Below are 125,371 nucleotides of genomic sequence, written 5' to 3'. Positions count from 1 at the left end.
CCCTCCTGGTGGGGGAGCTGCCCCAAGCAGGCTTACTGGAGGAGGGAGTCCGTGAAGGTGGTGTGAGCTGGGGGGAGGAGATGGGGAGGGGCTGACACTAGTGGGGGTCTGTGGTCTCGTTGGTGCTTCCTTCCGTGTTCTCTCTCATTTTTGTCTGTCTTCCCAAGAACCTCTGCAGCAGGACCACTGGCTTCATTTTGCAGATGAGGAAACAGGCCACAGGTCCCGCGGCCAGCAAGTGGCTGGGCCAGCACTTGAAGCGGACTTGTTCCAGCCCACAGGGGCTCCAGCACATCATCTGGTAGCTGTGGGGAGTAAGTATGCGCCTCTCAGGCTTCCCTCCTATTCTTTTAACTTCCTTTTTTTCAAATTTTAGCATTGCTGTCCTCATCAGGATCAGAACTTTGGTCCATGCGTAATTGGGTGTTTGCCGTAAAGCCCAGTCTTAGTGAAGCCAGCTGTCCTGGGCCACCCAACCCACCAGGTTCCCAGGATTCTGTTGGGTCGTGGCCTTCAGGTGTCTTTATCCCCTGAGTGACAGCCGGGAGACCCCTGCCAGTCCTCTTACCGACCACGGCTTTGCAATCGGCTCGTTCAGATGTAACACATTTCCCTTTGGGAGGTTTATTCTGTGAGCGTTGCACTTCTTAAGAAGTTTTTCTTGGAAGTTTTGTCATTTACATTTAAAAATTAAGAACAACCCAGCTGCGTGTGCTTTCTAACGTGTCCTAAAGTAAGATCTGGATGTCGGGGTCCCGGACCTGCTCCTCCTGTGGTCCTCCCGGGCTCGGTAAGTGACACCACAGCTTCCCCGGGTGCTGAGCCCACACACCTGGAGGCAACACCTTGGTCCGCTCTCAAGTCCTCTCGTGCCCCAGAGCTCCACCTTCACAGTGAACCCCAAAGCCCGTCACTCGTGCCACCTCTGGCTCTGCCACTGCCCTCCCACTTCTGGCTGGCTTTGTGCCGCACCCCCTGACGGCCTTTCTTCCCCGCAGTGATCTCGCTCTTTGCTGGAATGATTCCTTTAAAACCAGAGTCCAGCCCGTCTCCCCATGCTCAGAGCCTGCTAGCAGCTTCCTGTGGCAGCTAGAATAACAAGGCCTGTCCTGCTCCAGCTGCCTGTGACCTCACCCTGCACCCTGATCCATGCACCTGGCTTCCTGCGGTCCACACCCTCTGGGCTGCTGCTGTGCCAGGGCGTCTGCACTCACCGTTCCCTGTGGAGAACGCTCTCCCCAGATCTTTGCACGGCCCATTCTCTGGATTCACGCAGGTGAACCAGTGCGAGGTCCCCGCTGACCCTACCGGAGAGGAAAGCTTCTCCCCACCACCCCCCGATCCGGGGTGCATCTCTCTCGGGTCCTTTGACCCATGAACCTTTCCTTCATGTTGCTGTCACATGGGACATTCGCTGATGTAACTGCTTGGTTAGGGACCCGTCTCGCCCACAAGAACGCAAGGGAGCGTGTACAGATCTCTGTCGCATCCCCCCAGCACCCGCAATCACGAAAGAGTTATCCAATGAATCAAGGAACACGGGCAGTTGCAAAGGGAGGAGATGGCCATTTCTGGTGGCCTCTGCATGCTGCCAGGGCGCCAGGGCTCCGCGTGCAAGGCAATTTATGAGCGTTAGCGCATTGGATTTCTGTCATGGCCTTGGGAGGTAGGTACTCCTAATTCCATTTTACAAAGAAGGAATCCAAGGTTCAAAATATCCAAGGGAGACCACACAGCGACGAGCAGAGCCAGTTTGGATGCCAAGTCAGCCTGCCGTCTGAGACCAGGTGCCCCCACCCCCCGGCCCCAGTCCGTGCAACCTCCGGCTCCACCCTGCGCGCCGGCATTGCTCTGACGAGCCCCATTCTGGCCTGGCTCAGATGGGTTCTCGGTAAGCGGGGGTGGAGCGCGGAGAGGGGCCCGCAGCTCCATCTGCTAATGCGTTTACCTCCAGGCAGACTGGCCTCGGCTGAGCTGGCACAGAAGCGTCTCTGCTCCAAACCCAGCCTGCGGAGTAAGATGAAGCTGCTTCTTGGGAATCGTTTAGCTCACGACTCTGTGTTCCATATTCATGATGAAATGCAAATTTCCATGTTCACTGAGGGCAACTAGTAGCATGGTACTTGGAAAAGAATTCCAGCTGGTTAAGTTTAGGGTCCTGAACAAATTTCAAACCAAGTCTCTTTTCTGGCCAGTGCCGCAGCTTTTTCATCTGATGGTGAACGAGATTTTTTTTTTTCTCTCCCGTGTGCCCTGGCCCTGGCTTCTCAATAATCTGTTCTTCTGCGCTGGCCAAGTGCCAACAGCCCTCGTTGGTTCCCCACCCCCTGCATGAGTATTCATTTCATCCCACTTTCTAGGGAGGCTGAGAGGACTATCAATTTGGGTGACTGGGTAAGATGCGTGGGGATGTCCCAGCCTTGTTTCGTCCCTTCCAGGATGGTTCTTCCTCCCAAGGCCCGGACTCCTGTGTTCTCTCTGGGAGCCTGCTTAAGAACAGGGCTCTAGAAAGTTCTCCCTTCCTATTTTTAGCTTCCTCCTCGGCTTGGGATTGGTGTACATGCTCACTCTCTGGTTTTCTCGGTTCACCTCCCCGCCGAGCTTCCAGGGTCCACGTGGCCCTCTCCCCTGTCCTTTCACCCACCGTCTCACTCAACCCCTCTTGCTTTGGGATACTAGTGACACCAACACTGGACACTCACTGTGTGCCAGGCCCTGTCCTTAGTACTTCACAGGAATTAACTCACTGAATCTTCAAACAACCCTATGGGATGGACACTCCCCACTTTACAAAGGAGGGGATGCAGGCTCAGAGAGGTTGACTCGCCCAAGGTCACAGAGCTAGGAAAGTGGAGAAGCTGGGACGTGGCCTGGCTTAACTGGGCTGCTATTCTGCTGCCTGGCGTTTAGTATGAACAGCAGGGACTTTGGGGGCAAAACAGGCCTAGGTGTACATGTTGGCCCTGCCCTTGCTAAGGAACCCTAGGCCAGTCAGTCCATCTCCCCGAGTCTCTCTTTTCCCATCCGTAAAACGGGCATGCATTTGTTCCTGACTCACTGGATAACTTTATTTTTATTATTTTTTTATTATTATTCATTATTTTTTTTTTAATTTTTTGCAGTACATGGGCCTCTCACTGTCGTGGCCTCTCCCGTTGCGGAGCACAGGCTCCAGACGCGCAGGCTCAGTGGCCATGGCTCACGGGCCCAGCCGCTCAGCGGCATGTGGGATCCTCCTGGACCGGGGCACGAACCCGTGTCCCCTGCATCGGCAGGCGGACTCTCAACCACTGCGCCACCAGGGAAGCCCTGGATAACTTTAAAAGATGAAATGTGAAGACCTGAAGCAAGCTTCAGTCCTGTGCACACTGATGGACCCTCTGCAGTGCCACCACCCTTTCCCTGGGCTGCAGGCAAGGAGGGGGACCTTTGGGGAGGGAGGCAGCCACAGTTCCAGATTTGGGGTCCTAGACTGATGGACTCCTCCCGGATCTCAGGCCAGCCCACCCAACCTCGCCCCAGAAGGCCCTTCATGTCCCTCCCTCCACGTGACCATCTGTCTCCAAGACGGTTCCAGCTTTGCAAGGGAACCTGGACCCCTCAAGCCCCAAAGGCAGCTCATCACAAGGAGAAAAAGTAATTTTAGAGAAGTAGGGGGCTTTGGTTGTTTAATTGCTTCTCCTTCTGCAGACACTCACAACACTCAACTCACACACACACACAAGCGTGCGCGCGCTGCCCGCTCTCCTTTCTCTGGTAGATACACTGTAAGGGGGCAGCCACCACCAAAGTCAACCCTCCACCCCGAAAGGAACCAAAGTCCGTTCAGATAACAAACTCCAACACGTAGTCCAAAAGAAAGTAACAAAACAAAACAAAAATCCCAAACTTTACTTGCATTTAGCCATTAATAAATAATTTACAGTATGTACACGCGGTGACACTCCACACAGGTCGCAGACACGGGACACAGTGAGGGGCCCCCACTTCCAAGCAGAACGTGATCAAACACAACCAAAATAAAGTGCTTCACTTTTTACTTCCAACATAGGGACCATCTAAAAACCAGCAGGGAGGGGCTGGGGCTGCGCCTCCCACCCACCTGCCCGCCTAGCCCACGGCTTGGCAGAGAGAGGGAACCTCTCGGAGGGGGAGGCAGGGACCAGTCCGCAGCCTCCCGGGCCAGTGTATGAGAGGTCCCTGGGCAACAGCAGAGGGACGGTCGGGGACAGTGGGGCCTGCGGGGCTTCTGGGAGGATCGCCCTCCGGGACACGGCCGCGCCTTTAGGAGTGGAGCCCAGCTCGGTGCTGGTCCCCAGGGTTCTCTGAAACAGCAGCAGAGGTGGGACTGGTTCGGGGCTCCTCGGATGGGCAGCTTGGCTGACGTGAGGTGGGAAAGTCTCCTGGCTGTGTGGCCACGGGGCTTAAGAGAAAGGCCTAGAAGGAGGAGATCCTGCCAGGGATGCTAAAGGCTGAGACACCTTCCAGGCCCTGCTCCTCTCCCCAGAATGCAGACCTGGGTGGACAGGGAGCAAGGATCTGGGGGGCAGGTGAGGAGAAAGCAGAGGATCAGGGCAGGCCAGCTGGCCCCATCCGCTGAGTCTCCAGCCCGCACCCTGCGGCCTCAGTTCCCCTGCTCACCGCCTCTTGCCACCTGCTGGGGAGGAAGGAACAGAAATCAAGGGGGTGGCTCTCTGTTTAGACATTTAGAAGCAAAGACTCGACTTCCAAAGAACAGTGGGGACCAGGGGACAGGAGGATGGGCAGTGGGGGAAGGCGCCAGAGCAGGCATTGCTCAGAGCACGTGCCGACGACATGTGTCGTCCCCCACCTGCGGGGCCTGGTAACTGGGGCCTGAGCCTGTGCCCAGCCAGGGCGCACACGGTGGTCTCTCCTTGGCTCGCAGGGAGGCCACAGGCGGGAAGGCACCAGGAGGACACAACGTTTTGGCCAAAGGGTTATGTTAGTTTTCTAAAGATGCCAAGCAGCACCCCGGGGGTGTCCTGAAGCCCAAGAAGAAAGGATGCCCTGGCCAGGGGTCCAGCCTCGAGGCTACCTCCGCCCCCTGTCCTTGTGTGTGCGAGTGTGTACGAGTGTGTGTGCGTGGGGTGGGCGCAGGTGGCCCGGGATGCGCGTGCAGCAGTCAGCCGGGCCTGTTTCAGTGCATTGCAGGGGTGAGGGCAGGTCGACTCTGCCCACGCCCAGTGTCTCTGTTGGGGTGAGGGCTTAGGCCTGAGGGGCTCTGATTTGCACATTCACACGGCGGGGCGGGTGGAGAGGGGCAGCTCTCCCTCTGCACAGCTCTATGTCACAAACGTCACAGCACTGGTCACCACAACCTTGTCCCGGGCCCCGGGGGAGGGGAGGGGACGTCCCACGCCCCCAGCCCTTGCCAGCAGGCAGCCCAAGGCAGCGCGGAGATGCGTGGCCGCCGGGGCTCCGGACCCCTGCAGGGACTGCGGGGCCACCGGGAGGCCACCACCGGCCCTCGTGCAGCCGCCGACCAGTTCGGTGACGCCTCGCTCTCGGTCCTAGGTGGCCTCCAGCAGCACAGGAAGCAGGGGCAGGAGTAGAAGGCTGCCGAGGAGGGGCCAGGGGGCCGGGGGCAGCCCTGCGGCGGCCGCCCGGCCCGGCGGCTCCCGAGTCCTCTCGTACAGGTGCAGCTTGTCCTTGTTGGAGTGGAGCATCTTGACGTCCTCCAGGGCGTAGTAGGCGGCCAGTGTGAAGTTCACGTCTCCTGTGGTGAGCAGGTCGAAGACGCAGGCCTGGTAGTAGAGGTCCTCCACGGGCAGCTTCTCCTTGCACTTGGCCACGGCCGTCTCGTATGGGAAGGTGTCGGGGGCTGAGGGGGCGGGGCTGGCGGCTGGTAGCCTGTGGGCGCCGGGGCTCTCGGCGCCGGCTCGGAAGGCCTGGAAGTCGATCTGCTGGTTGAGTGGGCAGCCCCTCAGGCAGAGGTAGAGGCCCTGGCTGTCCCGGTCTTCCACGGCGTTGACTACCTCCTCGGGCATGCGGACCGCGAAAGTTAGGTAGCCACCCACCTGGCGGACCACGATGGTGGTGCCGATGTACTTGGCCTGGATCTCCACGTGCTGGCCCGACACCTTCTCGGTGATCTTCAGGCTGTTGGCCCCGTGCTTGTCGCCGCCGTTCTTGGAGCCGTCGGCGAAGGCGGCAGGGAGCTCGTCCATCTCGGCCTGGTACACCTTCTGGTCCACGCACTCCTGGAAGTTCTTGAAGATGATGGTGAGCTGTGGGGCAAGGGGGCAAAGAGAGGGGGTGAGGCAGTACCAGGAACTGTGGAGGGGACAAGGCCCAGCCCCAGACTTACAATGCTCTGGACTGAGCAGAGGGATGGCAAGAGCCCCCAGGATGTCCCAGACCGCCCTTTCCCCACTGTGGTCACTGTGCAGTGCCACCTGCCCTACTCATTTAATATTTTTCTTTAAAACAATTTGCATTTTTGCTTAAAAATTTTTTTGACTTAGGGAACTTTATACTCCTCTCCTAAATAGAAAACCAGCTCATTTACTATATACAGAGAGGAAACATAACAAGAAAAGCATGGCTAGTTAAAAATGAAAGGTCGTTACCCACTGTAGTAGGCTGAAGAACGGCCTCCAAGATATCAGGCGCTAATCCCTGGAACCTGTAAATGTTACCTTATATGACAAATGGGAGCTTGCAGTTGAGATTAGGTTAAGGATACATTATCCTTAACTTATTAAGGATAAGAAATTATCCTGGTGGGCCCTAAATGTAATCACACGTGTCCTCATAAGACGGAGGCAGAAGAGAAGGCGGGGTTTCCAGAGAGGCAGAGACCAGAGGGTTGTGGCCACAAGTTGAAGGATGCTGGCCACCAGCAGAGGCCTGGAAGAAGCAACAAACAGACTCTCCCCTGAAGCCTCCAGAAGGATCAGTCCTGCTGACACCTTGATGCTAGCCCCTTAAGACTCATTTCAGACTTTTGCCTTCAGAGGTATGAGAATAAATTTCTATTTGTTTGAATCACTTAGTTTGTGGTACTTGTTACAGCAGCAATAGGAAACGAATATGGACCACAACCAAAGGACCATAAGCCACAGGCCGAACGTAACAGCAGGTGGAAGAGACTGATGTTCAAAGAACGAACGAGCAGGCAAAATCCATGCAGGCAGGCAGGCAGAGGTCAGCAGAGGCCACCGCAGCAGGGCTGCCCTGCGGGGTCTCCCACCAGGCCTTGGCAGTAGCAGGAGGAAGAGGGAGGGGAGGGAGGTGCCAGTCAGCAAAAGGGAGACGGGGGCTCCAGATTAACGGGCAGCCCTGGCCAGGGGAGCAGCGAGGCACATTTCTGCTGGAGCCTGCAGCCGGGGTGAGGGGCTGCGCTGAGCTACTGGAGAAGCAGAGGGCTAAGCGGCTCCATCAGTAACCGTCCTCCTGCAAACCACAGACTTGCTGCATTTTTTACTTCTGGGCCTGTGCGGCGCTGCAGGGAAGGTGACATTACCTCGGATTTATAGACAAGGAAATTCGGGTTCAGAAAGTAAAGTGACTTGCCCAAGGTCACACAGCCAGCAAGAGGCAGAGCTGGGATTAGGCTCTTGGTTTCCAGTCCCTGGGCATTTTTGGCCAAAAAGTCATAGGGTGGGAGGCCTGGGAGAAGGACAAGAGACCAACAGTCCGGGGAGTGATGTGTTTCCCCTGTCACCCTGGGTGAGACGTCTGGCTGTTCTTTCCTCCGTAACCCTAACCAGGAAGATGGGGTAGAGACAGGAGTGAAACTGGGAAACTCGCCCCCGCCCTGTTCCTGCTGGACTCTCAGCCTGAAGCCAGGAAAGGAGGTGGGGCGATGGGGGCAAGATGGTGCCCAGGCATCTTGGGACCTCCCGCTAAAAGCACCCCCCTCCGGCCCGGCCGCAACCTCTTCACGGCCCCCAGCCACCATTCCCAGGCCCTGTCCCCTCATCCCCGCCACCAAGCCTGGAGAAGAAGGGCCTCACCAGCTGGGGTACCACACCTCCTCATAACGTCTGTAGGCCGAAGGGGCTCTAGCAAAGGGCGGGGGGCTGCTGACGACATGTATGGTCGGCCGTGGCTGAATTCTCTGCCTGGGCACCCCAGGGGGACGTGGCAGTTGAGGGACATGATGATGGCCTGGACAGCTCTCGGGGTTGAGGGCAATGCAGCAAAGCACTAGGGGAATTACTGGCCGAACAGTGGGTGTATGACAGAGGCGAGGCCCCAGACTTGCTGGAAACCAAAGAGGAAACCCAAAGCAGCTCCGATGGGGAAGGGAAGGCGGGGAGAGCTGCCACAGGACCTCAGCTCAGGAGGAGGGTCAGGGAGAGGCCGGCCAAGACAGGCGGAGGGGGAGGTGCCGGTGGGGCATGGGCCAGGGAGTGTCTGGCTGCAGTTCCGGGGTGGCTGGGGACACAGCCAGGAGGGGGAAGCCGGCAGGGAGTGGCCTTGGCTGGGGGCCCCAGGAGCAGGTGCTGAGATGCCTAAGGACTGGAGGGGGGCAGCCTAGGGGCTGCAGAAAGTTCTAGGCTGAGCAAAGCCACAAAGTAGCAAGAGCTGGGCTGGAGGTGTCGCCGGCTCTGTTTCACGGCTGCTCTGCGCGTCCCCTCACGCCAGTATAAAGCTCAGGGGTGACCAGGCAGGGAGTGTACGAGGGGCCCTCAGAGGGAACGCAGAGAAGACCCCAGCCCTTCTCACCCCGTTCCTGAGAGATGTAAGGATGAGAGGAAGTCTGAGAGGGGCAGGCCACAGTATGACTTTGGGGAACTCCAGGGCACCTGGGCCTTGCTGGGTCCCTTCCTCCGTCAGAAACATTAAAAACTACATTCGTGGCGGAGATTGGGATTGACATATACACGCTACTATATATAAAACAGATGACTAATAAGGACCTGCTGTGTAGCACAGGGAACTCAATACTCTGTAACGACCTATATGGAAAAAGAATCCAAAAAAGAGTGGATATATGTATAACTGACTCACTTTGCTGTACACCTGAACCTAACACAACATTGCAAATCAACTATAGGCCAGCAAAACTCTTTTAAAAGAAAGACGCTACATTTTGGGACTGCATTGGCGTAAAGATTAATAGTCTAGGTTGGATCATGTTGGCTTTTTCCTTCTGACTTTAAAAGGAAGGAAAGCCTTCTCGTGGCCCTAGAAGTCTTGGGGCCAAGGCACCGCGCCTGTGGGGCCTGACGGGTGTGCAGGGGGCACTCTGCGCGGTCTTCATGGGACACGAGGAGGGGCTGGTGCTCTGAGGTCGAGAGCCGGAGGCCCCGCCAGAGGCCACAGCGGGCTACAGCGGGAGGCCCGCGTGCACAGCTCCCTGAGCCCGGGGCTCTGCTTCCCCGTCTCCTCCCTGGAGGTCACAGGCTGGTCCCGGGACGAGGCTCTTCTGCTTCGCTGTGGGATGTCCAAGGTGGCTGCAGCCCCTCCATCCTGCCCCTAGCCCCACGCATCATCGAACCCCACGAAACTGCCGCTCCTTCACTGCCCAGACCTACGAACGTGGCGACTTCACAGGGATCCTCCTCCTGCTGCTTCCTGTCTCCATCCTAGGCTCCTGCCCTGATGAGGCCGCCCGCCTGCCTGCTTGCCTGCGGGGGGCCGGGAGGTGGGCCAGCCGGGGTGGTCTGGGCAGTGGGTGGTCCTGCCATGGGGGGAGGGGTGTGCAATGAGGGGCTCTGGTGTCCCTGCCTGGTGTGCAGGGCCACACAGACACTGGGGGCGGGGGAGTAGGGGGGTGGCGTTCCCAGTGCCATCGGCCTCCCTGGAACAGGAAAGGCTGGTTTCGCTCTAACCGCCATCTCTTGCGGAGACAGTCTCCTGGAAGGCTGACAGGCTGCTTGACTCTTCCTGGCACCGGTGCCAGGGACTCAACCACAAGGAACAGCATGAAGGGGGCCTGTCGAAAGCCAGGCGGCTCACTGCCCACACAGCCGCAGGCGTGGCTGCCGCTCCCGCCTCGGCTGCCCCCCTTCCCCGAGGGGCTCGTGCCCTCTTCACTGCTGGGCACAGGGCAGAGCCCGAGTGTCATCAGAACTATTCGTGGAGCGCCAACTGTGTGCCAGGCCTGGGGCTGGGGGCTGTGTCCACATGAGGGGAGGAAACAGCCCAAGACCCCTGTCCTCACAGTGCTCACACTGCGGGGGTGGAAGGTGATGTCACAGACTAAGCGGATGAAGGATGCCGTGTGATGGAATGGAAGTGCAACGGGGAACATGCGAGGGGGCCGCCGTGGGGGGAGGCACCGAGATCCGAGCTCCTCTCCTCCCTGAGGCTCAACACGGGGTGCCCCCAGCGCAGCCAGAAAGAGGAAGACAGAGCAGGGGGCGGGCATGGGAGGCAGTCCCACGGGAACAGGAAGTTGAAAGGTCAGCTTGGGCTGGAAACACTAGATCTCGACCCTCCACAAGAACAGAGGGCTAGGCAGGGTTGGACAGTGAGAATACCGTGCTCCTGGGCAAGGCACCACGGTTGAGGGGATGGGAAATCACAAAAGCCCAGGTTCCACCACCTCGGGGATAAGAGCCCACACTCTGCCTGGCTCTGCTGCTGCCCCTCCCGTCCTGTCCTTCGGGGGCAAGCTCAGGGCAAGGGCAGGCAGGAGGCCTTCTCCGGTGCTCTGTGCAGAGCCAGTGCCCCGCCCCAAGACCCTCAGCATCCTGCTGCCCCACCCAGCGCCCATCACCAGCATCCTGTGGCTATCTCTGTGCTCCACTATTAGCCTGGGAGCTGCTGAGACGGAGGCGTCGCCGAGCACAGAGGCTGGCACAGAAGAGCTGTTTGGTCAATGTTTTCTGAATCAGCGAAGGAACACACACACCTGAGTAATGGAGGCCCAAGAGAACAGGCAGACGCAGGCCGAGGGCACTTGGGAGCCAGCCACCCATGTCTCTCACCCGGGTACCATGAGACCCCAGTCGGCCCTGAGGCCTGAAGCTGGCTTGGCCACAGACACGGACTCACTGCCCGGCCTCCAGCAGAGCCTGTGCTGCCTCCTGGCTGATGGGGCGATAAGAGAAGGCTGCTAAAACTCTTCACCTGCTGGGAAGATCAAGGTGGCCCTAGGTCACCGCAGCAATGGGTTGGCTTGATCAAGGGGCTCTACTGCAGAGCCCCAGACCCTTCTGGAAGCTTCATGCTGGGACAGGAAGGGAGGCGCTCCCATGCCTACTTGGGCAGTTCTGCTGGCCAGTGCCCAGCAGCGAGCCTGAAACAGAGTGAGCATTTGAAAAATGTGGGCTAAGTGAATGAATGGAATACAAGAACAAATGAATGAATAAGCCGTTTGGTTTGTGGACGGCCTCGCTGAGCTCAGGGTCCCACTGTGTGCCAATAGAGAGCTGAGGGTGGTAGCCAGGGGTTCTAAGCCCAGGCACCTCACCCCGGCCTGCAGGACCCACTAGTATGTGACCCAAAGGCTCCTTCTCTAGCTTTCACCCCCAGTCAAAGGGGCCAGCAAGCCCCCCTTGCTGGTCACTAACCACAACTCCTCCCGGGTCTGTTATCACATCTGATGCTTACACCACCCTCGTCAGGAGGGGTAGGCCTCCTGAGGTCCACAGCCCCCTCACGCCCTCAGACCTCCTGTGTGCCCCCCTGCCAGCTGGGGACAGGGAGGCGGGGTCCCCCTTCCCACAGTGTGTTTGCTGCTGAATTTGGAAGCCGCGGCCTCAGGCTCCAGACATTCATTTATCTTGGCTCTAGGGAGGGAGGCGGGTAGGTGAAGGCGGTCGCTGCACAGAAGGCGGCCGGCACCTTGATTCAGGCCCCCTTAGTCTGTGGAGGGCTGAGCGGGGGGAGGGGGAGGAGGGAGCCCTGGCCGCAATTTGCTGCCCACTGGGCTTCATGGCCTGCTGCCAAAGGCCTGTAAGAGCATCCATGGGGCTAAGGCCTGCTTGTTTCCTACCCAGCAGCTGGTCCCGGGAAGAGACCCCTGTGGGCACGCAAGGGCCACCGGAGCAGAGGGAGGTGGCAGGAATTTTCCTGGCTGCCAGGTCACCTCAGTGTCCTCCTCTGGGGCATGGAGGGACGAGAAGGAACAGAAACGCCCTTGTGGGCCAGCCTGGCACTACCCCACACACTGCCTTGCAACGTGCTCTTCCTGGGAAAACAGACCCGCTGCCAAACCGGAAACTCCAGGGGCTCTGGTGGCCCAGGCCCCGGGGAGGTAGAGTTGTCCCCACGGCCTGGACTCTAATCATCCACCAGCCTCCTGGACCTGAGACCACGTTCTCCGGCCGAGTCTGAATGTGAGGTCACGGGAGACCCTCCTGCAAAAATGGGAGGGAGAATCTGGAGTGGACAGGAATGTCCCATTGCCTGGGCCATGGGCCACGTCATGGCTGCCTCTGGCTGTGGCTCTGTGAGTAGGACTTGAGTCCTGCCACCCAGACACTGAAGCCTCCTTGGGTCAGAAGATGATTGGCTCTCGGTGGCCTCCGGGGCTCCAGATGGGAACCTCCTCTCCTGGCAGTGAGAACACGCTGGGCTCTGGAGTCCCCTGGCTCCGGTGAAATCCCAGCTTGGTTCTCAGCCGAATGCACTTTGGGTGGGGAGGCCACTTTCCCTCTTAGAGCCTCAGGTTCCGGAGCTGCCCTGGACAGACGGGCTGCATGGGTGGCCCTGGGTGTGCTCAGTGGGCTGATGCCCTGTCCTCACTTGTTCCATCTTCCCTGTGCCCAGACACCACGGCCCTCTCTGCTCTGAGGCTGCAGCCTTCCTGTGTCGGTGTGGGACAGAGACAAAGGGCAGGATGGTACCCTGCAGCCCCGACTGGCACCAGCAGCATCCAGCAGCCGTGGCCTCCAACCGGCGTCCTCAACGCCCTCCATGCCCCAGAATCACTGGGGGTTTTAAAAAAAGAACGCATCTGACCCCCACCCAGAGATGTGGTGTCAGAGCGGCCTGGGGGGTCCAGAACCATTATCTTCTAAAATCCGCTCGGTTCGTAAACGTGCAGCTACAATGAGAACCCCTGGGCAGGACCGTCACCTCCAGGAGGCTGTTGGGTCCGCTTGTCTGGGGCGGGGTTTGACTCCCACTGGACAGTAAGCTCCGCGATGATAACGACAGAAACATACCTGCATATCGGCTCCCCTTTATTGGGATTTGACACTGGAGTTCTACGAAAATATAGTTTGGGGCAAGAAAAGACTATCCCAGAAGTTTGAATGCTCTGGGAGTGTTTTTAAACTTTCTGGACCATTAACTCTAGTAAGAAATCCATCTTACTTATAGCTAGACCCAACGTGCACGCACGTGAACAAACTCACACAACAGAAACTAAGTTTCCTAAACGTTTACTCTTGCACTGGGAAAGCATTCACAAACTGCCTTAATATAGGCTAGGTTTGGCTATCCTGTTCTACCCTGCGCCCCGCAACCCAGACCCACCCCCAAACTATGCCTGTGTGCTAGCTTCTGACGCCAGAAGGCTGATTTCAAAGACCCCTAGTGGATGGTGTACAGCAGCAGTTTGAAAAACACCGCACTCTGGGCAAAGGGCAGAGGTGGCTCCAGGGTAGTTCACCTGACGACAAAGGACGTGCAGGACATTCCTTCCTAAATAATTTGCTCAGTTACCGACGAGAGGAACATGGCGGGTCAGGGGGCGTCTGGGTCGGGGGGAGGAAAGTCCGGGCCCTCCTGACGGCAGGGCCTGGTGCCGTGACCCGCCTCACCACCCCCGGCCCCCCTCCCCCGTACCTTGCTGGTGGCAGTGGCGGCTGAGCCAGGCAGCACCGGTGTGTTGGTGACCTGCACGTTTAGGTAATTATTGTCGATGAGCGGCCAGGCGCCCTGCACCTTGCAGGTCTGGAAACGGTCTGTGAAAGTCCGGAGGTGCGGGTCCCCGAAGAGGCCGCAGTGCGTGTAGTTGGGGGCGGCCGCGCGATTGTGGAAGCTCTTCTCGTAGTGGCAGATCTCGGGGCTGTCCGAGCGTTCCTGGCTGTCCCCCGCTGGCGGCGGCAGCGTGCGTAGGTGCGGCTGCGACGTGGGGCCATCCTTGGAGCAGTTGTGCTGGCTCATGAGGTCCTCGATGCCATGGACGGCAGAGTGGTAGGCCAGGTCCCCCCGGCAGGTGCGGGCTGTGCGCCGCGTGCACAGGGCGTAGGTGCGCAGCGCCGCGCAGAACTCGGGGGCGTCGTCCGGGGCCGGCGCGTGGCTGCCCGCCGTGGCGCTCCAGAACTCAGAGTTGCACTTGAGGATCTTGCACGAGGAGGTGGCTGCGGATACAGGAAGGGAGGCGCTGTCACGTTGGGAGTGGTGAGCCCAGGCCTCCTCCACCCCCGTGGGCCAGGGCTGCGGGACACGTGCAAGGGACAAAGGACGCCTCATCTCAGGCGTTGGAAGAGTTCCTGCAGGCGCGGAACCTGCCTTTCCCACTTTCCTGATTCTTCTGTGCAGCCGTAATGACCCCGAGTGGCTAGGCCTGCGGACCTGCAGGCTGAAAGGCCTGGCGGAGGACTACCGGCGCCCCCCCCGCCCCCCCCCCCACCCGCCGCAAGCTCTCCGCCCACCCTTGGGCCGTTGGCGTCTGTTGACACTTTCACAACTACCGCCAAGAATTTCGGCACAGCAAAAGAAATCTGGCAGGGAATTAAGCCCCACTATTCAGTATGTGTTCTGATCTCTGCCACTGTGTGACCTTGTACAAATCACTTAACTTCTCTGTGCCTCATTTCACTTATCTAGAAAACGGGGTAATATAGTATCCACCCTATGAGGTTGCTGAAAGTGTTAAAGGACTTATCCCGGCACCGGGCACAGAGCAGAAGCTCAATGAACGTTGGCTAGTGTGATCATTATATTAGCCCTGGTCACAGAGGGCCTGGTTCTGTCCCTTCGTCTGCAGATGAAAGGCAGCTTCCCTCTTGGTCTCCGGAGCTCCATCCCCCATTATTCTGCTCAGGAGAGCAAGCTGGGAGGCAACTGAGTGGCAACCTTGGATCGGCTCTAATTCATGCTTTTTTTTTTTTTTTTTTAAGGTCACTTTAAGCGTTGAGACCTTAGTGATAATTAGCTACAGATAATTATCATGCCTGAGAACTGTGACCTCAACACACCTGCATCTTGTACCTAGACACATGGAATCTGCCCTTTCCCGGCCTCCTGGATTCCTCTGCACGGCCCATAGTGACCACAAGTGGCAGCAGGAGGGACGTTTCTAAACAGGCTTCCAGGTGCAAAGGGGCCAGCAGACCAGCTGCGAGGTGCAGCTTTCGGTGTCTCAGCCCAATCAACAGAGGGGAAGGAGGCGCTTGCTCCAGCCACTCCTGGCTCGGCCACTCATCTGGCTCTTAACCTTGGAAAAGTCAGTTTACTTCTCTGTTACTGGCTTTTTACCTATAAAATCAAGTTGTGCCTGAAAGCAGGGACAGAAGTATATGAGGGCAGGCTAGCAAAAGAACCATCCAGGCAGCTGCCCTGCGTGGCCCTGGTCTGTGCTGCCAGGCCCCGTACCTGGATGCCTGGGCCACCGAGCTCAGGGAGCTCTCCCACCTCTGCAGGTGCGGGCGCCGTTCTCCTGGAGCTGGTGTGACTTGCCCCAAGTATATCTGGTAAACACGGTGCTTGTCCTAAAATTCAGGCTTTTCCCCTAACTTGACCTGTATTTGTCACACCTCTGGTAAACAAGATCATTTCAGGAGGTATCTGGGTGAGCATTTTTCTTTCCACTTGAGAAGTCACATATTTAAATATGTGTTAGGAAAAATAAAACAGATTTGATAGAAGAGCTACAGACTTCCCATTTTAAGTGGAAGCAGCACGCTGACCTAGAGAAGCAGACCTGGTAAACGATAGGGGGTGACCGCTGTGAAGAGGTGCCCGTCCGGGGAGACCCCCTGTGTGGTCGCCCTCCCAGAGCCATGTTCCTGGCCCAGGTCTCCTTTGAAAGGCGGCTAGAAGATTCTCCAGCCCCGTCATCTTCATGATTTCCCAACCTGTAGAAGATGCCCAAGGGCCTAACATCCCTGTGGGCGGCAAATGCTACTGTGCCCTGAGTGGGAGACGGTAAAGGGGGCCTCGAGGTGGGGGTGTGTGTGGAAAGGATGCCGTGGAGAACGAGCAGTGTGGAGGAACACAGGTCAGGGGAACTGGCCGCTGCAGCTGCCAACCCTCCACCTCTGGTCTGCGGCCTCCCCGTAATGCCCACTCCGGTAGCCTCGGTGATTACAGGCGAGCTGACCTGCCATTCTGCTTTCTCAGAATTCTGGAGGTAGGCATCTCAGAGGAAACTACCCCAAAGGGACTCGGGCCTCATGCTGAGTGGCAGCTACCTTGGCTCTGCCCACTGCCCACTGGCCCACCAGCCCTGGGTCCCCCTCTGGCCTTCACCTTGCCCAAAAGACAGAAAAGACAGTGCCCGTCCCTTTACAGCCAGACCACTGCAGCACACGCAGGGCTGTGCTGGCCTCAGCTCTCCACCAGAGCCAAGCTGGGGTGGCACAGACTGAAGTCCCAGCTAACTGACTCTGTTCCAGGCTCAGTGGCCTGGGCCCTGCAGGCCTCACCTCATTCAGGGCCCCGGGCAGCCTCACAGGTGGGCACTACAGCATCCCCGCCTCCCAGAGAGCAGAGCCAGGCTCAGCGAGACGGACTGAGGTTCCACTGTGAGGAGGAAGCAGGATGTGAATCGAGCCCCTCAGACCTGAGAGCCCAGGCCCTTGGCGATGCCAAGACCTCGGACAACCTTGGTGCATTCACGATTCCCTCCACCGGCCACTGGGTGGTTCAAAGGCACACTCCGCCACAGGTGGGCTACAGCCTCTCCCTGAGGACCCCTCCCGCGACGCTGAGAGACTGCCACCCGCCAGGAGGCCCATGGTCCACACGCTCCGCGGCGTTGCCTCCACAGACTGGTTTCCAGGGCCTGTTTCTCAGGGTGCAGCCAGGGGTGGGCAGGGGCTTGAAGGCTGGGGTCGGGACGCTGCCCAGGGCAGGGCCAACCTGCACACAGCGTGGGACGCGTTGGGGGTGTCCCATTCCCGACCCCCGTCATGCATGGCTCTATTCCCCCCAAACGGGCGACAGGGGGTCTGCTGTCTGCACAGCCTTGACACCTGGGCTCAGAGCAGTGTCTCAGCTAAAGAGCTCTCTGGTGTGTCTGGAATGCATGACCGAAATCCCACTCCGGTGCCCTCAGAGAGAGTCCCCGAAGTGCCCTGGGGTCATCGAGTGGATCTGTTCAGAGCCGCGCTCCTCGAATGGGCCCACCAACCACCGGGCTCTGCCTCCGCCGGGCCCAGTGGGCCTGAGGTCTGCACCGCTGTCAGGTGCTCTGGGGGTCATTTTCTCTTCAACAGCCCGTCACAGAGGGGCCAAGTTGCCCGTCACCCCCCCGGCTCCCCCGCAGGTCTGGAATGTGTGAACGGGGCATCTTCTCGGGGGGTGGGGGGCGGGGGGGCTGCAGGCAGAGAGGGCAGTGAGGAGACCGGCCTCCCGAGGAGCAAGCCCAGCTGCGACCCAGCTGCCAACACTGAGCAGCCCGGGGCACTCAGGCTGTCAGCGCTCGGAGACAAGGCCTTTCATCTCTCTGTTCACCGTGGCTCCGCCCCTTGCTCCCCCCGCCCCCTCCTGAGCCACAGGTAGCAACCGGCCACCCCCTGAGGGCGCATGGCAGCTCCGCCCACCACCCGCAGGCGGCGACAGGGGTTGCTCTCCCGCTGCCCTCGCACCCAGGGCCTCCCTCCAGCCTCCATCCCGGCGGGGCGGTGGCGGTAGAGGGGCTGAGCTTGAAGTCCTGCCAATCCCATTTCTCAACCCTCTGGAGAACATTCTCGATGCGATCGTCCAGGGCTCGGCCAAAAGTGGGGAAGTCTGAAGGCGACGCTGGTCGCGTGGGATGGCGGGCAGAGTGTGCGCCGGAGGGAGGGTGTCTGGCCCAAAGTCCCACTCTGTCCCCTACGAGTAGTTGTGGGAATTGGACTTGACCTCCGTTTCCTTAGCTGTGAAGTGGAGGTAACACCCACCTCAGAAGCTGCTGAGGATTGAGATGTACTTGGCATGCCTGGGACCCAGTGGGCACTCAACAAATAAGGTCCCCGACAAAGGTCTCAGAGGGGGACAGATACAACCCCCCTGTGAGGTCGGAGGTTAAGTCACCAGGCAGGGGACGGAAGGGCATTGGATGGGAGCCAGCCCCTCCCTCTGCCTCTTCCCTAGCGAATCCCAGGGACTGCTCCCAGCCCTCTACCCTCCTCCTCGGGTTAGGGCCCTGGCTGGCGCTCCGACTGCCCTTCTGCCTTGACTCAGATCAGCTGGGTCTGGCCAGCTCTTCCTGCTCACTGCCCACTCACACCCAAAGGCCCAGCCCCAAAGCCCACCTGGATCAGTCCAGGACCATGATGCCTGGGCCCACATTTCCCTGATGTCCTGGGTTTCCCCAGCTGTCCCGAACCCTTGGGCCTTGCACATCTTCCTAAGGGTCTAAGAGGAACCCCAGGCGCTCCCATCATAAGGGAGAAGCTTCAGATCAGGGTGGGGGAATGGTGTATAAGAGGCCACTGAGAGTAACGAGAGCTGGGACCAGAATTGGGGGATATCCCCTCTGCCCTCTCTCCAGGTGGTAACGCAGCTCTCCCAGGCCCGTCTGCCATCATTTCCTGGGGGCCTTAGGGAAGGGTGCCGGGGATGCCAGGGCTGGACAGTCCCCACGGGTGGCGAGCCAAGGGGCCCTAACCCCCATGGAGTCATCCTGCCGCCCTGTGTTCCACTCCAGTAAATCATAGACTGAAGGCTCCCCAACCCAGGTCAGGGACCTGAATGTAACCTGGCCCAGCATCAAAAGGAAAAGCTCTGGACTGTGGCGTCACCTGCCAAAGAGACCCCAGAGGGGCTGATTTTTATGTGCTGTATCTTAAAAAAAAAAAGACAGACAGACCTGAATTCCAGGCAGTAAACCTTGGGCTTTTCTGATGTGAGTGTTCAAGGAAGAAGGAAGGAGAGGAAAGTCCGAGAGTTTGAAACATCTTACTGCAACTCGTATGAGTGGGAAGAGGTAGAAAGCTTTTCTGAGCGCGGCTTCCTTGGTGCTTTCAGTGCGACAGAAGGCGGCCTGCTGCCCTGTTCCTGCCTGGCGCCTGCAGACGGCCACCTCGCCACGGTGCCACGGCAGCCCATGTGCGCACGGCCAGGTGATTAAAGTTCTCCTGAGCTCCTATTTCCATCTCAGACGCTGCGTCCTCAGGCACCGGGGGCTCTCAAAGGGCCCCTCCTGACCCTTGGTACCTGGAGCTCCACCTCAGACACCCAGGAAAATGCAAAGACCCTTGCACAGACCTCATGCTCCTCGGAAGCCTATTAGGCACGTTTGGATTTGACTCAAGTCTCTTGAGACGTAGAACTTCTGGGATTAGCTACTAGGGAACAAACAGAAGAGAATGCAGAGGCTGCAAAGACAGTGGCCAGCCAGACTCACCCCCAGGAATCCCGATTCCCTCCGGCGCCCCGTGATGCCGGACACTTGGCTCAAAAGGTGGGGTGCAGGCTGGGACCCTGGGCAACCACTGGACCCGCTCGCTCCCAACTTGTGCGGTTAGGGCCAGGCCTCCCACGTCTCTGTGCAATTGACTTTGTTAAGATCACTTTATCTAATGATCACCTGGCGACCAAACTCCATGTGGGCTTCCCGAGGCGCACCATGGAATTTTAGAACCTGGGGCCTGAGGGATGCCACAGGTCACCAGTTTGTACCTCCAGCCAGCCCCCATGGCAGGAAATCTGCCTGCAGCATCCCTGCCCGGTGGGCGTCCGGCTTCCACTGCCATTGGGACTCTGCTGGGCAGGGCTGGCCCCTCCTGCTCTGGACAGCTCCAGCTGTGGACCCACAACTGCCCCCCAGGGAGATCCGTGGGGCTTTGGCCCTTCTCTAGAGCCACACAGAAAAGGCTCAAATATAACCCTGCAAATACTGGAGATGGCCCCTTGGCTTCCCTGTGTCACCTTCTTTGGTCTCACCCTCTGGCCACTCCTCTCTGTGGGGCTCACTGAACTGTCAACCATCGACGCCCCAGCTAGGGTGCCACCTCCTCCCTGAAAATCCCGAGAATCCTCTGACTCCCACACTCTACGCTCAAAGCATCTGTGCTCCGGCACCCCACATCTGTAACCTTTCACTTCTGCAGGAGGTGGGCTCCAGACTGCCTTCCTCATGGTCTGAGATGCAGCAGAGAGAAATCACAGCCACACACGGCTTGTCTGACTTAATTCTCTTCCTTTAAATAGCAACCCAGCTCCTCTCCGAGCAGAAAGACGGGGGAGGGGGTGGGCGGCGGCAGCCAGGAGCTGGAAGCTGCAGCTGTACCAACCCAGGCAGGATGAAAATATTTATGCACCAGCGCGGCATTAACCGCTTTCAGAGACCTCCTTTGAACTGTTAATCAAGCCCAATCTTTCAGAATAATAGCCTGATTATTACCGGTTTGTTTGCATAACAAAGAAGCCCAATAAAACTTATTTTGCTGAGCGCCACGGGGTGTGAAGGCTCGGCCCTGAGAAAGGAGTCTTAGGAATGCAGGAGCCGTTCCTCAGCCCGAACCCAGGAATAAAGACAATGCAATTTGCCACCAAGAAAAGCCCAATAGACCAATAAATTACCCTCGTGCAAAGGGATTAGATCAGGTTTCAGTTGCCGGGTCGGAGGGGTGGGGTGAGCCGGGAGACAGAAAAACCTGCCTCTTCTTAAAGGAGTATACGGCTCGTTTGAAGGCAAGCCCCACAGTCACGTTGGTTTTGCCTCCGTGGTTCGCAGGGTCCCTGCCTGGATTCATGGACTTGCTGAAGGTTCTGGAGCCCACGAGGTGCCCGGCACGGTGCTTCCTGCCATTCCTCGAACAAGCCCCAGTTGGTTTCTGTGCTCAGGTGGAGTCAGCTACACAGACCCCCGGGATGCAGGGAAGACACGGTTCATTTGAACACAGACTTAAGGATGGAGGCGTAGAGGGTATCAGGGAAGCAGCCTTTCCACCAGGTCCTGAAGGGCAGTGGGATTTGACAGGTGATGCAGGGCAGAGGTCCAGAAGCCCAAGTGGCTCCGGAACTGCTGGGACTGGCCGGAGGTGAAACGCCGGATGGTTGAGCGTGTGGCCACAAGTTTGGGACCAGGCACGGAAGCCCCGAGTGAAAGCCGGAGATGAAGCAAATGTCGTTCAGCTTCAAACTGCTTTTCTCCGCTCTGTGTGGGGCTGGGATGCAGCAAACCCCGTTTCCCCGTTCACCCAGCTCCCTGTTAGATTGCACCACCGGAGAGCACTAGACGAGGCCCAGCCAGGTTAATCTCAGCACCACCACCCAGCCCTGGCCCTTCTTCCCCTCCAGCCGCTGCTCCGAAGTAGCCAGACCAGCCAGGTAGCGGCCCTCCTCCGAGCCCTGGGCCCCCAAGGTCCTCTTCCCTTTGTGCCTCCAGCCCCAGGAGTGGAAGTCGCTTCCTGCAACTCTGTGTGTGCCTCCGTGGTCCCTTGTGGCCTCTTCCATCCTCCCACGCCCATCTAGACACAATCCCCTGTATCAGGTTCCCTCTGTGGCAATACCCCATGTGGTTTCTGTTTTCCTGACTGGACCCCGATACGCCAGCCTAAGGATTTCAGACCAGATCCCGCTGACCGTGGGGAGTCCGCTGGATAACCTTCAGTAAGTACCTGGCATGATGAGAACACTATTTTAGGAAGTGGCATAACATTAAGAGGCGATGGCTTTAATTAGGACAGAAGCAGGCAGAGCAGAGGGAGGGCAGCTTCAAAGAGAATTCACTGCACAGCCTCTGAGGAAGGAGCAGCACAGAAGCCTGAGACGCCCCCTGTCCTCACTGCCCACCTGTCCCAGGCAGCGCCGATGCTGGGGCTCGCCTCTTAGCAACGAGTTGGGATGTGGGTCCCAAAAGAGGTGGGAAATGTGCTTGCGCCCCGTGGGAGACCCAGGCTGGGCACCAGCAGCAGAAGCAGTGGACAACTCTCCACCCTCTCCTGTCCCTTAGCACCGAAGCTGGGAGGGGACAGTGGATGGATCTAGCGCCAGAATTTGGCAAGCTCTTGCCGGGCCAGTGTTCTGGAGTCTCTTTGCTTGAGAGATGCCTGTGGCTGCCGGGTTTGTGTCGCTCCATCCAGGTGTCTGGCGTCAGATACCGAGAGGAACACACCCAGGTGAGGGACTGGATTTTTCACCAGGTGCAGCCGACCCTACCTTACTTCACCCACAGGCAGCCAGAAGCGATCAGCTTTCCTCAGAGGCATTCCTCCCAGTTCAGCCTAAGAACGTTCCAAGGAACCGACCGAGCCCGTGACTCCAAAGCGTCTCTCGCCCCTTGAGAGCACTGGGACTTTTCTCAGGGGCTTCCTATAGGGACCTGCCTACCCGAGAAGAAAGCCCGGGGCAGGAGGAAGCTTCTCAGAGAATCTGCATTGGCTTAGGGAGTGGAGGAGGGGAGATGGGGGAGCAGCGGTTAACTCACTGCTAAGTGTGGGCACAGGTGGCCGAGTGCCACTCACCAAGCTGAGGCAGGAGGCGCTGCCCCCTCGTCACGCCCAGCCAGGCTGCTCTGTCCCAGCCTCCACACGTGCCAAGTCGCTGCAAGAAACCAGGCCGAGTGCCAAGGAAAAGGGCACACCCACCGGGGCCACACGGAGCCAGATCAACAGCCACAGCTGAGAGGACGTTAGAAAGGACATGTGCTCACCCTCGGGCCCAAGGCCACAAGCAGCCCTGCAGTCAGGCAGCTACGGGCTCCTCTGGGTTAGAAGGGCCCATGGCGGGCAGGGGCCAGGCACAGGATTCCATGCCCAGACCACCCTGCCTTAGGGCAGAGAACTAAGCGACTCTGGGTTCCACGAGAAGGATGGTAGGGGCAAAGACATCACTTTTCAGGTATAAATGAAGCTTGTAGGCGAGCAGTTGGGCTTCCTACTTGGAGGCATAACCCCTTTTCCTGAGTCTAGGACTGGCTCTAGAGGTGACAGTTTTCCATTCCGGTTCTGCCTCTAGTAACCCTGGGCTCATCTGCTTGGTTGCTCCGGGTCAAAATTCATTTGAAGTGGCTTTTCTCCCCTACTTCCATCTGCAGGCAGGCCTTCCTCCACCTTCCTCATGCACTGGGAAGGCACACGCCTGGCTGGTGCACACACGAGTGTGAGCCCGTGTTCATGGAACATTCCTCAGCATGGGGAACTATAATGGGCTCCTTTCTGCAGGGACTTGGGCGCAGAGGGATCACTTCAATAGGCGTCTCGGTATTCTGACTGCCCAGGTGAAGTAGTGAGTGAAATGAATAAATAAGCAAAACCCAAAAGACACAAATCTGACTTGGGAAAATTTGCACCATGACAGCTCTGCCAAAGTTGTTTTCCCAACCTACGGCTGGGTGGCATGTGCTTTGGAATGCTAAGCCAGGGATAGATAGGGAGCAGAGAGGGCCTTTGGGAAGAGGCAACAATGTGAGATCCATGGAAGAGCGTGGTCACTCTTCGTTCTGCTGTCTAATTATATCTCCAAAGTTTCTTATTCTTTTCCCCCCACCTTAAAGCCTTATACGCTACATAGCTCCAAGTGTAAAATGCTACATAGCACGTTTAACGAGTGTTTACCCAAAACCTGGTATATGGAAAAGGGCAGGGGTCTGGGCTCTACTCCTGGCTCTGCCACTAAGTTGTGCGATGTCAGGCAACCTCTCTGACCCTCTGGTTCCTCATCGATACAGAGGGAATGATGCTCACAGGGGAGGGGTGACCATCTCATGAGGTGACATATTTCAAGTATTTAGCAGAGTGCCTGGTATATGTGGCCGCTCAATAAACGCAAGAGCTTTAAAAACTGTTGTTCTTCAAATGATCATATTTTGGAGAAAACAATATGAAGGTATTCTGTCTTGAAGGTTATTCATGAATGTCAATTAGTGATGGTAGTCTGTGGGAGACTGGAATTTGCGTTATTTTCATTTTCTTATTTATCCTTTTCGGTCTTTAGATTTAAAAATGAGTATTGTCTTTATAAGCAGAAACACATTTTTTGAAAAAAAGATTGGGGTATCTGGACATCCCCCACCCCAACCCTGTGGTCTCTGCCTGTTGAGCAGAAAACAAACAGACACACAAAAAACCCAAGGGTCCTGTAGTTTCCAGGACTGTGCCGGGTGTGTTTGGGGTGCAGAGCAAAGAGAAGGGTATAAAGAAACAGGACATGGGGTTCCTGCCCTTATGAACAGCTCCAGTGATTTAGAAGAGGACTAAAAACCCAAGACCCAGGAAGCAACAAGGCCAAGAGGAAGCACAGGCGTCAGCAGCCAAGGTGACAGGTACCCAGGTCACTGGAGGGACGGCACTGGCCTTGGGCTATAATCTAGTGGGCATTCCCATTCCAAACTGGGCAGGGGCCTCAGCAAGGCCTGGGGGCTGCCCACCGTTAAGGTATGGTGGGTGGTGACAGAGTATGGGGAGACCTGGAGAGGCCTGGAGCCTGGGGACATGCCAGGGAATGAGGCCAGGGATGAGTGTGGGACCAGATGCCAGAGGGTCCTCCCTTCTGGATGCTCCAAAGAGGGCCACAGAGAGCTGTGAGTGCCTGAGCAGGAGTTTTAGAGCGATTCATTTGGCAACTTGGAGCGTGAGGGTGGGGCACCTGGGAGGCAGTCCCAAGTTCAGCTGCCTGCAGGTGACAACGGGAACAGGCAGGAAAGGGTGGAGGAAGGAGGCCCAGTGCCGGGTGAACGGACAGAAGGGAGAGGCCACTTCACACCCAGGACTTAACGGTTCTGGGCAGTGGGGTCTAACAGACACAGGCCAGGCACTAGTCCAGGGGACAGGAGGACAGTCTAGGAAGACCCACCATCCTGGTGTGCCCAGGACTCAGAGGGCTTCTAAAAACACGGGACTCTCAATTTTAAAACAGTGGAAAGTCCTGGGTCCACTGAGATGAGTTGGTTACCCTAGAAGAAACAGTGCCTTCAGTTTTAGGCAGGTTGAGTGTAGCCAGGCATTACAACGGCATGGTACCCCCAATCACTCAACCAAACATAAATTGGGGTTTTCTGCCCACTTCCGCTGAGGGCCTTGCACATTGCACCCGAGAGGGAAATTTTAGCAGGAACCATATGACCTCCAACATGTAAAGTGGTCCCCACGCGATCCTCTCACCTCCACAGAGACCCGGGACCCCAGTTCCCCATCTCATGGAGCAACCTTATCTGAGCCCCTGGATCACCTCTCCCCAGTTCTCCTTTGGGCACTGGGGTGACTGCTAGCAATTCCTCCAACCTTGCAGAGGTTTCCCTTCTTAAACCAGAAGACCATAGATCCTCTCCTTACTCTCCAACTCATCCTCAGGGCCAAAGGGACCAACCATCTGCAGGATTTTACATCCCGCCCTCCCTGGGAGCCAGGGCTCTGCCCTGCAGGCCCCTTGGTGTGGCACACACCAGCCTACTGGCTGACGCTGCTGCCATCCGGCTCTTGCAATGGGACTCATTTCAGTCTTTCCCTCTGGGACACAAAGTCCTACTGGAAGGACAAAAACACGGTAAGTAGGTTGACTTGCTTGTACGTTTTTGAATAGCAGCTCCGAGATAAATATTCTCATCTCTACAGTGACACAGATGTACTTGCATACTGCAGAGGACTTGCGTCTCTGCAAGCCTTAGTTTCCCCACTGAGGATTAATCTTTCTAAAACAGCTGTGGTTTAAAAGGAAGGGGAAAGAGGAAAAAAGAAAGGCCCAGGGCAATGATTTTTAGAACAGTGGTCCTCACACTTGAGGTGCATCAGAACCCTCTGGAAGGCCTGTTACAGTACAGACTGTGCATCCCACCCCCAGAACATCAGCTTCAGTAGGTTTCTAACAAGTTCCTGGGCTGGGGGGCAGGGAGGGGGTTGGTGCTGCTGGCCCAAGGACCCCATTTTGAGAACCACCATGCTGGAGTATACCGTCCATATGTAGCCAATGGGAAACATGCCAGCATGTCTACAACACGTGACTTTGACGGGTTCCTCTTAGAAATCTGTTTTATTAAGCCAGGGTGGTTTCAAAGTTTAAAAAAGTATCTATTAATTGTGTTTTGAAGCAGACGCTATTAGTGAAAGACTCTCCTAAGAAGGCTTTCTCGGCCTCCTGCCACCCACCCCCCCCAGCTAGACCACAGCAGTGGCCACTCTGTCCATCTGCTGAAGGCACAGCATGGTCCATGCAGACACCCTGAGAGCCCAAGGGACACCGGAGGGCCCCTGTCCTTCCACCAGGACTGAAGGCGGACGCCAACCTTGCTCCGATGAGGGCCCCGAATGCTGTCCCTGTGTCAGGACCACAGGAGGTGTGCCACGCACGCTGAGTACATGTAAACACTCTCAAAAGACACAAACCCTCTCAGTCTAGCAGAGGTTAAGGCATCTTTCTCCACATAACTATGTCCAATTTAATTTGAAGTCCTATGGGTTTACTCCTGGAAGCCATTCAAGTCGACTAGCACTGAACAAGCCTATGCTTTCACGAGGCTGCTCCAGCCAGATTCCACCTGTCTTTAGAGGGAGGGGCTGGCACACAGGGCCCCTGACTGTCTCCAGGGCTTTCTTTTTTTTTTTTTTCCTCTAACTCCCACCCAGCTGCCCACCAGACCTGCAGGTTCTCTGACTTGATCCCCAAGCAGCCCCTCTGGCGACAGTCCACCTCTTTGTGGTGGAAATGACCCACTTCATCTCTAAAGAAACCGTCTTCTTGACCCAGGTTTCTGGAGCACACACGTTTTCAGAGCCCCCAGTGTATTATTTCATGCGGGCATACTGGAAGCTCAGTTTTCAGCAAGGTGGGCAATTTCGACTAAATGCGGCTGTCAAGGCCTCAAATTAGAAGAAACATTAGCCAGTTGGCATGACAGTGCAACAGCTATCTGCTCTATCTGCCAGGTTTTAGTTACCAGCCTTGAAGCCAAAAAGAAATGGGCTTCTTGGAAACAAGTGATGGAATTCGGGTTATGAATTCTATAACCCACCAGCTCTCCTCAGACGATGGGGGAGACTTTTAAAATAAAGTTTTTAAGATGGAGAAATGAAAACAGCAAAACTCCACCACCCAGCCCTGACAGCTCCCTCCTACCTCTGAGTACTTCCTGCCAGCCCTTCCCTTCCTCTCCCTCCAGCCCAAGAAGTTAACAAGTGCTGCCGCTTTAAGAGCAGGAAGGTGTTGTTTTAAGGGCTTCTAAGCCCCCCTTCTCAATTTCAGCTCCAAGCTGAGATCACATCCCCCATGGCAGCTAAGGGACAAAAGCCATTTATCAACCCATCTGATAAAACTTCCAATGGGCCGGATCTTTATCTGGACCAAACCGAGATGCACACACATTACAAACTTCTGCATCTCTAAAAGGGGGTTTTCTTCTTTTAAGAAGACGATCATTTCAAATTTTAGTTTCTTAGTTCTTGGGAAGGACCCAAATCAGCCTTTCAGCCAGAACCTTCTATAGGTGGGGAAACTACCTTTAAAAAAAAAAAAAGGGAGAGTAGGACTCCCTGCTGCTTGACCCTCTGTGGAGGTTGTAACATTCTGGGGCGAGGGTGCACGGGGTCTAAAGGCTCTTTAAGGCATTGACACCCCCCATTTTGTCTTTGGCCGGGGCATCCCCAATGGAATCCAGGGCTGCGAGCAGGTTGTGACTCTCCGGGGACGCCCTTGGGGCGCGCGGTGCCGGGTGGGTTTTGGGGGGCCCCGGAGCAGGGCTGGGGCGGGAAAGTAAACGGATTCCTCCTCCCTTACAGCTGCCTTGCATGTCCTCCCACCGGGAGCCCCAACTTACAGCCAGGCCGAGTCCGGACTGCCCAGTTCTGCCAGTTCCTGAAACCCAGCTGGCTGAGGAGCAAAACAAAACAACCCAATCCCGGTCTAACTCAAGTCCTTTCTTGCAGAGCTCGGTAGAGAGCTGCGGTTGCGGATCCGTTCCGCCTGCGGAGCGAAACAGGCTCTCATTTTTGCAAAAAAGACACCTCGGCATCCCGCAGCACAATGGAAACAGCCGGGAAATCTCGCCTTGCATCGGGGACCATTTGACCCGTGACGCTGGGTTTATTTGTATTTTTAGCAAGGGGAAAATGGGTACAAAGGGTTTAACTGGCATTTCGAGGCTGTGAGTAGCATATGGCAAAAATGGAATAAACTTTCTTGAAACATTAAAAAGAAAACAGACCCGGGATTTAAGTTTCGTGCCTTCCCCCTCCCCCTCCGAAAGGGGGGGAAAAAAAAAGTAAAGAAACTGGAGCGTTTGGGAAGGAACAAATGCTTCTCTGTGGAGTTGGTCTCCCTTCCCCCAACAAAAACAAGAGGTCCGGGCTCGGAGGAATTTGAAAGCAGCGATCTGCCAAAAACATTGTGAAAAACTATGGGGGATTCATTGGAAACAGATGGGCTTTTTCAGCTTTAATTCTGAAATTCTCTCCCTTTCTGACACAATAAAAACAAACAGGGGGCGACGCGGAATGTTATCAAACAGGAATAAGGGCCCTTCGAAGCCCAGTCCGTGGGCTTCCCCGCGTGGGCGAGCGCGGGGGGGAAGGGACGGGGTCCCGCGGGAGGGGGCGGTCCGGGTCAGGCCTGGGACCTCAGGGGCGCCCCCAGCTCCACCCCTGGGCACCCGGCAGGTTTGCAAACTGCTGGGCGAGGAGCTGGAGAAAGTGCCCCCTGCTCCGAGTCCGTGCCTCCCATTCTCCCCCTTCTCGGGGGCCCCTAAGGGGCGCATCCCGGTACCCCCTTTTTCTCGGAAGTTGGGAGACGTCCCCGGCGCTGCGACCTCCCCGCCTGGCTCTTTTTCATTATAGCCTGGGAGGGGTTCCCCCAGGTCCCCACTGCCGCATCCATCGCGCCTTCGGCGGGACGCGGGAGAAACAAAGACGCGTGGAAATGGGAGGCGGGGGGCCGGCGAACTTGAGCTCCGACTCGCCGACCTGTGGCCCGGCGCTGCGAGGAGACCCGGGGAGCGGGCCCCGCGCGCGCGGCCGGCTGTCCCCGGGCCGGGGGCTGTGCCTTACCTGCGGGGAAGCTGCAGAGAAGGAAGGCGAAGGTCGGCCAGAATCCCAGGGCTGAAGGTCCTGCCCCTCTCCCCATACCCATCCATCCAGCTCGGCCTGTTACCACTAGCCTCTCCCTGGAAGAAGAGTTCAGAAGAAAAGAAGAAAATAAATCACGCTGCGGAGAAAGGGCAGCCTCGCTCCGCCGGCGGGAGCAGCGAGCCGGGAGGCTCGGTGCATCTCGGCCGCGGGCGCCCGGCGCGCCCCGCCTCCCCGCGCGCCCCTCCCTCGCCATCCATCACCCAGTTCGCCTCCAATGTCGGCGCGGCCCCGCTGCCCCAGCCGCCTCGCGTTCCGCCCCCTCGCGCTCGGGTTTCAGCGCGGCCCGCTGGGGGCTGGGGGAGAAGAGCTGGGCGGGGACCGAGGCGGCCGGGCTGCGGCGCAGGCCGCGGGGACCTGGGGAACCCAGGGCTGGAGGACGGTGGGCGCGCCCCGGCTCCCCGAACCCCGCGGCTTTCCACGCAGAAAAGGCCCAAATGCCCCGGGACAGTCAAGGCCGGCAGAGAGCAAGGACGGCCGCGCCCCCTTCCCCCATCTTCCCTATACGTATCCAACCCAAGTAGAAACTGAGCTTGGAGAAAAACCCCAGGATCCCTTTACAACTAGACTGCTGTCCCGAAGACGCCACCGACACCCCGACTCATTGCTCTCACTCAGATGTGTCCCCAGTGCAGGAGGCTGAAAAATCCGCTTCCGAGTTGTCCGGGGTTGGGCGGGATGGCCCAATGGATGTCGGCCACTAAAGCACCTCGAGGCTCCCTCCCTACCTCCCGCCCCTCCCTTGGCCCCGGGCCACCCACCCCGCCTGGGTTCGGCCACCTCCAGCATCCCCTCCAGGCACCTCGCTGCTGCCCCAGGACTCGTACTGGCCGCGCTCCGGAGTCGGGGGCCTGCGAGCCTGACGGAGGCGGCAGGGCAGCTGCCACCACAGGAGGTGTGGATGCAGCGGGCCCCGCGGTGCGCAGGGCCTGGACGCTCGGCGCCGCCAGGGCAAGGCCACCAAGGCCGCTCTTGGGAGAGCATCAGGGTGGTGACTTCCTTTAACTTGGTCACTTATTTTTCCAGGAGCAAAATGTCTCCTCCCCAAGATTCCCTAGGCCCCGCAGCTCTCCTGCCGCTGCTGGGATATTTAAGACTGGCCACTTCCCCTGAGAAGCATCTTTTGGATGGAACACAAATACGCCAGAGCAAGTGTTTTTAGTCAAACCAATTGCTCCTTTGGCCCCCCTCACCTCACTTCCAAGCCAACTCATCTGGTTCTTTGGAAAAAATTCTGAGTTTTTATCCAATTTAGATGTTTCTTTTAAGCACTATGGCAGTCCTCACTTGCTGAAGGCCACAGAGGTTGCAGGGCTGCGTCTGCATTTAGGACTCTGCCTGCTGGGAGGGGAGTGAAGCTCTGAAGGAGAAAGCTTTGGGCTAGGGGAAGAGGACCCTAGGTCTGTAGATGGAACCCAAAGCAGTAGTACTTCTGAACCTGGCTTCTACAAAACAAGTACGAAAGGGGACTAACGCCTCAAGCACCGCACCATGGGGCAAAAACAAGCTGCTGTTTCCTTAAGGCAAAATGCTGTGATGGCTACTGCTGGCTTTACAATTTGGGGTGCCACCGTATTTCCCTCAAAAATGTGGGTCTCACGGGGCTTCCCTGGTGGCGCAGTAGTTGAGAGTCCGCCTGCTGATGCAGGGGACACGGGTTCGTGCCCCGGTCCGGGAAGATCGCACATTCCGCGGAGCGGCTGGGCCCGTGAGCCATGGCCGCTGAGCCTGCGCATCCAGAGCCTGTGCTCCGCAACGGGAGAGGCCACGACAGTGAGAGGCCCGCGTACAGAAAAAAAAAAAAAAAAGTGGGTCTCAGTCCAACAGGCTCTGTCTAATTATCATTTCCCCAAACCGGGATTCATTTTAAGCCCCCGTTGGCAAAATGCTACAGGTTTGTCCAGTGAAAGGCCACCACCTCAAAATCCAGATCGCGGTTCGCGTTCCTCAGGCTTGGCCCATCCAGGAGCCAGATCCACCATTTATTCTCTAGAATCACAGGACAGCCCCGGCACACTGAGGTAGGCACAGAGCCAGACTGCACACAGGCACCTTTGAGGTCCACCAATGAACACCCTTTGCTAGATCCTGCCTTACACAAGTTAGTTCTAAAGCTTCTCGCTAATGAGAGAGAAAGGATCCATTAGCATTCCCAGCAGCCCCGACTGTAAATTCACCACCACCACAGCTGCAGCATCTCTGGGTCGTAGAACGTGGCTTAGGATCCAGCAGAGAGGCTGTGCAGGCTTCAGAAGGCCTGGAAGCAGGCCCTCCCGGTGCTGTCCTTGCCCAAGAGTGTGGACCTTTGGCTGCAGCTTCTACACCTCAGTTTCTTTGTCTGTAAGAGGCAGGCTGATAATACTGTCACCCCAAGACTGCAACTGAATACAAGCATCCCTTGGAGATCTTGAGGGTTCCATTCCAGGCTACCGCAATGAAGCAACTAATGCAATAAGGACGTCCCACACATTTTTTTTGCTTCCCAGTGCATATCAAAGTTATGTTTACACTATACTGTAGTCTGTTAAGTGTGCAGTAACATTATGTCTAAAAAACAGTATACATACCTTAATTTAAAAAACTTTATTGCTAAAAAATGCTAACCATCATCTGAGCCTTCAGCGAGCTGGAATCGTTTTGCAAGAGTAACATCAAAGATCACTGATCACGTAACAGACAGAACAATAAAGAAAAAGTTTGAAATATTGAGAGAATTGCCCAAATGTGACACAGAGACACAAAGTGAGCAAATGCTGTTGGGAACATGGCATGGATAAACTTACTGGATACAGGGTTGCCACAGGCCTTCAATTAAAGAAAAAAAAAAAAAGCAGTATCTACAAAGCACAATAAAACGAGGTGTGCCTGCACAATCTGGGAGGGGCACTGGGCCATGGGAGCTCCCCAGCCTTCCGGCCAGGGGACTGGCTGTCATTTTGGGAGGAGATCCAATTCCTACGGCATAAGCAAATCATTTGGGAAAGGGACGAAAAGGGCTTCCTTCTCAGAGGAAAAATGTATGAGGCTGAATTTGGACATCACAGAAGTAGAGATTTGGCTTTTACACAGTTTAGACTATGAAGAGAAATCCAGCTACAAATAGAGCAATATGAGGTTGTGTTGACCTTGAGGAATCTGTCTATACCGGCCAAACCAACCAGCTTATTGACAACTCCACAAATCTTTGCAAAAATAAGAAATTCTTGAAATGTTGGGTTTTGGAACTCAGCACTCTATTTGCCATAGAAACTCACTTAAATCAAAGTGTAGTTGACTTCAGGGCTTCCCTGGTGGCGCAGTGGTTGAGAGTCTGCCTGCTGATGCAGGGGACACGGGTTCGTGCCCCGGTCCAGGAAGATCCCACATGCCGCGGAGCGGCTGGGCCCGTGAGGCATGGCCACTGAGCCTGCGCGTCCGGAGCCTGTGCTCCGCAACGGGAGAGGCCACAACAGTGAGAGGCACGCGTACCGCAAAGTGTAGCTGACTTCAGACTGACAGCTCTCATTATAGAGTCTCACCACTTATGCATTTTCCCCTGGATGCACCCTGGGCGGAGGGGTAGAGACCTTTTCATGCTCCTGTTCCCTTTCCGCCAGTCCTGGCTGTGGAGGCCCCACCACTGAACCCTCGCCTCCCCATCTCTCCCTCTCCATTTTCGGGGGGTGGGGTTGTGTGATGAAGGAGCAGGGAGCTTCTGAAAGGCGAGGTTTACATAAGGTTGAAGCCCTCCCAGGGGCAGCGGTGGGGAAGGAGTCTGGCTTCCCCTGCCTCTGGGTATGAACAGGGTGTTCTCAAATGCAGGGCCTGAGTCATCAGTCAATAAATACATATTTAGGAGTAGTACCTGCTAGTCCCTGGGGTATAAAGAAATCAATAAGACAACTCCTATCTTTGAACTGCTAGTAGAAACAGATATTAGAGGAAGGTGAGGGGCAAAACAGAGGCGAGGAGTGAACAACTACCTGGGGAGGGCTTTACCGAAAGGGTGGTGTATCTTGCGAGGTATCTTCAAGGATTCGTTTTCACTAAGAATGATAGTAATAACGGCTCATGTTTCAGCGTGCTCTTACATTATGTCAGGTGCTGGCTAAGTGCTTTACATTTCTAGACGCTTTAGGCTAAGGTGGGTTCTATTACTATCCCCATTTTGCAGATGAAGAAACTGAGGCTGAGTGAGTTTAAGTACTCACCCAATTACCAGCTAATGAACGGCAGAGCCAAGCACACCGAACCCCACCCCTGACGTGCTGTATGTGCCTTTCATTCCAATGGTGCAAATCCACACTGGGCTTAAAGTCAAGACAGATAACTTAACAATCACTTTCAATAAGGCATAACACAGACGCTGTCGGGGAGGCACAGAACACGGGCACCAGGGGCCTCCAGCCCAGCCTGGGGTGCAGCGTGGGAAGGGAAGTTTTCCCAGTTGGGAATGTGCCAGGGGAAGGTGGTGGGCAAGGGAGGAGGAGGAGGGCAGGGCTTCCAGGTAGAAGGAACACTGAAGAAATCGTGTACCAAGGTGTGGCTTGCCTGAGGAGCTGGAAAAGCTTGAGGATGGCTATAGGAGAAAGAGGTGAGGCTGCAGAAAGAGAAAGCAGGAGCCTGGGAAAGCCTGGGAAAGGCCAGCACATGCTCTGCTAGGGTGTGCATTTTTAGCACTTGGGAGTCCCACCCAAAGCCTCACAAAGGAGAGGGGTATATTCTTTTGGGAGATCATCATGGGGGATTTAACAATAATACAAATGCCCAGGCCCCACTCGGAGCAGCTGAATCTGGATCTCGGGAGGTAGAGCCTTGGGTATCAGCATTTTTAGTCAGCTCTCCTGGGTGACTAATGTGTAGGGACTTGTAGGTTCTAAGTTCCATCACCCTCCATCAACCGTGGGTGCACATAAGACCCAGGATGAGTCAATCAGTTTATCCTCTTGGACTTAAAGTCCAGGCAAGACAGAGAACCTAATCATTGATTTCATTAAAGCAGTGACTGGCACATGACCCAAGATGACCAATCAGAATCTGTCCTGAGACTGTTGCCATGAGGGAGCTCCCAGTTCTGATCTCTGATTCCTCCCTAGGATGGGTCTGGGGATAGTAATCTGACGGGAAGGTGAGTATTGATGAGTGTTGTGGGTTGAAGCTGTGTTTGCAGAGTTGGCATACTGTTTATACCAAAATTGCATTGTGTCTGGTGAGCTTTTCAGGGACCGATGGCGATTTTCAGGGCTAACCATCCCCATGCCACTCTTCAGCACATGATTCTCCCTGAAGCTCCTTCTTAGCTCCTCGGAGCTCCACGAGGACCTGCTCCAGCTATGGGAGCCAACAAAGTCCTTGTTTTGCTGAAACTCGTTTGATTTTGGTTCCTCTCACATCTGTGCACAGATTCTTGACCAATCAGGAGGAAGCTAAGGTCCAACGGGTCCCAAGAAGTATTTCAGCCATCCTCAGAAGTGCAGGGATGTGTTGTTGATGGCTCTTAATCCATTATCCATTTACTGGCAAAATTTCTTGAGCCTACTCCCATCCCCTCCACTCTCCACCTTCGAAAAAATTTTGCCCTATACCACATTTTGAGGAACTCAGTTGCTTCATTGACAACTCAGAGTGGGACCCAATCCTTCTTTGTAATTTGTCCCTCAAAATCCTCTTTCAAACTTCAAGGGCTACGCTGGGTCTGTCCATCTCAGATTTGATGAACCAGAGCTGCTCAATCTTTGCATAACCTTTAAGGTTTTATAGACTTTGATCATGTCACCTTTCTGGCTTCATCTTTCCACACTGACGTCCTTAAAGAACAAAGCAGCCCAGCTTCTCAGGAAAGCCTTCTGCCTGGGTGATTACTCACCTTTCTACAGTTTTGAGACATTTTTCTAGGAGAAGGTCATAAAACTGCCAGGTTTGGGTAGAGCCCAGGGAGAAGACTATTTTTGGCTTAGTTTCCAATACCATTTCTGAACGCTTGGTCCTGCACAGTCTTGGGCAAACAAACATTTTGCAAAGACCCCCAAGATCCCTTGGGGGCTATAAACAGACTGGACACAGTCCGTTATTTTTGTAATTTGGGTTGTTTTCCTAAATGTATTAACTGAGGCTTGCCCCTGCAAAAGCTTAATATGTATCTTCTTGCAAACTCATAAACTGGTCCTGCAGTTAATCACCATTTGTTTGCCATCTCTCTGGAGAGCCTGGAACCATTTCATCTGCAGGCCTGGAACCAGTCATTCCTCCAGATGATCTATGGACATTTAAACAAAGTCTGGGAGCACCAGTGATCCTTGGGGATCCCCACTGTTTATAATTCTTCATCTAGAAAAGTACCTGTTTATCCTCTTTTTTTTCCTGTCTCTAAGGACAATTCCGATCCATGGAGATTTCCCTTTATGTTTTGGAGGAATTTACTATTGGAAATGACCTTTGGGGTGGAACTTTGTCAGAAGGAATTTTGAACGTTTAAACATAATTCATCCCTGGGTTGCTCCAGACCTGTTTCTACCTCCTCAAGGAATGCTAACAGATTGGTCCAGTTTCACGTTCTCTTTTCAGAAAGCGTGTTGTGCTTTGGCCAGTTAATTAGGACTTTACAAAATGCTTGCTGATACTACTTTTTTAGTATCTATTCCACAAAGTGGTTATTAAAAGTGACCCTTCCTGGATAGGTGGGCTTCCTTTGTGGGCAGGGGGCCCAGCATGTACGCCCTTGGGTGCAGGCCAGGTGTGGAAGGAAAGTTGGATATTTTGGCCACAAGGATATGACTGCCATCTTTAATTGCCATTGCTCCCTTCTCTCCAGACGTTCCTGGGATAGAGGGCCACAGGCTGTCCTTGACCTATTTGTTTCCATGACAATTTAGGAATCTCCCTGCTTCTCTTCTTCCAAAGCATTTTTGGGTCTCACTGTCCTTACTCTGGCATCAAGGAACCTCTTTACTGTTGATTTCGGAAAGCCGTCCAATGTGTTCCCACTTTGGCTTATCTTGGTTTTGTTTGTTTGCTGTAGCTTTACTTTCTCTGTGTGTGCACACTACTTCCGTGGCTTATGAGCTCTGTCCCTCACCCTGAGGGACGCTTATTCTTAGTAATTAAAACATACAGATTTTATTCCAATATTTTAATGGTTTTTTGAAACACACATTTCCCTGACATTCCAACAGCTCTTCAGAAACTGAAGAGATATGTCACTTTCTCTTCGAACTCTCTCAATGGATTTAAAACATTAGCAGATTTTATTTGCTCTTGGACATGTCTTTTAATGTCTGTGATCAGGTTACTAAGATCCACCCCCCACCGACCTCCCCCCCCCCGCCCCCGCCACCCCACTCGCACATGCAAGGCAGATTCTTTTAATTTATTTGTTTTTCTGTTTCATTCATTCAACAAGCATGCACTGAGTATTAGGCTCTGAGTGGGTTTTGGGAGTTTTCGGATAAGCAGCAGACAGTTTGCCCAGGAAGTCCCCAGGAAGCCCAGGGGCGCAGGCAGATGTGGAGACAAATAATTCTAGTTCTGAGGACTCTGAGAGGGGTGATTGTGTGGTGTCTCAGGAGCCCCACGTTTATTCCCCATCCCTGTTGCCTCAAATTAACTTGGGACTTTACCAGGCTGAAGAATCTTTTAGAATGGGGGGTCTTTGTCAGTAGCTTCTTTAACGAACTTGACCACTGACTGCAAAGCAAGACTTCATTAGTACCAGATCTGGTGACAACTGTGTCACCATTGGCCTCATACTGTCTGGTACACATCTGTCAAAATTCCACCTTGTGGACAAATCACATCAGACTGCTCCGTGGGGTAGCAACATCCCTGCTCAGGAGTTCACTTTGGAGGACCAGATTGGCATGGGACATCAGCATGGAGTGTCCACCTCAGAAGCTTCCAGAAGCACACCCCTGCTTGGTAGGCATGGGCATATTCATGATGCTGGAAAGACATAAAAGGGATTTTTTTAAAAAAGAAAATGCTAGGAGAACAAATTTTCTGGACTTTCCGTTTCCTTCAATCTAACATCAAATTTGTTTCAAGAAATTGAAACAGTAATATGCACACATGTTCAAAAATCAATTTCCTGTTAAATGAAATCAGGTGAGTATCCCTGGAGGCCATAACTATCAACAGTTTCATGTGCATCTTTCTAGATATTTCCATATGCACATAAGCACACATAAAAATCAACCAATCAATCAATCAACCTATTTATCTATGTAGCTAGCTATCATTTTACCAAAAAGTATTAGCAAGCCCTCAACTGCTCCCTCCCCAGTGGGTATTTCCTTTTTTATTCTGACTTTCAGCGAAATAGTCCTATGAGTCCCTCCATTATGTCAGGAGCTGAGGACTCCAAGAAGAGTCAAAGGGGATGTACGTATGTAGAGGTAGACTTAAATATAAAACAGTCCATGTGAAAAAAGAAGCAGACTCAAAGGTACAGAGAACTAGGGGTCACCAGTGAGGAGAGGGAAGGGTGGAGAGGAAATATAGGGGTAGGGAATTAAGAAGTGCAAACTATTAAGTATAAAATAAGCTACAGGGATATACTGTACAACAAGGGGGATATAGTCAATATTTTGTAATAACAATAAATGGAGTATAACTTGTAAAAATTATGAATCCCTATATTGTACACCTGTAACATATAATATCATACATCAACTATACTTCACTTAAAAAATAATAAATAAATAAATAAAATAAAATAGTCCATATGAGGAATGCCAAATGCCTTTTAAAACTACATCCTAGGGCTTCCCTGGTGGCGCAGTGGTTCAGAGTCCGCCTGCCGATGCAGGGGACACGGGTTCGTGCCCCGGTCCGGGAAGATCCCACGTGCCGCGGAGCGGCTGGGCCCGTGAGCCATGGCCACTGAGCCTGCGCGTCCGGAGCCTGTGCTCCACAACGGAAGAGGCCACAACAGTGAGAGGCCCGCGTAGCGCAAAAAAATAAATAAATAAATAAAACTACATCCTCTTCTCTTCCTGGACTTCAATTCTCATTCGAAAACACGTCTTGTCTCTTCTCTCATCCATAAGTCAGACAACACTCATTTACCCCAACTTACACTGCAGAAGGCAAGTAACCTGCCTGAGGTGACCCAGCTGGCTTGGTGGCAGAGTGGGGTTTGGGCAGGTCTGGGTGACTCCCAGCTGTCACACCACCTCTGATGAGCTCACTAACTCCTTCCCAGGCATGGAGATGTTTGGTCTTCTCTCTGCCTCCACTGACCCTCGTGCATCTCTGTACTCATCCTCTTACTCAGAACAGAAGGACGGACTCCCTTTGAGGTCCCCCAGCCTCAGCCCAGGCTGGGTTGGAGCCCTCCTGATGACATGCTAACAGTTTCTGAGGTCACATTTCCATAATTTAAGCCCCTCCTTCCGTCCTTCGCACCTCTCCTTCTTGACCTCTGAGATTCTCAGTAAGCTCCTGGGGCAGCCTCATTTATTCTTTTGATACCTCTCCCCTTCCTTGCTAACTGGGATTATAAGCTAGTACATAGCTGGAGTTTCATGTATGAAAGTCTTCCTCACTTTCCTCTTGAGCTCTTGTCTGCGACTCCAGTGCACACCTACTAGCTGGTCTACAGTTGCAAATTCTTCTGCCTACAAAGCCCAGTACGAAGTGATAGTATTTGTGAATTGCTTCATTGTCGGTGTTCAGATTGAGAGTTTTTAGACACTGCAGTGGATGTGGGGAAAGAGAGAGACCTGGGATTTGGAGCAGTTCTACCTCTAGCTGTGTGGTCCCTGTCCTTTCCTACCTCTGGACCCGCACCTTCTCAATCTGCAGAATCGTGGCCTGGCTGCCCACCACATCCCACCGCCCACCCCCAGGGGGAGGGCGGTCTCCCAGCTTCACTGTCTGGTATCTCTAGGAATTCAGTGAACTAGTGTTGGCTTTGTAACTAACTGGCCTTGCCCATACCTGACTCTGAGAACCCATCCTGGGGCCTCATCTGGAACATTTCTGGGTTCTCCCAAGAGAAATGTTGCTGAGCAAGTAGGAAATGTTATTTGAAAAGTGACACTTCCATGTTTTAGTGTCAGCATGAAATTCTTCAGCAGTCATACCCAGCAATACTACTGTATACCTGAAACCACACCTTGTAAACATTTAGTAACGTCTTGTTTTAAAGCAACTTCTGGGTACCCATACTGAGATGCACCAGGTTCCTGTGAGGGAGGACAGACCACCCAGTGTCTACTTCTCCCCATTCCAGTAAGTTCTTGGGAGAAGAACCAACTTGGACCCATTTATCCACCAAATGGCAACTATTTGAATTGATCAGCGAGTCTGCGTCTCTCTCCCAACCAGCAGAAGGCCGCAGTATTTGGATTAATGAACAAGTCGGTGCCGAGCACAAATACCACAGACATTTAGCAATAGGAACAGAGGACCAAGTTATTCATCAAATTCAAAATTGTTTAGAATGGCTAATGCAAAGCTGAAATGAAGAAGATCCCCAGCTGATGGGCGGTGGGGAAGGGTGCCAATCGAGAAAGAACAAGTGTGTTGCTTATGTGACATTAGCCTCTACCACGACGGTATTCTTTTCTTCAATTTGTTGGAGGCTGAGGGAATGTCTGCACTTTTACATTACAGAGGCAATATGGCACGCTGGCCAAGAACATGCAGTCTGAACAGACCGTCTAAACCTCAGTTATGTCATCTGAAAAATGGGGATAGACTCTGGCTCCCTCAGAGGATTACTGTGAGGATTAGATGAGTTAACACAACAATAGAAAATTTAGAGCAGATGCCTGGCATAGAGTAAGTGTTGATAAGTAGTTGCCAATGTTAGTTTTATATCATGGATAAGAACCATTGTTTTGATTGTAACAAAGTATCTACTATGTACCTGATTCTGCTACAGCCTTTGTATGCGTGGGGACGGTGGGGAAATCTGTAGCGTTCCCCAGGGACTTTTATTTAATTTTTTAAATTAAAAAAAATTAAAAAAATATTAATACAATTTTAAAGGTTACACTCCATTTACAATTATTACAAAATATTGGCTGTATTCCCCATGTTGTACAATACATCCTTGTAGCCTATCTTACACCCGATAGTTTGTATCTCCCACTCCACCAGCTCTGTATTGCCAGCCCCTCCCCACTGGTAACCACAGGTTTGTTCTCTATACCTGTGAGTCTGCTTCTTTTTATTTTGTTATATTCACTAGTTCGTTGTATTTTTTTAAATTCCACATATAAGTGATACCATACAGTGTTTGTCTTTCTCTGTCTGACGTATTTCACTTAGCACAATGCCCTCCAAGTCCATCCATGTTGCTGTAAATGACAAAATTCCATTCTTTGTTTATGGCTGACTAATATTCCATTGTGTGTATGTATATGTCAGTGTGTGTGTATATATATCTCTATATCTAATCTATCTATCTATCTATATGACATGTCTTCTCTATGCATTCATCTGTTGATGGACACTTAGGTTGTTTCCACATCTTGGCAATTTTAAGTAGCGCTGCTATGAATACTGGGGTGCACGTATCTTTTCGAATTAGTGCCCAAGGACTTTTAGATAACCTTGACTTCTGGGTGGGTTCTAAGTGCATGATCAGTTATACTCAAGTTTTATTGATCAACCACTATAAGACAAAGTCTCCCACGTAACTGTAGGGTGGTCTCAACTATGGGATGGGCACAGCTGTCTCCGATTCAAAATGAGAAGACTGAGACTCAGGGAGATTATGTGACTTGTCCAAGGTCACCAAGAATATAAATGGCAGAGAGAGGCTCAAAACCAGGGCTTGTGATGCCAAGTCCAATGTATTTCCCACAAAATCACAGCTACTTCTCATCTTCACTGGGGTTTACTTTTTCCTGTTATGCTCCATATGTATAATGATGGGTCATTCATTAGAGATGTGAGCATGTTTAGAGATACACTGTTTTCCATAAACAAACAAAAATATTAAAATGTTTTAAGGAAAGAAAAATTTTCCTGAACCATCTCCCCTACCCCCCTAAAAACTTATGAAGTTGAAATACTTATAGATTCTTCTTCTTTCTTTTGGATGTTAAATGGTATCTTTAGGTCAAGGTTTCATAGAGTGCTTACCTGACTTAATAGCCTCTGAGTGACAGGTAAATATAACACAACAAGATGTTTAGGTAAATCTATCTACAGTATCAATTCACCGCAGTCCGTTCAGACCTCAAGTTATTCAGAGCATGTCTTAATTAAATTCAAAGCCAGATGGGCTTCCACCCCTAGAGATTGGTCATTGACCCAGAAGGGGAGGACCTGCGTGCCATCTTGGTTTGGGTGCCGTTTTGGCTTGGGTTTGCTTTGCCCTCGTTGACTCTTGGCCCAGGTGTGTGTATGTAGGGAGCAGTATGCTCCCTACCAATGAACCCCTGAAGTCAGTAGACTCTGCCAATAGCGTCCACTTGCTCATGAAGAAATCAGATGCTTGGAGTTTAGGGATCTCCTTTCTCAAAATGCTCTTAGCAGAGAAAAATAAAAGCAATGTAAACCCTCACAGCATTGAAGAGGGTGGCGTCTAGCTTTTCCTTACCATACGATCTTGAGATACCCAAGGATACAAAAACAAGTATGCCTCAGGATAGCAAGGGAAGCACTTTGAAATCAGTATTCCGAAATCTGAATTTCAAACTATTTTAGCTGCACTGACTGATGTAAAACAACACAAATTAAACTCCCACGAATCCCTTGCTCTGGGGCAGAATGACCTACCAACCTTAGGAGTGAGGGGTCATTAGCAGGTCTGGACCTGTGAGGGGAAGCCCTCATGAGCCTCATCACGTCTACAGGTGAGTCTGCACTCAAAGCTCTCTCTCTCTCTATTTTTTATTTTGGCCATACCACACAGCTTGCGGGATCTCAGTTCCCCGACCAGGGACTGAACCCAGACCACGGCAGTGAAAGTCCCGAATCCTAACCACAAGACCACCAGGGAACACCCATAAGCTCTACATTTCTTTTTGCTTGCATAAATGGAAGCCCATCTGAGAAAGTGCAATTGTCTTAAAAATCTATTTATTATTTATATTCTACCTCTTTCCATGAAGGATATTAAATTAAATGTAAATGAAAGTTATATACCAAAACTTCCAAACAAACATTAATTCTTATTCTTTCCAATTAATTCTTATCCTTTTCAAGGTACCAATTGTTTTGAAGAAAGCTGGTAGTTTTTACGATTCTGTGAATGACATATGCATTTCCACTTGCTCTTCTGTTATGAATCTGTCACATTCACACTTGTCAAGTGGAGCACAAGGTGCTGGATGGTAAGCCAGGGTTCAACTACAGACCACGAGAGAAACTGAAATAGGGAAGTTCATTACTCACAGGTCCTGGAGGAAGTACCTGATGCACTTCTAGGGGCCACGTGGGGAAGTCAAGGCCCAGTGCAAACAGAAAACAGGACCTGGGGCACATGTCCTTTTTTGTGTGTGTGGTACACGGACCTCTCACTGTCGTGGCCTCTCCCGTTGCGGAGCACAGGCTCCGGACGCGCAGGCTCAGCGGCCATGGCTCACAGGCCCAGCCTATCCGCGGCATGTGGGATCCTCCCGGACTGGGGCATGAACCCGTGTCCCCTGCATCGGCAGGCGGACTCTCAACCACTGCGCCACCAGGGAAGCCCTGTGGCACATGTCTTGATTAGGGTCTGTGGGCAGAGTGCTTTGGGGTTCCTGAGCTAAGGCCAGATAGGTCAATGCAAACCAAAAGAGTGAGCTTTCGGTGAGCCTGATGGAGGTCTTAGCTGACGGGTGCACAGGGGTAGGCCCTGGGGAGGAGGGGAGACTGTGGGTCACGAGGGCTGGCTGCTACCTAGCGCATGCACTTGTATGAGGGGGCTGGTGTCAATTTAAGGTCCTCACAGGCCACTTGGCCAAACAAAATGGACGCAGAGGCAGCAATACCATGGGGTAGCTTAGCTGCACCCTCAGCAGTCCAAGGGACTTGTTCTTGTAAGAGTCATCTATTCTATTTTATTCTATTCTATTCTATTCTGGGGCCCAAAATGCACACTGGCAGCAAATTTCCAAGTCACTGCGATGGCCCAGCAGATGTTTCCTGAGCTAGCCTCTTTGACAGCCAGGTAAATGCATTCCTGCAAGGGGTAACCAGGAAGATGTGGTAGTCTCACAAGTGGATTGGACTTTGATGAAGAGGATAAAACGGTGAAAGCACCTTGAACAACTAGATATCATGGATTTTAAATAGCGAACCTGGAGGAAAATACACACTGTGGTCCAGATCAGTTGGGAAATGTATTAAAAAGTCTGTCAGGAGACTGAATTCTCAGGTGGAGTGTTCACATTGTAACCGACAAGGCTCATACCATGACAGATGTTTAGGAAGCCATTATGGGTCAGTCTTTGTGTGTTCCTACGTTTCCACCTGGTCTCGTTTAAAGAAGTCATCAAGGAGAAAACTCCTAAAGAGGACGAAAAATTGTTCGCATCCACCTTCAAGAAGAATACGTGTGCTAAGAAGAAGTAATGGGAGATTTCTCAAAAAACTAAAAATACAACTACCATACGACCCAGCAATTCCACTCCTGGGCACATACTTGAAAAAAAACAGAAACACTGATTCTAAAAGACATGTGCATCCCCATGTTCATAGCAGCATTATTTACAATTTACAACTGCCAAGATATGGAAGCAGCCATAGATGTGATATATATACATGCTGGAATACTACTCAGTCATAAAAAAGAATGGAATTTTGCCATTTGCAGCAACATCGATGGACTTGGAGGGCATTGTGCTAAGTGAAACAAGTCAGACAGCAAAGAACAAATACTGTATGCTATCACCTATATGTGGAATCTAAAAAACACAACAAACCAGTGAATATAACAAAAAAGAAGTAGACTCCCAGATATAGAGAACAAACTAGTGGTTACCAGAGGGGAGAGGGAAGTGGGGAGGGGCAATACAGGCATAAGGGATTAAGACATGTCAACTATTACGTATAAAATAAGCTACAAGGATATATTGTACAACATGGGGAATATAGCCGATATTTTATAGTAACTATAAGTGGAGTAAAACCTTTAAAAATTGTGAATCACTATATTGTACACCTGTAACCTATATAATGTGGTATATCAACTACGCTTCAATAAAAAAAAGAATAAGTAATGGTACCGAGCCTCTTGCTGAGGACTGAGGGAGAATCTCTCTGCTCACAAGGGCAGATATAGAGTGGGTATCATCAGGAACCAGGACAGATGTTGTTGTCAGCCAGGGCAAGCTGCTGCAGAGACCTTGAGCTCGGAGCATCTCCAAAGACAAAAAAATAAAACAGAAGTGGAAACCCTATCGGGTGGTAACTACTAAATGATACCCTAGTGAGATATCAATCAACAAGTTTTAGGGCACTGGTACTCATACCCACTCATCTCTGTTATGCCCTGTGGAGGACACAGAATCTGTAAGGATTGGTCTTGTTTTACCAGATTGTTGACAGAATCTTTTGTTTTCAAGTTTCTGCCAGATTTTCAGACTCTGGCAAACCCAGGGTCCTGATTCCTGAAAGTTCTCCATCTTGGAATGTTGCTTTAAACAAACAGTTGAAAAATGAGAAGTAAACTCAACCGGCAATTTTGTCATTATTTTCCACAAAAACAGTGCCTGCTACACTTTAATTTTTTACAGTAGTAATCTGGATATAGTAATTTTATAAGGTACATAATGCGTATTTATGTTTGTCAAGTAGCAGTGACTTTAAATCTTTCAAATGGGGCTATAAAAGGTACTTGCATTTAGCATTTTTTCTGATTTCTGCCCAAATCTCAAAATTTCTTCTTCCTCTTGCCCACAGATTATGAAGTTTCACACCTCAGTGGGTATTCTTGTCTCCTGACCCAGAGGCTCTAGTGTGATACAGCATTTTCTACTCATAGGTCAGACCTGGCTAAGAAACTGGCATCGTTTTAAAAGATGTTCATTTGTCACCAAGGAAACTGACTTCTGCCTGACCTTGTCTGCACACCTGGGCAAGACAGTTCTTCATTTTTTCCATTGCCCTGTTCATTGCTCTTCAGAGCTCTGTTGCTAAGGGAAGAGAAGCTGAAATTGTGGTGTCATTCAGTCAAAATAAGAAAAAGAGAAGCCTGTCATCTGAATGGGGCTGGATACCACAGGTGAGAAAGCCTGGGTCTCCTTCAAGTTAAGTCTATGTTATGTTTGCTGAATGGATAAACAATGAATGTTGTTTGAAAAGCAAAGCCGTTCTCCAGAGAGCCACAGGAACACTGCAGACACGTAAACGTGGTTTGAACTTACACTTGGGATGTTGTAAGTCAAGTTCTAGAACAGTGATCTTTAAGTAGGAGTGCCTCCTTGTTTCACAGAAATAACAGATTCCAATAAGCCTGAACTTTGTTTATGATCAGTTTCATTTGGGTATATCCTGTCTCTTTTTCTGGATGGCAGGCTTCTGGAGAGATAGGTGAACACATCGCCTATGGCATGCCCTATTTGGGGGCCATACTTGGTAAAACCAAGTGCTTGAGTTTAATTCATTTGGTAGCAAGGCTGTAGGGAAAAAAGCACTTTAAACTCACAGAACCTTGGCTATTCCTCTGCACCTCTCTGGGCATCAGTTTCCTCTTCTGAGCAGTGGAAATGCCAGCACCTCTTCCTGCCTGCTTCCTAGAAGCAGCGAGCATCACTGTGAGAGTGACTTGAAAAACTCCCTGTCCCAGTGTTAGGAATGCTGACTACCTATTCATTTTATTTTGCGTCTCCTCATCTAAGAACTCCTGTATTGGGCTCCTACAGGGCGGGTGAAGAGCCAAGTCAAGGGTCATATTAACCAGGAGCTTCTCATCCTCCATTCTGTATTATTACACCCACTGGGGATGGAGCGAGTCACGCCTTGGAGACGCTTGTAAGGAAAGAAAGCAGACAGAGGTTTCTTAGCAAAGGTCAGAGAAGCCCTCTTTGAATAAGATGCCAGGTTACTGCAAGACCCTCTTTGTCATAAATCTAGTTATTAAATAAACACCTGCAAACGGCGAGGCAGTTTGAGATAGCGTGGGGAGTGAGCAGATAAGCCACTCACCACTCCATATGTCTATTCAGAGCACAAGCACCTGTCACCTAGGAGGGAAATGATGGGAGCAGGGCTACTGAAAAAAGGAGGCTGGGACCTCCCTCACCGCCACCACAGCTCAGAGGATCTTAAGGGGGCAAGGGTCCTCCCCACAAGGAGAACACCACACTGCTCTACAAGGAAGCAGACTACACTTCAGAACAGGGAGAGTCCAGCTCAGTGCTAATATCATCTGGCCTGGAAGGTGGCAGCAAAAACCAGGCACCAAGGACAGGGAGCCCCACCCACAGTCTTTGTCGGCTCAGCTGGCTGTCCAGCGAAGTCCGCCCCAGTTGCTAACTGGAGACCATGTCTCTCTCATAAAGGAGGCCTGCTTGTCACTCGCTGTGGTAGTGGAACAGCAGGAAGCCTCTTCTTTGTGTAAAAAAAAATGCCATTTTGGTATATTATACCTTTCCTGTACAGATCTGCACCAGACTCTTTCCCAATTCTCTCCTTCAGCTGCCCTTTAGAGCACAGCCAATCCCTTTTCTAGGGGTTACGGCTCAAGATTCGCCTGAAAAATCACTCATCTGTGATACACGGGAGAAGACCACGGTCCGTGCATAGGTTTTTCCGATTTCTGGGACAGATGCCCAGAGAACAGGCACAGACTCACCGGCAGGCAACATTTTGCGTTATGTTCTTGCTAGAGGACCCTCAAGCCAGAAGGAGAAGGTGACGATCTCCTCGAGGTGACAGCCTGCCACTCAGTACGAGGTGCAATTCTGGCCCTTGAGCTCGGCGTGCGGAGCTGGGGGCGTCGCTGAGCTCCCGCTCAGCCGGACTGTAAATACACCTAGAAATACTCATCCCAGGACCCGCCTGCTGGTTCCTGCCTCCACGCCACGCGCCGGAATCTCCTACTTTGAGAACATCCAACTTCTCGGCCTAAAAAAAACGCGCAGCGTACCACTTCCGCTAGATGGCGCGATTTCCCCTAATCCGATCGCAAGACATCCGATTTATAAAATAAATACAATCCAACGCCTTCCGAAACCACACCACATAACAGCAGCTCGCAGGCTCCCATTAAAAAACTCAATTTGGGGGAATTGATTCTACCTCCGAGCAAATCTTATGCAATTACATTAAGAGGATGCAATCAAGAATTGCATCCGAGCGTCCCCCACATCGGCCCTCCCCCTAAATACACCTGTTCCCCTGCCCCACTCGTTCCCTGGGATGAGCCACGGCTCGGGCCACGCGCGCAGCCGTCGCGGTGCCCGGGCCGCCGGGCCCACCTGTCCACTTAGGAACGTCAGGGCCACTCGGAGATCCTATCCCTTTAACACTCACCCCAAGCCCCTCACCTTCCTGCGCACCTGCCCTCCCAGGCGAAGGACCGCTCGGATCCGAGCTCAGACAGTGCGCCGCGTCGACGCCCCCCGGGGCAGGCGCTCCAGCCGCGACTCTGCAGCTGGTTAGGCAGCCGGGCGCAGAGCAGGAGGAGGGGGCCGGGCGAGTCGTGCCAATGGGGTTCACGGCTGGACAGCCGGGTGGCACGCTCAGTCCCAGGCTCCGCGGGCCGATTGCAACGGCCGCGCGGGAGAAAGGGAGCTCCCAGCACGCGCACAGTGGTACAGACGTTCGCCGGGTCTGCCCAACCACGCGCGCTGCCGGCTGCCCGGGGAGAGCATTTTAGGAAAAAAGAGCAAATACCAAACCACAAAAACTTTACTGCTGCCAAGAGCTAAAGGGATCGAGGCGCAGCAAAGCTCCAAATCTGGGCAAGATGGGAGCAAGATGAGACGCAGGGTTGGGGAGGACCACAGCGGTGTCGTGCCCCGAGCAAGTGGCGGCGGCGCCTCCGGGATGTCAAGAGCCGGGTCCGTCTCGCTCCCAGCCCGCGCTTACCTTGGCGGCTGCATGAGCCCCTGCAGCCCGCGGAGGGTGGCGCTGGCGGGGCTGCGGGCGAAGAGGGGGTGCCGGGGCGCCGCTCGTCGGCCCCGGGGCAAGGTGGGAGGGGTTCGGCAGGCGATGGTCCCCGCCGCCCGGGCCGGCTCAGCAGCGGCCCGGGGCGCGCCGCCTGCTCCCGGGCTGCATGCCTGCGAGCGCCTGGAGGAGCCGGCCCGTGAGCGAACGGCTAGTGCTTCCCCAGCCTAGCGGCTCGGGCGGCGCAGCCCGCGCTCGGGAGACTACTGCAGAGTCAGGCTGTTCGGGCTAACCCCCTCCCTCGCCCGGCCCCAGCCGGCGGCCGCGGAACGCTGCGTCGAGAGGTTCGTTTGCGCGCGGAGGGGAAGGGGCGGGCCGGCCGCCCGGGGCGCAGGCTGGGGGCGAGGCGGGCGGGGCCGGCGGGGAGGGGGCGGAAGAGGAGGTGGGGGTGCGGGCTCGGATTGCCCCGCCCGCCGCGGCAGCACCTTCACGCATCAGCACCAGTGCGGCGGTGGGGTACGCAAGCTGCAAAGTCAAGACTTCCCTAAACGCAGGGTTAGGGGGGCGCGGGCGCCAAGTGCGGCGACCCGCGAGGCGCCTCCAACTTTCCTAATCTCCCGCTGGGATGTCCTGGAGAGTACGTTTCCATCATCAGTTCCATGATGGTCCAAGGGTGGGCGGGCGCGGGGTGTTACTCTGAGGTTTCTGGAACAGACAGTCACATCCACGAGAAACGCTGCTGCTCTCTGCAGCGATGCACCTTTGTTGTACTGAGATGTTTGTTTGTTTAAGAATCTTCTTTTAAAAAATGAACATAAATGTATTAAATGTGTAATACGCGAATACGTTCTTGTGTACAATTTTACAAAGCTCAGGCATATCTAGAGTAAAAAGAAGACCATATCACATCCCCTCCCCATGACTGCGGCTCCCCAGAAGTAACCTCGGGTCAGGGTGTGCTCCGCTGCGGGTCTTTCCGGTCCTTGCTCTGCGATTTTACGTGCACACGCACGGATTGCGAGTGGATTTTCACGGACTTTTCAAAAGAATGTTTCGCCATGCAGCGCGCATGCACACACTGGCGAGAACACGGCCACTTCGGCCGCGGTAAATTCCCCAGAGGCTTCCGGAGTCCAGGGAAAGATCTTTGCAGTGAAACAGCAAAGAGCCACCCAATCGCCCTGTGCAAATCTGAAACTCTAGCCGGGGCATGAAGTCAGCCTGAACACACAGCTCACGCCTAAATTAGCATTGCACGGTTAGAGAAATTTGCTAGTGCATTTCAAACAGGGTTATGGCCTTCGCGTTCTCACAGAAAACAAGCTGTCTTGGATTTTGATACGATGAGAAAGAACTCTTTGGATTTGCAAAATAAAAAGGTATCATCTACATTAAAGCGCGATCGTTATTTATGCTTGTGGTCTTGAGGGGTGTGGTTTTAACTCAATATTCTGTGTTTTATTGGCATTGAGGTAATCTGTAGCTGGGATATAAATAAAATCCATGTGATTTAGCAGAAAGAGATTGGGTATTGGGATCGTTGGTTTCTATAATTAGCTCTGACCTTGGGCAAGAGTTTTAGCTCTGTTGGGCCTCAGTTTCCTCATCTATAAATAGAGGAGTTGTACTGGATGTTGGAGGTGGAGAGAGAGAGAGAGAGAGAGAGAGAGAGAGAGAGAGAGAGAGGTCCAGCCCTAATACTTGGTGAACAACAGACTTCTTCCTTTATCCATCTTTCAACTCAGCTCTAACCTCGCCTCCTTAGGGATGGCTCTCCCAGCACTGCATGCTTTCCTTCCTAACACTGATCTCACTTTGCAGTTATGCACTGGTTAACATGACCCTTACCTAGTTGGGCCTCTCCCATCAGACTGTATGTGCCTTGAGGGCAGTAACCAGGACCGCCTGGGGTCATCATTACATCCCTAGCACTTATTTTAGTGCCTGGCATGTAATAGGCACCCTACAAGAATCTCTGAATGACTATCACCCAGATAGTAGATTTCTTACTGCTCTTCCAAATCCCTTGGTATTTTTAAAAGATCTGTAAGTGGAAACATTTTAAAATGAAACCTTTGGAAAGTACCCAGCAGGGTTTTTCCATCTGGGGGGGGGGGGACAAACAGTCCACTGTCTAGATGAGGACAGACGATTCTTAGCCTAACCACAGGCTGTGGAGACAGCCAGCAGCTATTTACCTTGATGAGCATCAGCTCCCATGGAGAAGACAACGAATATTAATGTTACTCATTAAGTGCTTGATGAAGTTGGAACCAGGCATAGGCAGTTGCAATGCATACACGAGCACTCAGAGTTAAATGAGGCCGTGGGGTGTGTTTAGGTTGCAAATTAACAAATGTACATGCTCTGAACCAGCCGTCTAGAAACATTCCTAATATCAAGCTCCAGGGAATGCTTGCCTTTCTTTACTGCAAAGGGTTTGAATTCCTTAAAAAGTTGCACAGGAAGTGGGCTAACCTGGGTTCAAGAGTTAAAAAAACGATTAAGGCTATTACGAAATAAGGGGTGGGGGGGAATGAATGTCTAATGCAGCATAAGACTAATATTTCTTAGTCTCTCTCTTGTCCCATGCAGAGTTGCCAAGGGAGAGGTTAAAATCTGGCTTCACATTTAAATAGGAAAACAGGAGTGCTGGGGTGTCCATTTCTCGGCCACTCTTTTCTCTTGTTTGGAAGGGGTAGGTACTGTCCCGGATGCCCCTCCAACCCCCTTGCGGAAGCCTTCGTTTTCCGCGGAGAGCTTTAGTCTTCCAGGAAGGATGCTGTGTCAGTGAGGCTGATGGGGCTCCAGCTGGTGGGAGGAGGTGCCACCCCAGTGCAGGGAGCGCCTGTGCTACTGGCGGGCGGGGCAATGTGCTGTCTGTTTCCAACGAGAGATGGTACCTGCTGGCGAGAGGGCACCCTCAGAGAGTGGATTCCTGGTGAAATTGATTAAGGATTTCTTCCCAGCTGGCAAAACAACGTGAAGTGATTGGCATGACTCCACTGAGGGCTGGCACCAGGAGCTGTCCCTTCGGATTGGGTGTCACCCCATTATGTTTCTCTGGGTAAATTCAGGTTCAAAAGTAAAAGTGCAGCTTAAAGGAGAAGGAGGTCAGGAGCTGTCGTAGGAGCCTGTTAAAGGCAGGGGCCGCCTGCCACATCCTTGGCTTCAGTCAGAGGCAGCGAGGCAATGGGTGCTGAGGGCTTACTTGTTTTGCATAGACGAGAAGACGTTGTGCTAACTGGATGTGTCCCAGAGGCATCACCTGCTCTAATAAATCTAGTGTGTTTTGTGTCAAGCAGTTATTCTACGGCTGGCACTGTGCTTGACCCTGCAGTAGGCGTTTGCTTGAGGAACACAGCCTCTGTCTGTAAGAAAGACACTTGCAGTCCAGTGGAAGAAAGAAAAACAAAGCAAAGAGGTCTCAGTAGTTGGGGTTTGGAGGGTGCCTGAGCAGCTCCATTTTTCATCTCATCAGCCCCTCTCCTCATATATTGTGATTATAGTGAAACATGGTGCTTGTGTAAATGCAGCTTTTTTTTTGTCCTGACTTTTTTAAAAAAAATTTTTGAATTTTATTTAATTTATTTTTTTATACAGCAGGTTCTTATTAGTCATCAGCTTTATACACATCAGTGTATACATGTCAATCCCAATCGCCCAATTCATCACACCACCATCCCCCCACCCCAGCGGCTCTCCCCACTTGGTGTCTGTACGTTTTTTCTCTACATCTGTGTCTCAATTTCTGTCCTGCAAACCGGTTCATCTGTACCATTTGTCTAGGTTCCACATACATGCGCTAATATACGATATTTGTTTTTCTCTTTCTGACTTACTTCACTTTGTATGACAGTCTCTAGATACATCCACGTCTCAACAAATGACCCAATTTCATTCCTTTTTATGACTGAGTAATATTCCATTGTACGTATGTACCACATCTTCTTTATCCATTTGTCTGTTGATGGGCATTTAGGTTGTTTCCATGTCCTGGCTATTGTAAATAGTGCTGCAATGAACATTGGGGTGCATGTGTCTTTTTGAATTATGGTTTTCTCTGGGTATATGCCCAGTAGTGAGACTGCTGGATCATATGGTAATTCTGTTTTTAGTTTTTAAGGAACCTCCGTGCTGTTCTCAATAGTGACTGTATCAATTTACATTCCCAGCAACAGTGCAAGAGGGTTCCCTTTACTCCACACCCTCTCCAGCATTTGTTGTTTGTAGATTTTCTGATGATGCCCATTCTAACTGCTCTGAGGTGATACCTCATTGTAGTTTTGATTTGCATTTCTCTAATAATTAGTGATGTTGAGCAGCTTTTCATGTGCTTCTTGGCCATCTGTGTGTCTTCTTTGGAGAAATGTCTATTTAGGTCTTCTGCCCATTTTTAGATTGGGTTGTTTGTTTTCTTGATATTGAGCTATATGAGCTGCTTGTATATTTTGGAGATTAATCCTTTGTCTGTTGATTCATTTGCAAATATTTTCTCCCATTCTGAGGGTTGTCTTTTCGTCTTGTTTATGGTTTCCTTTGCTGTGCAAAAGCTTTGAAGTTTCATTAGGTCTCATTTGTTTATTTTTGTTTCCATTACTCTAGGAGGTGGATCAAAAAAGATCTTGCTGTGATTTATGTCAAAGAGTGCTCTTCCTATGTTTTCCTCTAAGAGTTTTACAGTGTCCGGTCTTACCTTTAGGTCTCTAATCCATTTTAAGTTTATTTTTGTGTATGGTGTTAGGGAGTGTTCTAATTTCATCCTTTTACATGTAGCTGTCCAGTTTTCCCAGGACCACTTATTGAAGAGAATGTCTTTTCTCCATTGTATATCCTTGCCTCCTTTGTCGTAGATTAGCTGACCATAGGTGCATGGATTTATCTCTGGGCTTTCTATATTGTTCCATTGATCTATGTTTCTGTTTTTGTGCCAGTACCATATTGTCTTGATTACTGTAGCTTTATAGTATAGTCTGAAGTCAGGGATTCTGATTCCTCCATCTCCATTTTTTTCCCTCAAGACGACTTTGGCTATTCGGGGTCTTTTGTGTCTCCATACAAATTTTAAGAATTTTTGTTCTAGTTCCGTAAAAAATGCCATTGGTAATTTGATAGGGATTACATTGAATCTGTAGATTGCTTTGGGTAGTATAGTCATTTTCACGATATTGATTCTTCCAATCCAAGAACATGGTATATCTCTCCATCTGTTGGTATCATCTTTAATTTCTTTCATCAGTGTCTTATAGTTTTCTGCATACAGGTCTTTTGTCTCCATAGGTAGGTTTATTCCTAGGTATTTTATTCTTTTTGTTGCAATGGTAAATGGGAGTGTTTCCTTAATTTCTCTTTCAGATTTTTCATCATTAGTGTATAGGAATGCAAGAGATTTCTGTGCATTAATTTTGTATCCTGCAACTTTACCAAATTCATTGATTAGCTCTAGTAGTTTTCTGGTGGCATCTATGTATAGTATCATGTCATCTGCAAACAGTGATAGTTTTACTTCTTCTTTTCCAATTTGTATTCCTTTTATTTCTTTTTCTTCTCTGATTGCCATGGCTAGAACTTCCAAAACTATGTTGAATAATAATGGTGAGAGTGGACATCCTTGTCTTGTTCCTGTTCTTAGAGGAAATGCTTTCAGTGTTTCACCATTGAGAATGATGTTTGCTGTGGGTTTGTCATATATGGCCTTTATTATGTTGAGGTAGGTTCCCTCTATGCCCAGTTTCTGGAGAGTTTTTATCACAAATTGGTGTTGAATTTTGTCAAAAGCTTTTTCTGCAACTATTGAGATGATCATATGGTTTTTATTCTTCAATTTGTTAATATGGTTTATCACATTGATTGATTTGCATATATTGAAGAATCCTTGCATCACTGGGATAAACCCCACTTGATCATGGTGTATGATCCTTTTAATGTGTTGTCGGATTCTGTTTGCTAGTATTTTGTTGAGGATTTTTGCATCTATATTCATCAGTGATATTGGCCTGTAATTTTCTTTTTTTGTAGTATGTTTGTCTGGTTTTGGTATCAGGGTGAGGGTGGCCTCATAGAATGAGTTTGGGAGTGTTCCTTCCTCTGCAATTTTTTGGAAGAGTTTGAGGAGGATGGGTGTTAGATCTTCTCTAAATGTTTGATAGAATTCACCTGTGAAGCCATCTAGTCCTGGATTTTTGTTTGTTGGAGCAAATGCAGCTTTAAGGCCAGTCTCTGGCCTTCCCTTCTAATGAGACTGCTGGTCAGAAGCCCCTGTAGACTCTTTGGAGTTGACACTGCAAGGTAGAGGAGCAGAAGTGACAGAAGGAAAGTGCGCAATGTCACGGGATTTAGAAGGCATGTTCATTACTAGTTGGAAGGATTGGGAAAGTCTTTAGAGAAGTGTTGCTTGAGATGGTCTCTGATGGATGGACTTGATTTTAGTGTATGGATGATAGGGAAGGAATGAGAGTATTCCAGGCAGGGGCATGCCATGAAAAAAGGCCTGGAGATAGCAAAAGGTGGGCAAGTTCATTAAAGAGTGGTTAAATCTAGTTGGAATTCGTGTGTTGGAACAGAGATGTCATGGAGACAGCAGGTTAGGGTGATAATGTGGGAAAGTTTGGTTGCAGAATGACTAATAGGGAGCCATTGACGGTTACTGAGCCGAGGAATAATGTAAGTGAGGTCAATGGAAGATGGTTTAGAGAAACAAGAGGTGGAAGACCAGCCAGAAGTTTCTATTAATCTTGGCACGTTTTTGTCGGGAGCATGACCCAGGGTGCTAAGGGTGTACTGGGAGGTATGAGGCTGCTGAAAGACCCACATGCTTTGCAGAAGTGGGAGACAGAGGAGTATCAAAGTGTCAGAGGGAGTAAGTACTCATTATAGAGACTGGTAAGGTATGAGGACAGTCTTGGAAGGGGGTGGATGGCTATTGGACCAATCAGCGTTGTCTCCACATGGGAGGGAGCCCTAAAACCATACTGAGAAAATCACCCAATTTTCCATATTTGATAGTATGTACATGTGTTTAAGCTAAAACCCAGTGCCTGTGCTCATTATAAGAAAAGAAGACTTAGTTCATTCATTGTTTCTCTGCAGCTTTCTTTCCCATAGGCCGGTCATTTGCTGTCTAGTGGTAAGGACCAAAATAAGGTAAAATAAAGGTTTTTTTTTTTTTGGTTAGATAAGCAAACTGTCAGCCTCAGGAATAGAAAGCAAACAACACATGTCTTCATTGCCGTTTCATGCATTTGGACAATGGAATAAGGTGGTGGGAAAGCAGGCTGTTCTGTGAGGTTTTGCTGGCTGGCTCAGCCAGGAGGAGAGCTCAAAGGTTTGGGCAGCCACAGCTGCAGGAGAACAGCTGGGATGTGGTCGGCGAGCACATCCACCCACCCCTCAGCAGCATCCACAGAAGCCTGTCCTTGACAATTCAGAAACCTTGGGGCCAGCTGGCATGCTGCGTTCCGTCACAGTGACGTGGCCAGGAGGGCAAGGCTTGCTGACTTCTTTATCTCAAGGCAGGATCAGTTTGGGTTTTGTTTTGCTATTGTTTACTGAATGCTGACGGTGCCAGCACATTCTATCTATGTTATAGATGCTTCCTTACTCCTCATAACACTCTCTGGGGTGGGTGCAATTCTCATTTTATAAAGAACTGAGATTCAGAGAAGTTAATGAGTTGATAAACACGTGGCAGAGTCAGGATTCAAATCCATATCCACCTGAGTCCCCAAACAGTGCATTTCCCACTAAGCATGTGGCCCATTTTCCTTACCGTCCTTCTCCACCTCTCCTACCTAGGTTTAAGCCAGAAACATCTATACCCACAGCTCTGGGGAGCAAGCTTGTGCCTTATTTTCTGCAGCGCTGGCAAGGCTGGTGGAGTATACAAGTAGTGTTATCACCTCCAGCCAAATGCACCTGATGTCCACAGAGCAAGTTCTCCTGGTGGGATGTTTTTCTGGTGGACTTTGGAAAGCTTTGTCAGTCTGTGAACCACAAAGAAGGTCAGGGAGACATTGGGTTCCTTTCAATATTTGGATGTGCTTCCCCCAAAGTGACTGAGTCACACCCATCTCTGGGGCTCTTAGGATGGTATTCAAATTTGGACCCTTTGGGAAGGAGGTCAATGGCTGATATAAATAAATTCTCATTGATCAACTAGGGTTTTCACCTTGCTCCTTGACTAATGTACCAAAATCTTTAGTAAAATGATTCTTTAACATATGAAAGCCAGATCTCATGACCCCCAGAGTCTGGCCCTTCTGGAATAAGCTTAATTAAAAAATCGATTTCTTTCCCAGTGGAATTAATATTAGATTGCATAATTTAAAATTTGCTTTATCAATTGTTTAGCATTTATTAAGAACAAGGAATACATACTTAATTCAAATATTTTTTATAAATAAATAATAGTATGTTAAAAATTCTCATACCTCATGCATGAAGGTCTTGTTGATTCTGTTTTCCAACCCAAACTGGGTTTTATTTTTATATATATATATTTATTTATTTGGCTGCATTAGGTCTTAGTTGTGGCACGCAGGATCTTTGTTGTGGTGCATGGGCTCTTCATTGCAGCACACGGGCTTCTCTCTAGTTGTGGCTCGGGGGCTCTAGAGCCTGCAGACTTAGTTGCCTCAGGGCATGTGGGATCTTAGTTCTCCGGGATCGAACCTGCGTCCCCTGCATTGGAAGGTGGATTCTTAACCACTGGACAACTAGGCAAGTCCCCCAAACTGGGTTTTAAAGGTACTCCTGGGAGAGCACCAGGCATTGAATCTAGTCCACTAATTAGACAAATTCAGCCAAGGATTGGAGTAAGGAGACTCAAGGATCTACCCATTGTCTGCAGGTATTGTTTATGGGGTTCAATTATTTTTTAACAAAAGAGGTGACTTGTATTTAAAAATAGATAGATCAGGGCTTCCCTGGTGGCGCAGTGGTTGAGAGTCCGCCTGCCGATGCAGGGGACACGGGTTCGTGCCCCGGTCCGGGAAGATCCCACATGCCACGGAGCGGCTTGGCCCGTGAGCCATGGCCGCTGAGCCCGCGCGTCCGGAGCCTGTGCTCCGCAACGGGAGAGGCCACAACAGTGAGAGGCCCGTGTACCACAAAAAAAAAAAAAAAAAAAGATCATTTAGGGTAAGACTGGACTGAACAATAGGGTAATCAGGAGACCGAACAATAATATAAACTAAAGAATAAAGTTTATATTCTTTTTCTCTCACATAACAGTCCAGGGCAGGCCCTCCAGGCTGGTGATCCATGTGGTCATTCTGTGATTCAGGTTCTTTCCAAGTCATTGTTCCATTATCCCCCAGAGCCTCATTGTGATCTGCATAAATTGAAGCCATAAATAAATGGTTTCTGCTTGCATCATCATTTCTCTTAATATTCCACTGGAGGAAGATATAGGTCCACTCCTAGCTGCAAGGGAGGCTGGGAAATTAATGTAGTTCAGCAGCCATTGTTCTGTTTCCATGGAACAAGGGGGCTGGGCTTTGATTTTGGTGGACAACTAGCAGCTGGGTGTTTTGTGTCAATCTAGCACGTGGCATAGAGGAGGAAGCGCTAGCTCTGGACTCTGAAGATTTGGGTTTGAATCCTTGCTCTGCTGCTCTGAACTAGACAAGCTGCCTTACCTCTCTGAGCTTTGCTTGCTTCAACTGCTGTGCCCTTCTTAGAGGGCTATTGCTGCATGGCCTCCGTCAAGGTTGCAAGAAATGAAAACCAGCTTGAGTTAGCTTTGAGGAAAGGGAGATTTAGTTTAGGTCCAAGTCATCCCACAGAACCTAAGGCAGGAAGTGTAGATGAACCTTGGTAGGGAAGGACCAGAATTAGAGCTGGAGGCATTTGATGGGAATAGGAGGAAAGACGGGAAATCTTAGGAGTCATCCATCCATTAGCAAGTACTGTTGGTTCTAACTCCAAAGTCAATCCTGACTGCACCTACTTCTTTCCCTCTCCACCCCCTATCCTAATCCAAGCCATCCCCAAGCCTTGGCTAGACCAGCGCAGCAGTCCCGGTGACTGGTCTCTCTGCCTCTATTGTTATGCTCTCAAATCTATTCTTTCACACAGCAGCCAGAGAGAAGTTTAGTAACATTAATGAGATTGTCTCCTGTTTGAGATCTGCAATGTCTTCCCACAGCACATAGAATAAAATCCCAGCTCCTTACCCTGGTTTGCCAAACCCACATGACCCAGCTCCTGCCCAGTCTCTGACCTCATCTACCACTCTGCCCCTCTTACACTTTGCTTTAGCTGCATGACCCAGCTGTATCTAATCATGTCATCTAAAGCTCGCTCCTGCCTCAGGGCCTTTGCACTAGCTGTTTTCTATGCCTGAGGTGCTCTCATTACTTTCTCTTCTTTGTTATTCAGATCTCAGTATAAAATGTCAGAAAGATCTATTAATTAAGTCACTAACTTTATAGTTTTCTCAGTAATTTATTCATTGTTATCCAATCCCCAGACTCCATCACTCCAGTAAATGCAATTTTTATAAGAGCAAGGAACTACCTTTATCTTTCATGTATTCCTCTTTTTTAGTAATATTTGTTGAATGAAACAATGAGTAAACAATAAAAAGTGTGCTTACTGTCTGTAGCCCTTTTAGAACAACAGTAAATTTTGAATCCCTGTCTATTTCAACACAACTACCATATCATTTAAGCTGCTCACTCTTCCACTACTTAGAGAGACCATAACTGACTTAAACAACTTCCCACTGTTAGATATTTAGTGAACATTCTCATAGAGGGACATCTTTGCGCATTCTCCATCATTTCCTGGAACACATTTGTGAAATCATGGAATCAAAGGATACACATGTTTTTGACATTTGATATGTAAAGCAAAACTGACTTCTGGAAAAAATTGCAATTTTTTTCTACTCTCTCCTATGGGGTGTCAGTTTCCCTGGAGCCTGGGAAACAAGACTATCAAAACTTGATCTTGCCAATCAGATGCCCTAAAAAACGGTATCTCATTGTATGGATTCACAAGTTACCAGAGGCACTGAACATTTAAATTCTATTTGTTGGCCATTTGTATTTACATTTTTGATCCTTTTCTAATGGCCCGTTCATCTCTTTGGCCCCTTTTCAAAATGAGCGCCTCATCTCCTGGTGTTATTTCTTGGTTGTCAGCTTCCTCTTTCATCCTCAGAAGCCCACATTCAGGTGGGAGAACATTTGCAAGGATGAATGAAATTGATTCTTGCTGTGCACTCCAAGCTCCCAAGAGGCCCACCCCTTCCTCGCCATTAGAATACAAATTGGACAGTGTGATGCTTGGGAATGTGCCTTGGTGAAGGCCCGTCAACTGTGACTAAGAGTCCAGAATTATACAACCCTGGTCACGGGTGCATCCCCCCTTCAAATAATTCTAATCCCCTACAAATTGCTTTGGAATGATGATGCGGATCTCTCGCTTGGCACAAAGCTGGGGCATCAGTATCTTTATCAGAACGAAGGAGTCCATTTCTCCATTCTGCAGGCCTGCTCGGAGCCAATCAAACTGCAATTAGATAGGTGTCCATCAAGCACCAAAGCATCCCAGTCTAATCTGGGTCTAGAGACGGCTTCCTGGGTCTTTGCAAGTTATTTGGAGTGATTTAGGTCTAATAGTGGAATATTAGCAGATAGCACTTCCTTCTGCGGCTGACTTGGGAGCAGGCCACGCCACAGCTCCAGCCAAGCTTTGGGCCAGGCCTCTGTCACCACTGAGATGGAATCAGAAGTTTCAGACTTAAATTGACTTTGGAAACGCACACTGGAGTGGTGGTGAACAATGGATGAATAATGGGCACAAGATTTTTGTAGTTAGTCTTTTATCTTTCTGCTCCTTATCCAGGGAGGGGATGGCTTTCAGAGAAGCTGATTTATTCTCATGTACTGGAGAAGTTCACTGCAGAAAATTGGGGCTCTCAAATTCACTAATCTTTGCTGAGAGGTGATGTAGATGAAGCCTAGGTCCCCACGCACAGCCAAAGGATGAGACAGATACCCCACACCAGGCTTTCTCAGTGGTTGGCTTTCCAGAAAGCTCGACATTATCAACTGAAGGGCAGTTCTTTACTCTGAGGGTTTATCTTTCCGAGTGTGTGTGCATGCATTTATGTGCATGAGTTAAAGCACTCTTTCTTAAAAGAAATAACGGTAATATTAATATAATAGGAAGTAATTGTTTTAACATCGTTTCTTAAGGGAACCCTCCTACACTGTGGATGAGAATGTAAACTGCTGCAACCACTATGGAAAACAGTATGGAGTTCCCTTAAAAAACTAAAAATGAAAAAAACTCTAATTAGAAAAGATAGATGCACCCCAATGTTCACAGCAGCACTATTTACATTAGCCAAGACGTGGAAGCAACCTAAGTGTCCATCATCAGATGAATGGATAAAGAAGTTGTGGTATTATACATGGTAATATTCTAGTAATATTCCATCATATATATACATGTATATATATGATGGAATATTACTCAACCATAAAAAAGAATGACATCATGTCATATGCATCAACATTGATGGACCTAGTGATTACCATACAGAATGAAGTAAGAGAGAGAAAGACAAATATTATATGATATCACTTACGTATGGAACCTAAAAAATAATACAAATGAATCTATTTACAAAACGGAAACAGACTCACAGACACAGAAAACAAATTTACGGTTATCAAAGGGGAAAGAGAGGCAGGGGAGGAATAAATTAGGAAGAGGGGATTAACAGATACACACACTATTATATATAGAATAGATAACAAGGGTTTACTATATAGCACAGGGAACAAAATTGAATATCTTGTAATAACCTATAATGGAAAATAATCTGAAAAAATATATAACTGAATCACTTTGCTGTATACGTGAAACTAACACAATATTGTAAATCAACTGTACTTCAATTAAAAAAACCCTCTCTTGGTAAAATAAAAAGTTAGCAAATGCATATTTGTTTCCCCATTTTTTTTCATTATCTGTGAACTCCCCAGATCATTGGATCCACTGTTTTTGGTGACAGGCTCTCCATGTACCTGGGGCTGTGTATTCTGTCTTAAGGGGAAGCTTGCTGCACTTTGTACAGTGAGCCCCAAAAGAATGACACCAACTTACTTCAAATGCTGGGAAGGCCTTTTCTTTACTCACAGGGGGAACTGGGGCTCCTCTGGCATCACCCTAAGGAGGCGGCAGTGCTGCCAAGTTCAGGTGGGGTTCACCTAGGCCACAGGGCTGGTGCAGCTGTGGTGGGGTGGGCACGGCTCAGCCCATGGGAGAAGCTGCCTTGGCACAGAGGAGGGTCCTCTGATCACAGGCCTGAGAAGATTCTGGAAGGAAAACTGAGGCAAAGTGAGAGCAACATCTCCTCCATTACTAGTTCTCTCCTCTTCTTCCCTACCTTGTGGCTTCCTCAGATGGATTCATTTTAGGAATCTCGGGGCCTCCAGAGAAATTATGTAGGAGGCCAGTTTATGCAGCGGAAGTTAACTATTGTAGCTTGTTTTTAAATAACCAGGGTCTGGACATTGAATTTTTAATTTTAGAAAACTCCAAAAATAAATCAAAAAGATAAATATAAGTAAAAAGAAAGCTTCACTATGTTCCCTATTGTTGGGGAAAAGAAATGGGTGGTGGAGCTTTTGGAGTCCAGAGCTGCATAATCAATTAAACGGATGCAGAACGATGGCAGGAGGCCGAATCCCCTTATCGCTTTCTGTGTCATCATCCTTGCTAATTCTCAGGGCAGGAGACTTTGGAGGTGTTATTAGGAAATAAGAGGACAGTCTCATATTCCTGGGAGAACAATCCCCCTCTCCCCTGCTCCCCCGTCCCCTCACCCCGCCGCGCGATTTGCAGTAAGATCTTGAATTTGACCTATGACTTCTGTGTCACAAAGGATCAGTGATTGCAGTTCGCTAATAGGACAGGACAAGTTCGCCGTTCTCTCCTTCCACCCTTCCCTCCCTCCCAAGGATAACCTCAATCTCTTTGGAATTATGTTTAAACAGCAACCTTATGAAATACCAGAGGCAAGCTGGAATCTACAGTCAATGTGTTTCGGGGCCCTGACTGCCCCCGCTCCCCGCCCCCCAGAGCTGTCTTACAGATGAATAGGCGAAGTTTCTAGAGCTGAGTCCCCACCGAGACCCCTTGGTTTGCATTTCTATCCATCCCGGGGAGGGGGGGCGGTGCTTAGCTTTCGATCATACTGAGTACCTGGGGGTGGGGCTGGGGTGTGTTTGGGTGTTGTACACTTGGAGATCAGAAGGGCTTGGGAAATGTAATTTAAAAATCTTCTTAAAGGTTGCAAAGGAGAGCCCGCAGCTGGGCTGGAAGCGCGGGGGACGAGAGGCGCCTGGCAGCTCTAGGGCCGCTGGCGCGGTCTCCCCGAAGGGCCAGGGCCCAGCCCTGAACTCCCCAGAGGTGGTCCAGGCACAACTCACCTTCTGATCGGCCCTAGGGCCTGTGGCTTTCCGCGAGGGGGTGGGCTAGGGAGAGGGATTCTCCAGTTCAAAGAGAAGGCTTGCAGCCACCTGTTACCCGCAGAGGAGGCCTGGGGGCGGGAGGCCTGGGGGCGGGCAGGAAGGCCAAGGAATCCTCCGGAAAGAGAGCAGGTGGGAGATCGCCTTCAGCAAAAGAATACCTAGGGGACACGAAAGACGGCAGTTCGGAGCCCAGAACCCTTGTCCCTGGGAAGACCAACTGGTCAGAAGTCACAGCTACTTCTCAATGATTAAACATTTTGCACGCTTTCACACCGTTTAACACTTTTATTATCTGGTTGAAAAATACACATAATGGAAAAAATCTATAATTAAAAATTCCTTAATGAATTTGTGAAATCAAAACCGAACCTATATACAAGTTAAAAATAGCACTTAGGTGTGTTAGGCGTGTCCTATGCTACGGAAAATGCTAGTCTGCAGGGGATTGGTGGGCCCCTGCAGCAGTGTCCAGACACTGGGGGGCGTGGCCTACAAGGGAACCAATAGACGAGCCTAAAAAATCAGGCCCCCTCCCCTCGCTAATTTTAGTGATGGGAATTGCCGAGTTTCCAATTCCATATCTTCAGCCCAGATTTGACCCTGATTTTGAATGCTCGTATCCAAATGCTTTGGGCTATATGGATGTCTTGCAGCCCAAACTCAACATTTCCAGACCAATTTTTTTCTCTGTCTGAGTTAGAAACCTGGAAGTTATACCGGATTCCTCCCTCTCTTTCAATGGTGCCTTTCCCTGTCTCACTGGTCGCCATATTTGGCCAACTTTACTTCCTAAAGCATTGCTGGAATCCCCCCGTCCACCCCTCTCTATCCCTTCACTCTCATGTCCTGGCTCAGGCCCCCACTGGTTCTTATCAGGTTTCAATAGAAACCACTTCCACATAGTGACCTTTCAGAAGCGCCCATTTGCCACACCACTCTGGGGCTTAACACTCCACCACATGAAAAGATGCTCAACATCAGTAGTCATCAGGGAAATAAAATCACCACGAGATACCACTACACAGCAATTAAAATGGCTAAAATAAAAAATAGTGACAACAAACGCTGGCGAGGATGTGGGCAAGCTGAATCATTCATCCGTTGCTGGTGGGAATGTAAAATGGTCCAACTCCGGAAAAAAGTTTGACAGTTTCTTAAGAAAACCTAACATGCAACTACCATGGAACCAGCAAGTGCGCTCCTGAGCATTTACCCTGGAGGAATAAAAACTTATGTTCACACAAAAACCTATACACAAATGTTCATAGCAGCTTTATCATAATCCCCCCAAACTGTCCTTTGATACTCCAGACATCCTTCAAGAGGTAAATGGTTAAGCGAACTGTGATACATTTATACCATGAAATACTATCCAGCAACAACGAGGGGCAAACTACTGATAAATGTAACAAATTAGATGAATCTCTGAGAAATGATGCTGAGGGTAAAAAGGCAAACCAAGAAGGTATATTTGAGTGATGTGAATGTACGATTCCATTTATATGACGTTCTTCAAGTGATAACATTTTGTTTCATTTTGTGTCATTGTCCATGGAGGACAGGGGTTTGGGATGGGGGAGGAGGGGAGGAGGGAGGTGGGTGTGATTATGAAAAGGGCAGCATGAGGGATCCTTTTGGTGTTGAAACTGTTGAGTAGATTGACTGCAGTGGTGGATACTGAAAACTACAGAGGGGACAAAATTGTTTATACTTAATACACGCACACACACACACACACAAACATGAGTACAAGTAAAACTGAGAAATCTGAATAAGATGGGGGTAGATTGTATTAGTGCTAGCATCCTGGTTGTACTAGAGTTTTGCAAAATATTACCATGGGAGAAATTAGATAAAGTGTACGCAATTTTTCTGTATTATTTCTTACAGCTGCCTGTGAATCTGTAATTATCTCAATTAAAATTTTTTGTTAAAATTTTAAATTTATTTCTATTAAATTTTTTGGTGGTAAAATATACATAACATGAAATTTACCATCTTACCATTTATAAGGGTACAGTTCTGTGACATTACATTTACATGGTTGTGCAACCATCACCACTGTCCATCTCCAGAACGTTTTCATCTTCATCAACTCAAACTCTGTACCCATTACACAGTAACTTCCCATTCTCCCTTCCTCCCACAATTTTTTTTAAATCTGGAAATAAAGAACCCCAAACAACCTTCCTGAGCATCTCATCAACCACAGAGCAAGCTCTCTCAGTGTCCTTGAACTACCTTTGCTCTGCTGTTGCCCGTGTACTGGCACTCCTGTGACCCCTGTCTTGCCTTATCAAGCCCCCCGGGGATTTTGTTGATGTTATCTCCTTGTTGGGACACTCAGCTTCTCTCTGCCTTGTAGATTCAGTTTCAGGGTCCTTCCGAAGTCCTGGGAGGGGTACTAGCAATATGTTTACATGGCCATAAGTTTTTTTTTTTTAATTGAAGTGTAGTTGATTTACAATGTTTCAGGTGTGTATACAGATATATGTATATTTATAAGTATTCTTTTTCAGATTCTTTTCCATTACAGGTTATTACAAGATATTGGATATAGTTCCCTGTGCTATGCAGTAGGTCCTTGTTGTTTATCTATTTTATACCCAGTAGTGTGTATCTGTTAATCCCCAACTCCTAATTTATCCCTCCCCCGCCCCCTCCCCCATAAGTTTTTGTAAATTTGCAAAAATAAAATATTTTATCTGCAATCAGGTATGACCTTGGGCATTTCTTTCCTGGTCCTCCTGCTGCCTCTACTACGCTTAAAGTTGTTGACTATTTCGATACGTTGCATCTGTTCCATGTTTTCTTTCCAGGTTGGCCAAGCTTGGATTTTTCTTTCAAGAGTTTAAGTGTCATGAGAAGATCTGCCCATTATGAAGCAATGCGAGATGTGTCTTGCAATGTGGGATGTGTCTAGGACTCTAAAATATATTTCTGAAGACTTGGGAGAGGGGCCTACACAGAAGCGAGAGGAAAAAGCTTATTCAAAAAGTCGATAAACCTTGAATATGCATTTTTCTTGGAATTTGGAAAGATGTTTTGGAACATTTCAGTAGCAGAAGTGAGAAATTACAGACTCCTAATTTGGATGTAGATGAAAGTGAATCTATTTTGTCATCTTTAAATTAGTTTAATTGTTTATTTGAGAGCCAACAGATAAACTTAATGGACTATGAAAAAACATAATCAAAATAATGAAATCAATAGAAATCATTTAGACATCAAAAAATTATAAGAAAAATTTTTTAGATATTTCAAAGGCAGAAGTTCATCAAGAGAAATATATTCTATTTCTAATAGAAGGGATGGCTAACGCCTTTGATATTTTGATAATCCAGTTAATTAAGAGGAGTGAATCATATGAACACATTGGGAAAAGGTTTGTTTCTTGCTGATTTGCTCCAGAATACTGACGTCGATAACATAGTTTAAACTTATAATACCCACTATAATAAGGAAATCAACACCAAACTGGTTAATGACTTTCATCAATTCAAAGAATTTGAAGACTACGAGAGTAGTCACTACCTAAGAAAACTTGAAATACCCTGACATTTCACAGCTCATATATAAACCGAGAGGTTTTCTCAGTTTTGACAACAATCCTACAATTTACATGACCAAACCAGAGATTAGTTGGGAACTGGAAAGAATTCTTTCTAAACTGTTGAGAATAAAAATAAAATTTCTATCAACCATGTCAGAAGGAGAACTGAAGGATCTATTTTCTCTGTAGAAAATATTTCATTGTTAGAGGAAGAGGCAATCAAAGAACATGCAGGACAGATGCGTAGGGATAAAAGTATTGCTGAGGTGGATTAGGCAGTTAATAAAAATACTGGGTTTTTGGATAGTGTAATGTTTGTGATAGTTGATCAATTTTACAAATTTGCAGTTTGTAGAGTTTCTTTTTATTCTAAGTAAGCATTCATTTTGCACGTAATATTGTATTTATAACTTTATAGTTAAAGGAGAGCCCCCAAATTACATTAGCCCCACAAAATCCGGATCTATCCCTACCCCGATTCTCCCCTCACCTCTTAGTTGCATGATTCCCAGGCTCGTTCTAAGACCCCTGTCTAATATCACCCCTCCCAACACATTAAAAAAACAAAAACAAAAAACGTTTGTTTATTCTTTTCATCTTCCTGACCATAAACAGTACCATGTAATGGACACGAACACATACTTGGGAACAAGGCTGCCTGGGTTTGAATTCCATCAATCTGGTCTGGTAGCCTTGTGACCTCAGGCAAATGTCTTATGCTCTCTCTGCCTCTATGTTTTCTTCTATAAACCAGGGATGCTAATAGTATACACCTTAAAGTATCATTGTGAGGATTAAATGACTTTATACATATGAAGTGCTTTAAAAAATCCTGGCATACGTTCTCAGGACCTAGCAAGGTGTCTGGCAGAAATCCTGGCATGTGGTAGGTACTCAGAGGTGTGGCCTGGTTGCAGAGAGGGGCTGGGACACGTGGCTTAACAGGGTACAACCTTCATTAATCAGGGTACAACCTTCATTGATCAGGGTACATTGATCTTTTTGGTCCCGGATTTTTCCCCCCCCGTAAAACAGTGGTCTCACATCGAAGTCCTTCATAGCTGTAAAATCCTATGACTTAGTGGAGATACAATAATATGCGATTTTATTACTCACTAGAGTGAACGTTCAGGGAAGCTCAATAATTTTAGTTCTCTTGACAATTTCTAGATTTTTGCTCTTGACTCTGATTCTTCAAATATTTTCTGTAAGCAGACAGGATATGAATAGTAACAACATCCCAACTCTAGACCTTGTGATTACAAGTTCATATGATTATGAACAGTTGTCAATCTTGAACATGCTTCTTCTCCTTCTCTTTAGTAGTGTCCATAGTAACTTCCATTTTTATAAATCTCTAGCTTCAGGAGGTATGTGCTTGTGGTGGCGAACGCTGTGTGTCAGCTCGGCTAGGATGTGGTGCCTGTTCGGTCAGACACTCGTCTAGATGTTGCTGTGAAGGTGCTTTTCAGATATGATGAACATTTACAATCAGTGGACTCTAAGTAAAGCATTTTATTTTCCATAATGTGGGCCTCACCCAACCAGTTGAAGTCGTTAAGCGCAAAGACTGAGGTGTACGAAGAGGAAGGAATTCTGCCTCAACCCTGGAAAATAGAAACCCTCCCTGAGTTTGCAGCCTGCTGGCGTGCCCCACAAATGTTTTGCCAGCCCCCAAATCATGTGAGCCAATAGAGAGATGGATAGAGAGAGAGAGAGAGAGAGAGAGAGAGAGAGATTGATTTTAAGATCTCTATCTATCATATATTTATAAATATATGTTAAATAAACATTCTGTTTCTCTGGAGAACATTGACTAATACAGCACTCCAATAGGTTAACTCAAGACATATGAGAAGCATGCATACATTCCTTCCTTCCTTCCTCTAGTCAGTAAGAATTTATTGAGATGAACGTGTACATGGCACCGTAAAGGGCATTGGACATGATCTGTAAAATATCACGGGAAGTCTGATGGACTCACACTGTAGCTTCCTGAAAATACCCAGTAGAATCGTATTAAGCAACAGGGTAGTAATTGTTATAGGGGCTCAGAGACACACCGTAGGTTTGGTTAGACAAAGGCCCCTTTTCTGGGACCTCCAGAGTCTAAACTCCAATGGCTGAAAGATAAGAAGTGTAGCAGAATGTTTGCCGAAACGAGAACCTTCTTTTTCCCTGGGATCCTTGATGGCATCCGTCTTCAAATCCTGTGATTTTTAACCCTTTTAATCTGTGAAATGTTTTGAGGAGGCCAAAAGGCCTTGGGACTGCTTTGGAGCTGGGAGGTGGGAAGGCGGAGTGAGAGGGACAGGACCTCACAACCAGGACAGAGGGATCTGGTTGCCAATCTTGGCTCTAGCATCAGCTGAGTGACCATGGGCAAATCACGCAGCTTCCCTATCGCTCATGTTCATATTTACAAAGTGGAGAGAATCTCTCCTTGAAACGCTGGTGTGAGGACTCTTTAAGATCACGCGTGTTCGATGACAAGAACAGGATTTTTTTTTTTTCCCAGCCTGCACCTCACCGCTGGTCCGCCTCCAGTGGCTCACCTCCTGAGCGTATGTGCTGCGGCCAACAGGGTCTTGGTGTAGCAAAAGGCAGCGAGCCTTTTCCTGTCCTTTCATCTTCTTTTTGTTAAAGACAGTGAGAAGCTGACCTACAGTTTTAAAAGCCAAACATATGCCATACTCACTGTTTCCAAGCTGTGAAAGACAACTTTCCAGAAATGAAGAAGCAGGTCTCTGACAGATGCTGCTCTCACACTCTGAGAGCCCACTCCTACAGCAGTGCCTGTGGGGTGCAGCCCTTTTCTCTCCTGTTACTCTTATCCCGTGGTGTTGGATGATACCCCGCGTGACCCAGGAGAGCTGCCACTGGTGTAGAGGAGTCAGAGGGCTTTAGTCCATGAGCCTAATAGCATGGTTTTTGGATGAGAGAGATGAGCTTGAATCCTGGTCGTCGAGCTGCAGTCTCCGTATTGTAAACAGGAAGATCAGATGTCCCCTGTTCAGACTCTTGGAGCTGACGTTTACAAAATGGAACTGTCTTTACTTTCATTGGGGTGGGATTGCAAGGGAACCCACCTGACTGCAAAGGAACTGCAAAGAGGACTCTGAGCTGGGATTAGCACCAATTGTTCAGGGATTCAGTTCCTTGTTTCCCAAACCTGGTCTGGCATTAGAATCAGCTGGAGGGGTGGGTCTTGTTAGAAACACAGTTTCCCAGGACTCACTCCAGAGCTAGTGAAATAAAATCTCACGAATTAAGAGTTGGGGATATGTGTTTTTTAAAAAGCTACACAGTTTGAGTAGATATTTGTACAGCCATATTCATGGCAGCAAATTCACAGTAGCCAAAAGGTGGAAACAACCCACGGAAGCATTCGTGTACGGATATCAGGATAAACAAAATGTGGTCTATACATACAATGGAATATTATTCCGCTTTAACAAGGAAGGACATTCTGACACATGCTATAACATAGATGGACCTTGAGGACATTACGCTAAGTGAAATAAGCCAGTTACAGAAAGACAAATATTGTATAATTCTAGTTAAGTGCGGTACCTAGAATAGTCAGATTCACACAGACAGAAAGTGGAATGGTGGTAACCGGGGCGGGGCTGGCGGTGGGTGGGGAATAACTGTTAAATGGGTACAGAGCTTCAGTTTAGGATGATTAAAAAGTTCTGGAGATGGATGGTGGTGAGGGTTGCACCAAAGTATGAATGCACTTAATGCCACTGAACTGTATACTTTAAGATGGTAAATTTAATGTCATGTGTATTTTAACACACACACACACACAAAAGCAGCACAGGCTTTTCTATCGCAATGAGTCTGGGAACATAAAATTAAGAATACTTCACCATTCCAAATGCTTATTTTCTGTTCTTTTACCCCCAGTTTATCCTGCACCCTTCTTCCTGGCATCACCACCTCAAGGCATCTGTTTAGACAGGGATGTGGTTAGAACTGGAAGGGACCCTGTGAGTCCTGAAGGAAATACGGTAGCAACACTGGGAGGTGGAAATGATCAGCTAGAAGAGCCGCTGGAGGGATGTCCTACCAAGCCATAATCAGTCTCCCCTCCTGCCGTCCCATCCTCTCCACCATCAGGGTCCCTTTGGAGTGTGAGGACAGTAGTGCTTGGGGGAGGTGAACACCAGACCCATCTAGGTTTCGGAGACCACTGTTGGCTCAACCTTCTCCCCCATCACTGAGCTGTCATTTCTGACATCAAACAGCCAGAATGGCTTAGTCGGGCCATCTCATTCTCACCTCCTTGGAGGGTTAGGGGAAACAGAAGCCTACAGCCTTCCTCCTGGGAGACAAAGTCCCATGACTGTGGGAGTTGAGAAGTCCAGAAGGAAGAGAAGGGCAGATCCCCAGGGACCTGCTGCTCCCCCAGCAGCCATCTGCTGCTGCCTGGGGTCAGAGCCACATTTTCCTACAAGCTTCTCACTTCTCCCAGCTCAAATGTTGCCCTTGAATCAAGATTGTGGTTAAATAGCTCAAAATAATTAATCAATCTCTTGAATTGCTGTTCTCGGCTGGCTTATGCTTTTCTGGTTGCTTTTGCTGTTCTTTTTCTCTTTTTAATTCAAAAGTGGTATTAAGAATTTATAAGCATGTCTGTGGTCACATATACCCAGGCCCCTCCGTCACTCTGCGAGTCAAAATCAATACAGGGAAGTTACAGCCTCCAACCTCAGGCTGTCTCTTTCCTGCTCTTTTTGGACCAGAAATGAGGACCGAGTCTATGTATAGAGAATTGGCCTGCATCAAGCTCGAGAGCTTTTTATTCTGTTCAAACAACTTTGACAGGCGCTGGGTCCTGACAGACCTTAAATAGAACAATATACATTCTGTGACAAAGAGCACCGGGGGAGAGAAATTGGAAAACGGAAAATGCAACACTACTTTTCATTCAGCCAGGACTTCAAAAAAGGGGAAGCGGGGCTCTGGAAGGTTTGGATTCGTTGCTACGGGAGTAGGCAGTCCTGGAAAAGTGGGAAACAAAGCAGGGCTGGACCTGGTGCAATAGATCTCTGGGGAACATTTTAGGCTGGCAGATAAAGGATGTCCTAAAGAAACCAGGAGGGAAATAGAGCATATAGAAGGTCCCCAGTTACAAAATGACTGTGGAGGACAAAAGAGAACACACTAAATGGGATTGCTCTAGAAGGGGAACAGGATGGGGGATGGGGTAGGTGGGAGATTCATGTTTTTACTGAGTATGTTTCAGAACCTTAAAATTTGTTTCATTCGCAAGCATTACTTCTCCTGAAAAATCAGGAAACAAATACATGAGTACTCTAATTGGGGGCAGATTAAAAGAGGTTTATTTGTGATGAACAAAAAGAAATCAGAAAGGCATAGACTGAGAGAGGACTTTTTTCCTGGTTTGTAAATGTTTTTGTTACGTCCTTTAAAGATGTAAAACATGATTAAATGAGGTTGCCCTATGCAAAATGACTTTATTTTTAGGTCAGACATGGTAGAATATTGGCAGTTTTACATGGCTTAACCCAGGGCTTTTCAACCTTGGCATTATCGGCATTTTGATAACTGTTTGTTGTGTGGTAGGGAGTGTCTTGTGCCTTGTGGGACGTTTAGCAGCATCTGTGGCCTCTACTCACCAGATGCCAGCAGCACCTCCCCAGTCGTGACAATCTTTGATGTTTTCTACGTCTCCAGCAGGAGTGGCAACATAATTTGTGGGGTCCAGTGCAAAATAAAATTGAGGAGCCCCTTATTATATAAAAATTATTAAGAATTTTAAGACTGTGACAGCAGAGGATTAAATCAAGTGTGGGACTGGAGCCATTCTAAGTGTGGTACCCCATTCAACTATGCCAGTTACAAGCCCACAAAACTGATCCTGGTCTCCAGACATTGCCAAACGTGAGAACCACTGGTTTAATCTAATATATTTGGGTCTGCATATGCACATGCTCAGAGTCACAGAGAGAGTTCATCTTTTTTTTTTTTTTAATAAAATTACGTGAAGTCTTAAGAAATGTTATAGCAGGACATCAAGTACCAGGAGGTTTGGATGGCAGCCAAATCTGGCCCTCCACCTGTTTTGGTAAATAAAGTTTTATTGGCACACAGCCATGCTCGTTTGTTTACACATTGTTTGCGGCTGCTTTCCCGTGTGGCAGCAGAGTTGAGAAGTTGCAACAGAGACCATATGGCCAGCAAAGCCTGAAATATTTATTATTTGGCCTTTTACAGGAAAAGTTTGTTGACCCTGTTCTAGATGATTGAGTTTGCAACCAGTGCTTGTGGTGGTGGTCGTGGAACAGATGGAATTAGCTAGAAGTCCTTGGGTACGTGGTCCTCTATCTCTTGTTATCCACACAAGCTTGAACATTTAGGGTTCTTGTAGGGAGGAGATAGAAAACTACCCGGAGCTTATTTAAGCAGAGGTGAATTTATAGGAACGATATTGGGGGTACTCAGAATTGGTGGGTGGCTTAATTAATGCATGAAGTGCTGTGTGGAGTGCACAAGAAGTAATACCTTGGTTTCTTTTGGTTCAACTTCCTAACTCAGGTGGTAACCTTAGTGCATGTCAGAGAAAATGAACAGGATAGAAGCTATTTGAGTGTTAAAAAGTGTTGTATGCTGAGCAAAGTTAGTGTCTAGGTTAGTTTTTATTTTATCCAAACAGGTTTGTTTTATTCCTAATATTCTTTTGCATTGCAGTTACTTTCTTTTTCTTCCATGAAAAAAAAAATTACATTTCTCAGGAGACATGTTTGGCAAAAGTAGTTGAAAGGAAGGACGTCTGATGGAAACTTGAGTAGTTTTGCATGAGCAATGGTAATTATTATGATGATAGTTTTCCTGCCTAAGCCTTCTCAGTGGGTAGTATTTGCAAATTAAACACACCATGAAATATTCAGCCCCTTGCCACACATCTTGGTTGATTTGCATAATCCTCTTGCACAGGCTCTGGGGTGAGCTATTCCCTTATTAATTATTAAATTCCCATCTGTACAGTGTGAACAGGATAATGAAATTCCAGCAGGTCCCAAGAAAAGCGGAGCACCGCCTTCTGGAGAAGGCTCCTGGCTTTCCCGGGCTTGGGTCCTTCTTCCGGCCAAGGGTCCCTTCCCGTGCATCTCCCCCAAGGGCTAATTGTAGATTTGGCCTCTGACCGAAGCAGTTCTGACCTTCTTATAACCCAGGATTCCACGGTTCTGGTATCAGTCCCTTACAACCCACAGCTCGGCCACCGAGGAATCGCCATGTGACTTTATAAGGACATTCTCAAACCCATCATCCTAGGCTTGCTTTGTGGACGGCCCCTAAGGTTCATTGCTATTCCCCTATTACTTCATTTTTGGGTGCGTTTTTCCATGTGGCAAAAGATCAGTTTTCCTCTAGTTGTTCAGCAAGGAGTTTGAAAGCCATGACACACTCCCTGCTGCTCTGTGAAAAAACAGACCCAGAGAACTTGGAGAGGGGTGGGTGGGCATCTTGGGTGTAGAGGCGGAGTTGCCGTGGCAGACGATACTGATGGCTGGGGGCCAGGGGAGCTGAGGATTCGGGTGTAACTCGGGGTCCCCCAAAGTGGGCTCACTCACCTGGAAACTGAGATTCCCAAGACATTTCCTTGTGGTCCTCTCAGGCTGGTCTTGTTTGGGAGCTGTGTCTCTGGGTAGAGTTTTTGTATTTAAAAACCAGCACTCACTAGTCAAGGCTGTCTTTGGATACACCGAAGAGAATTGTCCATAAAGGGGCCGATATTTGAGATCTCTTGGGGTCCAGGGCTTCTCGAACTTTCCTGTGCATGCACATTACCTGGAGATTCTTTCAACATGCAGATTCCGATTCAGGGAGTCTTGGGGTGGGGCCTGAGATTCCACATTCCTGGGAAACTCCCAGATGATGCTGCTGGCCCATGGACCACACATCAAGTAGTGAAAGGCTGCGAGACAAGCTCATACTTGTAAATAGGGAAGAAATCAGACTTACAAATGAAGGGGAAGAGCCAACATGCTAAGCTCATGTGTGCTTTTCTTTTTTAGCTTTTTAATTAAAGGCACGATTAGCAGGGATTATAGCAAAGCCAGCATTAAACATTTTTCTTATGCTTATTATAATCATTTCTTCATTTCCACTAAGCTTGTGTTAAAATTTAGAAGTGGACCTAGAACTGCTCCTGGTGTTATTGGGAATCTTCTTTTTTTTTTTTTTTTTTTTTTTGCGGTACACGGGCCTCTCACTGTTGTGGCCTCTCCCGTCGCGCAGCACAGGCTCCGGACGCACAGGCTCAACGGCCATGGCTTACGGCCGGACCGGGGCACGAACCCGTGTCCCCTGCATCGGCAGGTGGACTCTCAACCACTGCGCCACCAGGGAAGCCCGCGAATCTTCTTTTATACCAGCTGGACTTTTAGGAAGTTTTGTAATCTCCCTGAGCCTCTTCTTCCATCTGGAAAAGAGGGAAAATAATAGGACCCATGAAGTTTGTACAGCTAGCATCATGGGGTGTAGACTCTGGAATTGCTTTGACTTGGGTTTAAATCCTACGTTTGCTACTTGAGTGTATTTTTCCTTCTCTGGCCTTGCTCTCCTCACCTGTAGTATAGGACCAAGCTAGGACTGACCTTTAGAGGATTGTTTCAAAGATTTGATGAAGAATAGGACCTGGTGCCTGGTTGGTACTCAGTAATGATGGGAGCAGTGGAGGTATATCAAGCTTCTGGAGACCCAGCCTTTCAGCTGGTCTCAGGCAGAAATGCCTGCACAGGGACAGAGAAGAGAGAGTGGGCTGAAGGTTTGGGAGGGCTTTTGTTCTCCTTTTTCACATTTTTGAAATGTTCACTATTGCACAAATAGTGTGTGAAGCTTTGTAGGATTTTCGAGGAAGAATCTTAAAGGGATCCTATAAGAAAGTAGTCAAAAGGCTGATTGAAGCAAAAAAAATGCCAAATCTGACACAAGTGAAAAAATAGTCTCCTTCTGGGAGGCTGACTGATCTGAATGGACCATTGGTTGAGCAAAATTAGGTGGTTTTTCTACTGTGAGTTGAGGAGAAAGATACTATGGAAAAGCAAGAAGTTAGGTTGAAGCAGGCAACCTTGTTGTTGAGGGTGTCATTTCTGGGATTGAATTCTCAGAAATGCCAGTCCTCCAAGAGAGGTAGCAACCAAAGTGATGCAGGAAGCATGCTAGGAAATCGGATATTTCACCCAGTCTCTGCCTGGCAAGATAGCGCCATGCGGAGCGAGCAGGGGCGCTGGAGCTGAGTTAGATTAATTTACATTGGTTCATCCCAGGCCTAGGCAGTGAGCCTTCACCAGAGCTTACAATCTGCCACGTTTGGCTTGCAGATGTGCTTGTTTGGTCCTCAGTGTTTTTTGTTGTTTTTTAAACATATGGATTAGGTGCCAACAAAAAAAATATTGGAGATTTTATATCAAAGTCCAGATTTCCAACTACCAAAAAAAATTAGTAACTCTGCTCTAAATAAGCCCTGGGACTTGTAGGTGGACACACTTTCTCAGGTAGGTCACAGTCCCTACCTGGCTTGCTTCAGCCATTCACAGTCCCTGCCTGGCCTCTGTAGGCATTTAAATTTGTGACATTATTGTAGTTTTTGCACCTCTGCCCATGATTTATCATCCAATCTTCTGTTGGAAGGCAGGCAAGCAATGTTCTGAATTTTTGCCCTCCTAATATCTTTAAAAAAATTTTTTTTTGCGGTATGCGGGCCTCTCACTGCTGTGGCCTCTCCCATTGTGGAGCACAGGCTCCGGACGCGCAGGCTCAGAGGCCATGGCTCACGGGCCTAGCTGCTCCGTGGCATGTGGGATCTTCCCGGACCGGGGCACGAACCCGTGTCCCCTGCATCGGCAGGCGGACTCTCAACCACTGCACCACCAGCGAAGCCCCTCCTCCTCATAGCTTCATTTCCTTAAAGCCTTGTTACCTGCAGCCCCTGAGCTGTGAAAAGACAGTAGACTTGGAATCAGAAGATCTGGGTGTATGTCTACATGCTGATAATTACCAGTGTTGGTACTTTGGGCAAATACAATCTTTCCAAGTCTTAGCTTCTTTATTTGTAAAATGGTAGCTCATAATCGTAAAGGTTAAATGGGCAGTAAGTGAAAGATCTCTGTGACCCCTAAAGGGTGGTAGAGGTATAGTGTACCACGGGAGGGGAGGGTGGGAATGTGATACCTCCAGTCTAGCGAGGGAGATAGAATTGATATAGACAGTTGTATAAAATCATAAATGCTATTATACGGAAATGTTGGGAGCAGGGCAAGTGCTTGGTTCAGCCTCAACGTAGGAGGGAGTCCTACCAGGGCTTCTTGAAGAATGTGATTTGCTGAGTCTTGAAGGACTATTTGGCGTGGCCAAGAGGACCAGATAATGCAATGCTTCTAATGATTAAAGTGCACAGGCTTCTAAGAGGGTCTGTTAGGGAGTGATTCTAGAGCCATAGATCCCTCACTGGTAGTGGGGGAAAGAGGGCTCCGGGTAGACTTCTGGACACCCCTCAAATGTCCTGGGTAGAAGCTGCCCAGTTTGACGCAAGTTCAAACTGACAAACTGAGGTTTTCCCCACCAAACCTCATTTGTTGGTGGTGAAGAAGGAAAATGAGCATTTGGGAAGGAGGACCTTGTTGAGAAACTTTGGGTGATGGTTTAGTGTGAGAGTCAAGACAGAGTTAAAAATAGGAGTTTGGTCCTTTCGGTCTGGAACCATCACCACGCATTGATGACTGGAGAAAATAATGTAATTTGATTGTTCCATTGGGTGATTTCTGGGAATACGAAGACATTTTTCCAAAACTGGAAGTCCGCGTGCATTGGGAGAATACCTCAATGCTGGGTCCTGTGTCCTCCTTGGCATCCCCCTCCCTGGGCCCCTGCTCCATCCACGGCAGGCTTAAGTTCCCCCTGAAACTCGACTGAATTAGAGGTGTGCCAATTTTTTCCACATGGAACTCTGTTAGGGTTGAAGATGCGTTTGGCTGGGCAAGGAATCGCCAGCCTGCTTCCCCTCCCTGCATTGCATTTGGCAGATGTTTTCTGCAGAAGGAATGTGGAGAATTTCCCTTTTCATCATGTCAGATCATCTGGCCTGGGCCTGGCCCTTCCCCAAGAGCCCAGTGGACACAGCTGGAGCCGGGCGGGGCCCAGGCGGATTGCTGAGCTGGGAGCTGTGGCCTTCCCTTGGCTTGAAGGCCATAGTGGAGCAGGACTGACCAAGGCCAACGCGTCCCACAGGGTGGGGGAAGGTGCCCAGCCTGACGCACAAGTGAAAGGAGGTGGGGCACACAGAGGCCTCTGCCTGCCCCTCTGATCTAACTTTAATCTTGAGATTGTGGCCTGTGAACTCTCCCACAGCACCTTTCCCACAGCACTCCACTAGGAGATCTCCAAGAGAAAGAAATCATTTCGCCAGGGGTGGATCCAGGTTTGGGGTGGCCTGAAGTTCACATGATTTTTGGAATCCTCTTTGAGAAGATAAAATTATGAATACAGAATTAAATGCAGGGCCTTATAAGGGGTTCTTGCAAGGGAGGAGGCCTGATGTCTAAGCTACCTTAGTGTCACGGTGAAACTGCCTTTTCAGTTTCTGCTCTATCAGGCAGAAAATGCAATCAGAAAGCCTGGGAAGACATTCTGGATTGGGCTTTGGGTGTTCACTTAGGAACCTGTCATTGCTTGGTCATCTGATGGTCAGGGTACCCCTGACAGGTGGGAGAGGGTGGGTGTGAGGCCCAGAGGACCTGGACATGTTGGGACATCCATGGGGATAGGCCACACTGGGGAAAGTCGGGGAGACAGACAAGGTCAACCAAAGTGCCAAGTGCAAAGTAGCAGGATATAATTCAGAGAGGCCAGAGTTTTGTTTGCTAGATTTTGCACAATAGGTTAGAGGTTGAGAGTTATCATTTCAGAGCCCCACCGATCTGGATTTCTTTTCTTTTTTTTTAAAATTTTAGAATTTTATTAATATTTTTTATACAGCAAGTTCTTATTAGTTACCCATTTTATACATATTAGTTTATATATGTCAATCCCAATCTCCCAATTCATCACACCCCACCCCCCCACAACTTTCCCCCCTTGGTGTCCATACATTTGTTCTCTACATCTGTGTCACTATTTCTGCCCTGCAAACCGGCTCATCTGTACCATTTTTCTAGGTTCCACATATATGCATTAATATACGATATTTGTTTTTCTCTTTCTGACTTACTTCACACTCTGTATGACAGTCTCTATATCCATCCACATCTCTACAAATGACCCGTTTCGTTCCTTCTTAAGACTAATATTCCATTGTATATATGTACCACATCTTCTTTATCCATTCATCTGTCGATGGGCATTTAGGTTGCTTCCGTGTCTGGGTTATTGTAAATAGTGCTGCAATGAGCATTGGGGGTGCATGTGTCTTTTTGAATTATGGTTTTCTCGGGGTATATGCCCAGTAGTGGGATTGCTGGGTCATATGGTAGTTCTATTTTTAGTTTTTTAAGGAACTTCCATACTGTTCCCCATAGTGGCTGTATCAATTTACATTCCCAGCAACAGTGCAAGAGGGTTCCCTTTTCTCCACACCCTCTCCGGCATTTGTTGTTTGTAGATTATCTGATGATGCCCATTCTAACTGCTCTGAGGTGATACCTCATTGTAGTTTTGATTTGCATTTCTCTAATAATTAGTGATGTTGAGCAGTTTTTCATGTGCTTCTTGGCCATCTGTGTATCTTCTTTGGAGAAATGCCTATTTAGGTCTTCTGCCCATTTTTTGATTGGGATGGTTTGTTCTTTTAATATTGAGCTGCATGAGCTGTTTATATATTTTGGAGATTAATCCTTTGTCTGTTGATTCATTTGCAAATATTTTCTCCAATTCTGAGGGTTGTCTTTTCATCTTGTTTGTAGTTTCCTTTGCTTTGCAAAAGCTTTTAAGTTTCATTAGGTTCCATTTGTTTATTTTTGTTTTTATTTCCATTACTCTAGGAGGTGGATCAAAAAAGATCTTGCTGTGATTTATGTCAAAGAGTGCTCTTCCTATGTTTTCCTCTAGAAGTTTTAGACTGTCTAGTCTTATATTTAGCTCTGTAATCCATTTTGAGTTTATTTTTGTGTATGGTGTTAGGGAGTGTTTTAATTTCATTCTTTTACATGTAGCTGTCCAGTTTTCCCAGGACCACTTATTGAAGAGACTGTCTTTTCTCCATTGTATATTCTTGCCTCCTTTGTCATAGATTAGTTGACCATAGGTGCATGGGTTTATCTCTGGGCTTTCTATCTTGTTCCATTGATCTATGTTTCTGTTTTTGTGCCAGTACCATATTGTCTTGATTACTGTAGCTTTGTAGTATAGTCTGAAGTCAGGGAGTCTGATTCCTCCATCTCCATTTTTTCCCCTCAAGACTGCTTTGGTTATTCAGGGTCTTTTGTGTCTCCATACAAATTTTAAGACTTTTTTTTTCTAGTTCCATAAAAATGCCATTGGCAATTTAATAGGGATTACATTGAATCTGTAGATTGCTTTGGGTAGTATAGTCATTTTCACAATATTTATTCTTCCAATCCAAGAACATGGTATATCTCTCCATCTATTTGTATCATCTTTAATTTCTTTCATCAGTGTCTTATAGTTTTCTGCATACAGGTCTTTTGTCTCCATAGGTAGGTTTATTCCTAGGTATTTTATTCTTTTTGTTGCAATGGTAAATGGGAGTGTTTCTTTAATTTCTCTTTCAGATTTTTCATCATTCATGTATAGGAATGCAAGAGATTTCTGTGCATTAATTTTGTATCCTGCAATTTTACCAAATTCATTGATTAGCTCTAGTAGTTTTCTGGTGGCATCTTTAGGATTTTCTATGTATAGTATCATGTCATCTGCAAACAGTGACAGTTTTACTTCTTCTTTTCCAATTTGTATTCCTTTTACTTCTTTTTTCTTCTCTGATTGCCGTGGCTAGGACTTCCAAAACTATGTTGAATAATAATGGTGAGAGTGGACATCCTTGTCTTGTTCCTGGTCTTAGAGGAAATGCTTTCAGTTTTTCACCATTGAGAATGATGTTTGCTGTGGGTTTGTCATATATGGCCTTTATTATGTTGAGGTAGGTTCCCTCTATGCCCAGTTTCTGGAGAGTTTTTATCATAAATTGGTGTTGAATTTTGTCAAAAGCTTTTTCTGCATCTATTGAGATGATCATATGGTTTTTATTCTTCAATTTGTTAATATGGTGTATCACATTGATTGATTTGTGTATTTAAGAATCCTTGCATCCCTGGGATAAATCCCACTTGATCATGGTGTATGATCATTTTCATGTGTTGTTGGATTCTGTTTGCTAGTATTTTGTTGAGGATTTTTGCATCTATATTCATCAGTGATATTGGTCTGTAATTTTCTTTTATTGTAGTATGTTTGTCTGGTTTTGGTATCAGGGTGATGGTGGCCTCATAGAATGAGTTTGGGAGTGTTCCTTCCTCTGCAATTTTTTGGAAGAGTTTGAAAAGGATGGGTGTTAGCTCTCCTCTAAAAGTTTGATGGAATTCGCCTGTGAAGCCATCTGGTCCTGGGCTTTTGTTTGTTGGAAGATTTTTAATCACAGTTTCAATTTCATTACTTGTGATTTGTCTGTTCATATTTTGTATTTCTTGTTGGTTCAGTCTTGGAAGGTTATACCTTTCTAAGAATTTGTCCATTTCTTCCAGGTTGTCCATTTTATTGGCATAGAGTTGCTTGTAGGAGTCTCTTATGATGCTGTGTATTTCTGCAGTGTCTGTTGTAACTTCTTCTCATTTCTAATTTTATTGATTTGAGTCCTTTCCCTCTTTTTCTTGATGAGTCTGGCTAACGGCTTATCAATTTTGTTTATCTTCTCAAAGAACCAGCTTTTAGTTTTATTGATCTTTGCTATTGTTTTCTTTGTTTCTATTTTATTTATATCTGCTCTGATCTTTATGATTTCTTTCCTTGTACTAACTTTGGGTTTTGTTGTTCTTCTTTATCTAGTTCCTTTAGGTGTAAGGTTAGATTGTTTATTTGAGATTTTTCTTGTTTTTGAATGTGGGGTATCGTTTTTTGTGAGTTCCAGTGTCTTCCTGTCGATGATTGTTCAGCAGTTAGTTGTGATTCTGGTGCTCTTGGAAAAGGGAGTGAGTGCACATCCTTCTACTTCGTCATCTTGAACCAATCATCTTGTGTCCTCACCGATCTGGATTTAAACACAGGCTGAATTGCCTCTACTTGCCCTGGCATCTAGTCATTTCTTCAGTTGCAGATACCGACTTCTGGAAGTCTGATTCCTTTTTTAAAAAAATATTTATTTATTTGGCTGCATAAGGTGTTAGTTGCGGCACGTGGGATCTTTTTGGCATGTGGGATCTTTCTTTGTGGCATGCAAGCTCTTCGTTGCAGCGTGTGGGCTTCTCTCTAGTTGTGGCATGCAGATTTTCTCTTCTCTAGTTGTGGTGCCAGGCTACAGGGCACATGGGCTCTGTAGTTTGTGGCATGCAGGCTCTCTAGTTGCGGCACATGGGCTAAGTGTGGGCTTAGTTGTCCTGTGGCATGTGGGATCTCAGTTCCCCAACCAGTGATCGAACCTGTTTCCCCTGCATTGGAAGGTGGATTCTTTACCACTGGACTACCAGGGAAGTCCCTGGATGACTGATTCCTTTTAAAAGCAGACAGGTGCCAATCCTGAGTCTGTCACTTCCCAGCTTTGAGATTCCCATTTCTTCATCTGTAAGACTCATTTCATACATGTTTTTTAAAAGTTGTGATGATCAAAATCACTGATACAGGTAAAGGCCTATACTGTAATTCTAAACATAATTATTTAGAAACCAGAGTAAGTGGACACATTTAGTAAGCATATGCCACTTACACGCTTGATCTAATAGACACATGTGGAACCCCAGAAACAGAGACGAGGCATACCTCTCAGGCCCACATGGAACATTTCCATAAACTGACTGCATTCCAGGCCTTAAAGTCTCAAGTCCTAGGATATATATCATGCAGACTCTATTCCTTGCAACTGCCCTTGCATTCATGAAATAAACCCAGCAACGTTGCTGAACTCACTTATTGATCTACACTGTCAATACTCACAGTTCTTGAAAACTCAATGTCAAGTGAAAACATGAAGCTGCAGAATGTAAATAAAATGTGATATCAATTCCCTAAAATTTAAAACACACAATGCTATTTGCTTTCTATGGGTAAATACTTAGATTAGTAAAAGCATAGAGACACGGCAGGAAGGATTTACATAACTGTAGTGACTGTTTCAGAAGTTGCTTAAGTTATATCAGAAAGGTTTTGCTAAAAAATAAAAAGGGGTAAAATAAATGTGACGAACCTATATATGTGAAATCTAGTCCTTGTTGACCTAGAGGATTGTCATATCCCTTACCTCATGTCCTTTATGCTCGAGATTGTTGGAATTAAAATGAAAAGGCTTGGGGCTTCCCTGGTGGGGCAGTGGTTGAGAATCTGCCTGCCAATGCAGGGGACATGGGTTCGAGCCCTGGTTTGGGAGGATCCTACATGCCGCGGAGCAGCTAGGCCCGTGAGCCACAACTACTGAGCCTGCGCGTCTGGAGCCTGTGCTCCGCAACAAGAGAGGCCGCGACAGTGAGAGGCCCGCGCACCGCGATGAAGAGTGGACCCCGCTTGCTGCAACTAGAGAAAGCCTTCGCACAGAAACGAAGACCCAACACACCCAAAAGTAAATAAATAAATAAATTTATTTATTTTAAAAAAAAGAAAAGCCTCAGTGTTGGACACGTATTGGTATTCAGCAAATGTTAAGCTTTGTCCAGACCAGGTTTCAAGAGAGCATTCAATGAGCCAGCATGGGTGAAACTTCCTAGGGCAGGTGCGCAGGATGGGTTTGCAGCCTCCTTCCCTGTCTTCCTGTTCTGGTCCAGCCTCTCATCTGCAGGGTGTATCCCACAGTGCCAGGCTGGCTGCTCCCACTTGTTTCCCCCAAATCTGTGCAGCTCCATGGGCACTGCTGGAAACATCAGAGAGGCAGCAGCAAGCCTCAGAAGCTGGGGAGACTGGGCATTAGTCCATGTCCAGCTCTCACATCCCTGCATCTAATAGGGCAGCAAAACACTCTCCTGCCCAGTCGTGCCTGGCAGGTCAGGGAGAAATGTGCGCTCCCAGCTGCCCCGTTCCTCCATCATCTTGCTGTATTACTCATTAATACCCACCTCGATCTCCCTTTAGGCAGTGGGCTTTCTTACCTTTTTAGGATAATTAGCAAACCTATTACACAATAAAACATGGCTTGGTTTCCATGGTGATTTGCATGCTCTGTCTCATGATGCTTTCCAAGGAGCCTATCTTAATCTTCATCAGCCCTACCACAGCTAGTCTCTGCCATATCTCATTACGGGGAAAGTTTCCTTAAGAAAACATTGTATTTCTTAATGCTCCTTTTGCCAGGGCAAAAATTCCAATGTACGGCATGATGATTATAGCGAACACTATTGTATCGCATACTTGAAATTTGCCATGAGAGCGGGTCTTCAGTGTTCTTGACATACACACAGGCACACACACACAATGGTAACTATGTGAGGTGATGGATGTGTTAACTGAATACAGAGTATCAGTGTATCAAATCATCACATTGTACACCTTAAATCTATACAATTTTCTTTGTTAATTGAATCTCCATAAAGTTGGGAAAAAAGAAAATTTGCATTTTGAAAACAAAGGCTTCTTGGGTTCAAGTTCATTGATTTGTCTCTAATGTAGCCTGTAATTGAGAGCAACTTGTTTCTCATCATGAGTTTAATTATGATCAGGATGGATTAAACACTTAGCATACATGCTGTTAAGCATCTTAGAGACACTTAGGACATGTGTCTGTGTGGCCACTCCACGAATATGTGTGGTGAAATCCTGAAGGCTACGTTCAGAGACCTGTGCGATATGCATGAAGGATTTCAATCTGCTCAAATGGAGATTCTGTAGAGTCGGCAAGCACCGTGAAATATCAGGCAGGTGGGAACAAATCATTCTGAGTCAGATCCAGTGGGAGACATGCAGTGTGGGCAGCTTCTTAATGAATATAGACCCGCACCATCCGTGCATTATTCACCCAGCTGTGCCTATTACTATTTCAATAATTTAAGGCAATTTGTTACAGGGTAACTTGACTGATTGCAATCAATAATTAAGAAGCCCAGAATCCAATGTAAACTGCTCACACCAGCTGGTTTTCCTGGGGCAGAACAATGCCCCTCCCTTAACCCTTTCTGCCCCTGGAGCATCTCAAGAAGGGTATTAACAAATGGCTGTTGAAGCATCCTCACTGTGCCCTCATCCAGCTCCAGGATGCACTTGGCACGTTCCCTTCGCTGTTGCTATTCAAAGTATGGTCCATGCATTGGTTGCTTCAGTTTCAGCACCAGCATCAGCATCATCTGGACCTTAGAAATGTAAATTCTTAGGCGCCATGCCCCCAGACCTACGGAATCAGAAACTCTGGGGTGGGGCCCCATAAGCTGTGTTCTAACAAGCCCTCCAGATGATTCTCGTGCGCACTCAAGTTTGCCCACTGGACTAGAGCAAGACCAAGTGTTAAGATAATAATAGAAAGTGTAAGTAGAGTTCAGTTTTAATATCCATCATGTCTGCTGTATAGTGGTCCCCAAGATTATGAGCTGCAGAGCATATGACTTCTCCATCCCCGTCCCCTGTACTCCCCCCTCCCACCTTCCCATGTGTCCCTCCAGCATCCTCTCCACCATAGCATCCTGCATCCTTCTGGCTTTGCTCCACAGCTCCTGCAAGCGGAGCTCTCACTTTCACACCCCACGGGTAGAGTTCTGGTTTTGCACATATTGCAACTGCCAGAATTGACAGAAGTGACATTTATTATAAAATATGTATTTCACTTTATCACATCTCCTCGACAACTAGCTATGATATTCCTTCCAACCCCCAAACAAATCTAGGAATAAAACGAGTTCAGCAAGTAGTTTTTGAGAGCAACATTTCTTGATTAGTCTCTGCTCTCCTGACAGAGGAGTGGCTCTTACTTTAGTAATTGAGTTAATAGTCAGCATTACATTCATCACCATTTAGAACTGATCAGTATCTAGAGCCAACCCCCCTCTGTATAACAAATATAAGAGAGAGCCTCAGTACACTTAAAATATATATATATATATATATATATAAAAAACAGCTTTAGTGAGATATCATTCACATACCATACAATGTACCCATTTAAAGTATACAGTTCAGAATTCCTTGGCAGTCCAGTGGTTAGAACTTCATGCTCTCACTGCCGAGGGCCCAGGTTCAATCCCTGGTCGGGGAACTAAAATCCCACAAGCTGCACGGCGTGGCCAAAAAAAATAAATTAAAAAAAAAAAAACAGTTCAAGCCACTCAGCTAGCTCAGTCGATAGAGCACGAGACTCAAAGTACACAGTTCAATGGTTTTTAGTATATTCCAAGAGTTGTGCAACCATCACTACACTCAATTTTAGAATATTTTCATCACTCCCAAAACAAACCCTGGATCCTTTAGTCATCACGCTCCCCCCACCCCCAATTCCCTCTTCCCCTGTAGCCCTAGGTAACCATGAATCCACTTTCTGTCTCTGTGGATTTATCTATTCTAGATATTTCAATTATTTCATGTAAATGCACTTCTACAATATGTGGTCTTCTGTAGGTGGCTGATTTCCCTTAGCATAATGTTCATCCATGTTGTAGCATGAGTCAGTAGTTTATTCCTTTTATGGCCGAATCTCAGCACCATTTTACTTCCCAACTCCCTTTTCACCCTGTCACTTTTTTTTTTTTTTTTTTTTGCGGTACCCGGGCCTCTCACTGTTGTGGCCTCTTCCGTTGCGGAGCACAGGCTCCGGATGCGCAGGCTCAGCGGCCATGGCTCACGGGCCCAGCCGCTCCGCGGCATGTGGGATCCTCCCGGACCGGGGCACGAACCCGTGTCCCCTGCATCGGCAGGCGGACTCCCAACCACTGCGCCACCAGGGAAGCCCACCCTGTCACTTCTTAAGTTGGATTTTAGTTCCAGACTGTGTGTGTATGTTTATTTTATTTTTAGGAATCAATAGTTACTTACAATTAGTTTCAACATCAGCACCTTTCCCCTTTTCCCCTCCTTTGCTTCTCCTTCTCCTCCCCGGAGTTTCCCCCATGGTGGAACCAGATTCTTGCATTGGGTGATTGTCAAGGCGGTTTAAAACATTTTTTAATAGCGTTGTTTATTTAACTCAATATATCTAAAATATTATTTTAACATATAATCAATATTCAAAATTATTAATATTTTACATTCTTTTATTCATACAAAATCTTTGAAATCCAGTGTGTATTTTACACTTGTAGCACATCTCAATTCAGATGCGAAATCTGCACTAGAAATACTTGGCCTGCATTTGAATTTCATTGTTTACTGTGAAAATTTTTTTCATTGAATGGTATCTCCCATATTGCACTATTTATCTCAAGTTAAAAATAAGTACTTGCAATTTTTCAAATTTTGAATCAACACATCTTTGATGTTATTTGAAAGCTCTTATATGCTACAGGCAATGGTTTGGGTCTTAATTGAAGGTCTGTCACTTCTGGGGAATACATTTTTAATTTTTCTCTTCATAATTTTAAACAAAACTTCCCTAGCTGAAATAACAATTTCTTTTACCATCTCTCCATCTAAAAATGTTTTTCTTTTTGTGCAGAAACCCAAACCATTTTATAGCTGGCCAAAGTTATAAGCTCAGATCTGTTCAAAATTGTTTAAAAATGTTTGTTGGACACAATTCTGATTTCAGACAACTAATTTTCTTGTTTTCTGATTGTTGAGAATAAACTTCTTATAAAATTCACTGTGTATTTGTTGAACATGTATTATCCACTTAATTGTCCTAAAGTTTCTTTTACATGACAGATATTCATTTTACTCTGCTGCAATAAGTTGCATTTACTATTCATTGTGAAATTTGCAACATACTTTCTTTTAGTCTCTTATTTTCTTTCTGCAAAAAATATTCATAAGCAAATTACAATGTTATATAAGTGTGTAAAAAAATAATTAGAACTGAGTTAGTTCATTGATGCTGAGAAGATTGGTGATGAGTTGTAATACTAGAAACGACACAAGAAGTTTGAATCTTGTTGCTGGGCTTACACAACCAAGACTTATCAAGTGACTTTGTTAAACGCTCTCCATCCCCCGTCCCCCTTAGATGCCGTGTTGGCCTTGCCTACAACACAGATTGTAGCACACAAGACAGTGCCCAGTGGCTCTCAGCTGCCTCCATCACAAAGAGACATTTTCCTTTCCTCCCAAAGAGAGGAGTTTGCGCATCATCAGAACAACATGGGTCTATGGCTCCCTTAGGCAGGGATTGAGAAGGGGACAGTGCCCTGACATCATGTACCTTCGGAGACATTCACCATGGACTCTACTGCCATTCCTCACTCATGGTGGCGTCTCCAACTTTATGGCTGAGCTTCTTCATTCAGGAACCTTTCCAATACTCCCGAGCATGGCCCCAGACCCAGCACTGTGCCGGCCCAAGGGTGTAAGCACAGGAGTGACTTGGGCTCCGAGGTGAGGCGTTAAAGGGACTACAGTTACACCACTGAGACGAACTCTCATTTCACAGATGGGGATCCTGAGGCTTAAACAGGGGCAGTGACTTGTCTGAGGCCACAGGGAATATTGGCAGGACCAGGGGTGGGGGGCAGATTCTACTGATGGATGGTTTGCCCACATTCCCACTTATAGGAAATCTGGAATTTATTGCAGAGGGTGATTCCTTCCCTTCAATACCCTTTCTTATTTTTACTCCAAAGCCTGCCTCAGTGGAAACTCTGGGGGCTATTTCATCTTTTGTGTTCCCTTCTGGGATAGACGATGTCATCACATTTCTGCTCTGCAGTCTTTGGGTTTCTTTCTGGTTCCAGTTCAGACTGGAACCCTCCCACCTCCACAGCCCCGAAACTCCAATCCCAGCCCCCGAGCTGCAGACTCACGTTTGCCTGCTCCCTTAGCATCACTACGCAGATGTCTCAAGCTTAAAATATCCAACACAAGGCTCTGATTGCCCCCTCCCCACCAATGGTTCCTCCCTATACTTAGTCTTTTCCATCACACAAATGGCATCACAGTTCCCTCACTGCCTAAGTGAAGAATCACTCTTCACTCTTCTTTATGTCATCCCCCATGTTGGTGGACCCCAAAGGTACACCTGAAGTCCATTCCCAAATCGCCACCTCCAGGAGCCACCCCTGTCTAATGCTCTCCCTCAGTTGCTGGATCTACTACAATAACTCTTTTTCTTTTAATTTTTAAATTTAAAATTTTTTATTTTTTTAAATTTTAAATTTTTTAAAATTTTAAAATTTATTTATTTTTTAACATCTTTATTGGTGTGTAATTGCTTTACAATGGTGTGTTAGTTTCTGCTTTATAACAAAGTGAATCAGTTATACATATACATATGTTCCCATATCTCTTCCCTCTTGTGTCTTCCTCCCTCCCACCCTCCCTATCCCATCCCTCCAGGCGGTCACAAAGCACCCAGCCGATATCCCTGTGCCATGCGGCTGCTTCCCACTAGCTATCTACCTTACGTTTGTTAGTGTGTATATGTCCATGCCTCTCTCTCGCCCTGTCCCAGCTCACCCTTCCCCCTCCCCATACCCTCAAGTCCGTTCTCCAACTCTTAATTGATCCTACAACGCATTGATTGTGTCCCAACAGTCCATCCTTTCCTTAACTGCTAGATGGCCCATTCAAAGTATGAACCAGAGAGTGTCACTTTCTAGCCTAAAAGCCCTTGACAACTTCTGGCTGTCCCTAGAATGAAATCCAAGCTCCTCTTGGCTGTAAGGCACCAGTCTTTTCCACTGCCTACCACCTCTCAGGAGAATAAGAGCTCTTTGAGCAGGGACTATTCTGTCCTGTCTACCACTAATCCCATGTGCCTGGTGCATAGTGGGAGCTTAGTACCTGTTGATTGATCGACTGACTGACTGGTTCTATTCCTGCCTCGGCCTCCCCGCTGCCTTGTCTGGCCACTCGACCCAAGGTCTGTTGCTGGCCTTGGGATTCCAAGTGCTTTGAGCAAAGGCTGATGGCAGCGCAGTGATTTTTGTGATGAGTGCACTCATTTGAAAATATTAATTCAAGGTATGTGTGTTATGATAGCTTATGAGGAACTATCACATGGTAAAGTTTGGAATTTGTTGAGAAGGGTGGGTTCTTCCCCTTCGCTCCATCTCTAATTTCCATCTGATAGCTCAGCTGTCCTCTGATTTGGGGCCTCTGAGGTTTGAGGACCACATCCTGTGTTTCGTCCAGAGGTCAGGCTGAGGCTCTTGAACACGCTCCCGTGTAGATTACTTCCAGGTGAAACGACCCTGGGAATTAAGAATGCTCTTCACGGTAAGAAGCCTCTAACGTTTCTGCACGGGAGAAGAAAAGTAAGCATCAAACCATAAAAATTTCCTGGCTAATGAAACGGAAGGACAAAGCGCTGTGAGAGCAGCATTCCCTACACTCGTAAATACCAAGCAGTGTTCCTAGGTGACCAGAGAAAATGCATGGGGGATCCAGAGAAGTTTTCAGAGCATAATGGGCTCTCCAGGGAGGGAAGGGGCTTGTACCATTTTCTCTTTCCCGTAAAGGGCAGGTTGCTGGTTTGCAAACTTTTGGGGCACTGTCCTTTAGCCCAGCAATCTGATCTGCCCCATGGGTTCTTGTCCACAGGGGTCTGTACACCGAGACTGGTGCTGCCTTCTGAGGTCAGTCTGGGGATCATCATGGGAAGAAGGGAAACATTATTGATGAGGCAGAAGCTCTCTTCCGATCCTTAATCAGGAGGGATTTTCTGAAAGTTGCTTAGATGCTGGGGATTCAGCCGGGGGTAAAATGTGGAGCTCACGTTCTTAATAAACAGACCCAGAAGTGAAGGACTAGAGGCATCCGATGAGTGCAACGTTAGAGCCAAGCTCAAATGACGGGGGACACAGAAGACGGGGAAATCAACATTGAGGGAAAGGAGTCAGGCAAGGCAGCCCAGATGAGCAGACAGCTTGAATGAGGGCCCGGGGGTATGAAACCTCTTGGGGAGCTGTAGACAGATCTGTCCGGTTGGAGCATTGGGTTTTGGAAGCAGAGTTTACTCTGGAAGGTCAGTGCTGGGCAGGTCAGTGTTGGGTCTGCATTTTAGAGAAGATCACTCTGGCTACAGGGTGAAAAGCAGATTGGAGAGGAAATGAGGGCTCAAAAGATGCATGCACCCCAAGGTTCATTGCAGCACTATTTACAATAGCCAAGACATGGAAGCAACCTAAGTATCCATCAATAGAGGAGTGGATAAAGAAGATGTGGTACATATATACAATGGAATATTACTCAGCCATTAAAAAGAATGAAATAATGCCATTTGCAGCAACATGGTTGGACCTAGAGATTATCATACTAAGTGAAGTAAGTCAGACAGAGAATGACAAATATCGTATGATACCACTCATATGTGGAATCTAAAATATGACACAAATGAACTTATTTACAAAACAGAAACTGACTCACAGACTTGGAAAACAAACTTATGGTTACCAAAGGGAAAAGGTGGTGGGGAGGGATAAATGAGGAGTTTGGTATTAACAGATACACACTACTATATATAAAATAGATAATCAACAAGGACCTACTGTTGCTGAGTCCAAGTTTGCTCTGCTCGCTGCACGACAGGCCAGTAAATCGGAGAGGAGGTATTGTGGCAAGGAACACCACTTTATTCCAGGAGCCGGGCATCTGAGAAGATGGCAGACTAAAGTCTCAAAATAACCACCATATTGGGGTTTGGATGCCAGTTTCTTTTATAGTGCAGAGAAGGGGAGGAGATGAGGAATTACAGTAAAAAGGCCATACGTTTTGCAAATATTCCCTGGAATGGCCATCCTCAGGGAGGGGATGTGTTAATTTCTTCTTTCTTGTAGCCATCCACAGGTGGACAGGGTCCGGATGTTCCCCTGAACAAAGGCACTTTGGTTTAACATTCAGGCAGAGGGGCGGGGTGAGGCAGGCCATTATGTACAGACAGTATCCTTTTAGTGAACAAAAGCAGCGGAAAGCTAAGGTTAAAGTAAAAGAAACAGATCCAACATGTAGTCAGATTCGGCTCTTTCCTGTTACACTACTGTATAGCACAGGGAACTCTACTCAGTATTCTGTAATCACCTACATGGGAAAGGAATCTGAAAAAGAATAGATACATGTGTATGTATAACTGAACCACTTTGCTGTACGCTTGAAATGAACACGACAGTGTAAATCAACTATACTCCAATATAAAATAAAAATTAAATTAAAAAAAGAAAGAAGGCTGTTGTTCTAGCCATGGCTGCAGTGGGGATGGAGAGGAGTGGGTGACAGAGATATCAAGCATTTAGGATCAGCAGGTGGTGGCAGCTGGTTATAGGAGGAGTTGAGAATAATTTTCATGAATATGGCACGTAGCTTGTTCCATATAGATGGGGCCAGGAAATGTGGTTAGATGATCAGGTTTTGGGGGAAGATACAGAGTTCATACTGGACATACTGGGTTTGAGGTGTCTGCAGGTCACCTGAGGATGCTCTGAAGGTAGGGAGTTCCAGTTTGGGGCTCAGAGACGTTGTCCCATCAGACATAGGTTCAGACCCAGGGAACAGCCTCAGCTTCAGAGCCGAAATGGATGCCAGTAATGGCTGAGATTCCCCGGGGAGATTACAGGTAAATGGACACTGGGCTTGATTAGTCAACAGCATTTGCATTTGAAATTTCTCACATCCAGCGCCCCGATCGTATTGAGAGGCAGCTGAATCCCTTGTAACCAGGTGAGAAACTGTGTCACTCTGAGGGTCAGCTGTGGACCTGCATGCAAGCCTTGCTGTAATGCTTTAGGACACCTAAGTAAGCAGGGTTTCAGTTTCTTGGTAGAGGGACAGGGGTTTGAATTCAGTGTATTTAGTATCGGAGTGGGTGTGAGGGGAATGAATGTCTAAATGAGGAGATCCTGGTGGCTAAAACTTGGGCCCGTGGGACCCAGATCATTTGAAACAAATCACTGGAAACGAAGAAAATCTGTTTCTTGTGCCACATAGAGCTTTCGTTTCTTTCCTGGGGTCGTAGCTGAGCTGGTACTGTCTGGAGTGGAGAAGGAGGCAAGCTGTTAAATCCTCAGAAGGAGGCATTGAGGAGCTATTGGTATTCTAAACCCAAGGGGCCAGCAGCACATCAACAATCAATAGCTTTCCCCACCAGTTTAATCGTCCCCATTAGCTCCGTCTCAGATGCTCTTACTCTAGTGATAGGTGTGGCCCACAGTCCGGGCTGCGTGTCAGGCCCTGTGGAAAGAATGTTGCTCTTTTCTTCTGAGTGGATTGTTTCATTACCCATTCAGTCATCAAAGACAAATCATACTGAGTTCAGGGCTAGAAGGGGTGCCATTCTTGACTGCAAGATGAGCGTGGGCGGAGGAAGCCCTGAGCTTCCTTGTGACAATGGCCCCTGGAGGAGAAAAGGGCAGAGGATGTCCCAATAGGCAGTGGCCAGGAGGCAAGGTGCTGGGACTCCAAGCCAGAAAGCTGCCTGGGCAGGTAAGGAGCAAAGCAAGGTCAGGAACTGTTCAGCTGCTAAGAGGATCGTACTCAACTCCAGCTCCAACTGGTAAGTAAAGGAAAATAATGCCATTGGTTCATATTGCTGAGATGCCTGGCCAGCATCATGCATGATTGGATACAATGCTCCGATGTACCAGACTTTGTCTCTTCATCTCTTTCCTCTTTCCTTTGTGTGACTCCATTGTTGGACAGGTTTTTCTCATACAGTGGCTACTAGCAGCTGTGGCTTCATTCCTATAGCTTAGCAATATCAGTTGAAAGAAAGTTCTGGCTGAAGTTCCAGAACTGAATCTCATTTGCGTTGGTTGGACCACTTGTTCATGCCTGAACCAATCACCATGGCCACAAGGATGGATGTTTGGATTGGTCTGGCTTCGGTCGGGCGTTTCCTTGTTGAGATGGGGGGAGATGGAGTCAGCCCCATCCCAATGATATGGAAGGGGCATGAGAATGGGGGAGGTGTCCCCCCAAGGAATACTGGGACACTGGATGAGTTGAATCAGTAAAAGCAAAACAATGGGGGGCTTCCGTGGTGGCACAGAGGTTAAGAATCTGCCTGCCAATGCAGGGGACACGGGTTCGAGCCCTGGTCCGGGAAGATCCTACATGCCGCGGAGCAGCTAAGCCCACGTGCCACAACTACTGAAGCCCACGCGCCTAGAGCCCATGCTTCACAACAAGAGAAGCCAACACAATGAGAAGATCGTGCACCACAACGAAGAGTAGCCCCCGCTCGCCGCAGCCAGAGGAAGCCTGCGCACAAAGAACAAGCAACACACAACAAGCAATAAGCAACGCACAAGCAACAAAGAACCAACTCAACCAAAAAAAAAAAAAAAAAGAAAAAAAAAAAAGGAAATCTTGCAATGAGACATGGAAGGGCCCAGCAGCAGAGAGGACTTTGAGTTTCATTCGGAGCCATCACTCCATTCACAATAGGGCCCTAGTGTCAGGAGGCAAGGAGCCTGCTGGGGGCAGGTGGGGTCTCTGGAGCCCAGCTAAGTTATTGGGGTTCACTTAGGACAATGGTTTTAGATGGGTCTGGGACAGCAGGAAGGATGCCTGAACATTTCCAGTGGGTGGGAGGAGGTCAAGCCCCAAGCCCAGACTGGGGAGGAAGGCAGTGGATTTTAGATCCTATGCCACAGAGCCGTGTGGCCTGGTGCAGATGCCTCGTGGTGGGGGTGTGGCCCCTGAGCAAGGGTGCATCTGGGCAACCCAATCCGGCTTCAACCAGAGTCTGCCTTGTGTCTATTTTGCTAATAGGCTCCCATTTGAAGAAAGTATTTAGTTGTCAAAAAAGCTTCAAAAAATCCACCGGACAAGGGTGATGGGAATTCTGCATCTCAGAAGCCAGACCTGGGTCTGCTCAGGTGGCAGCATGATTCACCTCCAGAGGGGATGGTGGTACCTAGGAATCCCCTGTGTGTCCTATGGCTGTTGTCATGACAAGTTCAGGCCCTGGGGTAACCTGCACGGTGACCACCTGAGAAGAAGGGTCAGGAGACAGGCAGAGACTGCCAGTTTCCGGGGCGTGCTCCTAGCGGCCGGAAAGGACGGTGAGGGAGCAGTGTGCATAGGTTGGTGACTGCTGTGCTGCCAGGGACAAACACTGGAGAGCAGGTTCTTGTAGGTGACCTCTGTCAGGTGCAGAGGATCTGATAAGAGTCATGATCTCCTGCCGGAGGGGTGGGGGAGGCTAGGAAAGGAGACACCCCCATCCCCACTGTATGGAAGGCGTTTGTCCAATAGCTGGTTTATTATCATCATTGTTGTTATACTGTCATCATCTTTTCTTTACTCGTGTCTTCTAAAACGATCGGAGGTGACTATGAGAAAAGATCCATCTATTGGTACATCTATTTTTTTTTTCTGGTGCCATTTTATTTATTTATTAATTATTTATTTATTTATTTTAGGCTGCGCCTGGTGGCATGCGGGATCTTCCCTGACTAGGGATCAAACCTGTGTTCCCTGCACTGGGAGTGCAGAGTCTTAACCACTGTACCGCCACAGAAGTCCTGGTACATCTGTTTAAAATGCCTTTACCACCAGGCACTGGGCGAGGTCTTGGGCGTGTAGACAGGACACAGCCCTGGGCCCTCCACAGTTCAGAGGGGGAGATGGGCATGTTAACAAACTGTCGCATGGTGAGATAGCGATGATGACAGAGGGATGTAAAAATTGTCCTGGGAGGCCGCCAAGGGAGCCTGCCTGACAACTGGAAGATTTGCAAAGCGCTTGACATTCGCGGTGGGCAAGCTGGAAGGAACAGGGGTCGGGAAGGGCATCCGGGCTTAGGGAAGAGCAGTACAGAGTCACAGAGGTCCCAGGAAGCAGACTCCAGGTAGAGAGGTGAATTCCTGCGCCTGGGACCTAAAGGGCTGTGTAGGGAATGGGCCAAGGCCAGTCTGTGAAGCACTTAGAAGTCTGGACTTTATTTCTTAGACACTTTATTTCTTAGACAGTCAGCGGGGTGGGCACTGAAGGTCTTGAAGCCAAGGAGTAGGATTGGCTGGTAGAGGATGGATCGGCTGGTGGCTGGAGGAGAAACCCGAGGTGGGGAATGAGATCTGGAAGCAGAGACAAGTCACAGGTTGAGAGGTAATGGAGCCTGACCTTCAATAGGTAGGAAGGAAGGGTCTCCTGGAGCTCAGAGATGGTCAGGAAGGGGGAGCCACATAAATTAAAGTCATCAAACAGAAAGAGTAAAGGAGCAAAGGGAGGGGGCATTGTTACTAAAGTCACCAAGGGTCCTGGATGGGGTGTGGTCAACAGGAGGTTACGGTGGATGTTTCTGCAGAGACTTTGGCTGCCACGGATACTCCACAATTAAGAGAGCTGCTCAGTCAGGCATCTGGGAATGATCTCAGAGCCCCGAGCCCCTCAGGACCTCCCTGAGGAGGTAGGAAAGCGTAGAGAGTCTGTGGGCAAGGGCTGTGAAGTGGGTGTCCTTGGAGAGGGCTGTGGAGATGGGCTGGGAAGGGGTACGGGAGGGTGGAGCTCCCCTTCCTAAAGCCTCATCAGAAGAGGGCAGGCCTTACAGGGACCTTCGGAGAGTCCACTGTCTCCTGGGTTTGAGAACACAGAGCAGTGAGCTCTGGGTCCTGACCCAGGGGGTGAAGAGTGCAGGACTGACGGCAGTTGGACAACGACAGGGATGAACAGGTCTGGGTCCTTCTCCCCTAACGGGCCTTGCCCCAGTGGGTCACTCAGCAGTTATGGCCTGGAGGAAGGGCAGAAACACTGGACAAGAGAAAGAGAAAAGTAGTGTCACATCCTCCCTTCCCCACCCACGAGCAGCCAGCCCAGTGCGGGAGGGGAGAAGGGTTGCCATTAAAAGTTCGGAGTTATTATCATTATTGGGGACTGGACATTCACATTTCTAAAACGAGGCTATGATTGTGATTTTATATGTGAGTACAATCCTCTATTAAAAGTCAGCAGAGGGCTTCCCTGGTGGCGCAGTGGTTGGGAGTCCGCCTGCCGATGCAGGGGACACGGGTACGTGCCCCGGTCTGGGAAGATCCCACGTGCCGGAGCGGCTGGGCCCGTGAGCCATGGCCGCTGAGCCTGCGCGTCCGGAGCCTGTGCTCCGCAATGGGAGAGGCCACAGCAGTGAGAGGCCCGCGTACCGCAAAAAAAAAAAAAAAAAAAAAAAGTTAGCAGAAATGTCAAGGGATTTGCCCAAACTTTCATTCTGAGGCAACCTCTCTCGTGAGAGAGAACACTGTAGTTGATAACACTGTATTGTGTAATTGAAATTTGCTGAGAGAGTAGAACTTACATGTTCTCACCAAAAAAAGAAAAAAAACACTTTTTTTGGTGTGCCCTTTGGCCATCTTTATGTCTTCTTTGGAGAAATGTTTATTTAGATCTTCTGCCCATTTTTTATTGGGTGGTTTGTTTTTTTCATATTGAGCTGTATGAGCTGTTTGTATATTTTGGAGATTAATCCCTTGTGGGTCACATCATTTGCAAATATTTTCTCCCATTCTGTAGGTTGTCTTTTTGTTTTGTTTATGGTTTCCTTTGGAAAGGGAGGGGAGGGATAAATTAGGAGTTTTGGATTAACAGATACACACTGCTATGTATAAAATAGATAACCAACAAGAACCTCCTGTATAGCACAGGGAAATACACTCAATATTTTGTAATAACCTACAAAGGAAAAGAATCTGAAAAAAATTTTTATATCATTGAATCACTTTGCTGAATACCTGAAACTAACACAACATTGTAAATCAACTATACTTCAATTTAAAAAAAGGAAACAAAAGGTAAATATGTGAGGTGATAGATGTGTTAATTTAATGGGAGAATCCTCTCACAATATATTTGTATATCAAATCATCATTCTGTATTCTCTAAATATCTCTCAATATTCTTTGTCAATTATACCTCAGTAAAGCTGAAAAAGCAATCCTCTCTTTCCCTGTCTCCCACTCTTCTGCTCTTCAGCAATTCCTAGAAAGAATAATCTACCCCCTTTCGCTCCTTTTTACTCTTCTTATTATACATGAAATATGTGGCTACATTCCTTAAAAACTTTTTAAATAAAACTGGAGCATATAAGTAAAGAGGGTAAACCCCTTCCCTACCTCTGTCCCCTCCCCAGTGGTGTGTATGTGTTTGTATATGCATTTGCGTCCACACATGCATACTTATTGAGGTGGCACTTGAGTTCACGTTTTCCCTCAGTAACTGGCCAAAAATCTGCTACTGGTTCTGCCTTGGCCTTAGTCTCATGCCTCTCTCAATATAAGTTCCCGCATTCTTGAACTTGTCTGTGATCAATGAGTGTGTGCTCATAAAAGTCCATCATCACATCTAATCAGAGGAATAATGTCCACATTATGAAAAAAGCATGGCACTGAGATGTGCGGCTGATACCCAAATAGTCACTTCAAACATAGGTAGGGATTTGAGTGGGATCTGAAATGAAAATCTCTTATGTGTTTCATGTAATGAACTGTTACTAAATATGTCAATGTGTATTTATTATTGCAGGACAAATTGTTGCAGTTGTTGAGGATTGTCAACGCTATTCACTTTATGTGCAACACAATTATTAGGAACTTTCAAATAATTGAATAGGAAAATAGATGAACAGTTAATTCAAATATTAAAAGAAAGTCTAGGATATAAATGTATTATCTTTGAGCCTACAAAAGTTAATAACCATTTAAATAATAATATAAGGAAAGAAAATAGAAATGAACTCATATTGTAATTCTAGTCTTTCTCAAATTGTTTAGTATATTGTTGTATTATTAGTTGACTGCAGGCTTGGCTGGGCCCTGCTAGACCCTAGATTTCAGATTGGGCTCAGGTCTGCTCCATGACTCCGTGATTCTGGGACCAGTGGCTACGCAGGGCAAGTTCTCACGCAAGTAGTAGCAGCCTCCAGGCCAACCCAAAGCACACAAGTACATATAGAGCCTCTGTGCCTGTTAAGTCTGCTGACATGCCATTGGCCAAAGCAGATCACATGGGTGGGCTCAGTCAGCTGGGGTGGGGCTCTAGAGGGAGGGTCTGCAAAGTCACATGGCAGAAGGTGGGCAAGGAAGGGGGCTTCCCTGGTGGCACAGTGGTTGAGAGTCCGCCTGCCGATGCAGGGGACGCGGGTTCGTGCCCCGGTCCGGGAAGATCCCACATGCCGCGGAGCGGCTGGGCCCGTGAGCCATGGCCGCTGAGCCTGTGCGTCCGGAGCCTGTGCTCCGCAATGGGAGAGGCCACAACAATGAGAGACCCGCGCACCGCAAAAAAAAAAAAAAAAAAAAAAAAAAAAAAGTAAAAAAAAAGGTGGGCAAGGGAGGAATAACAACCCAGTCTCCTCAAAGGCAGAGGAGAAGATGCAAGTTCTCTGTGGATGGTTACCATATATTAGAAAGAAGAGACTGTGTCACAGCCTGTGTCAACTTCACCATCAACAGTACTCCATTCTGGTAGAAGTAGACAAAAATTAACTGGCCTCCTAATAGCTTTAGTGTGTGTGTGTGTGTGTGTGTGTGTGTGTGTGTGTATGAATAATTATTTACCTATAATGTACACTGCCTATCTCTTACAATTTGGTTACTAAATTAATAGTAAAATGGTAGTTACAATTAATTTTTATAGACTTTGAGATTTATTTTTGGATCCCAGAAGTTCATTCCACATGGTGATACTTGGATTTGACCTCTTTTAGCTGAATGTATATATATTCTTTTCACTCTTGACCTTTCAGCATGTGGCTAAATGTATACTGGTGCATCTCTCCTATTTCTCTCTCTCTCTCTTTCTATATATATATATATCAGACACATTTGGATCATATCTATATATTACATATATTTTTCCTGCAATTTGTTTTTTCACTTAATACATCTTTGAACTCTTTCTACACCAGCACATACAGATCAAGTCACTATTTTTAACTTCTAGAAGTTGTTCCATTGATGTACAAATCCCTCCACTGTGTAATTTATTAACACACCCCCTATGGATGTGCACCTGAGTCCCCACTTTACCCCATCCCAGCACTGCTATTACGGCCAGTCCCACTTTAACTCACTACTGTCAGGCCCGCTGGAGCCAACAGTCTTCCGAGAGTTGTGGGGAATGTTCACTCTGCTCTGACCTTCCTTATGTCACTTGTCCTTTCAGGAGCATGTGACAGTGTTGGTCTGTCCATCCTTTGTTTATTTTGTGCTCCCTCTGGCCATTCTGCTTAGTAACATATGGCAACTCCTTTCCTTCCTGCCTATACGTACTTTCTCTGGATGATCCCCTCTGCTTCCTGGTCACCCACATCCATGACCTGATGCCTCCACGATCAGGTCCCAGCTCAGCCCTCTGCCCACCCTCCGCCTCCAGACACACCACTTGTGCTCCCACCCCAGGCTTCATCCTCCCTTGTGCTTGCTGCCTTGGTAATTGGTGCTGCCATCCACCAAGCCATCACGGCAGGCCACTGCCTCACTCCCACATCTGGTTGACACATCCATGTGTGGCAATCCTGCCTTCCGCCCCTCGCATTCTCTGCTCCTCTAATCATCACAGGCGTTGCTCTGCTTAACTTCACTGGTGGTTGCTCTGCCCGCTCCGTGGCCACAGCACATCCGAGCCGTCACATGATATCCAGTGCCCTGGACGTACTAACAAGTCCAGTGGTGTCAGACCCTGCTCTAGCCCTGAGATGCCTCCTCCTGCCCTGTCACAGTGTAATCAAAGTGACCACCTGCCTCCCAGGGCTCTTATTTAAAATGTATATTTTGGGGCCCCGCCGCACACGCAGGGAATCAGAATTCCTGTCCTGGGGCCCGGGAATCTGCATGTTCAATGCACTCCAGGTGATTTTTAAAAAAATTATTTAATTTATTTATTTTTGGCTGTGTTGGGTCTTTGTTGCTGTGCGTGGGCTTTCTCTAGTTGCGGCAAGCGTGGGCTACTCTTCGTTGTGGTGCATGGGCTTCTCATGGCGGTGGCTTCTCTTGTTGTGGAGCACGGGCTCTAGGTGCGTGGGCTTCAGCAGTTGTGGCTTGTGGGCTCTAGAGCGCAGGCTCAACTGCACCACTAGGAAGCCCTCGGGTGATTTTTAGCTTCACTAGTTTGGGATCCAGTGCTACAGAACATAGTCAAGATTCCCTCCTGGCACGTATAAGAAAGGCCCTTTCTGGAGTTTCAGTCTCTTTACCTGCAAATTAGAACTCAGTATTTGCTTAGAAATCTTGGGATCATGAAATCTTGGGATAAGTTCATGAGATCACACATGTGAAATGCAGTGCACAGTCTGGCCCTCGGAACATAACGAGGATCTCAGCGCCTCCGTCCTGGTTATGTGCAGTCTGCACGGAACCAGATCCAGGACCCATGGGCCAGATCTGCTGTGCCAGCTGGCGTTCTAGGCGTGCAGGGTAAACCAGCCTGCCTGTTGCCCCTCGGAGCTTGTGGGGCACTGTAATCTGTGTTCCCTTCTCTCCGGGCTCTCACAGCCCTGGGCCTCCCTTCTCCACAAGGGAACCACCTGACTCTTGGGGCGGGGGGAAGTCATTTTACTCTGACTCAGCTCCAACTTTCCAGGCTCATGTTGAGTTCTGAGCACAGAACTCAACTCCTCTCAGATGTGCACTCAACATTGAGTATGAACTGATGATTCATTGTAGATTATTCTTCCTTCGCCCCCTGCCCAGGCCCCCTTCATGCCCTGGCCTTCTCTGCTCTGCTCTGGGTTCCAGGAGGCTGACCCCTAAGGACCACATGGCCACGTTGCTTTGCACGCTGACTTCCAGCTTTGTGGCTTTATTAGCTTGTTCAGGTACCCGGAACACATACCACCATCTGGTTTAGATGACAGAAATTCTTTTCTCACAGTTCTGGAGGCAGGAGAGTCTGAGATCAAGGTGTTGGCCAGGTTGCTTTTTTCTGAGGCCTCTCCTTGACCAGCTGAGACCATCTTCTCCTTCTTGTGTCTTTACATGATCAACCCCCAAGCCCCCATCTGTGTGTCTGTGTTCGAATCTCCTCTTCTTATAAACACACCAGTCATGGTGGATAAGAGCCAATCCTAACAACCCCATTTTACCTTAATTACCTCTATAAAGGCCCTATCTTCAAATACACTTATATTGTGATGTGCTGGGTGTTTGGACTTCAGCACAGGAATTTTGGAAGGCACAGCTCAGCCCTTGATAGCAGCCAGTAGGAGGCATGGGCTGGGGATGAGGTGGGGGGGAGAGGCAAGGACCATTTTCTCCACCCTCCTCCTGCCCTAGCATCTCTCCCCCACCTGCTCTTTTCTGCTAACATCACTGTCCCCCCTCTCCCCCCAGGGGGAGCAACTGCTTCCCTGGCATTGGCCTCTGAGTGTTTCAGCCTCCTTTGCTGGTTCTTTCACCCCTGCCACCCCTCTGAAACTCTGCCTTAAGTAGAGCCTCTCCATTCGAACCACCTGAGGTGGTTTCTGCCAGGGGGCTGATGGGTACGGTTTGTTCATTCACGGTGTGTTCGGCCCCATCTGTCTTCCGCCTGCTTGTCCCAGACACCCAGACATACCACCTCTACCCGATGGACAGGGATCAGAATCCATGCTGATGGAACGCTGAGAACCAACATGACACTAAAGGAGAGAGGGTTCCTTCCCCCTTTGATGGTAAGGAAGGCTTCCTGGAGGAGGAAACACTGTGACTATAAGGGGGACAGACTTTGGTGAATGAAGAAGGACGTGAGATGGGATAGAGGTTATAGCCAAAGCCAGAGTAGAGAGCTCTCAAAGCAAGGATGGCCCTCCCCCAGCTGGGGTCCCTGGCGTCACCATCCACAAGGTCACCCAGCTAAAGCCTTGGCACCAGCATCAACCCTTCTCTTCCCCCCCACCCTTCCCATGCTTGGCTTGTCACTGAGGCCATTTGATTCTCCTTCTGACACACTTCTCCCCTGTCTGTCTTCTTTTCTCCATCTCTCTGCCACTTCGGTGCAGTGGTCTGACATGCGGGGAGAGTGAGGTCTTATCTGGCCACTGCATGGCCGGAAGAAAGGCAAAGAGAAGAGTCTTTTTTGGGCATCTACTTGATGCCTTGCACTAAGCTAGGTAGTTTATCTTTGACTTTCATAACATTCCTGGGAGGTAAGTCGGTACTACCCCATTAGCAGATGAAGAAACTGACCCTCCGAGGTGCTCATGAACTGTGTTGTTTCCCCTGCTTTGAAGGTGCCTTTGAATTTGGACCTAGGGACAGATGAGGATTGGTGGCAGTCTGTCTCCGGGAGGCGACCAGGCAAGTTCCCAGGGTTGAGGGATTGCAGCGTGCCCCAAAGCTCAGCTGCTTAGAGACAGAGCTTGTGCGCAGAATTTAACGGGCAGGTTCTCCAGAGCCAGTTGGACACAACCTTTCAGGAGATCTGGACGGTCCTTGAAGGGAGGTTTTGTTTCTCTGGGCAGCTCTAGGTGTATTTTCACCCAGTGGGCCCCAGAGAGGAGACCAGAGCAAACTATTTTTTGTCCTGACTGCTTGTGAAATGGAGAATATTTTTAGCAGGTTTGAAAACTTTGGAGACAAATCCCATTGCTCAGGGTCCAGCTCATAGCAGGCACTCAATAAACCTTTGTTGGATGTTGCTGAATGTTACTCATTGGCACAAATGATCCGTGGTGAATGTGCACATTAGGGGATTTGATGAAGATGTCAGCCAGCCTGACAGTAAAAAGCAATCTTTATGATGTCATAAAAAGGAACATGGGCAATAGCTTAGAATGTCATTGGTGAGCACAATAAATATTTCCCTGAAGTTCCTTTGCCCATCAGGAAACCGCATTACATGCACTTTCAAAACCCGTGGCTTGTTTCGACGTTATGTAAAATGCCATTCTTTTAGTGGGAAACGATGGGGTTTGCAATTAAACAAAGTGCACGATAATCACGTCCACCTTGATTGATTTATGGGGCGTGGAGTTTGCTTTAGAGAGTTACAGGAGGGATAGTGAGTGAGCAGGGTTTCCAGTGCCACCAAACACAGTCACTTTGGCTTCAGGGTACTGTTCCCTCCATGGATTAAAAAACAAACGCATCTACGATGGATAATGAGGTTGCTCTATTCAGCCAGCCAGCCAGCTCTTGCTGAGCACTTGCTGTGTGCCAGGCATGGTCCTAGGGATGCGGAGTTGAGAGGTCAGAGGTTCTACTCCCACGGGACTCACAGCCTAGTGGCAGCCAATGGCGAGAAAATGTCATGTGGGCGATGAGGGAGTCACTAGGGAGTTGTGCCCAGGTCACTAGGAGAGGACAGGGAGGGAACAGCAAAATGTGACTTGGATGGGTAAGGACACATTCAGGAAAACTGAAGGGATTCTTGAGGGGTGATGCAGGGAGCAAGGTGAGGGGGCCCTGGGCCCAAGCAAGGGCATGGACTTGATGGAGGACTGGGAATGTGGGTGGCAGCTGGAGGAATGATGGGGGTGCTGAGGCTGGACAGGGTGTCTCTGCCTGTCAAGGAGCCTGCACATTACCCTACCCCCTGCCTGATGGGGAAATCAAGTTGTAACTCTCTAACTTGGAGCCTGACCCTTGCTGGGCTGCCCTAGTGCATAGAAAGGTTTTCCTCACTTGGAACTGAGATCTGTCTCCCTGAGGTTGGAAATCAATGACCTTTGCTCTGCCACCTGCAAGATCCCAGAGTAAGCCTCTCTTTTCGTCAGGTATTATTATTATTATTTATAGTTTATATTTTTATGAAGTTGACTGTTACAAAGGCTACCTCTTTAGATATGTGACGATAAGCCTCCTTCCTCTAAATCTTCTCAAGGTCCAATATCACTGTCTCCTTGAAACTTTCCCTAAATGGCAAACTTCTCCTTTCCACACAATCCACAGTGTCATTTTCAATCTTAAAATTTTTTTCCGTTTATAAAAGTGATATATGCTTGCTGTAGAAAATTAGGAAAACACAGACGATGAAAAGAAGACAAATATAGCCAGTTTGTTGGACGCTTCTTTCAGCCAGACTCTCTCTGGATCGCCGCCCCTGCTGATTCTGGGGCACACAGGTTCCTCTGAGTGATTAAATGCAGCCCAGTTGAACTCTTGGATCTCAGATTCGGTATAAATCTTGTCTCCTTGCCTCCCTCTGCACAGGCTCAAGCCGGGACCTCTCGGTCTTGTGTTTCTCCTCCCCTCCCTTTCAAGTGCCCTGGGATAGAGAGCAGGGAGAGCAAAGTGACTTTTTCCTTTATTTACCTGGACTGCCCTGGCCTCCCCTTCTACCTGTCTGTTGGCGCTCCCTCTGTGGCAGGCACGAGAATGTTGGTGATCTTGTGGAGAACGTAGAGGAGTTATTTGGGGGAAACTGTGGAGCTCCCCCTGGCTCTGTTCCCAGATGCAGGAGACAAGGTTCTTTGTATCCCCTGTCAAGTCACCAGCAAACTCAGCTCTGTCCTCTTGCTGGGCGGTGGGGTGGGTGATTCTCGCTCAGTGGGCTGCCTTTCTGGGTAAGGCACCATCCCCCGCCGCTCCCTTGCAGGTATCATTTGGCCCCCAGGAAGCATAGGCATCCTTACTGGGGCACATGGCAGGAGTGTGTGGAATCTGCGTGTCTCTCCAGAAACCGTCATTGTCTTTTGTTGTGTTGTTGAATTCAGCGTGCTAATATCGAATTAGGATTTCATTAGAAGCTTTGTATCTTTGTTTATTATTGAAATGAATTTACTCACTTTTCTGCTATATCCTTTTTTAGGTTTTATTCTTAATGCTGTGCTAGATTTGTAAAATAAATTAGAGAGTATTCCTTCTTCTTCTGTGCTTTGGAACAGTTTACATAATGTGAGAATTATCTGTTCCATGAACATTTGAAAGAACATGCTGTGACAACAGTCTGACCCTAAAGCCTTTCTTGGGGAGGGAATTTTTTGAAACTTGTTTGCTTCCTTCCATGCTTGCTGGTGATTGCAAAATTTTTTTCACTTCTCTTGGAGACAAATTTAGTAATTTGTGTCTTCCCAGAAAATGATCCATTTCATTGAGACTTTGATATATACTAACATGAAGTTGTACCACCTTATTCTCTTATAGTCCAAAAAAACCCCTGCATATCTGTTCTTATGTCTTGTTTTTCATTCCTATATATTTTCTGTGATCTCCCTCTCTTTTTTTGGTGTTAGAATTTTCAGAGGTTTTGCTACCCAAATGCAAGTTTGTAGAACCTGGTCTTGGAATTACTGATCATTTCTACTAGTGGTTAATTTCTTTGTGTTCTGCTTTATTTTTATCATGCCTTCTCATTTACTATCCTCGGGCTTAAAAATTCTCAAGTTGAATGTTTCTTTAGTATTTTTAAAAATAATACAAATGTTTAAATCTATGACTTTATTCTCAGACTACAATCTGGTCCCTTTCTTTTAGTCCCCCAGCTTTCAGCCACAAAGTGTACCCCATCTTGCAAATTTTTCCCAGACTCAGAAGAGCCCACTTTCCTCTTCCCTATTAGCAGCCCCTCCTTAGTGATTTCTGCTGCAGCAAATCCACCTCTGGTGAATGACCTGCTTGCTTTGGAGCGGCTGCTACTGCACTTGGTTGGTGACCTTGGGCACACTTGAGGTGTGTTTGATTCCTTTACACCTCCTGTAGGCTCCTCCTGCAACGAGCATGCCTTTAACTGTCCTGATTTCTCCTGGACTCTTGGTGAAACCCAACTGCCATAAGGTGGCACAAATTTTAGAACATTCCACCGTGAGATGGAAATGGCACCCAAGCTTGGCCTAGAGACTTTAGCCATCCTGAAGAGGTGGCTGTCTACACATTAGCCTGAAACACAGCCTCACCTACTGCTTGACCCAAACTGATGCTCTGCGGAGGGTCTTCTTATAACACTTGCTTCTTCTAACATTGACAAGAGAGCACGGGTGAAACAGCCAGCCCAGAGATGGGAAAATCCCCTGGAATGTCCCACCCACTCAACTGTAATGGTGCTAAGTAGCTGATGGCTTGTGGCAGAGGAAATTCTGCCCAAGGCGCTGACTTCGGGTCAGGACCCTGGCCATGAGATACACTGACCCCGAATTTACTGAAGTAACCTACATGCTCAGTCCCCCAGACACCCAGTACTGGAACGCTAAGATCACATTCACAGGAGGTACCTTCCTATGGAATTGAATCCAAGGAGCTGATCACGAACTTGATCTTTGTTACCCATGTACACGTCCATATGAAGCAACCATACCTAAAGGGAAGCAACCCATCAGCAAGCGAGGATATCGTCTCTACTCCAGGCCTGGATCTGTGCTTGAATCCACTGCAGGCATGGGGCTGGGATGCTGTAGGGGAAGGCCACCGTTCCCTGCAAAGGGGCTATACGCCACTGTGCCAGTGTTTCCAGAGACAACTTCCACAGGGCCTGCTGGCCAATTATGGATACATTGTGCACAGCCCTGCCCTGCTGCCTGGCTGGGCTCCTGGACACCGGCGAGGCAGGGCTGGGGCACGGGGAGAACACGGGGAGTGACCGTATACTCTTCTCCTTTCTTTCGAGCAGGACACATTTAAAGAGGGGCCATACTCTCCTCTCTCTTTGTACCTTCTTTGATCTCAGCAGGTGGATGGAAATTTATGTGATGTCATCTGATGGTTCCTACTGCTCAGTTGCAGGACACCTGAACAGACATGAACTTGGACCCTGATTTTGCCTTGGGTAGTTCTACAGCCCTCGCCTCTGCTTTAAAATCACTTATGATGACCAATGGTGGCATCTGTATCCCTCTTGAAGTCATCTCTTGGGAGAAAGGAGGGACCATCTGGCTCATCCCCAAAGGGTGGTGGAGAGAGACCTCAGCTGGAAAGGTGTGAGCATATCTGTCCTGGGCCAGCAGGATACGTGAATGACTCTCCTTTATTCAAGCATAGATATGCACCATCTGAAATGGCTTTCCATAACTGTCCCAGGCAGGGACTCAGTGCCAACTCCTCATGGTGGTAGGTATGTCCACTTTCTATCTGATGTACCTGAAGGGAACCTGTGGACACCTTGCCCCAGCAATGCTAAGAAAACCACTCATCCTGGTGTCGGCCAAAGCCTGTGGAGGAACTTGCAGTTAACAAGCCTCCAAGAACAGTATGGAGGTTCCTTAAAAAACTAAAAAGAGAACTACCATACGACCCAGCAATCCCACTACTGGGCATATACCCTGAGAAAACCATACTTCAAAAAGAGTTATGTACCACAATGTTCATTGCAGCTCTATTTACAATAGCTAGGACATGGAAGCAACCTAAGTGTCCATCAACAGATGAATGGATAAAGAAGATGTGTCACATATATGCAATGGAATATTACTCAGCCATAAAAAGAAACGAAATTGAGTTATTTGTAATGAGGTGGATGGACCTAGAGTCTGTCATACAGATTGAAGTAAGTCAGAAAGAGAAAAATAAATACCGTGTGCTAACACATATATATGGAATCTAAAGAACCAAAAATGGTTCTGAAGAACCTAGAGGCAGAACAGGAATAAAGACGCAGACTTAGAGAATGGACATGAAAACATGGGGAGGGGGAAGGGTAAGCTGGGACAAAGTGAGAGAGTGGCATGGACATATATACACTACTAAACATAAAATAGATAGCTAGTGGGAAGCAGCTGCATAGAACAGGGAGATCAGCTCGGTGCTTTGTGACCACCTAGAGAGGTGGCATAGGGAGGGTGGGAGGGAGACGCAAGAGGGAGGAGATATGGGGATATATGTGTACGTATAGCTGATTCACTTTGTTATATAGCAGAAACTAACACACCATTGTAAAGCAATTATTCTCCAATAAAGATGTTAAAAAAAAAAAAAAGCCTCGAAGAGCCCGGGAGTGCACTGAGGGGGGACAAATCTGTGTGCCTGGAAGCTCCTTTCCTTCTCCCTTTGGCAGTGCTGCATCGAGCTGTCTTCGAGGGTCTGAGTTAGATCAGTGGCAGAACCGCTGGTGTCAGCCTCTGAATTTGGGGTGCTGCCCTCTTTCTCCTGGTGAAGGAGTTTCTCTTGTTACAGAGTTGCATGTCTATAGCTGCCCCATAGCCCTATAAATAGGTGGAGCTTAGTGGGGACCGGTTTCTCTCTCCTGGAGCTTTGGCATGCAGTCCATCCATGCCTGACCTAAGCTGGGGACAAGAGTGTGTGGGATCCCACGGACACTACCATGTGCTCCTGTTTTCCCCAAAGGACCTCAATTTTCTGTCTGCAGGACATGGCGCTAGTGTGCGTGTCCTTTGCATGACAGTGCTAAAATTGTTGCTGCCACCTTCTCAGACCAATCCTATTCTAGATCCTGCCCTTTCGTGACTGTGAGTGGGAATAATATATCTGGAGGGGGTATATAATTTATCATAGCAACAGCTAATAATTACTGACTGTTACTACAGGCTGGTCACTCTGCTAAGAGCTTTATATATATTAACTCACTGAGGGAGAGAAATACAATGATTTCTTCTTTTCTATTCATTTGTCTTTTTTTCCCCCAGAAAAGGAAACAGAGGCACAGAGAGGTTAAGAATTTGTCCAAAGTCACACAGCTATACGTGGTGAGTCCAGGATTCAAGTTTGGGCCATCTGCCTCCAGAGCCTGGGCCATTAAAATCACCTGTGTTGATGACTTGCAAGTGGGCTGCAGGGGGTATTTGGGGGGTGAAAATAAAAAGTATTCTGGTCGTCTCTGAAAACAGCACCCCTCTGTCCAGTATAGTTGCATTATTTTCTGACCCCCAAGAAGGATCTCCTTACTTCCTCTTAATCCACGTATTTGCTTCTCACGCAGAACAAAGCCTTTTGCCCACCACTGACTGTGCCCCAAAATACACTGTATAGGTCTTATATCCGATATCACTTCTTCCAAGATTTTAGCAGCAGGTCGGCTATGAGGTCCGAACTTTCAGGGGTGCTAGAGTTTCTTGGATTTTGTTTGTAAGCTTGCTTTGCTGTGTGTTCCTAGATTCGCAAGCGGGAAGTCGGGTGGGAGCAGCTGTTGTCCATCCCCGAGGCTGCCCAGGTGTGGGCTCCATCACCCACAGTCCTTGCAGCTAGGTTCTGGCTGCCCCCAAACACTGCAGCCCCTGAGATTTGGAAGGAGAAGGTGACCACGTGAGGTGTGGGCTGTGACAGCTTCACTAGAGGTCCCGGGAGCCCGAGCAGGGTGGGAGGTGACCCTGGCACTGACGGCCGAGACGGTGGTATCCTCATCACCTGGTCATGACCAAGGCAGCAGCTGGTTGTCTGGAGTCTTTTCTAGAAGCTCAGCTCTGGGTCTGCTCCTCCAGCCCTGCCATCAGTTTCATAAGGACCTAATTCCCTTTCTGTGTCAACTAGGTAGAGTGTTCCATGTTATCTGCCCCTTGTTGCTGTCACTTTGTGAGTTTTTTTTTTTTTTTTTTTTTAACACAATTGGTTCAGATTGAGCCCACGATAAACTAAAACCCTCAGATTTCTTTTCCCATTAATGTTCTTGGGCATCCTCCATCTGGGTGCGTGGGAGCAACTAAACTTATCTGCATTGGGCCTAGCAACCCAGCCAGTGAGGTCCTTTGAATGCTTGTCTCTATGGGAAGCCTGCCACTGAGAACCGCACTGTTCCCACTGCCAAAACCTTGTACTGGGGCTGCAGGATGCTGTCTCCAACTGGGTTTCTGCCAAGGATTCTCTTGGCCTGTTCTCTGCTCCTGGGAAGGAATGGCCTGGGGAGCTCTTCAGTGCATCTACCTTTCTCTCTGTCTCTTGGGTGACCCCGGGGTTACTGACTCTGGCCTCCCTCCCCTCCCCTGGGGGTAGGCATCTCCATTTTTCCAGAGGCTGCCCTGCAGAGTCTTGCACATGCTTTGTGGGTGGGACCATAGGTATAGTCTGGGTACATTTTCCCTCAAGAATTCCTTTTAGGAAGGTGTCTTTTCTAATACCCAGACATCCCAGGGGAGTGTGTGAAGTTTTACTGTTGTTGTATAGTTTTTCAAACGGCAACTTATGACCGTGGAATAGGATATAAAATTGATTTTGAGGTCTGGACGAACATCAAATATGTAGAATCGAAATTCGTTATAAACAGGAAGGATAAGTAGTGTCTTGAGCGTCTATTGTTATTTGTAGGTGTGTACATATGGGTAGCAATCAGGGGTCCACAAGAGAAACAAAACCAGTAGAAGGTATGTATATCTATCTATCTGTGTATACGCATTCATATCTGTGTCTGTATATAAATACGTATCTGTATATATATCTATATATTTATATCTCTCTATATAGAGACATTGATTTTGAGGAATTGGTTTAGGTAACTGTAGGGTCTGCCTAGGCAGTTCTTTTTTTTTTTATAAATTTATTTTTGGCTGCCTTGGGTCTTTGTTGCTGCGCGCGGGCTTCCTCTAGTTGAGGTGAGCGGGGGCTACTCTTCATTGTTGTGCGCGGGCTTCTCACTGCTGTGGCTTCTCTTGTTGTGGAGCATGGGCTCTAGGCCCGCGGGCTTCAGTAGTTGTGGCTCGCGGGCTCTAGAGAGCAGGCTCAGTAGTTGTGGCGCACGGGCTTCATTGCTCCACGGCATGTAGGATCTTCCCAGACCAGGGATTGAACCCGTATCCCCTGCACTGGCAGGTAGATTCTTAACCACTGCGCCACCAGGGAAGCCCCCTTGGCAGTTCTTAAATCCATAGGGAAGGCCAGCAGGAGGAGCAGGCTGGACCTCTCAGTCACAAGTTGAAGTTTCTGTACACAGGTGGGATTTCTTCTACTTTAGGGAAGCCTCAGCTTTGCGCTTAAAGCCTTTCAGTTGATGGAACCAGACCACTCAGATTATCTACGGTAATCTTCCTTATTTAAAGACAAATATCATATGATATCACTTATATGTGGAATCTAAAAAAAATGATGCAAATGAACTTATATACAAAACAGAAATAGGCCCACAGACATAGCGAACAAACCTTACGGTTACCAAAGGGGAAAGGGGGGGAGGGTTGTATTAGGAGTTTGGGATTAACATATACACACGACTATATATAAAATAGATAACCAATAAGGACCTGCTGTATAGCACAGGGAACTATACTCAATATTTTGTAATAACTTATAAGGGAAAAGAATCTGAAAAAGAATATATACATACATACATATATATAAATATATATTATATATGAATATATAATATATATTTATTATATAAATATATACTTTATATAAATATATAATATATACTTTATATAAATATATAATATATATTATTTATATAAATATATAATTTATATATATAAAACTGAATCACTTTGCTGTACACCTGAAACTAACACAACATTGTAAATCAACTATACTTCAATTAAAAAATAAAAGGAAAAAAAGGAAAACAATAAAGTAAACTGATGACAGAGTTTAATCCCATCTCCACGAACCCCTCACAAGGACACCTAGCTTGTGTTTGAATTCCTGGGGACTGTAGCCTGGCCAAGCTGATGCACAAAACTATCCGAATAAGTGTGCGTGTATACTGGATGGTGATTAAAAATGAATTTCTTACTGTAAAATATAATTTGAAAAACTCAGGGGAAATAAATCAGCCCTGCTGCCCTCTGTTTTGCGGGCAGATGCATTCAGACCCGTCCCCTTTCTTCAGTCACACTCTCTAGGCTTTTCAGGCCTGGTGGGTGAAGTGGGCAGGCAGGTGTTTACTTTAGCTCTGTCTGATGTTTCACCTTCCTCCAATGGCATGGGGTCAGCCATGTGGAGCAAAGGTAACTGACACCCTGGGGCACTGGCTCCCTGGACCGCGGGCAAACCCGGAACTAGGGACCGCTCACAGCCGGGCTCTGGGAATGAGCCTCACTATTGTCGGAGGACAGAGGAAGAATCTGCTTCCTGTGCCTTCAGGGTGAGTCCTAAGAGCCCAAGATTCACCTCCTTGTAAGAGGAAGTGGTGGGTAGTCCCAGAGCGGAGAAGCTTGCAGGCGCGCAAAACTCCCCAACCCTGATGTCAGAAAACGTCTAAGGAGGCGATTCGAGAAGGATATGAGAATGTTGCTTCTCCTTTATACAGTTTCGCATCCCTCCTGCAGTTCAGCTCTCCCGGGTTGTTTTATAAAGGAACAGCTGACTCATAGTTCCCAAGCAGAAGATACTGGTGAGGAAGGAATATATGACATCATGCATAAACAGAGAAGTCCTTAATTTTTAATGTGTATAATAGTGTTGTAGGAAGGAGGACCCCTTCTAGGGCCCGAGAATGGACTCTTGTCTAACACTTGGAAATGAATTGCCCCAGGAGACACACCTGCTGACAAAGAAAGAGACTTTATTGGGAAGGGGAACCTGGGCAGAGAGCAGCAGGGTAAGGAAACCCAGGAGAACTGCTCTGCCACGTGGCTCACAGTCTCAGGTTTTATGGTGATGGGGTTAGTTTCCGGGTTGTCTCTGGCCAATCATTCTGACTCAGGGTCCTTCCTGGCGGCACGTGCATCACTCAGCCAAGATGGATTCCAGCGAGGAGGATTCTGGGAGGTTGGTAGGACATATGGACTGGCGTTTCCTTTCTCCTTTTGACCGTTCCCTAATTCTTCCGGTTGACGGTAGCTTGTTAGTCCTGCGTTCCTTACCAGGAACTCCTGTTGTAAGATAACTCATGCAAGCGGTTACTACCTTGCCTGGCCAGGGCAAGCAGTTTCGGTCAGTGGTTCCCCTAACGATAGTAGAGCATCATAAGTGGGATCTTATTTAAATTGTGTGTGTCTTCCTTAGGGAGCAATTCAGTCGTTCCACGAGTAAGCCAGGTGGCCTGCAGGGAACTGGGCTATGAAGCGAAGATGAATGCCTACGAGGAGACAGAAGGGGACATGGAATCTCAACACAGTGAGAGTTCTGAGTGGCGAGCACACACGGTGGGGCAGGGAGGGCATGAGATGGTGAGCGCCAATGATGCGCCAGGCATTGTAGTTGGCACTGGGGATTGGGTAGCAAGCAGGACAGAGATTGAGCTGGGATCTAGGTGGGGAGATTAGCATCATAACAGATGTTAACCAGTCACCCCAATGCCCATCCCTGGCCCTGCCATGGGCACACTGCCATGAGGTCCTGCTTCAAGTTTAGTTTCAGGTTTCCTGTAGAATTCCTGTTCTGGAGGGGCCCACTGGTACCCTCCCCACACCAGCCACTAGCCCGAATAGGATCTTACTTGAGAAAGTGACATTCCGCAAGTAACGTCACTGCAATAGAGAAATTCCTCTCTTTGACAGTCAATTCCCTGTGACCAACAGATTAGATGGATGAAGTTTGCGTGAACCGTTCTGTTTGGGTTTAGAAGCACACACGATAGTTTCCTTCTTTGTCCCTCCAAAGAGCTTTCTTGGCCCCTTGCATCTGAATACGTATTAGATCTTGCTCCTCCATCCCCCATCCTCCCTAACTGTCCTATTTATAACTTTCAGCTGTTGGCAGGTCTGCAGTGCTGGGCCTTCTGGGAGACATACACAGAGCAAGATGCCTGTGGGTTGTCTGGGAACACGGGTTGGGGTGATGTAGACACCCAGGCCAGTCTTTTCTTTCAGAATTTATAGGGAAGACTTGGCTTTCGAGAGCCAAGGGTTTTGTGATGGAACAGTCCTGTGCCTGGAGCACAGCGAGGTGGGGTGGGGGGCGCATCCCGCTTAGGCCGGAACTGGCTAAAACCAGCTTTTGGACTCACAAATTAGTCAATAACTCTCTAGCAAAAATTAGAAATAGCTGTTTTAGTTATAAGTTGTCTTAGCTACAATAACTTTTTTTTTTCTTTTTAAACAGAAAGTGAGATGTTTGGGACAAAATTTAAATAAGGGTTTTGGGCAGAGAGTGTTTTCTGGACCAAAGATGCAAATTTTGGTTTTGACCCAACCAAAGAAGCTGGGTCACTCTGTGGTGTGTAAATGGGTCTGGTGAGAAATGTGCCAGGAGGAGGTTAGTGGAGGTGGAGACTGATGGTTGCTTGGGCTGCCTTTAGGTAGAAATCATCCATGCTAGGCTGGCCCCGATAAGTGTAAGTGTAAATAATTCCAGATTGACCTCTGATTTCTTTGCTGGGGTTCAGAAAGCTACACTTCCCCAAGGCTTTACCTGCTCATTGTCAAGGAAATAAACACCATTTGAGAACTTGCTTCCCCAAATCTGATTTTCCTCCTTCTGAGAAGCTGCTGGTGAAGTTCTTGTTTTTAACTCTTTCACCCACAATTCTATCCATCAATTCAGTTTGGATCATGAGTCTTTTTCTGTGACTGGAAAGATCCTGCTGGAGCATCATCATCATAAATTTTCCAGAGTTTTTTTTTTTTTTTTAATTTTATTTTTTAAGTTGCTCTTCCTGGGATTTATGCCCCTTTAGTTTTTTCACTTCACGAGCCCTCAGATTAAAAAATGTGTTTCCGATGCTCAGTATCTTGGCCTGAGATGGGCCCATAGGGAGAACTTCTTCACCTAAATTTTTCTCGGGCTCTAACACCTCAAACCCGTTGTAGTCCAAGTCAGCAGAGCTCCAAAGCTCCAGGCTGGGGCAGTGAGGTGTGGAGTGTTGCTAACTTATCAGATGAGCCCAGGCACTCAGAGCAACCCTGGCTCATGGATGGACTCAGACAAAGTGACTGAGGTCAAAATATTATATCCCCAAAGCCATGTCAAGATGCATCTGTGTAAACTGGAAGGGGAGAAGTGGTCCATCTTTGTCTCAGCTAATATAGAGTCCTTGGTGTGAACAAAACAAGCATTTATTGCTGCCTCTTCAGTGTTCTTTGTTCATATGGTTGGTTAAGCTTTCAACCTGGAGAGTCACTTATTTGTTTGTTTTATTGGAGTATAATTGATTTACAATTTCAGTTAGTTTTAGGTGTACAGCAAAGTGATTCAGTTTTATATATATATTCTTTTTCAGATTTTTGCCCCCTTATAGGTTATTACAAAATATTAAATATAGTTCCCTGTGCTATACAGTAGGTCCTTGTTGGTTGTCTATTTTGTTCATGTATTTCTCTCTTTTGCTGGTACATATTGACCCCATAGGGCAGGGTCTGTGTTTCAGGCCAATCCTTAGTCTCCAGGCTGGTGAGGGAGGAATAGTCAGAATCGAGAGATGGTTGTTGAATGACGGAGTGAGTGTATGATGGTTGACTTCATTGTCAACTTGACTGGGCTAAGGGATGCCCAGATAGCTGGGAAAACAGTATTTCTGGATGTGTCTATGAGGGTTTTTCCAGAAGAGAAGCATTAGAATCAGTAGACTGAGTAAAGAGCATCCTCACCAGTGCTGGTTGGGCATCTTCCAGTCTGTTGAGGGCTTGAATAGAACAAAAAGGTGGAAGAAGGGCAAATCTGCTCTCTGCTGGAGCTGAAACATCAAACTTCTCCTGCCCTTAGACATTGGTAGTCTTGGTTCTTCTGTCTTTGGACTCTGACTGGAACTTACACCATCAGCTCCCTGATTCTCAGTCCTTTGAACTTGAGCTGGATTATACCATGGGCTTTCCTGGTTCTTCAGCTTGCAGATAGGCAGATTGTGGGAGTTCTCAGCCTCTGTAATTGCATGAGCCAATCCCTATTATCTATCTATCTATTTATCTCTCCATCGATCGGTCCTGTTTCTCTGGAGAACTCTGACTAGTAGAGAATCAGTGATCTGTCCCTGGTCTGTGGAGCCAAGGTTGCTGTTAAGCTGTTTATCTCAGTGGGGACTTATCCCAAACAGGGAGGTCTTGGGTGGACCATAAGAGTCTGGGCCAGGCTGCAGGGGGCAAGGAGAACAGAGGTGGGTGCTGCCAGGTATGCACTAGGTGATGCCTGCCCTGACTTCTCAGGGCCTCTGTTTCTTCATTTGTAAAAAGAGCTAATAGAAGATGGTTTCACCAAATGCCTGTCCTCTAAAGAACTCGCTGGCCATCCAGTTTCTTTTTATATTCCTGTAATGCAGAGGGAGAGAGGGAAATTATCCATTTGTGCCCTGCAGTGGTGTATATGAGGTGGTGGCAATCCAGGCCAGTGACAGCCGGCCCTGCCAGCCCTGCCTGCCCTTTCCAGGGCAAGTATGTAGTCACGCCCTGTCTCCTCTGCTGAAATGAAACTTGTAGTTTATATAACCTACCCACCCAGATAACTAAAAGGAATAAGGCTTTCACTGTTATATATAGGAGAAATAGCGAGAAATATTTATAAGAAAATATTTTGTATTTAATAATGAAGTAGAAGTGTTTCAGTGAATGAATTCTGGTTTTTGAGATGTGAGATAATATTCAACTGAATAATTTTGAAACTTTAACAATATTTGACCTTTTAAAATCAGGGCTAATATATTTATACACATCTATAGGATTACCATGAACACAATTTCTTTAGATGTGCACCTATTCAGGTGTGCTTATTGGCAATCAGGATACTGTGATACAGTAGGTAATAGGATTTTCTGAAATGGTGAACAACTTTTGGCATTTGTTCATAAATGAGGAAAAGAATCATTTTTTTTTCGTAGTAGTTGCATTCCTGGAAAACTATCTATGTAAAAAAAGTTCCTTGTTTTTGTATCTAAAATGGAGTTAGGTTTCAAGCTCAGTTATTATAAGCAGAATTTTCACCTATGTGACTGTCTCTAAGTACATGAGAAAATTTTACAGGACACAGGACACAGGACAATTCTTTATTGTGCAGAACAGTCCCTGCATTGAGACATCTGACATCCCTGTTTCCTGGCCGCTGAATGCCAGTAGCCCTTGGGCCCTGCCATCATTATGGCAATGAAAACCTCCCCACATTTCTAGCAAGTTCCCTATGATGAGTTTCTGCCCTGTTGGAAACATTTGCTCTGGATGGGCATGCAAAATTTCTAGACAGGATCGATTACAGACTCAGGATCATCTAGAAAAGAAAACAGTAAAATCTTTCAGTGAAGGACAGTAGCTAAAAGGGATAAAAAGCGATAATAGGGAACGAGAGGGTATAATACAATTTTTTTGTTGTTGAAGTGTATTTCACTTACAATATTATATTAGTTTCAGGTGTACCACATAGTGATTTGGTATTTTTATACATTATAAAATGATAACCATGATAAGTCTAGTTACCATCTGTCACCATACAAAGTTATTACAATATTATTGATCATATTCCCTGTGTGGTACATTTACATCCCTGTGACTCATTTATTTTGCAACTGGAGAGCTGTACCTCTTAGTCTCTCCCACCCATTTCACTGCCCGCCCCCCACCAGGAACCACCTGTTTGTTCTCTGTATCTCTGAGTCTCTTTCTGTTTTGTTATGTTGTTTCATTTGTTTTGTTTTTTAGATTCCACAGGTTAAGTGAAATCGTTTGGTATTTGTCTTTCAAATAATGAATACTTTTCTTGATAGCACTTGTATCAGTTAAAATGCCTTGGGCTGCAAGTAAAGAAAATTCACCTAGAGCCAGCTTAATCAATAAGGAAATGCACCCTCACATATGGGGGAAATTGAGAGGTATGGAATATTGCCAACTGCGAAATGGTGCAGTGAGTATATATTCTGGAGCCAGACTAGCTGGGTTTGTATTCTAGACTCACGATTTATTAGCTAGTTGTATTGTCTTTGGCAAGTGACCTAACTTTTCTCTGTCTCAGTTCTATCATCTGTAAAATGGGGTAGATTGTACCCACCTCATAGGATTAGATGAGTTAATATAGGTAAAAGTGCAGAACAGGGCTTGGTGCTAGTGTTAGCTGTTATTATTGTCATTAGCATCACAAAAACAGTTCGGCCATTTAGAATCATCTTGATTTTCCTATGGTAAGACCCTGAGCAGAGAATCCAACCACACTGTAACCAGACTATAGAAACCAAGAGATAATTGCAAGTGTTGTTTTAAACTGTAAGGTTGTTGTATTTTGTTACACAGCAACAGAAAACGAATGCAGCTGGCTTCCTCCTAAGGCTGTTTCCTTGGGCGTTTGCAAGAGGGCTACCAGGAGTAGTTGGTGCCAAATACACCTCCAGTGGGAGAAAAAGGGGCCACTTCATTATCTGCTTTTCCTTAAGGACACAGAAAACTTCTCCAAAAGTCCGCAGAAAACTTTCTCTCGTATCTCATTAATTGATGGAATTGGGTCAATGTACTTGCTTCTTAATGAATTGCTGACGGCGGGACTGGTATTACCACAGTTTGTTACGCAATGTCAAGTTTGAAAATGGGACAATTAAAAATACACTTAAATGGAAAAAAATTGGCAGTGAAGAGATAAGATAAAAAATGATCAAATACTTAAAGCTTTTTGTACATTCCATATTCCCATCCGTGGCCCACTTTCCAAGCACATACAATGAAATCTGGATCCTTGGATTGAATAGAATTTAAGGTGTTTAGGGAAGCCCGATCACTGATTGCCTTTGGGAGATGAAGGAAGGCGGGGTGGGGGTGGGCATCCAGGTTCCGACCTCAGTCTTGTGTATGTGGAGCTCTGAGGCACCTACGGGATCTCCAATGTTCAGTGGGCAGTTTGGAAATAGGAATCATGAGCTTAGCAGTGAATGTCAGTGGTGGACTTGGGGGTCCCTTTGGGACTCTCTTCTAAGTGATATTCTCTTTTTCTGTAGAGCTACCAGTAGGTAAGTGTCTGGCTCAATGTCTTTGTGGCTCTTGGGTAAGAGTAGAGTATGTCCTTCATTTGTAAGGTTGCATGATAGCAGATTTAAAACATCTATGAGAAGTTATGTGTTTACCAGGATAAAGCCATGCAATAATTCTACAACAGCTAACGTTTTCATCTATTTCATACTTTCTCTGATTTTTTTATGAACCATCATTTTATGTCTCATGAAGAGCAGGTTTTATTTCTAATAGAATAGGACAAAAGTAGGTGTGACTTGGAGAAGATTCATGAGGTTGGTGTGAATTGTGTATCTGTCAGGGAGCTGGCAGGGGGCAGATGGCACAAGCCAAAAGGTTATTTGGAAAGCTTTAGTGAAAGGACTATTTAAATGCGAGCAGTGATAAGGGAAACCCACCGGGGAAGGTGAAGCACCCTGGCGCTAGCAGCAGCCAGGAGCTGTCACCACCCGGAGGGCATGGTTACTGGAACTAGAGTTGTAGCTATAGGAGATAGCACAGCCACTACCAACCTGCGGTCCAGCAGGGAGGGTGCTGGAGAGTAAATGCCCTGACCTCTTTTTTTGACCTCTAATCCTCAGGGGGCATCCATCAGAGTGACGCAGTGGGGAAGTGGATCTGGAGGTGCTAATGGGGATTATCCAGCATAGGTTATGTAAAACACACTGTGTGTAATCATCTCCTTTTTGATTTTGTTTTGACACAGAAAGACATTTATGGTGTGTCCATCCATCCACCCATCCATCCATCCTTCCATCCATCCACCATTCTATCTATTCTGTTTATCTACCTAATTTTTTTTAAAATAGCAGCTTTATTGAGATATAATTCACATAAAATTACTATGAAATGATCCTTTTGTACCATAAACTTTTCCCTTTTAAAGTGTACAATCCAGTGATTTTTACTATATTTACAGTCTTTATTGATTTTTTAAATGTACATAAGGAAAGTTTTTAAAGACCTGCTATTTGCCCCAAAGTGTGCAGGAAGTTTGGAGAAACGAATAAGCTGAGAGATATAGCACCAAAACGGTGATCTTCAAAGATTCTGAGCTGAAAGACCAGTTTTCACATTTCCAGTCCTTGGTGGACGGATATGTGGTCACAGTGCACAAGACTTGTTGTAGCCTGGGCCATGTACACCTCCGCGCGTGAGTCCAGTGATGTCCAAAGTGGTCTACATGCTGGTCGACCAGCCAGATCCCTTGATCTCATGCTTGGATATCATGGAGATTTCAAATTGCTGCACAAGTTCCTAAGTGCTCATTCCCAATTTGTGGACCAGTAAGAACAGATCTCAGACGGGCACTGGTCTGTGAATCACATTTTAAGTAACACTACACTAGAGGAAACTTCTAGAAAATCAGTTTTCTTCCTGGTTCCCTTTTTTTTATACACAGATTCTTTTCTCCTAGGTCTTAGTCACCTCCTGGGCTCAGCCGTGGCCTCTGAGCTTCCCCACAAAGCCACGTTGCCATCGGGAGGCAAGTCCCAAATGCTGCTGACAGGCGGGTTAGAACTGGAGCTGGCGCTCAGCCATGATCTCACGCCCTGCACAACCACACGTGATCTCCTCTCCAGTTTCCTGATCTCTGTGGATACTCCTGGATTCTCAGACACTCAGCCGTTTGGGGACCAGGGGAAGAAGCAGAGCTGGGAGCTTCCAGGCCCTCAGGCAGTATTTAAAGAGAGGTCAGCGGCTAGGTGCGGATAGTTACCCGATGCAAAACTGTAATAATAGCCGAGTACTGGGAAACCTTTATTGAGATGTAGCAGTCAAACCACACAGTTGTTAAGCAACCATAACGATGTTTTAAATAATCAGTTCAGCCGGTCTCTATTTAACATAATAGCTGCCTATTAAACATAAATTAAGTACAGAGTTAAATGTCTCCAGGACACAAAAACCCCAAAACGACTGCCAAACCTAGAATGGAGCCTCTGGCTGGAATGAGCTAGGAGAGCGGCCGCCCCGTCTGGGTGTGCTCTGGGCTGGATAGAGCAGGAGTCCCGTCCCCCTGCCCAGCTGTCTGTGCTTGAAGAAGAAGATTTCCCAGGGTTGGGGTGTGGGGGAGGACTGGCTTTGCAGTACACTTCAGTCCCGATTATGTTTCATAAGTCTTTTACTTTCATAGACATTCCCGAATATGCCAGAAATACAGAAATGCCTCCGAGAAGTCTTGTGAGGCCTCTGTGGCCTCGAAAATGCCAGAATGATGGTAAGTTCTTCCCCTTCTCCCCACTCCTACTCCCCTGCCATAGACAGGTCTTTATCCTGTGCTTGGACCACAGTAAGAGATTTCCAGCCCTCAACCTCCTTCCAAACCATTCTCTACCCTGCCTTATTCACCCTCCCTCCCTCCCTTCCTTCCTTTCCTCCTTCCTTCCTTCCTTCCCTCCTTTCTTCCTTCCTTCCTTCCCACCTCCCTCTCTTCTGGAAATACTTACTTTGCGCTAAACACTCCGGTAGCAATACAGTAGCAGCAAAAACAGACCCCTGGGGCTTCTATTTTGGTGGGAGAGGCAGCCATTGATCAGCGTGCCCTTTCTAAGACACAGTCTGACCTCAGACTCTTTGGATCTTCTCTCCCCTGATCTCTAAGTCTCCAGGAATAAAGACCCTGTTTATTTCCATGCTCACTTCCTGCATCTTCCACCTTCCTCCCTACAGGCCAGCCACTAAGTACACCCATTTAGTTATGTTGCTTAGGGCTCCTTCTGGGGACCACCTGCATAGAATTTACCTAGGATTATACTGATAATTTAGAATGCATATTCCCAGGATCCTCCCCAGATCTACGGAACTGGAATTTTTTTGTTGGTTGGGCTGGAGAATCAGCCTTTAATTTTTTAAAAAATTTATTTGTTTTAAAATTTTTTATGGAATATAGTTGATTTACAATGTCGTGTTAGTTTCTGCTGTACAGCAAAGTGAATCAGTTATACATATACATATATCAACTCTTTTTTTAGCTTCTTTCCCCATATAGGTCATTACAGAGTATTGAGTGGAGTTCCCTGTGCTATACAGTAGGTCTTTATTAGTTATCTATTTTATACATAGTAGTTTGTATATGTCATTCCCAATCTCCCAATTTATCCCCCCCACTTTACCCTCTGGAAAGCATAAGTTTGTTTTCTACATCTGTGACTCTATTTCTGTTTTGCAGATAAGTTCATTGGTACCCTTTTTTTAGATTCCGCATATAATGGATTGGAGACCTTTAATTTTTTATCAGGTTCCCCAGGCAACTTTGCTGCATGCCAAGATCAGTAAGTCACCACTGGTCAGCCTTTCCCCAGTTTTTCCTGCATCCAGGCCTTTGCTGCCAGCCTCCCTTGTCCTGGCCCTCAATCCTGTAGATCTGCCTGGGGACTCCCATCTGTCAAGGCTCAACTCAGTGTCTCAACCTCTATGTCTTTTTCTGACCCTCCCCCATAGCTGAGTTGGTGGCTCCCTCCTAGGGGCCTGCCTCTCTTTGCCAATGCACATACCCACAGAGATGGCTGGCAAAGGCCTAATCAGTTCAGAGCTCTGTTGATATAGCTGTGCCCTCTGGGAGAGTCCCCGCAGGCCAGCTCCTCTGCATAGCTCAGTCCCTGGATGGCTCACTGCTAGCTGGCCCCAGCTTCCAGTGGAGTAATGCAAGAACTGCAGCGTACAGTGATCAAGAGAAAAGGTTCAAGTCCTGCCCCCTTCACTCTCTGGCTCTGTAGCATTGTGCACGTAACCTCTCAGAACCTGTTTGCCCAAGTATAAGTGGGGATGTCGACTGAAAAAAATGACAACCTAAAAGTTGAGTTACGTTTCATTTGGTGAACAAAACTGAGGACTTAAGCCCAGGGCACAGCATCTCAAATAGCTCTGAGAGACTGCTCCGAAGAGGTAAGGGGGGAAGCAGGACATATAGGAGTTTTTGCAACAAAGACCAGGTAGTTGGAACATCAAAGGATTCTAATTAAAGAAACCAGACATCTCAAGTTAAAGAATTTAGTGTTTTTCTATGTATGGGAAGATGCAAGAGTTTGGGCTCACTGAAATCATTCCTTTGATAGCACCAGAGCTATCGGGCCAGTATCCTGTGCTTTCTCATCCTGAGTCTCCTCAGGGTGCACTGCTGGGATGGTGGTGGCTGCAGCGGCCGATAGCTTGGTGGCAGGATTTCTGTTTCCATCCCAAGTTCCCTCAGGGCTCACCGCCGTGGGCTGCTGTAGTGGCTGATGGCTGCAATATCCTTTGTTTACTAATACGGCAGGCAGCATTCTTAGTCCACAGGGATAATCCACCTGACTTGTGGGGTTGTCTCGAGGAATAAAGAATAAAAGCATGTAATAATTCTCCAAACCAGTGCTTTCACACTTGAATGTGCCCAGGAACCACCTGGCTGTCTTGTTGAAATGCAGGTTCTGATGACCAACCCCTGGAGCAGTGGCTCCAAAGGTTGGTTATGAGTAGTGTTATTGACATTAAAACCAGTGTGCATATGAAAAATCCCAGGGAAGCTTTTCATGAAAGCACAAGGAACTTCAGTTTGGAAAGGGAAACCCTAGGGGTGTCTGCTACCAGTCAGTTGGGCTCAGTGTAGAGGCCAGAAAGTGGCTCCCACAACCTGTCAGTTATGCACCTCCAGATGTGATACTGTCTTGTTCTCCCTTCTACCCCGGGGGGAAGTGGATGGACGGCTGTGAACATCGGGACGGGCGCTGGCTTTTCCCTGGGCGGTGGCGCAGGGTTACCGGGCGCACAGCCTGACCTTGCCCTGCCTCAGCCGGGGGCACGCATGCGCAGAAACTTTGTCATGTATTCAAGGCGTCTAAATGCTATGGGAGATATATTTGGGGCGCTTTGCATCACCTACATCTTCATTTTCTTACTGCCACTCTTCATCCTCCCACCCCCCTCCCACGCCCCTCCCACCATAGAAACAGCTCTTGCTAAGAGCATTAATTACCTTCTGTTACTGCAAATACCAGATATTTCTTTGTCCTCTTTCTTGACCTCTCATCAGTGTTGAACAATGACGATCACTCCCTCCTTCTTGAAGCACTCTCTTCCTCTGACTATCCTGAGTGCCACTCTCCTGATTTTGCAGGATTGCCCTTTTCTATTGGCGTTAAGTGTTGGAACTCCTTAAGAACTGAATCCTAGGCTCTCTCTCCTCTCCTGTCTTTATCCTTGGGAAGTCTCATTCACTCCAATTGTAAGTCTTAAAAGTCGGTAAGTCATGTAAGTCTGGTACCACTTACATGAGAATGGCACAGTCATTTATTTGTATGTCAACTCCACAGAACTTCTGAATAATTGCCAAGCCCCTCTTAGAGCTCTCAAAGGCACCTGAAGATCAGAACGTCCAAAACCACACTTGTGATCTCTCTTGCTTCAGTCTGTCGATTTCCAGGTTTCCCAAATCAGTGACTGACCCCAGTTTATAGGGGGAACACCTAAATATCATCCTCAACACTCCCCTTTCTCTCACTTGCCACATTTTATGCGTGCACAAGTCTTTTTGATTTGACGTCTTAGAGTTTCTCTCAAAATCTGTCCACTTTGCTTAATCCCCATCACCACCACATCTGTAGGGCTGTGATTGTTATTTTGGTTTTGAGCATCACCTGTCTCTTCCTCTACTGGAGGAGACCGGGAAAGCCAAGTATCCCACAGAGTCGAGGACAAGCAATGGATTTCATCTCTTTTCTCTAAGGATAGTTTCATTCAATATGGTGGGAAACAATTCTTGTGGGATGGCTTGGACCACTGATGCAGGATGGCTTGGACCAAATTAGTCTAGGCTTGGTTTTCTTTTGTGAGGTGGGATTGGAGTTCATCTCTTGCCGCCTACCAGAAAACTCTTCCTAAGGGTGTAGGCACTGCTGTTTCACGTGGATGACCTGACTGTTAAGGATAGGAGCGAGAAATTGTATCAGTCTCTGTTGTACGATCAATTTTGCTTCCCACATTTTAAAAGTGAATTCATTTGCTCTACATAATAGTCTGAACACATGTTTTCTTTGTTCATCCATTTACTCATTTGTCTGGGAAGATCTGTTTTGGGTAGTAATTTTTGCTTTATTGAGGAGACAGTGTAATCCATAATGAGAAAATTTCCATCTTCATGCTTCTGCTGAGGACTGTGTGAGTGTAAGAAGCGTGGTGATGAAGAATGGCAGAGCCTGTCCTGGTCCTTGACTTTGCCCCTTGTCTGAAGGGCTCCCTGGGAGCAGGTGTCAGAGCTCCCAACTCAACTTTGTGAGCTGAAACCTTGGCTTTTAGATTTGTTTATTTGTTTGTTTATTTATTTATAGAATTTTGTTATAAATCTAGATCCAAAGCACAAGTTTTAATCCTTGGTTTTCTTTTATTTAGCTGGAAGTCAGTGTACAGTGTTTGCACTCAGACTACTTGGGTTCAAATTCTAGTTAAGCCTCTTACTTGCTAGCTGTGCATTATGGGGCCCATGACTTACCTTTTCTTTGCTGTAGTCTCCTCAAATGTAAATTGGGGATCATAATAATACTTCACCGTTAGT

The 125,371-nt window shown here is 48.0% G+C and overlaps 1 protein-coding gene across 1 annotated transcript; it reads right to left on the bottom strand.

Annotated features, from left to right (window-relative positions):
- Positions 1–5,531: 5,531 nt before the first annotated feature.
- Positions 5,532–48,123, bottom strand: RGMA (repulsive guidance molecule BMP co-receptor a; the record flags this gene model as incomplete). Its single annotated transcript, XM_082647442.1, has 4 exons — positions 48,027–48,123; positions 28,998–29,113; positions 13,714–14,231; positions 5,532–6,248 (listed from the first exon to the last, which is right to left on the bottom strand). Exons 1-4 carry the CDS (start codon positions 48,038–48,040, stop codon positions 5,532–5,534), a joined length of 1,365 nt encoding a protein of 454 aa, XP_082503568.1. The 5' UTR covers positions 48,041–48,123.
- Between the last annotated feature and the right edge of the window lie 77,248 nt (positions 48,124–125,371).

This window comes from Grampus griseus, assembly GCF_964374135.1.
Source record: "Grampus griseus genome assembly, chromosome: 2".
Taxonomy (NCBI): Eukaryota; Metazoa; Chordata; class Mammalia; order Artiodactyla; family Delphinidae; genus Grampus; species Grampus griseus.
This window is presented reverse-complemented; position numbering and strand designations above follow the sequence as displayed.